Raw genomic sequence first — 144179 nt, 5'->3', positions numbered from 1 at the left:
TAATTTGTTTTTCTAGCTATTTCTGTGTGAATGACAATGACGGTGATGACTGACAATTCAGATGTCATCTGCACATTAAACACATTTTTCTTCCCAGGTGGATTTTATCAGAGCACAAAAATTTGATAATTTAAAATGAAATAGAAATCCGTTTTAGCTGACCGGAGCTAAAGAGCTGATGAATAAATGGAGCGGAGTAGAGGTGTCGGAGCTTTATTACTTCTATTTATAGAGAAAATGTTACATTGTTACCTTACCATTCCAATTACAAAACATAATGCTAAAATAAAAAAAGAAAACAGAAAATGCTCCATTGTCTCTTCTAAAACACAGATGAGTATAAGGGTATGTGTCCACGTGCAGTAAACGCTGCGTGTTTGACGCTGCATAGGGACGCAGCGTCAGACACGCAGCGTCCAGATGTTACAGCATAGTGGAGGGGATTTAATGAAATCCCGTCTCCACTATGCGTGGTAACACGCACGCGGCGGCCCTGCGACTCCGGACATGCTGCGCGTCTTTTCAGATCGCAGCATGTCCGTATATCTTGCGGCGACGCAAGATATAGCACAGGGCCCTATGGTGGGGAGCGATGATCCCGGATGTGTGCTGTGAACACATCCGGCATCATCGCGTCCCAGAAAGGGGGCGGGGCTTACCGCAGAGCGGCTAAGCCGCTCCAACGATACCGCCGGCCATCCTGAACGTGGACACGCAGCCTTAGGGCTTCTTCATATACACTATTTTTCCAGCATAAAAATGTAAATAATGTTGTGTATACAGACTTTTTAATAATTTGACTGAAGTGTTTTTGACCTGAAGATTTTTTTTAAATGCTGTAAATGCAGTGCTCTGAATCTATCTGGTTTAGGTCTCAGGCAGACGATCGTATTATCAGTCAGAGTGCGATCCGACAAATCATCTGGAGGAAAAGCATTCTGGAGGAGGAAAAAAAATCGCTGCATGTTCGAGTTTGGTGCGATATTGGGACCGCACTCGGCCATGCAAGTAAATGAGTTCATGGGAAACATCAGACTGCACATGGATGACATCTGAGTACAGTCCGATTTTACGCACTGACACAATGGAGAAGATGGAGAGTTTTTGCGCTCCATCTTCTCCTCATCTGACAGAATAGAGATTGATCAGAGTATCATTTGCATAATGCGCCCAATTCTCTTGGATGAGAGAACCTACAGCTGACTGCACTTAGACTAAATAGTGATAAAGTTATTAATGGAGAATAAACGTGGCGCTATCTAAGCATAGTAAGATTTACTCAGTAGAGAAGGTGTGGCTGTGAAAACAGAGGCACAAATCCTGCTTGAAGTATGGATGCATTTGCAATAGACTGCTGCCAACTTGGTCAGGAGGGATTGGACCCTGAAACCCCGAAAGAGTATCCCACAATGTAGATGCCAAAATGGAGGACCAGGGAATGGAGCTGTTTTTGCCACCGAGAAAAACCAAGGTTCCGGAATTTAAGGTTGCTTGTAGATGAGGCTCAGAAAGAGCAAGTGCTCCAGTGGATGGCAAGCGCTGCATCACATGGCCTCTCCTCTTCTTTCTCCAACTTAACATCACACACAGTACAATCCTCAGAGGTGGCACCCCAAACAACCTTGTTTCCCCCTGCGCCCAAAATTTCCAAACACCCAAATGACTGTGGGGAACCACAGATGGGCCATTCTGAAGAGCTGTTCACATATTCTATTTCATGGGCATCAGAGGTCTGTTCCAAAGAATCACAAAATCCAGAGGAGGAAAGCATCTGCACTGATGCCCCAAATTTTTTCATGTTGGATCTGGGGCTTGACGAAATAGGGTCTGAGCAGAATCTAGATCCTCATCTCCAGACGTTAACCACCAAGGGTGGAGGTAATCCTGATGAAACTCAGATACCAGAGGCGCACGTGGACTGTACTGTGTCAGGGCAGGGAGAGGAGGAGGGTGACTCTTAGGGTGAAGAGTGTGAGAACAGAGCGGGTGATGATGAGGTTGTGGATCCCACTTGGTGTAAATCCAGAGGTACGCAACTGAGTAGCTTAGCATAGGAGGCGGAGGAGGAAGACGAGGAGGTTACGTTATGGCTTCCCACACAGATACGAAGTCATGCAACCACAAAAAGCACTGGCTAGCACTGGTTACAAGAGTGCAGTTTGCAGGGTCCGCAAGGGTTGCCTAGCCTGGGTGATTTTTTGAGACTGCAAAGGCTGACCCAACACACATTATCTGTCAAATTTTCAAAACAAAACTCAGTAGAGGCAAAAATTGCAATAATTTGACAACTGAACCAGCGCATGCATGATCAACATGCCTTAGTCTGGGAATCTCACTGTGCTAAAATGCAGGCAAGCGGGCCTCGCCAATCACTTTCGAGGATGGCCCCATCTGCTGCTTTTTCCTCCTCTGGCACCATTCCAAGTCTACACACACAGGTCTCCAGCTTCAGAAACTATAATTGATTACCCACCACAGTCGAGGTGAGTGAGAGTGGGTCAGCTGTTAATGGGAGTAGATATGACTGCTGCTTTTGTGTTGCCTAGCACAACATATCTTTCTCAATCCACCATAACATTTCCACCTGCATCTCACTCACAGTCCAGCAGTTCTTTGTACTCCGCCCTTTCTCAGCACAGCAGCCAGCTCTCGATTCCACAGTTGTGGTCACGTGAAAGAATGTTTCCTTCTACACATGGCAAAGCTAAGGGCTTGATCTCCACCATCTCCAATATGTTGGCCACGGAAATGCTGCCTTTCCACCTGGTGGATACAGATTGCTTCTGAAAGTTGATGGCCATCGCAGTCCCCCAGTACCAGTTGCCCAGTCAGCATTACTTCTCTAAGAAAGCTGTGCCTGCGCTACACCAGCATGTTGCCAACATCACCCATTCCCTGAAAAAATCTATGTCTCTATGTCTGTCAGGATGCATTTCCCCACTGACACCTGGACAAGCAAACATGGGTAGGGTCGTTACATCTCGCTGACTGGGCACTGGGTGTCTCTGGTGGCTGTGGGGGCAGGCGGTCAAGGGACTGCTCCACAAGTCTTTGATTCCCCACGGCTTGCAGGACAAACCTCTATATCTAACAGTTCCTCCACTGCTAGTGGCTCCTCCACCTCCTCTAAAGCCTCCACCTGTGCCCCAAACCTCTCTCTTAATCAGACACGCATTCGAACAGTGCAGATAGAATCTCCCCCACCTCTGTGCTGCGCAGCTGTGGCTCACCGCAATCTGGCAGTGTTTAAGATGCCTTGGAGATTGCAGTCACGCAGCTCAAGAGTTGTGGACCAGTATTGAGGCCGGCTGTCTCCACTAAACTTGGAGCCAGGAAAGGCCATTTGCGATAACGTAAATGTAAATGTAATGTAAACCTGATGACTACCCTACACCGTGGCAACCTCACAAATGTGCCTTGCATGGCTCACTTCCTCAACCTGGTGGAACAGCAATTTTTCCAAATCTATCCCAGCCTGGATGCGCTGCTGTAGAAAGCACGGTCACTGTATGCTCACTTCTGAGGATCGCACTCCGCAGGTCATCGCCTTGCATCGCTACAGAGGTATTTCGGCCTACCGGTTAACCGTTTGATTAGCGATGTCCTAGCATGGCGGAATTACACTCTGCATATGTTGTAGCAGCCGTAACAGCAGCAACAAGCCCTGGTGCAGTATGTCCTTCTGTATAGCCTGGGCCAAAACACTCCAGACATGGTGCAAATCACACTTGCACAGTGTGCACAGGTGAAGGACCTCTGCACCCTTATACACAGTTTTGAAATGGCTGCTATGATGGTTAGCGCTGATGATGCCGTCATCAGCATCACAATTCCAGTCATCTACATGCTGGAGCACACTTTGAATAATCTGCGTGAGGAGGTGATGGTCCCAGAGGAGGAGTTGGAAGCAGAGTAGGATATGGAAGGTGTAACAATATCTCAAATTTCCGTACAGTCCTCGCACAGGTGGGTGCCATGAGAGGGTGGCTTACAGCAATCAAAAGGGGGGTCATGGTACCAGCAAACTGTTAGTGAAGATGCAGAAGCCGAGGAACAAATTGAGGAGAATGAGGTGATGGAAGCGCGAAAGTCAGGAGATGAAGAGGATAATGATCCGCTCTCTATTGTCTGTGGATGACGGGAGGGGACAGAAGGAGCAACCTTGAGTGTTACCCCACCACCAATACAGCATTTACTTGGACCTCATGGATGCGCCCGACACATGAGTGCCTTCTTGCTGCACTATCTTCAACATGATGCCCGTATTCTTAGTGTTAGAAATAGTGCTGACTACTGAGTTGCCACTCTATTAGATCCACGATACAAGAGTAAATTTAGCCAGATGCCTCCCCCCTGGAAAGAGATGTGTGCATGCTTGAGTACTGAAAGGCAATCTTAAGAGTTGTTTTCACCAAGACAGCAATGAGGCACACAGTGTGCATTCCAGTTCTAGAGGTCCAACCCTGGGAATGTCAAGGCGTCATCGCCAAAACATTAGCCACAGTAGCAGTGTAAGTGGCATAAGCAATTTCTGTGAGTCGTTTAACACATTTTTTAAACCAACCCGTGCACCAGCAGAACAGAGTTCAAGTCTGACACGTTGTGAACGACCGGAGAGGATCGTGCAGGAGTATCTGGAGCACAATATCAATGCCATCAGGCGAGTTTTTGATCCTTCCACATTTTGAACTAATTAGTAAAACACGGCACTTCTGGAATTCTGTTGGTGCACAAGTAGGATAACCAAATCTGTAAGCTGTGATGTAGAAATACTTGTCACTCGCATACTATTTCTTCACTCAATAAATAAGTTCTTGAACACACCTATATGAGTGACAAGTATTTCTACATCTCCTTTTACATTTTGGTCTTCAAAGATGGAAGAGTGGCCTGAGCTTGCCTGTGATGCCTTGGAGGTTTTGTCATGCCTGGCAGCCAGCCTTCTCTCAGAACATGTCTTCAGCGCTGCTGGTGGTGTCCTGATGGATAAGTGCATTCGGCTGTACCATCAAAGTGTAGACCGTCTAACTTTCATCAAAATGAACAAGTCATGTATCTCCGATGCCTTTGGTACCCCAGTCGCAGATTGAGCAGACTAAGCGATGGGGTTGTTTTTAGTGTCGTGTATAGTGATGAGCGAATATACTCGTTACTCGAGACTTCTCGAGCATACTCGGGGGTCCTCCGAGTATTTTTTAGTGCTCGGAGATTTAGTTTTTCTTGCCGCAGCTGAATGATTTACATCTGTTAGCCAACATAAGTACATGTGGGGATTCCCTAGCAACCAGGCAACCCCCACATGTACTTATGCTGGCTAACAGATGTAAATCATTCAGCTGCGGCGAGAAAAACTAAAACTCCGAGCACTAGGGTTGAGCGAAACGGGTCGAACATTTTCAAAAGTCGCCGACTTTTGGCGAAGTCGAGTTTCATGAAACCCGATCCGACCCCTGTGCGTTGTCGGCCATGCGGTACGCGACTTTCGCGCCAAAGTCGCGTTTCAATGATGCGAAAAGCGCCATTTCTCAGCCAATGAAGGTAAACGCAGAGTGTGGGCAGCGTGATGACATAGGTCCTGGTCACCACCATCTTAGAGAAGGGCATTGCAGTGATTGGCTTGCTGTCTGCGGCGTCACAGGGGCTATAAAGGGGCGTTCCCGCCGACCGCCATCTTACTGCTGCTGATCTGAGCTTAGGGAGAGGTTGCTGCCGCTATGTCAGAAGCAGGGATAGCGTTAGGCAGGGTCCATTAACCACCAAACCGCTTGTGCTGTAGCGATTTGCACTGTCCAACACCACCTTCGGTGTGCAGGGATAGTGGAAGCTACATTTTTTTTTTTTTTTCTCAGCGCTGTAGCTCATTGGGCTGCCCTAGAAGGCTCCCTGATAGCTGCATTGCTGTGTGTACGCCGCTGTGCAAACCAACTGCTTTTTTCAAAGCACAAATCCTCTTGTTCCTTCCTTTCTGCACAGCTATCTTGTTTGTTTGTCCACACTTTTTATTTAATTTGTGCATCAGTCCACTCCTTATTGCTGCCTGTCATAACTGGCTGAGATTACTGCAGGGAGATAGTAATTGAAGGACAGTTCCTTTTTTTTTTTTTTTTTTTTTTGTGGGAGATTAAGATTGGCATTTCTGCTAGAGTGCCATCCCTGTCTGTGCCAACTCTCACTCAGTGGGCCATAGAAAGCCTATTTATTTTTTTGCTTGATTTGGGTTCTAAAATCTACCTGAAAAAATCACTACATCAATCAGTGGGAGAAAAATATTGGCCTCAGGGCTTGTGTGCCACTCCTGACTCCTGTGTGTGCCATCTCTCAGTCAGTGGGCCATAGAAAGCCTATTTATTTTTTTGCTTGATTTGGGTTCCAAAATCTACCTGAAAAAATCACTACATCAATCAGTGGGAGAGAAATATTGGCCTCAGGGCTTGTGTGCCATTCCTGACTCCTGTGTGCATCATCACTCACTCAGTGGGCCATAGAAAGCCTATTTTTTTTTTTGCTTTATTTGGGTTCTAAATTCTACCTGAAAAAATCAATAAATTAATCAGTGGGAGATTAATATTGGCCTTTGGGCTTGTGTGCCAGTCCTAAGCGTGCCATCTCTCTCACAAATAGTGGGCCATAGAAAGCCTATTTATTTATTTTTTTTTGGTTTTATAAATTCTCCCTGAAAAAAAAAGGGAGATTAATATTGGCCTTTGGGCTTGTGTGCCAGTCCTAAGCGTGCCATCTCTCTCTCTCAGATAGTGGGCCATAGAAAGCCTATTTATTATTTTTTTTATTGGGTTTATAAATTTTCCCTGAAAAAAAAAAAAAAAAGTGGGAGATTAATATTGGCCTCTGGGCTTGTGTGCCAGTCCTGAGCGTGCCATCTCTCTCACAAATAGTGGGCCAAAGAAAGCCTATTTATTTATTTTTTTTTGTTTTATAAATTCTCCCTGAAAAAAAAAAAGGGCGATTAATATTGGCCTTTGGGCTTGTGTGCCAGTCCTAAGCGTGCCATCTCTCTCTCTCAGATAGTGAGCCATAGAAAGCCTATTTATTTTTTTGGTTGATTTGGGTTCTAAATTCTACCTGAAAAAATCAATAAATCAATCAGTGGGAGATAAATATTGGCCTCTGGGCTTGTGTGCCACTCCTGACTCCTGTGTGCGTCATCTCTCACACAGTGGGCTATAGAAAGCCTATTTTTTGTTTTATTTGTTTTCTAAATTATCCCTGAAAAAATCATTTTATTTTATTTGGTTTCTAAATTCTTCCTGAAAAAAATCATTTTTTTGTATTATTTTATTTTTCTAAAGTCTCCCTGAAAAAAAAAAAAATCAAATCAGTGGGAGATTAATATTGCCCTTTCTGCTTGTGTGCCAGTCTTGACTCCTGGGTGTGCCATCTCTCTCTCTCTCTCCAATTGTGGGCCATAGAAAGCCTATTATTTTTTTAGCTTGATTTGGGTTCCAAAATCTACCTGAAAAAATCAATAAATCAATCAGTGGGAGAAAAATATTGGCCTCTGGGCTTGTGTGCCACTCCTGACTCCTGTGTGCGTCATCTCTCACACAGTGGGCCATAGAAAGCCTATTTTTTGTTTTATTTGTTTTCTAAATTATCCCTGAAAAAATCATTTTATTTTATTTGGTTTCTAAATTCTTCCTGAAAAAATCATTTTTTTTTATTATTTTTTTTTTCTAAAGTCTCCCTGAAAAAAAAAAAAAATCAAATCAGTGGGAGATTAATATTGCCCTTTCTGCTTGTGTGCCAGTCTTGACTCCTGGGTGTGCCATCTCTCTCTCTCTCCAATTGTGGGCCATAGAAAGCCTATTATTTTTTTAGCTTGATTTGGGTTCCAAAATCTACCTGAAAAAATCACTACATCAATCATTGGGAGAAAAATATTGGCCTCTGGGCTTGTGTGCCACTCCTGACTCCTGTGTGCGTCATCTCTCACTCAGTGGGCCATAGAAAGCCAATTTTTTGTTTTATTTCTTTTCTAAATTCTCCCTGAAAAAATCATTTTATTTTATTTGGTTTCTAAATTCTTCCTGAAAAAATCATTTTATTTTATTTTGTTTCTAAAGTCTCCCTGAAAAAAAATAAAAAAAATAAAAAAAAACAGTGGGAGATTAATATTTACATTTGTGCTTCAGTGACAGTCCTGCGTGTGTGGCATCTCTCTCATTTGTTGCCACCAAAAACAGAGTGTGCAACATTGTGCCTGATTTTCGTTGTGGTCTCACCCACCTGTAAAGGGGTAGCTAAATCATACTGAAGTTATAGCTCACCGTGTAAGTTGTGTGACAGCAACAAATACCGTTAGTTTGGTTACGTTTTTAAAACAATGAGGAAGTCTGGTGGAAGAGGTCGTGGCCGGGGGCGTTCATTGTCAGCTGGTAATGAGGGTAGTGGTAGTGGTGGAGCATCAGGTGGTCGTGGGAAAAAAAATATTGCACCTAAGTCTGGAGCTGTGGAGCCAGGTTCGTCGTCTGGCTACACAAGGCCTCGAACGCTCCCTTTTCTGGGAGTAGGAAAACCGCTTTTAATGCCAGAGCAGCAAGAGCAAGTTTTGGCTTATCTTGCTGACTCAGCCTCTAGCTCTTTTGCCTCCTCTCGTGAAACTGGTAAATGTAAAAGCAGCGCGTCGTTAGTGGATGTTCACGGTCAGGGACAAGTCGCTTCCTTGTCCTCTTCAGCAAAAACAACAACAGAGAAGAATGCAGCAGGCGACACAACGGGTTACTCCATGGAGCTCTTTACACATACCGTCCCTGGCTTAGAAAGTGAAGCAGTTAACAGTCCATGCCCATTACAAGTTGAATCTGACATGGAGTGCACTGATGCACAGCCACAGCCAGACTACTATGCTGGTCCTTTGACTCAGACCACAACATTGCCCTCGCAGGGTAATGATCAAGAATCAGACCCTGATGAGACTATGTTGCCCCATCACGAACGCTATACCACCGACCGACACGGTGACACAGACGAAGTTGCACACGAGCTACAAGAAGAGGTAATAGATGACCCAGTTGTTGACCCCGATTGGCAGCCATTGGGGGAACAGGGTGCAGGCGGCAGCAGTTCTGAAGCGGAGGAGGAGGGGCCGCAGCAGGCATCAACATCGCAACAGGTTCCATCTGCCGGGCCCGTATCTTGCCCAAAACGCGTGGCAAAGCCAAAACCTGTTGGAGGACAGCGTGGCCATCCGGTTAAAGCTCAGTCTGCAATGCCTGAAAAGGTATCCGATGCTAGAAAGAGAGCAGTCTGGCATTTTTTTAAACAACATCCAATTGATCAGCGCAAAGTCATCTGTCAAAAATGTTCAACTACCTTAAGCAGAGGGCAGAATCTGAAAAGTCTCAATACAAGTTGCATGCATAGACATTTAACCACCATGCATTTGCAAGCTTGGACTAACTACCAAACGTCCCTTAAGGTTGTAGCACCCTCGGCCAATGAAGCTAGTCATCAACGCAACATCCCTTCCGGCAGTGTAGGGCCACCATTTTCCGCACCACCTGCAGTATCTGTGCAGGTTTCTTTGCCAGGCCAAAGCAGTCAGGGTCAGGGAATCACCAGTTTCGTAGTAGGAAACACTGCATCTAGGGCACCGGCGGCAACAATACCATCTCCCACCGTCTCTCAGTCTGCCATGTCCACCGGCACCCCCGCTAGTTCCACGATCTCCAGCTCTCCAGTCCAGCTCACCCTACATGAAACTATGGTTAGAAAAAGGAAGTACTTAGCCTCGCATCCGCGTACACAGGGTTTGAACGCCCACATAGCTAGACTAATCTCGTTAGAGATGATGCCCTACCGGTTAGTTGAAAGCGAAGCTTTCAAAGCCCTGATGGACTACGCTGTACCACACTACGAGCTACCCAGTCGACACTTTTTTTCCAGAAAAGCCATCCCAGCCCTCCACCAGCATGTTAAAGAGCGCATCGTCCATGCACTCAGGCAATCTGTGAGCACAAAGGTGCACCTGACAACAGATGCATGGACCAGTAGGCATGGCCAGGGACGTTACGTGTCCATCACGGCACACTGGGTGAATGTTGTGGATGCAGGGTCCACAGGGGACAGCAATTTTGGGACAGTTCTGCCTAGCCCACGGTCTAGGAAACAGTTGGCTGTAGCCGTTCGCACCCCCTCCTCCTCCTCCTCGTCCTCCTGCAGAAGCGAGAGCTCGTCCACAGACCGCAGTCGCACAACCACTCCATCCGCAGCTGCCACTGTTGCACACCAGGTCTCCCATTATGGGGCAGCTACTGGCAAACGTCAGCAGGCTGTATTGGCTATGAAGTGTTTGGGCGACAACAGACACACCGCGGAAGTTCTGTCCGAGTTCTTGCAGAAAGAAACGCAGTCGTGGCTGGGCACTGTAGATCTTGAGGCAGGCAAGGTAGTGAGTGATAACGGAAGGAATTTCATGGCTGCCATCTCCCTTTCCCAACTGAAACACATTCCTTGCCTGGCTCACACCTTAAACCTGGTGGTGCAGTGCTTCCTGAAAAGTTATCCGGGGTTATCCGACCTGCTCCTCAAAGTGCGTGGACTTTGCTCACATATCCGCCGTTCGCCCGTACACTCCAGCCGTATGCAGACCTATCAGCGTTCTTTGAACCTTCCCCAGCATCGCCTAATCATAGACGTTGCAACAAGGTGGAACTCAACACTGCACATGCTTCAGAGACTGTGCGAACAGAGGCGGGCTGTTATGTTTTTGTGGGAGGATACACATACACGGGCAGGCAGTAGGATGGCAGACATGGAGTTGTCAGGTGTGCAGTGGTCGAAGATTCAAGACATGTGTCAAGTCCTTCAGTGTTTTGAGGAATGCACACGGCTGGTTAGTGCAGACAACGCCATAATAAGCATGAGCATCCCCCTAATGCGTCTGCTGATGCAAGTTTGACGCACATAAAGGATCAGGCGTCTGCAGCTGAGGAAGAGGAAAGCCTTGATGACAGTCAGCCATTGTCTGGCCAGGGCAGTGTACAGGACGAGGTAGCGGGCGAAGAGGAGGAGGAGGACGAGGAGGATGATGGGGATGATTATATTTTTAATGAGGAAGCTTTTCCGGGGCCACTGGAAATTGTTGGCGCGGCAAGGCCGGGTTCTGGTTTTTGGAGGGACACAAGTGACGTGGATTTGCCTGAAACTGCCCCTCAACCAAGCACAACCGCAGATTTGAGAACTGGAACTTTGGCCCACATGGCAGATTATGCCTTACGTATCCTCAAAAGGGACACACACATTACTAAAATGATGAACGATGACGATTACTGGTTGGCCTGCCTCCTTGATCCTCGCTATAAAGGCAAATTGAAAAATATAATGCCACATGAGAACTTGGAAATAATATTAGCAACCAAACAATCAACTCTTGTTGACCGTTTGCTTCTGGCATTCCCTGCACACAGCGCCCGTGATCGTTCTCACACGAGCTGCAGGGGCCAGCAGACCAGAGGTGTTAGAGGGGCAGAAATCAGAAGTGGCGTTGGCCAGAGGGGTTTTCTGACCAGGTTGTGGAGTGATTTTGCTATGACCGCAGACAGGACAGGTACTGCAGCATCAATTCAAAGTGACAGGAGACAACATTTGTCCAGTATGGTTACAAACTATTTTTCATCCCTTATCGACGTTCTCCCTCAACCGTCATTCCCATTTGATTACTGGGCATCCAAATTAGACACCTGGCCAGAATTGGCAGAATATGCATTGCAGGAGCTTGCTTGCCCGGCAGCTAGTGTCCTATCAGAAAGAGTATTCAGTGCTGCAGGTTCAATACTAACAAAAAAAAGAACTCGTCTGGCTACCCAAAATGTAGATGATCTAACCTTCATTAAAATGAACCACAACTGGATTTCGAAATCTTTTGCCCCACCTTGCCCGGCTGACACCTAGCTTTCCTATGAAAAGGTCTTGCCTGTGGACTATTATGAATGACTTTTCCAATATCGTAATTTGCTGCACCTGATTGTCCAGCATACGACATGTTTACACCTCCCTAAATGGCCAAACTCCCCACACGGGGCCGTGGTATCGCCACTTGGCGCCAGCACCCGTGAGAGTGCTGTTTTTTTTTCTGAAGAGGTGGGTGTGCCCGCTTTTGGTCGACGGCCGCTTTTTTTTGCTTTATTTGGGTTCTAAATTCTACCTGAAAAAATCAATAAATTAATCAGTGGGAGATTAATATTGGCCTTTGGGCTTGTGTGCCAGTCCTAAGCGTGCCATCTCTCTCACAAATAGTGGGCCATAGAAAGCCTATTTATTTTTTTTTTTTTGGTTTTATAAATTCTCCCTGAAAAAAAAAGGGAGATTAATATTGGCCTTTGGGCTTGTGTGCCAGTCCTAAGCGTGCCATCTCTCTCTCTCAGATAGTGGGCCATAGAAAGCCTATTTATTATTTTTTTTATTGGGTTTATAAATTTTCCCTGAAAAAAAAAAAAAAAAGTGGGAGATTAATATTGGCCTCTGGGCTTGTGTGCCAGTCCTGAGCGTGCCATCTCTCTCACAAATAGTGGGCCATAGAAAGCCTATTTATTTATTTTTTTTTGGTTTTATAAATTCACCCTGAAAAAAAAAAGGGAGATTAATATTGGCCTTTGGGCTTGTGTGCCAGTCCTAAGCGTGCCATCTCTCTCTCTCAGATAGTGGGCCATAGAAAGCCTATTTATTTTTTTTTTATTGGGTTTATAAATTTTCCCTGAAAAAAAAAAAAAAGTGGGAGATTAATATTGGCCTCTGGGCTTGTGTGCCAGCCCTGAGCGTGCCATCTCTCTCACAAATAGTGGGCCAAAGAAAGCCTATTTATTTATTTTTTTTTGTTTTATAAATTCTCCCTGAAAAAAAAAAAGGGCGATTAATATTGGCCTTTGGGCTTGTGTGCCAGTCCTAAGCGTGCCATCTCTCTCTCTCAGATAGTGAGCCATAGAAAGCCTATTTATTTTTTTGGTTGATTTGGGTTCTAAATTCTACCTGAAAAAATCAATAAATCAATCAGTGGAAGATAAATATTGGCCTCTGGGCTTGTGTGCCACTCCTGACTCCTGTGTGCGTCATCTCTCACACAGTGGGCCATAGAAAGCCTATTTTTTGTTTTATTTGTTTTCTAAATTATCCCTGAAAAAATCATTTTATTTTATTTGGTTTCTAAATTCTTCCTGAAAAAATCATTTTTTTGTATTATTTTTTTTTTCTAAAGTCTCCCTGAAAAAAAAAAAAATCAAATCAGTGGGAGATTAATATTGCCCTTTCTGCTTGTGTGCCAGTCTTGACTCCTGGGTGTGCCATCTCTCTCTCTCTCTCCAATTGTGGGCCATAGAAAGCCTATTATTTTTTTAGCTTGATTTGGGTTCCAAAATCTACCTGAAAAAATCAATAAATCAATCAGTGGGAGAAAAATATTGGCCTCTGGGCTTGTGTGCCACTCCTGACTCCTGTGTGCGTTATCTCTCACACAGTGGGCCATAGAAAGCCTATTTTTTGTTTTATTTGTTTTCTAAATTATCCCTGAAAAAATCATTTTATTTTATTTGGTTTCTAAATTCTTCCTGAAAAAATCATTTTTTTTTATTATTTTTTTTTTTCTAAAGTCTCCCTGAAAAAAAAAAATCAAATCAGTGGGAGATTAATATTGCCCTTTCTGCTTGTGTGCCAGTCTTGACTCCTGGGTGTGCCATCTCTCTCTCTCTCCAATTGTGGGCCATAGAAAGCCTATTATTTTTTTAGCTTGATTTGGGTTCCAAAATCTACCTGAAAAAATCACTACATCAATCATTGGGAGAAAAATATTGGCCTCTGGGCTTGTGTGCCACTCCTGACTCCTGTGTGCGTCATCTCTCACTCAGTGGGCCATAGAAAGCCTATTTTTTGTTTTATTTCTTTTCTAAATTCTCCCTGAAAAAATCATTTTATTTTATTTGGTTTCTAAATTCTTCCTGAAAAAATCATTTTATTTTATTTTGTTTCTAAAGTCTCCCTGAAAAAAAATAAAAAAAATAAAAAAAAACAGTGGGAGATTAATATTTACATTTGTGCTTCAGTGACAGTCCTGCGTGTGTGGCATCTCTCTCATTTGTTGCCACCAAAAACAGAGTGTGTAACATTGTGCCTGATTTTCGTTGTGGTCTCACCCACCTGTAAAGGGGTAGCTAAATCATACTGAAGTTATAGCTCACCGTGTAAGTTGTGTGACAGCAACAAATACCGTTAGTTTGGTTATGTTTTTAAAACAATGAGGAAGTCTGGTGGAAGAGGTCGTGGCCGGGGGCGTTCATTGTCAGCTGGTAATGAGGGTAGTGGTAGTGGTGGAGCATCAGGTGGTCGTGGGAAAAAAAATATTGCACCTAAGTCTGGAGCTGTGGAGCCAGGTTCGTCGTCTGGCTACACAAGGCCTCGAACGCTCCCTTTTCTGGGAGTAGGAAAACCGCTTTTAATGCCGGAGCAGCAAGAGCAAGTTTTGGCTTATCTTGCTGACTCAGCCTCTAGCTCTTTTGCCTCCTCTCGTGAAACTGGTAAATGTAAAAGCAGCGCGTCGTTAGTGGATGTTCACGGTCAGGGACAAGTCGCTTCCTTGTCCTCTTCAGCAAAAACAACAACAGAGAAGAATGCAGCAGGCGACACAACGGGTTAGTCCATGGAGCTCTTTACACATACCGTCCCTGGCTTAGAAAGTGAAGCAGTTAACAGTCCATGCCCATTACAAGTTGAATCTGACATGGAGTGCACTGATGCACAGCCACAGCCAGACTACTATGCTGGTCCTTTGACTCAGACCACAACATTGCCCTCGCAGGGTAATGATCAAGAATCAGACCCTGATGAGACTATGTTGCCCCATCACGAACGCTATACCACCGACCGACACGGTGACACAGACGAAGTTGCACACGAGCTACAAGAAGAGGTAATAGATGACCCAGTTGTTGACCCCGATTGGCAGCCATTGGGGGAAAAGGGTGCAGGCGGCAGCAGTTCTGAAGCGGAGGAGGAGGGGCCGCAGCAGGCATCAACATCGCAACAGGTTCCATCTGCCGGGCCCGTATCTTGCCCAAAACGCGTGGCAAAGCCAAAACCTGTTGGAGGACAGCGTGGCCATCCGGTTAAAGCTCAGTCTGCAATGCCTGAAAAGGTATCCGATGCTAGAAAGAGAGCAGTCTGGCATTTTTTTAAACAACATCCAATTGATCAGCGCAAAGTCATCTGTCAAAAATGTTCAACTACCTTAAGCAGAGGGCAGAATCTGAAAAGTCTCAATACAAGTTGCATGCATAGACATTTAACCACCATGCATTTGCAAGCTTGGACTAACTACCAAACGTCCCTTAAGGTTGTAGCACCCTCGGCCAATGAAGCTAGTCATCAACGCAACATCCCTTCCGGCAGTGTAGGGCCACCATTTTCCGCACCACCTGCAGTATCTGTGCAGGTTTCTTTGCCAGGCCAAAGCAGTCAGGGTCAGGGAATCACCAGTTTCGTAGTAGGAAACACTGCATCTAGGGCACCGGCGGCAACAATACCATCTCCCACCGTCTCTCAGTCTGCCATGTCCACCGGCACCCCCGCTAGTTCCACGATCTCCAGCTCTCCAGTCCAGCTCACCCTACATGAAACTATGGTTAGAAAAAGGAAGTACTTAGCCTCGCATCCGCGTACACAGGGTTTGAACGCCCACATAGCTAGACTAATCTCGTTAGAGATGATGCCCTACCGGTTAGTTGAAAGCGAAGCTTTCAAAGCCCTGATGGACTACGCTGTACCACACTACGAGCTACCCAGTCGACACTTTTTTTCCAGAAAAGCCATCCCAGCCCTCCACCAGCATGTTAAAGAGCGCATCGTCCATGCACTCAGGCAATCTGTGAGCACAAAGGTGCACCTGACAACAGATGCATGGACCAGTAGGCATGGCCAGGGACGTTACGTGTCCATCACGGCACACTGGGTGAATGTTGTGGATGCAGGGTCCACAGGGGACAGCAATTTTGGGACAGTTCTGCCTAGCCCACGGTCTAGGAAACAGTTGGCTGTAGCCGTTCGCACCCCCTTCTCCTCCTCCTCGTCCTCCTGCAGAAGCGAGAGCTCGTCCACAGACCGCAGTCGCACAACCACTCCATCCGCAGCTGCCACTGTTGCACACCAGGTCTCCCATTATGGGGCAGCTACTGGCAAACGTCAGCAGGCTGTATTGGCTATGAAGTGTTTGGGCGACAACAGACACACCGCGGAAGTTCTGTCCGAGTTCTTGCAGAAAGAAACGCAGTCGTGGCTGGGCACTGTAGATCTTGAGGCAGGCAAGGTAGTGAGTGATAACGGAAGGAATTTCATGGCTGCCATCTCCCTTTCCCAACTGAAACACATTCCTTGCCTGGCTCACACCTTAAACCTGGTGGTGCAGTGCTTGCTGAAAAGTTATCCGGGGTTATCCGACCTGCTCCTCAAAGTGCGTGGACTTTGCTCACATATCCGCCGTTCGCCCGTACACTCCAGCCGTATGCAGACCTATCAGCGTTCTTTGAACCTTCCCCAGCATCGCCTAATCATAGACGTTGCAACAAGGTGGAACTCAACACTGCACATGCTTCAGAGACTGTGCGAACAGAGGCGGGCTGTTATGTTTTTGTGGGAGGATACACATACACGGGCAGGCAGTAGGATGGCAGACATGGAGTTGTCAGGTGTGCAGTGGTCGAAGATTCAAGACATGTGTCAAGTCCTTCAGTGTTTTGAGGAATGCACACGGCTGGTTAGTGCAGACAACGCCATAATAAGCATGAGCATCCCCCTAATGCGTCTGCTGATGCAAAGTTTGACGCACATAAAGGATCAGGCGTCTGCAGCTGAGGAAGAGGAAAGCCTTGATGACAGTCAGCCATTGTCTGGCCAGGGCAGTGTACAGGACGAGGTAGCGGGCGAAGAGGAGGAGGAGGACAAGGAGGATGATGGGGATGATTATATTTTTAATGAGGAAGCTTTTCCGGGGCCACTGGAAATTGTTGGCGCGGCAAGGCCGGGTTCTGGTTTTTGGAGGGACACAAGTGACGTGGATTTGCCTGAAACTGCCCCTCAACCAAGCACAACCGCAGATTTGAGAACTGGAACTTTGGCCCACATGGCGGATTATGCCTTACGTATCCTCAAAAGGGACACACACATTACTAAAATGATGAACGATGACGATTACTGGTTGGCCTGCCTCCTTGATCCTCGCTATAAAGGCAAATTGAAAAATATAATGCCACATGAGAACTTGGAAATAATATTAGCAACCAAACAATCAACTCTTGTTGACCGTTTGCTTCTGGCATTCCCTGCACACAGCGCCCGTGATCGTTCTCACACGAGCTGCAGGGGCCAGCAGACCAGAGGTGTTAGAGGGGCAGAAATCAGAAGTGGCGTTGGCCAGAGGGGTTTTCTGACCAGGTTGTGGAGTGATTTTGCTATGACCGCAGACAGGACAGGTACTGCAGCATCAATTCAAAGTGACAGGAGACAACATTTGTCCAGTATGGTTACAAACTATTTTTCATCCCTTATCGACGTTCTCCCTCAACCGTCATTCCCATTTGATTACTGGGCATCCAAATTAGACACCTGGCCAGAATTGGCAGAATATGCATTGCAGGAGCTTGCTTGCCCGGCAGCTAGTATCCTATCAGAAAGAGTATTCAGTGCTGCAGGTTCAATACTAACAAAAAAAAGAACTCGTCTGGCTACCCAAAATGTAGATGATCTAACCTTCATTAAAATGAACCACAACTGGATTTCGAAATCTTTTGCCCCACCTTGCCCGGCTGACACCTAGCTTTCCTATGAAAAGGTCTTGCCTGTGGACTATTATGAATGACTTTTCCAATATCGTAATTTGCTGCACCTGATTGTCCAGCATACGACATGTTTACACCTCCCTAAATGGCCAAACTCCCCACACGGGGCCGTGGTATCGCCACTTGGCGCCAGCACCCGTGAGAGTGCTGTTTTTTTTCTGAAGAGGTGGGTGTGCCCGCTTTTGGTCGACGGCATTGCCACTGGGTCCCTCATAGTACAATAAAGTGTCTCTGGCGGTGGTGGTGCGCACCCAACGTCAGACACACCGTTGTAATATGAGGGGCCCTGGGCCTGTACCGCCGGCCACAAGACAGTTCCCCCCCCCAGCTCAAACAGTGCTCTACCACTTGCAAAATTATCTCTCACAGCTCCACCAATGTTTAGTCTATGCGCTGACATCCTTCAATGCCTGGCACTGACAATACCATTGTATTGACATTTTTGTTATGTTAGGCCTTCGAAGCCTGTCTGTGGTCTCTCCTTCCACTAGGCCTCCACTGACCATTGTACTGCTGCCCGTGTACCCCTGGAACCAATTTTAAATTGCCAACAGCCCAATTTTGTTATGTTAGGCCTTCGAAGCCTGTCTGCAGTCCCTTCTTTCTACTACTACTACACTGACCAGACCACTGCTGCCCGTGTACCCCTGGAACCAATGTTAAATTGCCTGCACCCCTATTTTTGTTATGTTAGGCCTTCGAAGCCTGTCTGCGGTCCCTCCTTCCACTAGGCCTCCACTGACCATTGTACTGCTGCCCGTGTACCCCTGGAACCAATTTTAAATTGCCAACAGCCCAATTTTGTTATGTTAGGCCTTTGAAGCCTGTCTGCAGTCCCTTCTTTCTACTACTACTACACTGACCAGACCACTGCTGCCCGTGTACCCCTGGAACCAATGTTAAATTGCCTGCACCCCTATTTTTGTTATGTTAGGCCTTCGAAGCCTGTCTGCGGTCCCTCCTTCCACTAGGCCTCCACTGACCATTGTACTGCTGCCCGTGTACCCCTGGAACCAATTTTAAATTGCCAACAGCCCAATTTTGTTATGTTAGGCCTTCGAAGCCTGTCTGCAGTCCCTTCTTTCTACTACTACTACACTGACCAGATCACTGCTGCCCGTGTACCCCTGGAACCAATGTTAAATTGCCTGCACCCCTATTTTTGTTATGTTAGGCCTTCGAAGCCTGTCTGCGGTCCCTCCTTCCACTAGGCCTCCACTGACCATTGTACTGCTGCCCGTGTACCCCTGGAACCAATTTTAAATTGCCAACAGCCCAATTTTGTTATGTTAGGCCTTCGAAGCCTGTCTGCAGTCCCTTCTTTCTACTACTACTACACTGACCAGACCACTGCTGCCCGTGTACCCCTGGAACCAATGTTAAATTGCCTGCACCCCTATTTTTGTTATGTTAGGCCTTCGAAGCCGGTCTGCAGTCCCTTCTTTCTACTACTACTACTACACTGACCAGACCACTGCTGCCCGTGTACCCCTGGAACCAATGTTAAATTGCCTGCACCCCTATTTTTGTTATGTTAGGCCTTCGAAGCCGGTCTGCGGTCCGTCCTTCCACTAGGCCTCCACTGACCATTGTACTGCTGCCCGTGTACCCCTGGAACCAATTTTAAATTGCCAACAGCCCAATTTTGTTATGTTAGGCCTTCGAAGCCTGTCTGCAGTCCCTTCTTTCTACTACTACTACACTGACCAGACCACTGCTGCCCGTGTACCCCTGGAACCAATGTTAAATTGCCTGCACCCCTATTTTTGTTATGTTAGGCCTTCGAAGCCTGTCTGCGGTCCCTCCTTCCACTAGGCCTCCACTGACCATTGTACTGCTGCCCGTGTACCCCTGGAACCAATTTTAAATTGCCAACAGCCCAATTTTGTTATGTTAGGCCTTCGAAGCCTGTCTGCAGTCCCTTCTTTCTACTACTACTACACTGACCAGACCACTGCTGCCCGTGTACCCCTGGAACCAATGTTAAATTGCCTGCACCCCTATTTTTGTTATGTTAGGCCTTCGAAGCCTGTCTGCGGTCCCTCCTTCCACTAGGCCTCCACTGACCATTGTACTGCTGCCCGTGTACCCCTGGAACCAATTTTAAATTGCCAACAGCCCAATTTTGTTATGTTAGGCCTTCGAAGCCTGTCTGCAGTCCCTTCTTTCTACTACTACTACACTGACCAGACCACTGCTGCCCGTGTACCCCTGGAACCAATGTTAAATTGCCTGCACCCCTATTTTTGTTATGTTAGGCCTTCGAAGCCTGTCTGCGGTCCCTCCTTCCACTAGGCCTCCACTGACCATTGTACTGCTGCCCGTGTACCCCTGGAACCAATTTTAAATTGCCAACAGCCCAATTTTGTTATGTTAGGCCTTCGAAGCCTGTCTGCAGTCCCTTCATTCTACTACTACTACACTGACCAGACCACTGCTGCCCGTGTACCCCTGGAACCAATGTTAAATTGCCTGCACCCCTATTTTTGTTATGTTAGGCCTTTGAAGCCTGTCTGCGGTCCCTCCTTCCACTAGGCCTCCACTGACCATTGTACTGCTGCCCGTGTACCCCTGGAACCAATGTAAAAGTGCCTACAGCCTGTCCAATTTGTTATGTTAGGCCTTCGAAGCCTGTCTGCGGTCCCTTCTTTCTACTACAACTACACTGACCAGACCACTGCCGCCCGTGTACCCCTGTAACCTATACAAGTGCATACAGCCAATTTTTTTTCTCTATTTTACAATTATAAAGCCCAGATGGACTACCCTGTACCACGGTAAGAGCTACCCAGTCGTCACTTCTTTTGCGAGAAAAGCCATCCCAGCACTACAGCATCATGTAAAAATCTGCATTGTCCATGGTCTCTGGCTATCTAATAGTAGAAAGGTGCACCTGACAACAGATGCATGGACCAGTAGGCATGTCCACGAAAGGTTAGATGTCCATTACGACGCACTGGGTTAATGTTGTGGATGCATGGTCCACAGGGGACAGCCTACAAAGTCTGTCTGCAGTCCCAAATATAAATTGTCCTCCGCTTACCACACCAATGCTGCCTGTGTACCCCTGGAACATTTCATAAACTCCATTGACCAAAATTTGGGGTTTACAGCCTACTACCAGTGTCTGCCGCTCCAAGGTGTTCCCCGGGTTGCCTTTTCTGAGCTTTGATCTTCAGGCTCTTCTTAAGTAGTTGTTGAAAACAACACTGCATTCGGCCTACAAGTTGGGTCTGGGGTGTAGAGATGGTGTGTTCCACTCCAAGGTGTTCCCCAGGTTTCCTCGCCATTGCTGCGATCTTAATGCTCTCGTTTAGTAGTTGTTGGAAACTACAGTGCATTAGGCCTACAAATTGGGTATGGGGTGTAGAGAGATGGTGTGTTCCACTCCAAGGTGTTCCCCAGGTTTCCTCGCCATTGCTGCGATCTTAATGCTCTCGTTTAGTAGTTGTTGGAAACTTCAGTGCATTAGGCCTACAAATTGGGTATGGGGTGTAGAGAGATGGTGTGTTCCACTCCAAGGTGTTCCCCAGGTTTCCTCGCCATTGCTTCGATCTTCCTGCTCTCGTTTAGTAGTTGTTGGAAACTACACTGCATTAGGCCTACAAATTGGGTATGGGGTGTAGAGAGATGGTGTGTTACACTACAAGGTGTTGTCCAGGTTGCCTTTCCTGAGCTTCTATCTTCAGGCTCTCATTAAATTGTGGTTAAATGGAACAACTGCATTTGGCGTACTAGTTGGGTTGGGGCCTACTATCGGTGTCTGCCACTCCTTGCTGTTCTCCTGGTTTCCTGTCCTGAAATTCCATTTTCAGGCTCTCGTTAAGTAGTTGTTAATGTTAGACTGCATTTGGCCTACTAGTTGGGTTGGGGCCTACTATCGGTGTCTGCCACTCCTTGCTGTTCTCCTCCACTGAACAAAGCTGTGCCGCCTGTTTACTACGGTTGCCAATTTTGAACTGCATTTCGACTACTTACTGATTTGGGCCTACTCTCTGTGTCAGCCTCTCATTCCAGTTGTCCTCCACTGCAATGCCCCCTGGTTAGTCCTGTGTTACCAATTTTGAACTGCATTTAGCCCACTTTATTCTTTGGGCCTATATCTGTGTTTCCACCTCATCCTGCCCATTGCCCAGCCAGTGATAGATGAGTCTGCTGGTACATTGACCCATAACGCTAAATTCCCCGTGCACGCTACACAGCAAGATTGTGACCCTGCTGAAAGTCAGGTTCCTCTTCCCGCATACCATACCACCTTACACGGGGACAAAGAGGAAGGTGCAGATGAAAGTGCAGGTTCCTTCATCAGGTGGGGGGAGGAATACTAGTTGGCGACGTCACTGGCACAGGGCCTCTCATAGTACGCAAAAGTGTTGCTGCCGGTGGGAGGCGCCCCCGCCGTGCAAACACACCGCTGTACTTTGAGGGGCCCTGTGCCAGTGCCAGTGCCAACGAGTGGGCCCCCCCTGCTTGCTCAGGATCACAGCACTTGCAAAGTTGAAATACTTTCCTCTCCCTGCTCCACTGCCGTGACGCATTCCAGATTTCCTGGGCCCACTAATTACTTGAACCAGCCCTACCCCCCACAACTTTAGCCAAATGACCCCCAATTTCAAATGCCTTCCAATTATTATAAGCTAAATTACGATTGACAAGCTTCAGTAAAAAGAATGGATGTTTTTGCCATTAAAATGGGCAGTGTAGGTGTTTTCCTGGCCTCCACTCACTGCCGACTATGCTCCCCCATTGACTTGCATTGGGTTTCGTGTTTCGAGCGATACCCGACTTTTCGCGATAATCGGCCGATTCCACTCGACTCGACTTCTAAGATAGTCGGGTTTCGCGAAACACGACTCGACTCTAAAAAGGTCATGGTCGCTCAACCCTACCGAGCACTAAAAAATACTCGGAGAACACCCGAGCATGCTCGAGAAATCTCGATTAACGAGTATATTCGCTCATCACTAGTCATGTATTGATCTTGCGTTATTGCAGTCTGTGCCATCTTTGTGGTGTCTTCTGTGCCTGCTGTTGCTACTGCTGTTGATGTTACAAACAATTTTTTTAAATGTGGAGACTCCAAGTTGGGTCTACATCTGGTGGGTTGCCTGCAGTAGAAGGTATGTCAGTGGCCTCCTATACTGTTTCTACTCTGGAAATTGATGCCACTTTAGTGGTGTGTGACAATTATTTTTTTAAATGTGGGGTCTGCAAGTTGGGTCTTCATCTAGTGGGTTGCATGTAGCAGAAGGTGTGTCAGAGTCCTATTATACTGTTTCTACTCTGTGGAAATTGATGCCACTTTAGTGGTGTGTTACAATTATTTTTTGAAATGTGGAGATGCCAAGTTGGGTCTCCATCTGGTGGTTTGCCTGTGTAAGTAAAACTCCCAGATAGGCAGGCCTGCACTCACTTTAAAGGGAGGGTGCCGTGATTTTAGTTTTTGTATTAATAATTATTGATTATATAATCAATTATTTTTAATACAAAAGTAAATGTAGTACTTTAATACTTTTTTATCTATTCATTTTTACTTTTGTCACTGGAGGCCGCCATTTTCATTAGTGTGGGTGTAAGTGTCTGGGCACGACACTTGCACACCTCACTTACGGCAGCCATGGGCATAGGAGCCAACAGTCGGGCTCCGACCGCTCCTCCTGCCTCTCAGCTGTGACTTGGGCACGCCCACTGGGCTGCTACGTCACAGCTGTGAGAGGAGATCGCGGCCATTTTGTTTTTTTCCTCTGTCATCGCACACACAGCTCAGTGTGTGCGATCATAGCAGGAGCTGCCAGGGAGAAGCTGCTGCTGGGAGCGAGGTCCGGGGTGAGTATCTGCAGCCAGGAGCTGTGATTGCAGCCTGTACTTAGTATTACAGCACAGGCTGCAATCACTGCTCACTGCCGTTCAGAGCAGAGCAGGGAGATCATCACACTGCTCTGCCCTGAACATGATTCAGCATTTCCTGGAAGAGGACTGAAGGTAAGTACAGAGTTTTTATTTTCTTATGCATCTACCACTGCTACCTGTCCCTATATACCACTGCTACTAGACCTTATATACCACTGCTACTAGCCCCTATATACCACTGCTACTAGCCCCTATATACCACTGCTACTAGCCCCTATATACCACTGCTACCTGCCCCTATATACCACTGCTACCTGCTCCTATATACCACTGCTACTAGCCCCTATATACCACTGCTACTAGCCCCTATATACCACTGCTACTAGCCCCTATATACCACTGCTACCTGCCCCTATATACCACTGCTACCTGCTCCTATATACCACTGCTACTAGCCCCTATATACCACTGCTACCTGCCCCTATATACCACTGCTACCTGCCCCTATATACCACTGCTACTAGCCCCTATATACCACTGCTACCTGCCCCTATATACCACTGCTACCAGCCCCTATATACCACTGCTACTAGCCCTTATATACCACTGCTACCAGCCCCTATATACCACTGCTACCAGCCCCTATATACCACTGCTACTAGCCCCTATATACCACTGCTACTAGCCCCTATATACCACTGCTACCAGCCCCTATATACCACTGCTACCAGCCCTTATATACCACTGCTACCAGCCCCTATATACCACTGCTACTAGCCCCTATATACCACTGCTACTAGCCCCTATATACCACTGCTACTAGCCCCTATATACCACTGCTACTAGCCCCTATATACCACTGCTACCTGCCCCTATATACCACTGCTACCTGCTCCTATATACCACTGCTACTAGCCCCTATATACCACTGCTACTAGCCCCTATATACCACTGCTACTAGCCCCTATATACCACTGCTACCTGCCCCTATATACCACTGCTACCTGCTCCTATATACCACTGCTACTAGCCCCTATATACTACTGCTACCTGCCCCTATATACCACTGCTACCTGCCCCTATATACCACTGCTACTAGCCCCTATATACCACTGCTACTAGCCCCTATATACCACTGCTACCAGCCCCTATATACCACTGCTACTAGCCCTTATATACCACTGCTACCAGCCCCTATATACCACTGCTACCAGCCCCTATATACCACTGCTACTAGCCCCTATATACCACTGCTACTAGCCCCTATATACCACTGCTACCAGCCCCTATATACCACTGCTACTAGCCCTTATATACCACTGCTACCAGCCCCTATATACCACTGCTACTAGCCCCTATATACCACTGCTACTAGCCCCTATATACCACTGCTACTAGCCCCTATATACCACTGCTACTAGCCCCTATATACCACTGCTACCTGCCCCTATATACCACTGCTACCTGCTCCTATATACCACTGCTACTAGCCCCTATATACCACTGCTACTAGCCCCTATATACCACTGCTACTAGCCCCTATATACCACTGCTACCTGCCCCTATATACCACTGCTACCTGCTCCTATATACCACTGCTACTAGCCCCTATATACCACTGCTACCTGTCCCTATATACCACTGCTACTAGACCTTATATGCCACTGCTACTAGCCCCTATATACCACTGCTACTAGCCCCTATATACCACTGCTACTAGCCCCTATATACCACTGCTACCTGCCCCTATATACCACTGGTACCTGCTCCTATATACCACTGCTACTAGCCCCTATATACCACTGCTACTAGCCCCTATATACCACTGCTACTAGCCCCTATATACCACTGCTACCAGCCCCTATATACCACTGCTACCTGCTCCTATATACCACTGCTACTAGCCCCTATATACCACTGCTACCTGCCCCTATATACCACTGCTACCTGCCCCTATATACCACTGCTACTAGCCCCTATATACCACTGCTACTAACCCCTATATACCACTGCTACCAGCCCCTATATACCACTGCTACTAGCCCTTATATACCACTGCTACCAGCCCCTATATACCACTGCTACCAGCCCCTATATACCACTGCTACTAGCCCCTATATACCACTGCTACTAGCCCCTATATACCACTGCTACCAGCCCCTATATACCACTGCTACCAGCCCTTATATACCACTGCTACCAGCCCCTATATACCACTGCTACTAGCCCCTATATACCACTGCTACTAGCCCCTATATACCACTGCTACTAGCCCCTATATACCACTGCTACTAGCCCCTATATACCACTGCTACCTGCCCCTATATACCACTGCTACCTGCTCCTATATACCACTGCTACTAGCCCCTATATACCACTGCTACTAGCCCCTATATACCACTGCTACTAGCCCCTATATACCACTGCTACCTGCCCCTATATACCACTGCTACCTGCTCCTATATACCACTGCTACTAGCCCCTATATACCACTGCTACCTGCCCCTATATACCACTGCTACCTGCCCCTATATACCACTGCTACTAGCCCCTATATACCACTGCTACTAGCCCCTATATACAACTGCTACCAGCCCCTATATACCACTGCTACTAGCCCTTATATACCACTGCTACCAGCCCCTATATACCACTGCTACCAGCCCCTATATACCACTGCTACTAGCCCCTATATACCACTGCTACTAGCCCCTATATACCACTGCTACCAGCCCCTATATACCACTGCTACTAGCCCTTATATACCACTGCTACCAGCCCCTATATACCACTGCTACTAGCCCCTATATACCACTGCTACTAGCCCCTATATACCACTGCTACTAGCCCCTATATACCACTGCTACTAGCCCCTATATACCACTGCTACCTGCCCCTATATACCACTGCTACCTGCTCCTATATACCACTGCTACTAGCCCCTATATACCACTGCTACTAGCCCCTATATACCACTGCTACTAGCCCCTATATACCACTGCTACCTGCCCCTATATACCACTGCTACCTGCTCCTATATACCACTGCTACTAGCCCCTATATACCACTGCTACCTGTCCCTATATACCACTGCTACTAGACCTTATATACCACTGCTACTAGCCCCTATATACCACTGCTACTAGCCCCTATATACCACTGCTACTAGCCCCTATATACCACTGCTACCTGCCCCTATATACCACTGCTACCTGCTCCTATATACCACTGCTACTAGCCCCTATATACCACTGCTACTAGCCCCTATATACCACTGCTACTAGCCCCTATATACCACTGCTACCTGCCCCTATATACCACTGCTACCTGCTCCTATATACCACTGCTACTAGCCCCTATATACCACTGCTACCTGCCCCTATATACCACTGCTACCTGCCCCTATATACCACTGCTACTAGCCCCTATATACCACTGCTACTAGCCCCTATATACCACTGCTACCAGCCCCTATATACCACTGCTACTAGCCCTTATATACCACTGCTACCAGCCCCTATATACCACTGCTACCAGCCCCTATATACCACTGCTACTAGCCCCTATATACCACTGCTACTAGCCCCTATATACCACTGCTACCAGCCCCTATATACCACTGCTACTAGCCCTTATATACCACTGCTACCAGCCCCTATATACCACTGCTACTAGCCCCTATATACCACTGCTACTAGCCCCTATATACCACTGCTACTAGCCCCTATATACCACTGCTACTAGCCCCTATATACCACTGCTACCTGCCCCTATATACCACTGCTACCTGCTCCTATATACCACTGCTACTAGCCCCTATATACCACTGCTACTAGCCCCTATATACCACTGCTACTAGCCCCTATATACCACTGCTACCTGGCCCTATATACCACTGCTACCTGCTCCTATATACCACTGCTACTAGCCCCTATATACCACTGCTACCTGCCCCTATATACCACTGCTACCTGCCCCTATATACCACTGCTACTAGCCCCTATATACCACTGCTACTAGCCCCTATATACCACTGCTACCAGCCCCTATATACCACTGCTACTAGCCCTTATATACCACTGCTACCAGCCCCTATATACCACTGCTACCAGCCCCTATATACCACTGCTACTAGCCCCTATATACCACTGCTACTATCCCCTATATACCACTGCTACCAGCCCCTATATACCACTGCTACTAGCCCTTATATACCACTGCTACCAGCCCCTATATACCACTGCTACTAGCCCCTATATACCACTGCTACTAGCCCCTATATACCACTGCTACTAGCCCCTATATACCACTGCTACTAGCCCCTATATACCACTGCTACCTGCCCCTATATACCACTGCTACCTGCTCCTATATACAACTGCTACTAGCCCCTATATACCACTGCTACTAGCCCCTATATACCACTGCTACTAGCCCCTATATACCACTGCTACCTGCCCCTATATACCACTGCTACCTGCTCCTATATACCACTGCTACTAGCCCCTATATGCCACTGCTACCTGCCCCTATATACCACTGCTACCTGCCCCTATATACCACTGCTACTAGCCCCTATATACCACTGCTACTAGCCCCTATATACCACTGCTACCAGCACCTATATACCACTGCTACTAGCCCTTATATACCACTGCTACCAGCCCCTATATACCACTGCTACCAGCCCCTATATACCACTGCTACTAGCCCCTATATACCACTGCTACTAGCCCCTATATACCACTGCTACCAGCCCCTATATACCACTGCTACTAGCCCTTATATACCACTGCTACCAGCCCCTATATACCACTGCTACTAGCCCCTATATACCACTGCTACTAGCCCCTATATACCACTGCTACTAGCCCCTATATACCACTGCTACCTGTCCCTATATACCACTGCTACCTGCCCCTATATACCACTGCTACTAGCCCCTATATACCACTGCTGCCTGCCTCTATATACCACTGCTACCTGCCCCTATATACCACTGCTACCTGCCCCTATATACCATCTACCACTGCTGCCTGCCTCTATATACCATCTACCACTGCTGCCTGCCTCTATATACCATCTACCCCTGCTACCTGCCTCTGTATACCATCTACCACTGCTGCCTGCCTCTATATACCATCTACCACTGCTGCCTGCCTCTATATACCATCTACCACTGCTGCCTGCCTCTATATACCATCTACGACTGCTGCCTGCCTCTATATACCATCTACCACTGCTACCTCTGTCCTGTGTAGCTAATCTAGTCTTGTGTAACTAATCCTGTCCTGTGTACAGTATCACACAAGATAGGATTAGATACACGGCGCAGCACAGTATCACACAGGATAGGATTAGATACACGGCTCAGCAGTCAGTATCTAATCCTCTCCTATGCACTCCTCTCCCCCCTGCGTGTCTTTCCCCATTGTGGTTTATTATTTTTGTTGTGGGAGATGAGGGAGTCGAGGATTATGCGTTCGGTATGGTATAAAAAAGATTAATAAAGGACTTTATTCTGGCCGAGTCTTTATTTACAATACATGTGAGATCTATGTGGCGGCATTATGGGTGATCTATATGGCGGTATTATGTGAGAAGCATATGGTGGTATGTGAGAACACTGGCGGTATTATGTGTGATCTATATGGTGGTATGTGAGAACACTGGCGGTATTATGTGTGATCTATATTGTGGTATTATGTGAGAACTGTATGACAGTATTGTGTGATCTATTTGATAGTATTGTGTGTGATCTATATGGCGGTATTATGCGAGAACACTATGGCAGTATTATCTTCAGAAAGCGGACCCATTCTATGGTGGTTCTGGCTGAGCACCTGCACGCGGGTCTGGGGTAATAGAGGGTAAAGCATGACCTCCAGTTAGGTGCAGTCAGGGCTGGTGAGGCAGCTGAAGAGAGGGGTCTCATTTTTATCGTTACTATATGGCTACATTTCCTTCCCAGCGTCACCCCGGACTGCGCCTGTCGCCTCGCTTTCACACATCGCCAGGACAGGATGGGGAAGACAGGATCTGAGGAGGGGAATGGGGTCTGCATGCAAAGTCTGGATCAGACCAGGCCATCAATCCGCAGAAATGTTTCCTGGATTTCTGTGGAGCAGACGGTCCATCCATGTGTACTATGGATGTACACATGGATGCCCTATGTACAATCCCTGGCTGCTCCGCGCACCAAACAGGGGGCCCCTATAGACCAGCACACTGCTCTCCTGAAATACTCTGTGCTGCTGTCACCCTGCTCCCTCCACCACATATCTCCCAGAATCCTTTTGCTGCCTGCCATCCTTGGTGACTGTCTACTTGTCAGTATAAGGCTGCCTTCACACTATCATTATTTGGTCAGTATTTTACCTCAGTATTTGTAGCCAAAACCAGGAGTGGGTGATAAATGCAGAAGTGGTGCATATGTTTCTATTATACTTTTCCTCTAATTGTTCCACTCCTGGTTTTGGCTTACAAATACTGAGGTAAAATACTGACCAAATACTGATAGTGTGACGGCAGCCATACTCTGCAGTCACCAACAAAATGGCTTCTCACTGGGTTCCTTAATATCATCCTCTCTAATCCCTTAGCAAACACCCAGAAGGGGAGGAGAGGAGACATCACACAGGTCAGCAGACTCCGCCCATAATTACTGCAGTGCAGTAATGTGAGCTAGTTGTACACTAGGTTTTTCTGAAATTTCAGCAGCTGCTCCCCCTAGTGTTGAAAAGTGAAAATTCCAAAACTTTTCAAATTATTTTTCATATTTTACTAAATTATAAACAAATGATAATATTTTTTAAGAAAATGTAATCATTAATTCTTTACATTTTTACAATTTCTGAAAAAATTTTTTTTTTGATGGCACCTTCCCTTTAACCCCTTTACCCCCAAGGGTGGTTTGCACGTTAATGACCGGGCCAATTTTTACAATTCTGACCACTGTCCCTTTATGAGGTTATAACTCTGGAACGCTTCAATGGATCCTGGTGATTCTGACATTGTTTTCTCGTGACATATTGTACTTCATGACAATGGTAAAAATTATTTGATAGTACCTGCGTTTATTTGTGAAAAAAACAGAAATTTGGCGAATATTATGAAAATTTCGCAATTTTCCAACTTTGAATTTTTATGTAATTAAATCACAGAGATATGTCACACAAAATACTTAATAAGTAACATTTCCCACATGTCTACTTTACATCAGCACAATTTTGGAACCAAAATTTTTTTTTGTTAGGGAGTTATATGGGTTAAAAGTTGACCAGCAATTTCTCATTTCTACAACACCATTTTATTTTAGGGACCACATCTCATTTGAAGTCATTTTGAGGGGTCTATATGATAGAAAATACCCAAGTGTGACACCATTCTAAAAACTACACCCCTCAAGGTGCTCAAAACCATATTCAAGAAGTTTATTAACCCTTCTGGTGCTTCACAGGAATTTTTTGAATGTTTAAATAAAAATGAACATTTAACTTTTTTTCACAAAAAATTTAATTCAGCTCCAATTTGTTTTATTTTACCAAGGGTAACAGGAGAAAATGGACCCCAAACATTGTTGTACAATTTGTCCTGAGTATGCCAATACCCCACATGTGGGGGTAAACCACTGTTTGGGCGCATGGCAGAGCTCGGAAGCGAAGGAGTGCCATTTGACTTTTCAATGCAAAATTGACAGGAATTGAGATGGGACGTCATGTTGCGTTTGAAGAGCCACTGATGTGCCTAAACATTGAAACCCCCCACAAGTGACACCATTTTGGAAAGTAGACCCCCTAAGGAACTTATCTAGAGGTGTGGTGAGCACTTTGACCCACCAAGTGCTTCACAGAAGTTTATAATGTAGAACCGTAAAAATAAAAAATCATATTTTTTCACAAAAATTATCTTTTTGCCCCCAATTTTTTATTTTCCCAAGGGTAAGAGAAGAAATTGGACCCCAAAAGTTGTTGTACAATTTGTCCTGAGTACGCTGATACCCCATATGTGGGGGTAAACCACTGTTTGGGTGGATGGGAGAGCTCGGAAGGGAAGGAGCGCCGTTTGACTTTTCAAAGCAAAATTGACAGGAATTGAGATGGGACGCCATGTTGTGTTTGAAGAGCCACTGATGTGCCTAAACATTGAAACCCCCCACAAGTGACACCATTTTGGAAAGTAGACCCCCTAAGGAACTTATCTAGAGGTGTGGTGAGCACTTTGACCCACCAAGTGCTTCACAGAAGTTTATAATGCAGAGCCGTAAAAATAAAACAAAAATTTTTTCCCACAAAAATTATTTTTTAGCCCCCAGTTTTGTATTTTCCCGAGGGTAACAGGAGAAATTCGACCCCACAATTTGTTGTCCAATTTGTCCTGAGTGCGCTGATACCCCATATGTGGGGGGGGGACCACTGTTTGGGCGCATGGGAGGGCTCGGAAGGGAAGGAGCTCCATTTGGAATGAGGACTTAGATGGAATGGTCTGCAGGTGTCACATTGCATTTGCAGAGCCCCTAATGTACCTAAACAGTAGAAACCTCCCACAAGTGACACCATTTTGGAAACTAGACCCCCTAAGGAACTCATCTAGATGTGTTGTGATAGCTTTGAACCCCCAAGTGTTTCACTACAGTTTGTAACGCAGAGCCGTGAAAATAAAAAAAAAAATCTTTCCCCCCAAAATTATTTTTTAGCCCCCAGTTTTGTATTTTCCCGAGGGTAAGAGGAGAAATTCGACCCCAAAAGTTGTTGTCCAATTTGTCCTGAGTACGCTGATACCCCGTATGTTGGGGGAAACCACCGTTTGAGCGCATGGCAGAGCTCGGAAGGGAAGGAGCGCCATTTGGAATGCAGACTTAGATGGAATGGTCTGCAGACGTCACATTGCGTTTGCAGAACCCCTAATGTACCTAAACAGTAGAAACCCCCCACAAGTGACCCCATATTGGAAACTAGACCCCTCAGGGAACTAATCTAGATGTGTTGTGAGAACTTTGAACCCCCAAGTGTTTCACTACAGTTTATAACGCAGAGCCGTGAAAATAAAAAATCTTTTTTTTTCCCACAAAAAATATGTTTTAGCCCCGAGTTTTGTATTTTCCCAAGGGTAGCAGGAGAAATTGGACCCCAAAAGTTGTTGTCCTATTTGTCCTGAGTACGCTGATACCCCATATGTTGGGGTAAACCCCTGTTTGGGCACACGGGAGAGCTCGGAAGGGAAGAAGCACTGTTTTACTTTTTCAACGCAGAATTGGCTGGAATTGAGATCGGACGCCATGTCGCGTTTGGAGAGCCCCTGATGTGCCTGAACAGTGGAAACTCCCCAATTATAACTGAAACCCTAATCCAAACACATCCCTAACCCTAATCCCAACAGTAACCCTAACCACACCTCTAACCCTGACACACCCCTAACCCTAATCCCAACCCTATTCCCAACCGTAAATGTAATCTAAACCCTAACTTTAACTTTAGCCCCAACCCAAACTGTAGCCCTAGCCCTAACCCTAGCCCTAACCCTAATCCTAACCCTAGCCCTAACCCTAGCCCTAACCCTAGCCCTAGCCCTGGCCCTAGCCCTAACCCTAGCCCTAACCCTAGCCATAACCCTAACCCTAGCCCTAACCCTAGCCCTAACCCTAGCCCTAGCCCTAGCCCTAACCCTAGCCCTAACCCTAGCCCTAACTCTAATCCTAGCCCTAATGGGAAAATGGAAATAAATACATTTTTTTAATTTTTCCCTAACTAAGGGGGTGATGAAGGGGGGTTTGATTTACTTTTATAGCGGGTTTTTTAGCGGATTTTTATGATTGGCAGCCGTCACACACTGAAAGACGCTTTTTATTGCAAAAAATATTTTTTGCGTTACCACATTGTGAGAGCTATAATTTTTCTATATTTTGGTCCACAGAGTCATGTGAGGTCTTGTTTTTTGCGGGACGAGTTGATGTTTTTATTGGTAACATTTTCGGGCACGTGACATTTTTTGATCGGTTTTTATTCCGATTTTTGTGAGGCAGAATGACCAAAAACCAGCTATTCATGAATTTCTTTTGGGGGAGGCGTTTATACCGTTCCGCGTTTGGTAAAATTGATGAAGCAGTTTTATTCTTTGGGTCAGTACGATTACAGCGACACCTCATTTATATCATTTTTTTATGTTTTGGCGCTTTTATACGATAAAAACTATTTTATAGAAAAAATAATTATTTTTGCATCGCTTTATTCTCAGGACTATAACTTTTTTATTTTTTTGCTGATGATGCTGTATGGTGGCTCGTTTTTTGCGGGACAAGATGACGTTTTCAGCGGTACCATGGTTAGTTATATCTGTCTTTTTGATCGCGTGTTATTCCACTTTTTGTTCGGCGGTATGATAATAAAGCGTTGTTATTTGCCTCGTTTTTTTTTTTTTTTCTTACGGTGTTTACTGAAGGGGTTAACTAGTGGGCCAGTTTTATAGGTCGGGCCGTTACGGACGCGGCGATACTAAATATGTGTACTTTTATTGTTTTTTTTTTTTTATTTTGATAAAGAAATGTATTTATGGGAATAATATTTTTTTTTTTTTTCATTATTTTGGAATATTTTTTTTTATTTTTTTTTACACATTTGAAATTTTTTTTTTTAACTTTTTTACTTTGTCCCAGGGGGGGACATCACAGATCAGTGATCTGACAGTTTGCACAGCACTCTGTCAGATCACTGATCTGACATGCAGCGCTGCAGCCTTCACAGTGCCTGCTCTGAGCAGGCTCTGTGAAGCCACCTCCCTCCCTGCAGGACCCGGATCCGCGGCCATCTTGGATCCAGGGCTGGAGGGAGCAGGGAGGGAGGTGAGACCCTCGCAGCAACGCGATCACATCGCGTTGCTGCGGGGGGCTCAGGGAAGCCCGCAGGGAGCCCCCTCCCTGCGCGGTGCTTCCCTGTACCGCCGGCACATCGCGATCATCTTTGATCGCGGTGTGCCAGGGGTTAATGTGCTGGGGGCGGTCCGTGACCGCTCCTGGCACATAGTGCCGGATGTCAGCTGCGATAAACAGCTGACACCCGGCCGCGATCGGCGGCGCTCCCCCCGTGAGCGCTGCCAATCGCATATGACGTACTATTGCGTCCTTGGGAAGTAAAGCCCACCCCACATGGACGCAATAGTACGTCTAATGGCAGAAAGGGGTTAAGTCAACTACCTGTGTTACTTTTCTTACATTTTTCCACCAATAGTTCCATATGAAACTGACGTTTGTGCCATCTGAGTGTGGCAGGAATAAAAAGAAATTGGAGGTGTTGTATGAGGTATGAGGTCTCCCAGCTAAGAAGGCTTACACGGCTCTCTTAACCACCAGGTCCTCATTGAAACTTGAATTCCAAGTTGTAAATGCTGGGCCAGGCCCTCATACCTCATGCATGGACCATGGCTTACTGCTGCTGTGCCATTTACAAATTTCTACTGTGGGCCAATTGATGCCACTTTTCATTATGTCTGCTTCTAATTTTTAGCTGCTTGGGAAGCTTTTAGTCACCCTTTAAGGTGTTGTCTATGCGTTTGTTTTTGCCTCCTATTGAATCCAATGAGGTTCCGATACGTTCATTGAAACGTTTGGCGAACTGTTTGTTAAACGGTGTTAATTCGTCTGTTTGGCGAATTCCGAACCGAACCTTGAAAGGATCACTCATCTCTATCCGTAATCACCAAGAATGTACAGCACCATGGAATCAATGGTGCTATATAAATAAATGATAATAATAATAGCAATGTGCCTCTGTATTGAGCAGAAGAAAACTGACAATCAAACATAAGTTTGATTGTCGTGAAAAGGACTTTATTTTTACAAACTGATCTGGTGTCCATATCTTGGGTCTAAAGGGGTCCGATGCCTACCCACCTGTGGCAGAACTGAATTTGAAGGTGTCCACAGCAACCCGATCACACACACCCAGTCAGGAACCAATTTTTATGTAGTGTGCCGGGGAGTGGAATAGTACCATACTGCCCGATGCTGCACTAAAATGGCTTTTGTGGGGGGGAAGACCCGTGGCACAGACGAGAGGGCGCCTGAAGATAGATGGCCTAAGATGGCAGCCAGAAGCATCTGTCCCATCATGTGTCCAAAGAGGTCCAAAGATGGAGGCGGTTATTGTGAAGAGAAGAGAAAGGACCACCTAAAATGGGAGTGGATTGGGCGGAAGAGCACGGAGTGCCTAGTCCACTGAGGTGTTGGCCCGGTGGAGGATATGCTCTGCAGCAAGGACCCGGTCCAAGATGGGAGTGCATGCCAAAAGAGGGCACAATGCAAAATGAAGTGCAGCCTATCAGTTGAAGAATGGCAAGCGCAGTAGGCATGGCAGATGACTGAGTCGCTGAGAGTGACGCAGTGGATGCATCAGAAGAATGGCCACAGAAGAGGTGGATCCGAACAAACAGGAAGCGCATGGTGGTCAGAGGCAGGAACCATTTTACCATAGGAGCTTGACAAGTGAAGAACGTGGGAGCAAGTTTCAGCAAGAGATCTTTAGTGGCGTCGGCGATCTTCCTTCAGCAGGCAAGTTGGGGTACCTACAGCAAGAGACTTTTAGGAACATCTTTAGTATTAGCCAGAGCTGGAAGCTGCTGTCAGTAAAGGTACCTTCACACTGACCAACTTCACAACGATATCGCTAGCGATCCGTGATGTTGCAGCGTCCTGGATAGCGATATCGTTGTGTTTGACACGCAGCAGTGATCTGGATCCTGCTGTGACATCGTTGGTCGGAGCAGAAAGTCCAGAACTTTATTTCGTCGCTGGATCTCCCGCAGACAGCGCTGAATCGGCGTGTGTGACGCCGATTCAGCGATGTCTTCACTGGTAACCAGGGTAAACATCGGGTTACTAAGCGCAGGGCCGCGCTTAGTAACCCGATGTTTACCCTGGTTACCAGTGTAAATGTAAAAAAACCCAAACACTTCATACTTACATTCAGGTGTCTGTCACGTCCCTCGGCGTTCTGCTTCCCTGCACCGTCAGCGCCGGCCAGCCGTAAAGCAGATTACAGCGGTGACGTCACCGCTGTGCTTTACGGCCCTGCCGGCGCTCACAGTCAGTGCAGGAAAGCACAGCCCCGGGGGACAGACACCGGAATGTAAGTATGTAGTGTTTGTTTTTTTTTACATTAGCACTGGTAACAAGGGTAAACATCGGGTTACTAAGCGCGGCCCTGCGCTTAGTAACCCGATGTTTACCCTGGTTACCAGGGGACTTCGCATAGTTGGTCGCTGGAGAGCTGTCTGTGTGACAGCTCTCCAGCGACCACACAGCGACACTCGGGATCGTTGTCTAGATCGCTGCAGCGTCGCTAAATGTGATGGTACCTTAAGACAGTGTCAGCTAGGCTTGGGGCACAATTAGTAAGGTGGCAGCCAGATGAGCTCTTTCACGTTATTCTAAGGAAGTGCAGTTAGGGTGCAGTGGTCACAGCAAAACACATTGACCTGTGTTGCACTGTGTAAGGCTGTTGACTGTACTGTCACAGTCCTGATCCTGAAGACAAAAATCACTGTCACGACCGGACACTGCTTAGCTTACTTAGCTTACGCTCCCATGTCTCCAGGCCATGACAACGTGGAGCGTGTGTCCCAGGTGGTAATAGAATGTGGACCTACTGGACCACAGAGGGGGACCTGGGCCTCCCTGGACTAGGGAAAAGCAGTGACGGGGTCCATGGTAGCTGACCATGTGGGCAAGGTGGTGACATGCAGGACAAGATGACACTGCACAACTTCAGGTATGAACAAACATAAAGTTTACTTAGACAAAGTCATCATACAAAACACAAGACATAACAATGTAGGCTCCCGATTCCGCATATCCAGGAAGAGTGCACATCACAGGTCAGACATCAGACGATGGCAAGAGGTCATCACGAGTTGATGTAGTCCAGGGTCATCTGGCACGGGCATATCAGGAGAACCTTTCTCTCAGGCCTCAAGCGTAGCGCAGGCACAGCAGGAGAATATCAGACACCGCCCTCGGACAGACGTCATCACAGGATGGACCTCAGGGAACAGGCAGGACATCAGGACACAGGCAAGACACGGACAGCACTGGTCCAGAAACATCGACAAGGCAGCTCAGGACATCATCTGGTCAGATCCAGGACACACAGGCAGAGCCGTCACCAGGAAAACAAGACTGGAGACTCCCGAGGAACATGGAGGAGGAACAGTCCAGGAACACGAGTAGACTGGATTCTGAAACACCGGCTGGACCACCAGGACCACGAACTGGATATCTGGACACAGGCTGGACATCTAGGATGAAGACAGGACATTTTAACTCCAGAAAACAGACGCAGCTCCAGGCAGAGAATGGCAGGACATCAGGGACACCGATAGAACATCAGGGAATTCTCCAGGCACCAGCCGGCGGTCATCAGGCTCCATGCACCACGCAGTGATCGTCAGGCTCCAGGCACCAGGCAACGATCATCAGGCTCCAGGCACCAGGCAGCCATCGTTAGGCTCCGGGTAACAGGCAGCGATCGTCAGGCCCCAGGCACCAGGCAGCGGTCCTCAGGCTCCAGGCACCAAGCAGCGGTCGTCAGGCTCAAGGCACCAGGCAACGGTCATCTGACACCAGGCAGCGGTCGTCAGGCTCCAGGCAGTGGTTGTTAAGCTCCAGGCACCAGGCAGCGGACGTCAGGACATGACCTAGAAAGGAACTCAAACGGTATGGTGCAAGCACCACAGCATCGGACCAGAGCTGGACAGATCTAGAACCGCATAGTAGGCTGAGCACAGTGTAGTAGACGCTCAGCAGGAACACCGGACTCCATCTTCAAAAGACGAACACAGGTTTAATTTTCAAGACACCTGTTACAAGAAACTCACAGTCACTGGATATATGGTTCAAGACATAGAAGGACTTCAGGAACATCACACAGCAGGAATTCACATTCAAGGCAAGGACTTTGGTACCAGCATATAGACAGGATGGGTTAGAGACAAAGACATCGGCTTTCCTAGAACTGATAGCAGGCAGAACAGGAGCTGAAGACCAGGCAGACCAAACACGCATGGCTAGGTTAAGAAACCTAATGAAAAGCTCTGGCCATGCCCAACAGGGAAAAGGAACTTTAAATAGGAGCTGCCCCTCAACAATAGGCTGGTGATAGCAATTCAAGCACACACACTGCCCCTAATAAAAGCGGGGAAGGTGTGGCCACGCGCACCCTAAGCGCAGGCAGAAACCAGTATAGCATAGCCAGCCCAGGAACTGAGGCCTAGGGCACCTGGCAGTGGCTGTAAGTCTGGACACGTATGGAAAGTCATGCACTAGCTTCTGAGGACTTCGCAACCCACAGATAGCTTCCACAGCAGCAGCCTGGGACCGCACACGCGGATGGTCATGCAGCGGATCAAAGACTCTACACCACATATACGGCTACGCAGGGGAGCAGGGAACTGAGCAGCATCCATACAGGCAACAGACAACAGTATCCCAGCTGATTAGGGGGAAAGGAGCAAAGAGTAAGAGCACAGATATGCAGAGTAACACCGGAGAAACAAGGCACAAACTCACCGGCCTTACAATCACATCATGCGAATAGTGCCATGCATTTTTAAATATATGTTGTGTCATTTGAAGTGTAAACTATGTCCTGCGGTTTTTAGTGTGTATTGATATAGACTGTGATATAGTAATATGCATAGTGTAAAGGTAGTGCATAGTGCTGGTAGCGTACAGCATAGGACTGCATAGGGTAAGATATATATTAAGATTTAGGACATAAGATAGAGTGTAATAAGCATAAGATAGAGTGTAATAAGTATTGTACGTGTAATTGCTTAGCGCATACTGTTATAAGATAGTTTGGAGACACAGCATTGTATGTTAATTAATCAGATTACTATTTTTAGCAAGCCAGAAAGAATCGACTGTTATCTATATGTTGACTTTTGAATTGTAGGTGTTTCTTTCAGGTTGGTCAAGAAAACAGACTTTTCCTTGTGTGAACCTGTATTATTGGCTTGTAAGTTGACATTTGATATAACCTATTGCACTCTTATCCTTGATGACTAGTGATGTTTTCTGATATGCTAATTATACATTGTCCATGCCAACCAGTTTGTTGGCATTCCAAACAGAGGACGAAAATCTATGCAAATAGATTACATAACCAAACAATACGATTTTGTTCTCGCCGAAAGCGAATCAGAACCAGGACCAGGTGAGGTTGCGGGAAACACAGGACTCTTCACCCGAATCACCAGGAGCAGAGGTCACAGACCCTCGCATTGTAACCCACGGAAGAAGTATCACAAGTAATCCATCCATGTACTCACAACAATCGTGAGTATAATACGTCCCATGTGATCGATAATTTTAAATCTACTGAAGTTTCCGTTCTCAGTAGGGGTCTCACGTTTTCACGGGTCCAACAGCTGGACAAATTTACATTGCTAAAGGACCTTTTTCTCTTTTGTAGGAAAATCCTTTTACAGGTTCTACATAACCAGCCACAGACAACGTCCTTCCTTTCGCTGACAGATCAAACTGACCAAAGGGTTTTCTAAGACCTTATGGACCTTTTACGCGAGGGTGAAGCAGACACAGGTAGGCCACGGTTTCCCCATAAGAATAAATCTTTAGTTTGTCCATCGTTTTCCATCATACCGGCAATATGCATCTTCTTTGAGATGGTGAAAAGGGACATTGAGGCACTACCTACAGTGGTTGGGTCCACGACTAATCTAACACCACTTAAAAAATGTGCTCTATCCGGTTTAAGATCCAATACTGAGTTTTTAATTAGGGAGGCGGACAAGGGGCGTAATGTAGTCCTATAGCCCCATGGTCTCTACTTGGAGGAAGCCCATAGGCAATTGAACAATCAACAGTTTTATCGCAAACTTCCTTCCAACCCTACGGGTGTGTATGCTACCAAATTGAGGGCTCTTATTGATAAACCCTTTGATTTGGGTATCATTAATGTGGGGGAACTTAACTTTGTTTGGATAGAACAACCTATTGTTTCAATGTTCTACATGCTACTTAAAATTCATAAAGATCTGAATAAGCCACCTGGCCAGCCAATTGTAGCCAGCATTGGCAGTCTCTGCAAAAAAGCAAGTGTATACATTGATTTTTTCTTGCAACCTCTAGTGTTGAAATTACCCTCCTACATCAAGGATTGTTCACATTTCATCAGATCTCTTAGGGGTACCATTCTATCCCCTGATGAATTTATGGTTACTTGCGATGTTGAATCGCTTTACTCGAACATCAATCATGATGACGGTATGCAGGCGGTTCTTTTCTTCCTTGATCAACAACCGAATTCTGATGGAATGCATGATTCCTTTATCATTGACTTGCTGTCCTTTGTTCTCCGACATAATTTTTTTATATTCGACAGGACATTTTACCTTCAAACATCAGGCGTGGCCATGGTGGCGAGATGCGCACCTGCATTTGCTAATTTATTTTTGGGATGGTGGGAGTCAACAGTCGTCTGTACCTCCATTTGGTTCCAACACAAGGTACGACATTGGTCGCGATTCATAGACGACATTTTCTTCATCTGGTCCGGATCCCCAGAAGAGTGTCTGTTATTTTTGGACTCTCTCAATCACAATGCTGTCAATATTTTTGTTAACTCACACTTTCTCATCCTCTGCAGTCAACTTTTTGGACCTTCATGTCAAGTGCCAAGAAGGCATTTTGTCCAAATATCTGTATTAAAAACCAACAGCCACCAATAGTTGGAGTACCGGAGTTTTCACCCTACACACATCAAGCAAGGTGTTCCGGTCCGTCAATTTTTGAGGGTCAGGCAAAATTGCACAGATGATCAAGACTTTCAGAAAGAGGCGTTGGATCTCACTCATAGGTTCAAGAAATGAAGCTATCCTAGGAAATGCATTTCTCGGGCCTATCAGAGGGCCAAAGCAGAAACACAGGATCTCAAATAAAAAGGATTCTGATAATCATATTCGCTTCATCACGATTTTTAATACTCACTGGGCACAGGTAAGAAATTTCTTACAAGAACACCTTGGAATTTTGACTACAGATTTGCAGACTTCCCAGGTCGTGAGAAACAGCCACTTGTGACTGCGAGAAGAGCCCCCAGCTTAAGGGACATCCTCACTAGGAGTCACTACATGAGGCCCACTTATAGACTTAATCGGGGAATTATATTCAAGGGCTGGTTTCCATGCTGTGATTGCAATATTTGTCAATACATGCACCCTACACGTGATGTATTTTGCAATCCGATTGATCAAACTCAGAACAATCTGAAGACTTATATTAACTGCAAAACAACCAACGTTATCTACACCATTATCTGCCCTTGCTCCCTTGTTTATATAGGTCAGACGTCACAAGAACTACGTTGCAGGATCCAGGGACATTTTTCAACTATTAACCGCAAAGGTAAGACGCTAACTACGGTGGCATCCCACTTTCTGACTAACCATGCAGGGAGTTTTTCCAATACCAGGGTAGTTGGATTAGAACACATAAGGGGCTCTGGTAGAGGTGGCTCCCTACACAAGAAACTATTACAGGCAGAGTCCGTTGGATCTTTTTGCTTCACTCTGTGGCACCGCATGGAATTAATGAAGACCTTTTTTTCACAGGTTTCCTGGGTTGATCTGTCAATTGAATATTTCCTGCCATGCTTTGATCCAGCGAAATCTTCTTGACATGCCCGTGCCAACCTGTGAGTGGTCTCCTTTTCCTGGACAATTTTGTATTTGATGAAATACGTTAACTTGGCGATCTACGAACTTTCTTCAATTGAATCATATTTGACTTGCGCTGGCCTTCACCTGTGTCTGTGGCATCCTACATTTTGTTTAATCGTGGACATTCCCTTCCTTGGGATATTTATTAGCCAAGATGGACCATCTTCAATATGTGTACTCAAGGGAGAATATTGGTGGAATATGGGGCAGTATATTGCAACGGCTTGGAGTCTTAGGTATTATATACCAGCTAATAAATTGTCATCTGTACTGAGTCTGTATGTTGTGGTTACCCTGATAACCTATTGGGCACTTTTTTCATGCCCTTTAACTTGCATGACCAGGGCATCTTGTATTGGGCATACGCTACCTGATGGACTTTTTTTGACTTTAGTTTGAGTGTTTGCACGAACATTTTTTTCATTTTCCTTCCTATTTATATTTTGATGGCTTCTATACATTTAGCTGTCCATTTGGTCTTTATCGGGATATATCTTTGCCTTCCCACAGCTAGTAGTCCAGTACATGCTTGTACCTTTCATGAACCATCACACTTGGTACTTATCTACTTACCATATACTGGCAACAACATTTTACCCAATGCAGACTCTCATAGGTTCACGCCACCTTAATGGCATTCTATTTTGGAATTATTCTCCGTAGATTTCATGTTTCTGTACATTTGAACATGTTCAAATAAATAAATCAATTTGCATGTCATCCTCCATCTATCTTATTTACGCTTAATTGTCCTTGGGGCACAACGGGATTGATTGGATCAGATGTTACTTTTATTCATTATCATTCATCTACCTGTTTTGCAGTGCTGTCTTTCATTCTATTCACCCTATATGCACAATGCTTTGCCTTTTATCCATACTTCATCTTATCAACGTCCAATTGTGCGGTTCTTTCAACATCTTCATACGGTGTGGGTTTTTTCTGGTACCTCCTTTCCTATCTCCCTTACTCCCGGGAGCCACGCATGCGCCTTCTTTTATTCCATTTCATAGTCTTGCGACCAGCGCGTGCGCACTTGACAAATTACAGCAGAGACGTCTGCCTCCACCATGTGACCAACAGCCGTCACTTCTGCTTCTCTTCCTGCCATCCACACACACCGGGTGACATTGATCATTAAGGACACAGGCATTTATATGCGATACTGGCAGCTCTACACTCACTTCCCCTGACGAAGCTGTCCCAGTAACAGCGATACGCGTTGGGTGATTCCTCCTCCATTTCCTGCTCCTGTGTTTGGCTGCCAGTATGTATTGCTTCTCATAGGAGATCTGCTACCTTCCAGCAGCACCGTTACTTGCCTGACGGGTTGGATCCTGCACTTATACACGAGCACTTCACAATCATCTCATTAAAAGAGTTTTATTATATCCCTTTATTATATTCTCTAACCTTTATTCAATTGAGGTTTTTTTTCTATCTTCTGTGCCCTGGTGCCTTGTATTATCATCCTGATCAGGTTTTGTCTGGTACTGCATTGTTCGCATGTTATTATATGTGCGTCTCTGGTCACCATGCATTACCTCTAGTTTATACAACTATGTATTGTCATTGTTCACACAGGAACAGGATTTATGTGGTGGCGTGTTGCATTGTTTTTAACTGTTTTTAACATCATTGCCAATAAAGATTTCCTGTTTTACATTATCATGGGCTGTGTGCATATTATATAGTAGCTTCCTTTCTCTTCTTTTTTTGCCTACTCGGTTTGCACCCCCAATGTTTATTTGAGATCTTTTGATTTGTTGTGTGCCAATTACATTATTATTCATTGGTTCTCAATAGTGATGAGCGAGTGTGCTCGTTACTCGGGTTTTCTGAGCATGCTCGGGTGGTCTCTGAGTATTTATGGTGTGCTCTAAGATTATGTTTGAGTTGCAGCAGTTGCATGATTTGTGGCTGCTAGACAGCCTGAATACATGTGGGGATTGCCTGTTTTTTAGGGAATCCCCACATGTATTCAGGCTGTCTAGCAGCCATAAATCATGCAGCTGTGGTGACTCAAACATAATCCCCGAGCACGCCATAAATACTCCTAGACCACCCGAGCATCCTCGGAAAACCCGAGTAATGAGCACACTCGCTCATCACTAGTCCTCACCATTCTTCCCCTTATCTGTGATGCTAGATTAAAAGACACTTGATCATTCTAAAAATGGGTTATATGCCTCTATATAGTGAGACAGCCAAAGATGCAGCCAAGACATCCAATCATCTTGGAACTCTACAGCAGTGATTTTCAACCGGTGTTCCGCAGCACACTAGTGTGCCGTGACACATGGTCGGGTGTGCCGCGGGGAACGGGAGTCAGCTGTTCTCTGTGCCGACTGTCAAGCTGACAGCCGGCACAGAGAAGCTGCAGCGCGCCGGCTCCCGGAGATCAATTGTACTCGCAGACATCTACCAGCTGCGAGTACAATTGAGGCTCTGACCGCTGGGTCAGAGCGACGCCAGCAGCGTGATCAAGTCATGTGATCACGCTGCTGGCGTCACTATCCGGCGCGCAGGAGACAGAAGACACTTGGTGGTAAGTGCTCCTGTGGTTGTGGAGCTGAAGACACCGAAGATTCAGCGTGGGACGGGTTTATGGGGAGTATGTATTCAGTGTTTGGGGGAGTCAGGATTTAATCAGTGTGTTGGGGGGGGGATTTATTCAGTGGGGGGGTATTTATTAAGTGTGTGTGGGGGTATTTATTAAGTGTGTGTGGGGGTATTTATTAAGTGTGTGGGGGGATTTATTAAGTGTGTGGGGGGATTTATTCAGTGTGTGGGGGGATTTATTCAGTGTGTGGGGGGGATTTATTCAGTGTGTGGGGGGGATTTATTCAGTGTGTGGGGGGGATTTATTCAGTGTGTGGGGGGGATTTATTCAGTGTGTGGGGGGGATTTATTCAGTGTGTGTGTGTGGGGGGGATTTATTAAGTGTGTGTGGGGGATTTATTAAGTGTGTGGGGGGATTTATTAAGTGTGTGGGGGGATTTATTAAGTGTGTGGGGGGATTTATTCAGTGTGTGGGGGGATTTATTCAGTGTGGGGGGGGATTTATTCAGTGTGGGGGGATTTATTCAGTGTGTGGGGGGATTTATTAAGTGTGGGGGGATTTATTAAGTGTGTGGGGGGATTTATTAAGTGTGTGGGGGGATTTATTAAGTGTGTGGGGGGATTTATTAAGTGTGTGGGGGGGATTTATTAAGTGTGGGGGGGATTTATTAAGTGTGGGGGGATTTATTCAGTGTGTGGGGGGATTTATTAAGTGTGTGGGGGGATTTATTAAGTGTGTGGGGGGGATTTATTAAGTGTGGGGGGGATTTATTAAGTGTGGGGGGATTTATTCAGTGTGTGGGGGGATTTATTAAGTGTGGGGGTATTTATTAAGTGTGTGGGGGGATTTATTAAGTGTGTGGGGGGATTTATTAAGTGTGTGGGGGGATTTATTAAGTGTGTGGGGGGATTTATTAAGTGTGTGGGGGAGATTTATTAAGTGTGGGGGGGATTTATTAAGTGTGGGGGGATTTATTCAGTGTGTGGGGGGATTTATTCAGTGTGTGGGGGGTATTTATTCAGTGTGTGTGGGGGATTTATTCAGTGTGTGTGTGGGGATTTATTCTGTGTGTGTGTGGGGATTTATTCAGTGGGTACGTGGGGGGGCTGGAATTTATTTAGCATGTGTGGGGCAGGGTGCATTTATTCTGTGTGGAAGGGGATGGATTTATTCTATCGGAAGGGGAGTGGATATATTCTGTGGGGGTGAGTGGGGAGATGGGGGTGGACACAGTAGCGAGGGGAAAAATGTGTGCTGACAGTACTGGGAGCAACGGTGATGGGATGTGTGAGAACAGTATGGGGAGTCGGGGGAATGTGTGAGGGGGGAATGTGTGAGGAGGAAATATGGAGAGAGCAAAGGGGTATGTTAGCAGGGGGGGATGTACAGGAGGAGGCTATTAGAAATGTGTGCAGACAGTATGGGGGGATGAAAGTGTGAGTGGACACAGAATAGATACTGAGCAGTGTGAGGGTAACAGCCAGGAGGAGACAGTATGCCAAGTAGGAGGAGTGTAATGAAGGGGCACAGTAGAGAGACTGGGCTCTCTATGAGGGACACAGTATGAGAAGGCAGCGTGAAGTGTGGAAAAGAGAGAGAGGGTAGTGTGGATGGCATGTACCATAAGAGGGACAGTGAGGGTCATATTATGTGCTGGGAATAAAGTGAGGGGCAATTATTTACTCAGGGGCTCAGCCTAGGGCAGATATTTTTATTCCGGAGCATTATAATAACACTGCTGTCTTTAAGGGTGTTGTGTCGGGATGTGCTGCAGAAGACAGGAGAAGATGGAAGTCTGCAGAAACGAGCTCTGCCGGTGGATGAGAAGAGTCATCATGGCATCTGGACAAGGTGAAGATGAAAAGAAAGAGGCGACTCCACAAACAACGTCATCTATCAGGTACCTGGATGTAAATGTGTTTTTTTGTGATACTAATTCTCATTTTTATTTGTTAGGAACATTAAAGGGGATGTCCAAGGTTGTGATGAGTCTGCAGTCATACTATGTGACTGCAGATTTCTGAATTCTCACAGTGCACACTGCTATCATAATTCTCTGATGTTGGTGATTTACATACATGCGGTCACGTGCTGACTAGACATGTGTGGCCTCATTCAATGAAAATAAATTGACTGAGGCCGGACATGTCTAGTTAGAATGTGGCCAGAAGTATCCAAATCACATACTTGTGCTGTCATGACTGTCCACTCTGGCCACCGGCAAGGGAGAATCCTAAAAGTGTGCAGTGCTTGCGCTGTGAGAATTCAGAAGCCTGCAGTCACATAGAATGACTGCAGACTTTCATCTCAAACCTGGACGCACGATTTTGTGCCATTTTGGTTGGTGGTGTGCCTCGGGATTTTTTAAGTATAAAAAGTGTGCCGCGGCTCAAAAAAGGTTGAAAATCACTGCTCTACAGGACTGCAGCCAAGACATCATGGCTCCATCACGAGGGACACAGATTTGCTATTCTACAGGATGCCAGTTTAGGGGACTTCGGCACCGGCTGGAAGAATACAGGTCTGCTCCATTGACCATCACAAATCGATGTATAAGTTTGGAGAAAGCGAGGATTGGGACCCACCGGTCACCTGGCTCCATGGAGATGTTCGGAGAAGCCAGCTTGTGACCCTCTGGTCAACTGGCCTTGTATCTCAATAGACTGTTATCTTCCTAGGTTTGTCGTTACCTCCTCTCTGTGTGTGTGACACAGGTAGCATAATCTACCCTGGAAAATAAAGCCAGGTTGTGACCCCGCTGGCCAACTAGCCCTTGTACTTGAATGGACTGTCATCTTCCTACGCTTGTCGTTACCTCCTCTCTGTGTGCATGCCACAGGTGGGGTAGTCAACCCTGGAAGCTCTAAAGTAACAGCTTCAATTATCCCGGCAAGTCAGCGGAAGGGTGAGACTTTGCAATGTGCACCATCTTGGTCTACTTTGCTGGGACTGTTCTACGTATCTGTCTGTTTTGTGGTTCAATAAAGCATTGCGACACTGTTTTATATTGACACTGTGTTGTCTGAGTAGCGATATGCCCATGTTAATAGGAAAGCAGGCGTTCAGCTGCCGACTCCACCATGTCTCCACAGATAGTAACTGTAGTTAGGTGATAACAATAGGATAAGATACAGATAATGTTTGGAACTAACCCACATTGGGAGGGGGTAGGGCCAGTAAAAAAGTGAACTGCTTTCTGTTTTGGCAGGAGTTTGTTGAGCAGTGAGACAAGGTCAAGTTCAAGATGCAGTGGGCTGATAGCACGAGGTGTACATATTGTTCTGGGCGGTATGAGGCTTTTTCAAAACTCTCAGTGGATATTCCTGCAATGTCCGGATCTCAAGGCTCGATACAGATGCTTAGTACCTCAACCCTTTCTGTACAGAGGAAGATATATGTGGATCCGCATATGGGACAGGTAATGGATCTTGGTAATACTGCGTAATTGGACTGGGGCTGACAGGAACAGTGAACGTAGTTCAGATAGAACGGAAAGAAAAGCTGAAAATATATTGTATTATGGAAACAAAAAATGGAGGGTGCTGTGCCCGACACTGCATGTAATAATCTGAAGAACTTGAACTGTTGAGTAAACTTCTGTGTGTTAAAATGAGCTGTGTGCCCCCTGCTCTGTGTGCGGCGGCTCCTGTAACCGAAGACGTTGAGATAGCTGAGGCCTGCGGCCTGTAAGTTAGTGTGGCCCACCCCACAGATGACAGCACAATGGGTCTGGGACACGATTTTCCTCTAAAGTGCCAGGGCGAAATAGAGCTGAAGCTCCAACCACTGGTACCATCCTCTGGCACCTTAGACCTGTACCAAGAAGATGGCGTTACCAAATTTGTCTTGCTGTTCATCTGTAACATTCACCATACGTAATGTGTCCATAACCACCAAGAAAGTTCCTCTGTATTGTGCAGAAGAAAACAGCAAGCTTACTTCCTGCTACCCTCTTTACATAAGTTTGTCAGTAAAAAAGACTTTTACAAACTGATCTGGTGTCCTCATCGTGGATCTAAAGGTGTCCCATGCCTCACCACCTGTATCTGAAGGTGACCACACACACACACCTTGTTAGAACCCCGTTTATGTAGCGCACCAGGACATGGAAGACGAGTACCGCGCCTATGGCTAATGCCCTGCACCACGTTACATCTAAAAGGATTTTCCAGGATTTTGATAATGATGCCCAGTGGGGTTGCCCAATGCTGCACTTGTCTTTTTCTGGCAGCCACGCAGAGAATGAATAGAGTGGCAGATGGGTGCTCCCCGATCTGATGACTGGTGGGACTTCCAGAAGTCAGACAGCTATCAATCAGTAAGTTATCACCTATCCTATTGATAGGAGACAACCCCTTAAACCTTCTAATACCCCATATGTTTTAGACCATAGCCCCTTAAAGACACAGCTTTTTTTGCATATTAGGAATAAAGTGAATTATTTTTTCATTTTTTTATTATCGTGTTTCAACCAGTTGACAAAACCATATCAGAGATGTTTTTCCTAGGACAAATTGTAATTTTATGGGAGCATTTTAGCTTACATGTAATATGTTGAATGAAAAACTTTTAGTATTTTGTTGAAAGGGGCAAATGGAAAAAAGAGCAATTTTGCTGTTGTTTGGGTATTGTAAAGTGATGATGTCACAATGCTCACCGCAACAGGACCATTGCATCCTGTAATAGGCTGCAGTAGTCAGGTGACTGGAACAGCACGTCATAGAAAAAACATCTGATATTGCAAAGTGCAAGTAACCTGAAGCTGCAGCCTGTCAGAGGCCTCAGTGGTGCAGTGGCTGGTGGTGAGCACTTTTGGTGCCGGCGCAAGTGTAACGTCAGGTGTCACTTTCAAGTTGCGTACGTTATGTCCTGACACTGAAAGTGCCTTTCTGATAAAGTAAGTAATAAAGGTGTGGCCGACCTTCACACATCAAGTTGTGTCTGTTGCCTATTTTGGTATTATACAATAGTGGTGGGAAAGAAAACATCCTGGTGCATTACATTTGGGTCTCTGCAGTCAGGGAGAAATTACTCAGCATCTCCTGGGTGCCATCCATGTGCTTTACGTGTTTTTCACAAACCTTAAGGGTATGTTCACACGTTCCTGATTTCCATCCTTTTTTTTTCAGGACTGTTTTTTAAAAAACTGCAGCTCTTGGCAGAAAACGCAGGTCCTTTTTTTGGTCCTTTTTTGGTCCTTTTTTGATGCGTTTTTTGATGCAGTTTTCTAGCCAGAGTCTGTGTGTTTTCTAGGAATTTTTTTAGGGTTAAAATGGCTGAAAATACCCTAACCCTACCCCTAACCCTACCCCTACCCCTAACCCTACCCCTAACCCTAACCCTACCCCTAACCCTACCCCTATTCTAACCTTAGTGAAAAAAAAAAAAATTCTTTATTTTTTTTATTGTCCCTACCTATGGGGGTGACAAAGGGGGGGGGGGTCATTTACTATTTTTTTTATTTTGATCACTGAGATAGGTTATATCTCAGTGATCAAAATGCACTTTGTAACGAATCTGCCGGCCGGCAGATTCGGCGGGCGCACTGCGCATGCGCCCGCCATTTTGCAAGATGGCGGCGCCCAGGGAGAAGACGGCCGGACGGACACCGGGAGGCCGGGTAAGTATAAGGGGGGGAGATTAGGGCACGGGGGGGGCATCAGAGCACGGGGGGGGGGCATCGGAGCACGGGGGGTGACATCGGAGCACGGGGGAGGGGCATCGGAGCATGGGGGGGTGGGATCGGGGCAGCCACACTCCACCCACGCACTTCCGCCCGCTTCCCCGCACTTCCTGCTGCAGCGGTTCTGCACCACGAACCGCAATAAAACCCGCAGATCTATTTTTGATCTGCGGGTTTTACTGCGGGTTTGACCTCACAATGGAGGTCTATGGGTGCAGAACCGCTGCTGTTTTACAAAAAGAAGTGACATGGTACTTCTTTTTTACCGCAGCTAATCAGTGCGGTTTTTTTTTTTCAATTCAGGACCATGTGCATAGTGGGTCCTGTTTTCCATAGGGTACAGTGTACTGTACCTTGCATGGAAAACAGCTGCGGAACCGCAGCGGCAAAACCGCTGCGTTTCCGCGGTAAAAAACGCACTGTGTGAACATGGCCTTAGACTTGTATTGGCCCTTTCTGGAAAAAAAAGGATGTGTCTCCTTGTGGTTTGCATCGGCACACGGTCCATGTAAAAACATAGACATGTGAGCAAGCACATAGGTTATAATGGGTACGTGTGGTATATCTGAAGTGAATGGATACCACACATACTGGAAACACAGGCTCGTGAAAGAGGCCTAAGCATAAAGCTGTCAATATGGTCGCCGGAACCCAGACAGCAGAACAGATAGCGCAAAGGTGTGCAGTGCTGCTCTGTTAACCTTTGCCAACGTAATTAAGCTACAAATAACTGGATGTGATTATCTCTCTGCCTCTTCTTGTCTTGCTGCATCCTGCGCTGTGCCATCCGGTGTTATTTGTAGCTTCAATGCAGTAGCAGAAGTCAGGAACCTGCATTCTCGGGACCTGCTTAGGTGAACAATGAGCTCCCTAACTCTGCCACTGAAATGGAGCTACAAATAACCCCAGACAGCATGGCACTCAGCAGGACAAGAGGCAGCGAGATAATCATGTATCTGTACCGTCTTTCCTGCATGTTTCTGCCGTTGTGATGCGTTGCCAAGTGTTGTTTGTAGCTCCTTTGCAGCTGCGGAGTTATTGAACATCCAAAAAAGCAAACGCGAAGCAATATAGCCATAAAATAATCAAATTTTATTAGAACACATATAAATACAAAATACTAGAACTTATAAAAAAATGGGGGCGGAAAATATGCAAAAAGAGTAACCACCGAAAGGCAGAATATAGTATCAATGCCAAATATACAAAAAATAGATGGAAAAAATGTTTCAATATAATCATTCATGCGCAAAAAACAAAGTGTAATGAAATGAATAGAGCCACAAAATGACTTCTTATAATGAGATTATACCAGACATGGATATGATGTATAATGCGCATAACCAGGCGTGCTTAATAGTCATGCCAAAAAAATAGCCACATCAAACATATAGAGTTAGTCAATAAATATAGAAAACCTCCAAAAAAATTAAATAAATAATTGGAATAATTAAATGCTGCAGAAATATATACTAGGAATAAAATCCTTAGAATAGTAAAAAACCAGCCTCATTGCAAGCAGTTAAATGACCCAATAGTTTGTCTTGCAGAGAAAGTAAGTGTATACAAAAGAGTAGAAGTGTCAATTAGAGTTGAGCGACCTTGACCTTTTTAGAGTCGAGCCGGGTTTTGCGAAACCCGACTATGTCCAAAGTCGGGTCGAGTGAAATCGGCCGATTATGACGTAAAGTCGGGATCGACCGAAACACGAAACCCAATGCAAGTCAATGGGGCAGCATAGTCGGCAGTGAGTGGGGGCCAGGAAAACACCTAGAGTGGCCATTTTAATGTCAAAACCATCCATTCTTCTTAATGAAGCTTGTCAAGCGTAATTTACCTTATAATAATTGGAAGGCATTTGAAATTGGGGGTCATTTGGCTAAAGTTGTGGGGGGTAGGGCTGGTTCAAGTAATTAGTGGGCCCAGGAAATCTGGACCACGTCACGGCAGTGGAGCAGGGAGAGGTAAGTATTTCAACTTTGCAAGTGCTGTGAACCTGAGCAAGCAGGGGGGGCCCACTCGTTGGCATTGGCACTGGCACAGGGCCCCTCAAAGTACAGCGGTGTGTTTGCACGGCGGGGGCGCCTCCCACCGGCAGCAACACTTTTGCGTACTATGAGAGGCCCTGTGCCAGTGACGTCGCCAACTAGTATTCCTCCCCCCACCTGATGAAGGAACCTGCACTTTCATCTGCACCTTCCTCTTTGTCCCCGTGTAAGGTGGTATGGTATGCGGGAAGAGCAACCTGACTTTCAGCAGGGTCACAATGTTGTTGTGTAGCGTGCACGGGGAATGTTGCGTTATGGGTCAATGTACCAGCAGACTCATCTATCACTGGCTGGGCAATGGGCACGATGAAGTGGAAACACAGATATAGGCCCAAAGAAGAAAGTGGGCTAAATGCAGTTCAAAATTGGTAACACAGGAATAACCAGGGGGCATTGCAGTGGAGGACAACTGGAATGAGAGGCTGACACAGAGAGTAGGGCCAAATCAGTAAGTAGTCGAAATGCAGTTCAAAATTGGCAACCGTAGTAAACAGGCGGCACAGCTTTGTTCAGTGGAGGAGAACAGCAAGGAGTGGCAGACACCGATAGTAGGCCCCAACCCAACTAGTAGGCCAAATGCAGTCTAACATTAACAACTACTTAACGAGAGGCTGAAAATGGTATTTCAGGACAGGAAACCAGGAGAACAGCAAGGAGTGGCAGACACCGATAGTAGGCCCCAAACCAACTAGTACGCCAAATGCAGTTGTTCCATTTAACCACAATTTAATGAGAGCCTGAAGATAGAAGCTCAGGAAAGGCAACCTGGGGAACACCTTGGAGTGTAACACACCATCTCTCTCCACCCCATACCCATTTTGTAGGCCTAATGCTGTGTACTTTTCTACAACTACTAAACGAGAGTCGGAAGACCGAAGCAATGGCAAGGAAACCTGGGGAACACCTTGGAGTGTAACACACCATCTCTCTCCACCCCATACCCAATTTGTAGGCCTAATGCAGCCTACTTTCCGACACCTACTAAACGAGAGCATGAAGATCGAAGCTCAGGAAAGGCAACCTGGGGAACACCTTGGAGTGTAACACACCATCTCTCTCCACCCCATACCCATTTTTTAGGCCTAATGCAGTGTACTTTTCTACAACTACTAAACGAGAGTCGGAAGACCGAAGCAATGGCAAGGAAACCTGGGGAACACCTTGGAGTGTAACACACCATCTCTCTCCACCCCATTCCCCATTTTTTAGGCCTAATGCAGCCTACTTTCCGACACCTACTAAACGAGAGCATGAAGATCGAAGCTCAGGAAAGGCAACCTGGGGAACACCTTGGAGTGTAACACACCATCTCTCTCCACCCCATACCCATTTTGTAGGCCTAATGCTGTGTACTTTTCTACAACTACTAAACGAGAGTCGGAAGACCGAAGCAATGGCAAGGAAACCTGGGGAACACCTTGGAGTGTAACACACCATCTCTCTCCACCCCATACCCAATTTGTAGGCCTAATGCAGCCTACTTTCCGACACCTACTAAACGAGAGCATGAAGATCGAAGCTCAGGAAAGGCAACCTGGGGAACACCTTGGAGTGTAACACACCATCTCTCTCCACCCCATACCCATTTTGTAGGCCTAATGCTGTGTACTTTTCTACAACTACTAAACGAGAGTCGGAAGACCGAAGCAATGGCAAGGAAACCTGGGGAACACCTTGGAGTGTAACACACCATCTCTCTCCACCCCATACCGAATTTGTAGGCCTAATGCAGCCTACTTTCCGACACCTACTAAACGAGAGCATGAAGATCGAAGCTCAGGAAAGGCAACCTGGTGAAAACCTTGGAGTGTAACACAACCTGTCTCTACACCCCATACCAAATTTGTAGGCCTAATGCAGCGTAGTTTCCACCAACTACTAAACGAGAGCCGGAAGATCGAAGCTCATGAAAGGCAACCCGGGGAACACCTTGGAGTGTAACACAACCTCTCTCTACACCACGAAAGGGCTGATTCTTAGGAAGGAAGGCTGTTGTAAATAAGCATTGCGCGTCCGAGGGTGATTATATTCTTATTCGGTATCTACTCACCCTCGGACGCGCCATGCTTCTTGATTTGTAATTAATGTTTATTTGCAATGTGCTTTTGACTTACTCAATTATTTTTTTAATTATTGATTTTATTAAATTAATAGTTTAACATCTTATTGGAAATAATTTAAAGGAGACGCGACAGGACAACACTCGGTGGATGCCATATCTGTGTTAACAACTCCAAAAAACTTTCAGTTAACTTCTTGCAGGAGAAAGAAATTGTAGCTGTTGGACCTTTGTAGTACAGTTCCAGATATTTGTTGTGTGTTTGTTTTGATTGTTAAAATGTCTGCATTTGAGATCTCAACACGATCTTATTTTTTATAATCAAATTAATTTTTTTTATATTTAATGATGTTGGTTCAAGGGGTACACGGGCAGCAATAGACAGGTCAGTGGAGGCCTAGTGGAAGGAGTGACGGCAGACAGGCATCAAAGGCCTAACATTGGGCTGGCTGTAGGCAAGTTAAAATTGGTTCCAGGGGAACACGGCCATCAGTGGCCTGGTCAGTGTAGTTGTAGTTGAAAGAACGGGACGCAGACAGGCTTCGAAGGCCTAACATAATAACATAGGGCTGGCTGTAGGCAAGTTAAAATTGGTTCCAAGGGAACACGGCCATCAGTGGCCTGGTCAGTGTAGTTGTAGTTGAAAGAACGGGACGCAGACAGGCTTCGAAGGCCTAACATAACAAACTTGGGCTGGCTGTAGGCACTTTTAAATTTGTTCCAGGGGTACATGGGCAGCAGTGTATGGTCAGTGGAAGTCTAGTGGAAGGAGTGACCGTAGACAGGCTTCCAAGGCCTAACATAACAAACTTGGGCTGGCTGTAGGCACTTTTAAATTGGTTCCAGGGGTACACGGGCAGCAGTGGTCTGGTCAGTGGAAGTCTAGTGGAAGGAGTGACCGCAGACAGGCTTCCAAGGCCTAACATAACAAACTTGGGCTGGCTGTAGGCACTTTTAAATTGGTTCCAGGGGTACACGGGCAGCAGTGGTCTGGTCTGTGGAAGTCTAGTGGAAGGAGTGACCGCAGACAGGCTTCGAAGGCCTAACATAACAAACTTGGGCTGGCTGTAGGCACTTTTAAATTGGTTCCAGGGGTACACGGGCAGCAGTGGTCTGGTCAGTGGAAGTCTAGTGGAAGGAGTGACCGCAGACAGGCTTCCAAGGCCTAACATAACAAACTTGGGCTGGCTGTAGGCACTTTTAAATTGGTTCCAGGGGTACACGGGCAGCAGTGGTCTGGTCAGTGGAAGTCTAGTGGAAGGAGTGACCGCAGACAGGCTTCCAAGGCCTAACATAACAAACTTGGGCTGGCTGTAGGCACTTTTAAATTGGTTCCAGGGGTACACGGGCAGCAGTGGTCTGGTCAGTGGAAGTCTAGTGGAAGGAGTGACCGCAGACAGGCTTCCAAGGCCTAACATAACAAACTTGGGCTGGCTGTAGGCACTTTTAAATTGGTTCCAGGGGTACACGGGCAGCAGTGGTCTGGTCAGTGGAAGTCTAGTGGAAGGAGTGACCGCAGACAGGCTTCCAAGGCCTAACATAACAAACTTGGGCTGGCTGTAGGCACTTTTAAATTGGTTCCAGGGGTACACGGGCAGCAGTGGTCTGGTCAGTGGAAGTCTAGTGGAAGGAGTGACCGCAGACAGGCTTCCAAGGCCTAACATAACAAACTTGGGCTGGCTGTAGGCACTTTTAAATTGGTTCCAGGGGTACACGGGCAGCAGTGGTCTGGTCAGTGGAAGTCTAGTGGAAGGAGTGACCGCAGACAGGCTTCGAAGGCCTAACATAACAAACTTGGGCTGGCTGTAGGCACTTTTAAATTGGTTGCAGGGGTACACGGGCAGCAGTGGTCTGGTCAGTGGAAGTCTAGTGGAAGGAGTGACCGCAGACAGGCTTCGAAGGCCTAACATAACAAAATTGGGCTGGCTGTAGGCACTTTAAATTGGTTCCAGGGGTACATGGGCAGCAGTGTATGGTCAGTGGAAGTCTAGTGGAAGGAGTGACGGCAGACAGTCTTCGAAGGCCTAACATAACAAAATTGGGCTGACTGTAGGCACTTTTAAATTGGTTCCAGGGTAACACGGCCAGCAGTGGCCTGGTCAGTGTAGTAGTTGTAGAAAGAAGGGACCGCAGACAGGCTTCGAAGGCCTAACATAACAAAAATGTCAAAACAATGGTATTGTCAGTGCCAGGCATTGAAGGATGTCAGCGCCTAGACTACACATTGGTGAAGCTGTGAGAGATAATTTTGCTAGTGGTAGAGCACTGTTTGAGCTGGGGGGGGGAACTGTCTTGTGGCCGGCGGTACAGGCACAGGGCCCCTCATATTACAACGGTGTGTCTGACGTTGGGTGCGCACCACCACCGCCAGAGACACTTTATTGTACTATGAGGGACCCAGTGGCAGTGCCGTCGACCAAAAGCGGCCACACCCACCTCTTCAGACAAACAGCACTCTCAAGGGTCCAAGCGCAAAGTGGCGATAGCACGGCCCCGTGTGGGGAGTTTGGCCATTTCGTGAGGTGGAAACATGTCGTATGCTGGACAATCAGGTGAAGAAAATTACGAGATTGGAAAAGTCATTCAGAATAGTCCACAGGCAAGACCTTTTCATAGGAAAGCTAGGTGTCAGCCGGGCAGGGTGGGGCAAAAGATTTTGAAATCCAGTTGTGGTTCATTTTAATGAAGGTTAGATCATCTACATTTTGGGTAGCCAGACGAGTCCTTTTTTCTGTTAGTATTGAACCTGCAGCACTGAATACTCTTTCTGATAGGACACTAGCTGCCGGGCAAGCAAGCTCCTGCAATGCATATTCTGCCAATTCTGGCCAGGTGTCTAATTTGGATGCCCAGTAATCAAATGGGAATGACGGTTGAGGGAGAACGTCGATAAGGGATGAAAAATAGTTTGTAACCATACTGGACAAATGTTGTCTCCTGTCACTTTGAATTGATGCTGCAGTACCTGTCCTGTCTGCGGTCATAGAAAAAATAACTCCACAACCTGGTCAGAAAACCCCTCTGGCCAACGCCACTTCTGATTTCTGCCCCTCTAACACCTCTGGTCTGCTGGCCCCTGGAGCTCGTGTGAGAACGATCACGGGCGCTGTGTGCAGGGAATGCCAGAAGCAAACGGTCAACAAGAGTTGATTGTTTTGTTGCTAATATTAGTTCCAAGTTCTCATGTGGCATAATATTTTGCAATTTGCCTTTATAGCGAGGATCAAGGAGGCAGGCCAACCAGTAATCGTCATCGTTCATCATTTTTGTAATGCGTGTGTCCCTTTTGAGGATACGCAAGGCATAATCCGCCATGTGGGCCAAAGTTCCCGTTGTCAAATCTGCGGTTGTGCTTGGTTGAGGGGCAGTTGCAGGCAAATCTACGTCACTTGTGTCCCTCAAAAAACCAGAACCCGGCCTTGCCACGCCACCAATTTCCCGTGCCCCCGGGAAAGCTTCCTCATTAAAAATATACTCATCCCCATCATCCTCCTCATCCTCCACCTCCTCTTCGCCCGGTACCTCGTCATGTACACTGCCCTGACCAGACAATCGCTGACTGTCATCAAGGCTTTCCTCTTCCTCTGGTGCAGACGCCTGATCCTTTATGTGCGTCAAACTTTGCATCAGCAGACGCATTAGGGGGATGCTCATGCTTATTATGGCGTTGTCTGCACTAACCAGCCGTGTGCATTCCTCAAAACACTGAAGGACTTGACACATGTCTTGAATCTTCGACCACTGCACACCTGACAACTCCATGTCTGCCATCCTACTGCCTGCCCGTGTATGTGTATCCTCCCACAAAAACATAACAGCCCGCCTCTGTTCGCACAGTCTCTGAAGCATGTGCAGTGTTGAGTTCCACCTTGTTGCAACGTCTATGATTAGGCGATGCTGGGGAAGGTTCAAAGAACGCTGATAGGTCTGCATACGGCTGGAGTGTACAGGCGAACGGCGGATATGTGCGCAAAGTCCACGCACTTTGAGGAGCAGGTCGGATAACCCCGGATAACTTTTCAGGAAGCACTGCACCACCAGGTTTAAGGTGTGAGCCAGGCAAGGAATGTGTTTCAGTTGGGAAAGGGAGATGGCAGCCATGAAATTCCTTCCGTTATCACTCACTACCTTGCCTGCCTCAAGATCTACAGTGCCCAGCCACGACTGCGTTTCTTGCTGCAAGAACTCGGACAGAACTTCCGCGGTGTGTCTATTGTCGCCCAAACACTTCATAGCCAATACAGCCTGCTGACGTATGCCAGTAGCTGCCCCATAATGGGAGACCTGGTGTGCAACAGTGGCAGGTGCGGATGGAGTGTTTGTGCGACTGCGGTCTGTGGACGAGCTCTTGCTTCTGCAGGAGGACGAGGAGGAGGAGGGGGTGCGAACGGCTACAGACAACTGTTTACTAGACCGTGGGCTAGGCAGAACTGTCCCAAACTTGCTGTCCCCTGTGGACCCTGAATCCACCACATTTACCCAGTGTGCCGTGATGGACACGTAACGTCCCTGGCCATGCCTACTGGTCCATGCATCTGTTGTCAGGTGCACCTTTGTGCTCACAGATTGCCTGAGTGCATGGACGATGCGCTCTTTAACATGCTGGTGGAGGGCTGGGATGGCTTTTCTGGAAAAAAAGTGTCGACTGGGTAGCTCGTAGCGTGGTACAGCGTAGTCCATCAGGTCTTTGAAAGCTTCGCTTTCAACTAACCGGTAGGGCATCATCTCTAACGAGATTAGTCTAGCTATGTGGGCGTTCAAACCCTGTGTACGCGGATGCGAGGCTAAGTATTTCCTTTTTCTAACCATAGTCTCATGTAGGGTGAGCTGGACTGGAGAGCTGGAGATCGTGGAACTAGCGGGGGTGCCGGTGGACATGGCAGACTGAGAGACGGTGGGAGATGGTATTGTTGCCGCCGGTGCCCTAGATGCAGTGTTTCCTACTACGAAACTGGTGATTCCCTGACCCTGACTGCTTTGGCCTGGCAAAGATACCTGCACAGATACAGCAGGTGGTGCGCTAAATGGTGGTCCTACACTGCCGGAAGGGATGTTGCGTTGATGACTAGCTTCATTGGCCGAGGGTGCAACAACCTTAAGGGACGTTTGGTAGTTAGTCCAAGCTTTCAAATGCATGGTGGTTAAATGTCTATGCATGCAACTAGTATTGAGACTTTTCAGATTCTGACCTCTGCTTAAGGAAGTAGAACATTTTTGACAGATGACTTTGCGCTGATCAATTGGATGTTGTTTAAAAAAATGCCAGACTGCACTCTTTCTAGCATCGGATACCTTTTCAGGCATTGCAGACTGAGCTTTAACCGGATGGCCACGCTGTCCTCCACCAGGTTTTGGCTTTGCCACGCGTTTTGGGCAAGATACGGGCCCGGCAGATGGAACCTGTGGCGATGTTGATGCCTGCTGCGGCCCCTCCTCCTCCTCTGCTTCAGAACTGCTGCCGCCTGCACCCTGTTCCCCCAATGGCTGCCAATCGGGGTCAAGAACTGGGTCATCTAATAACTCTTCTTGTACCTCCTGCGCAACTTCGTCTGTGTCACCGTGTCGTTCGGTGGTATAGCGTTCGTGATGGGGCAACATAGTCTCATCAGGGTCTGATTCTTGATCAGCACCCTGCGAGGGCAATGTTGTGGTCTGAGTCAAAGGACCAGCATAGTAGTCTGGCTGTGGCTGTGCGTCAGTGCACTCCATGTCAGATTCAATTTGTAATGGGCATGGACTGTTAACTGCTTCACTTTCTAAGCCAGGGACGGTATGTGTAAAGAGCTCCATGGAGTAACCCGTTGTGTCGCCTGCTGCATTCTTCTCTGTTGTTGTTTTTGCTGAAGAGGACAAGGAAGTGACTTGTCCCTGACCGTGAACATCCACTAACGACGCGCTGCTTTTACTTTTACCAGTTTCACGAGAGGAGGCAAAAGAGCTAGAGGCTGAGTCAGCAAGATAAGCCAAAACTTGCTCTTGCTGCTCCGGCTTTAAAAGCGGTTTTCCTAATCCCAGAAAAGGGAGCGTTCGAGGCCTTGTGTAGCCGGACGACGAACCTGGCTCCACAGCTCCAGACTTAGGTGCAATATTTTTTTCCCCACGACCACCTGATGCTCCACCACTACCACTACCCTCATTACCAGCTGACAATGAACGCCCCCGGCCACGACTTCTTCCACTAGACTTCCTCATTGTTTTAAAAACGTAACCAAACTAACGTTATTTGTTGCAGTCACACAACTTACACGGTGAGCTATAACTTCAGTATGATTTAGCTACCCCTTTACAGGTTGGTGAGACCACAGCGAAAATCAGGCCCAATGTTACACACTCTTTTTTTGGTGGCTGCAAATTAGAGAGATGCCCCACACGCAGGACTGTCACTGAAGCACAAATGTTAATATTAATGTCACACTATTATTTTTTTTTTATTTTTATTTTTTTCAGGAACACTTTAGAAACCCCCCAAAAAAAAAAAAATAGATTTTTGCAGGGAGAATTTAGAAAACAAATGTAACAAACTATATGCTTTCTATGGGCCACTGAGTGAGAGATGACGCACACAGGAATCAGGAGTGGCACACAAGCCCAGAGGCCAATATTTTTCTACCAATGATTGATGGAGTTATTTTCTCTGGTAGATTTTGGAACCCAAATCAAGGAAAAAAAATATAGGCTTTCTATGGACCACAATTGGAGAGAGAGAGAGAGAGAGAGAGAGAGAGAGATGGCACACCCAGGAGTCAAGACTGGCACACAAGCAGAAAGGCCAATATTAATCTCCCACTGTTTTTTTTTTTTTTTTTTTTTTCAGGGAGACTTTAGAAAAAAAAATAATAAAAAAAATATGATTTTATCAGGAAGAATTTAGAAACCAAATAAAATAAAATGATTTTTTCAGGGAGAATTTATAAAACAAATAAAAACAAAAATAGGCGTTCTATGGCCCACTGACTGAGAGATGACGCACACAGGAGTCAGGAGTGGCACACAAGCCCAGAGGCCAATATTTTTCTACCAATGATTGATGTAGTTATTTTCTCTGGTAGATTTTGGAACCCAAATCAAGGAAAAAAAATATAGGCTTTCTATGGACCACAATTGGAGAGAGAGAGAGAGAGAGAGATGGCACACCCAGGAGTCAAGACTGGCACACAAGCAGAAAGGCCAATATTAATCTACCACTGTTTTTTTTGTTTGTTTTTTTTTTTTTTTTTCAGGGAGACTTTAGAAAAAAAAATAATAAAAAAAATATGATTTTATCAGGAAGAATTAAGAAACCAAATAAAATAAAATGATTTTTTCAGGGAGAATTTATAAAACAAATAAAAACAAAAATAGGCGTTCTATGGCCCACTGACTGAGAGATGACGCACACAGGAGTCAGGAGTGGCACACAAGCCCAGAGGCCAATATTTTTCTACCAATGATTGATGTAGTTATTTTCTCTGGTAGATTTTAGAACCCAAATCAAGGAAAAAAAATATAGGCTTTCTATGGACCACAATTGGAGAGAGAGAGAGAGAGAGAGAGAGAGAGATGGCACACCCAGGAGTCAAGACTGGCACACAAGCAGAAAGGCCAATATTAATCTCCCACTGTTTTTTTTGGTTGTTTTTTTTTTTTTTTTTTCAGGGAGACTTTAGAAAAAAAAATAATAAAAAAAATATGATTTTATCAGGAAGAATTTAGAAACCAAATAAAATAAAATGATTTTTTCAGGGAGAATTTATAAAACAAATAAAAACAAAAATAGGCGTTCTATGGCCCACTGACTGAGAGATGACGCACACAGGAGTCAGGAGTGGCACACAAGCCCAGAGGCCAATATTTTTCTACCAATGATTGATGTAGTTATTTTCTCTGGTAGATTTTGGAACCCAAATCAAGGAAAAAAAATATAGGCTTTCTATGGACCACAATTGGAGAGAGAGAGAGAGAGAGAGAGAGAGAGAGATGGCACACCCAGGAGTCAAGACTGGCACACAAGCAGAAAGGCCAATATTAATCTCCCACTGTTTTTTTTGGTTGTTTTTTTTTTTTTCAGGGAGACTTTAGAAAAAAAAATAATAAAAAAAATATGATTTTATCAGGAAGAATTTAGAAACCAAATAAAATAAAATGATTTTTTCAGGGAGAATTTATAAAACAAATAAAACCAAAATAGGCGTTCTATGGCCCACTGACTGAGAGATGACGCACCCAGGAGTCAAGACTGGCACACAAGCAGAAAGGCCAATATTAATCTCCCACTGTTTTTTTTTTTTTTTTTTTTTTTTCAGGGAGACTTTAGAAAAAAAAATAATAAAAAAAATATGATTTTATCAGGAAGAATTTAGAAACCAAATAAAATAAAATGATTTTTTCAGGGAGAATTTAGAAAACAAATAAAACCAAAAATAGGCGTTCTATGGCCCACTGACTGAGAGAGAGAGAGAGATGGAACGCTTAGTACTGGCACACAAGCCCAAAGGGCAATATTAATCTCCCTTTTTTTTTCCAGGGAGAATTTCTAAAACCCAAAAAAAAAAAAAAATAGGCTTTCTATGGCCCACTATTTGTGAGAGAGATGGGACGCTCAGGACTGGCACAGATGGCACGCTCAGGACTGGCACAGAAGCCCAGAGGCCAATATTAATCTCCCTTTTCTTCTGGGAGAATTTATAAAACCAAAAAAATATTTAAATAGGCTTTCTATGGCCCACTATTTGTGAGAGAGATGGCACGCTCAGGACTGGCACAGATGGCACGCTCACAACTGGCACACAAGCCCAGAGGCCAATATTAATCTCCCTTTTTTCAGGGAAAATTTATAAAACCAAAAAAAAAATTAAATAGGCTTTCTATGGCCCACTATTTGTGAGAGAGATGGCACGCTCAGGACTGGCACAGATGGCACGCTCACAACTGGCACACAAGCCCAGAGGCCAATATTAATCTCCCTTTTTTCAGGGAAAATTTATAAAACAAAAAAAAAAATTGAATAGGCTTTCTATGGCCCACTATTTGTGAGAGAGATGGCACGCTCAGGACTGGCACAGATGGCACGCTCACAACTGGCACACAAGCCCAGAGGCCAATATTAATCTCCCTTTTTTTCAGGGAGAATTTATAAAACCAAAAAAAAAATTAAATAGGCTTTCTATGGCCCACTATTTGTGAGAGAGATGGCACGCTCAGGGCTGGCACAGATGGCACGCTCAGGACTGGCACACAAGCCCAGAGGCCAATATTAATCTCCCTTTTTTTCAGGGAGAATTTATAAAACCCAAAAAAAAATAAAATAGGCTTTCTATGGCCCACTATTTGTGAGAGAGATGGCACACTCAGGACTGGCACACAAGCCCAAAGGCCAATATTAATCTCCCACTGTATTTTTATCAGGGAGAATTTATACACCCCACAAAAAAAAATACAGAAAAATGAAAAGGCTTTCTATGGCCCACTATGTGAGAGAGATGGCACACACAGGGATGGCACTCTAGCAGAAATGCCAAATTGCCAATCTTAATCTCCCACCAAAAAAAAAAAAAAAAAAAAAACAGGGAATGTCCTACAATTACTATCTCCCTGCCTGCAGTAATCTCAGCCAGGTATGGCAGACAGCTACTATCTCCCTGCCTGCAGTAATCTCAGCCAGGTATGGCAGGCAGCAATAAGGAGTGGACTGATGCACAAATGAAATAAAAAGTGTGGACAAACAAAAAAGATAGCTGTGCAGAAAGGAAGGAACAAGAGGATTTGTGCTTTGAAAAAAGCAGTTGGTTTGCACAGCGGCGTACACACAGCAATGCAGCTATCAGGGAGCCTTCTAGGGCAGCCCAATGAGCTACAGCGCTGAGGGGAAAAAAAAAAAAAAAAAACTTCCACTGTCCCTGCACACCGAGGGTGGTGTTGGACAGTGCAAATCGCTGCAGCACAAGCGGTTTTGTGGTTAATGGACCCTGCCTAACGCTATCCCTGCTTCTGACAAAGCGGCAGCAACCTCTCCCTAAGCTCAGATCAGCAGCAGTAAGATGGCGGTCGGCGGGAACGCCTCTTTATAGCCCCTGTGACGTCGCAGACAGCAAGCCAATCACTGCAATGCCCTTCTCTAAGATGGTGGGGACCAGGACCTATGTCATCACGCTGCCCACACTCTGCGTTTACCTTCATTGGCTGAGAAATGGCGCTTTTCGCGTCATTGAAACGCGACTTTGGCGCGAAAGTCGCGTACCGCATGGCCGACCCCGCACAGGGGTCGGATCGGGTTTCATGAAACCCCGACTTAGCCAAAAGTCGGTGACTTTTGAAAATGTTCGACCCGTTTCGCTCAACCCTAGTGTCAATGCGCTACTGTGTGTGTAAACTAGTGAATGCATAAAATCAATAAAGAGCACAGAAGAAATGCTCCACATTATATGGGTGCAAAGAGGAAAAGAGTTATAATAATTATAACATAGTTGTGAAAAAATTATTGGAGTATACAAGAAAAAACACATGAATATATAAAAAAAGCTATACCATATCAATAGTATCAAAAAAGCGCATATATAATAAATATTTGTGCATAAAGTGACCGTGCAATATATATATAACCACAAAAATATGATAAAAATATACAGGAAATATGCAATGAGTGTCCATAAAAATATCTAGTGAAGAATTCATCCTTCTTGATGCATCAATCCTAGCTTTGTTATTTTCCGTAGAGATAGCCATACTAAAGTGAGGCGGAAATATTCATAACGGCATCAGACCTCGTAGAGATGGATAAGATAATCGCCATTAAACCAGTACTTCATAATGTCAACGAACTAACTAGAGAAATAAAAACAAAAGTTAAAAATAGATACTAAATAAGCAATAAAAGCATACCTAAAACAGATGAAAAAGAAAACATTAAAAATTACAAGAGTTTTTACAAGAAAGGGGCAAAACTGAGAACCTCGTTTAAACCTGACGGTTGAATGGAACCCACCTTAAAGATCCACTGGGCCTCTAACTGCGCTAGTCTTTTCCTCCAGTTACCTCCCCGAGTGTCTACGTGAACGTTATCGATACCAGTAACAGATAGAAGCGTAGCATCACAGTCATGGAATTTCCTAAAATGCCTAGGAATAGGCTTTAGGAGTGAGAGATCATCTACCTTTGAGGCATTCAAGATGTCTCGATAATGCTCCCTTGCCCTGATTTTGAGTGACCTAGAGGTGAGTCCCACATATGATTTGGGGCAAGTACAGGTTGCTAAATATACTACCCCAGTAGTTACAAGTAATGTGTTGCGTGATCGTGAACGTATTCTTACCGTCACATGATTTGAACTCGGTTGCACGTAGCATGTTGGGGCAGGCAATGCATTCCCCACACGGGTAGAATCCCCATTTCGGGCCTCTGGAGGTAAAGCTTTTCTCTATTTGTGGTCCACGGTAATAACTATGAACAATCCAGCCAAAAAAAAGAAAAAGAAAAAATGCCACCGCACTGCTGCTTTATACCTGACCCTAAAGTCTTCAACCCGAATAGTGTGAACTGTGTTAGATGCCTTCAGACTAAGTACCCTTAAATACCATTGGGGGTGCAGCTTCAAGAAAATCCATACAGTCCATATCATGCAAGAGCAAGAGAATAAGAAGCGCACTTACCCCAGGTACGGTGGTCACAACTTTATTTGGACATGTATTGAAACATCAGCAGGGAGGAAAGTGAACAATAAACGGACTACAGCCGTTTCGTGCTATGCAGCACTTCAACAGGTCCTTGACCACCGTACCTGGGGTAAGTGCGCTTCTTATTCTCTTGCTCTTGCATAACTATGAACAAGTTGGTCTTTTATATTTGGGGATCGACGGTATGTGATGGCTGGATTCTGCGGTAGATGCTTAGCAAGGGTACGATCAGTCATTAGAATAGGCCAATATTTTCTTAAGGCTTCTCACATTTCGAACCATTTGCCATTGTACGTGGAGATGAAACGCACCGTTGATTCGGCAGTGTTTTTTTTACAAGGTTGCAGCAAATCAGAACGTCTTGCATCTCTGGCTTTTTTATAACCTTTTTTGATGCTTCTTTTTGAGTAGCCTCGCTCTTCAAATCTAGTCACAAGTGCACTAGCTTGTTCTTGGAACATCAGATCATTCGAGCAAATTCGTCTGGCCCTCAAAAATTGCCCCGTAGGGATACTACTTATGAGGGGTTTGGGATGGGAAGATGAGGCATGGAGCAAGTTGTTTACAGCTGTTTTCTTCCTAAAAACATCCGTTTCCAGGGTTTTTCCCACTGTTCCTGAAATTTGAATATCCAAGAAGTCGATGGTAGTTTGACTGTACTTTACGGTTAATCTAATATTCAAATTGTTGTCATTCAAGATTTTGACGAATTCAAGGAGGTCCCGCTCTGAACCCTGCCAGATGAACAAAATGTCATCTATATAGCGGGTCCAGAACAGGACCCCCTCGATGTATGCCACCGGTTTAGTGAAAAACAGCCCCCTCTCCCATATACCCAAAAACAAGTTTGCGTATGAAGACGCAAAGGCTGCACCCATAGCGGTGCCCTGCTTTTGGAGATAGATAGTCTCCTTAAAAATGAAAAAGTTATGCTCCAGGGCAAATGTTATCAAACTGAGAAGAAAGTCAACAAAGTCAGGGTCGTGCTCGGTCATTGTCAAGAATGTCCTAACCGCCTGAATTCCATTCCTTGATGGTAAATAGATGTATACAATGACTCAACATCCATTGAGACGAGCCACATATCCTCATCCCAGTTTAGTATGCACTCATCCCCGGACGAAGCTACACGCAAAACATGCGTCGGGTTGCTGCTACCACCGTAAGGTAATACTCCTGGCTGCTTACTTTACATTTGTAATGTTATGATCCCTCAACATATGTGAGTTTGTATATAGATAGGTCTTTTATCCCCATCTTTTCCATTTAGCTGCATACACTCTTAAAGCCATCAGGTCTCAGTGTAGATACGGGTCTAGCACCATATGTACTATTTTGTATACACTTACTTTCTCTGCAAGACAAACTATTGGGTCATTTAACTGCTTGCAATGAGGCTGGTTTTACTATTCTAAGGATTTTATTCCTAGTATATATTTCTGCAGCATTTAATTATTCCAATTATTTATTTATTTTTTTTGGAGGTTTTCTATATTTATTGACTAACTCTATATGTTTGATGTGGCTATTTTTTTGGCATGACTATTAAGCACGCCTGGTTATGCGCATTATACATTATATCCATGTCTGGTATAATCTCATTATAAGAAGTCATTTTGTGGCTCTATTCATTTCATTACACTATGTTTTTTGCGCATGAATGATTATATTGAAACATTTTTTCCATCTATTTTTTGTATATTTGGCATTGATACTATATTCTGCCTTTCGGTGGTTACTCTTTTGCATATTTTCCGCCCCCATTTTTTATAAGTTCTAGTATTTTGTATTTATATGTGTTCTAATAAAATTTGATTATTTTATGGCTATATTGCTTCTCGTTTGCTTTTTTGGATGTTTATATTAATTTGGAGCATTGCCATTAAACTAGGCAGGTACTTCTCCTATTTTGATGCGGAGTTATTGAGCACAGTGAGGGCTTGCGCTTGCCCTCATGAGTCTAGTTGCCCGCTGCCCGCTTTGAAAGTGCATGCACCACAACACTGAGTTTCAGCAACACTAAATTTGAAGACTCACTACAGAAGGCAATAGACAAGTGAAGTCACGGCAAGAAGCCCATTTGTGGATAGGGAGGCCTTGGCAAGTGCTCAGTTATTTCCCCAACACCGGCCCTGACAAAAGCATAGTTTAATAACACAGCTCCCTTACAAGGGAAACTGAGAGCAGCATGATGTAGGAGCAGATCACTTGCTGGCCAGTGTCACACTACTGTAGAATATGGGCGAGTGCTATGTGAGAAAACATTTCATAGCACTCGAACCAGTGTTAATCTATGGGGCAGCTCACATCACCATTTTTTCTCTCAGACGTATTAGATATGCGTGTAAAATTGCAGCATGCTGCGATTGTATGCATATATTGCCCGATACTCGCCAATGCAAGCCTATGGGTGTGAGAAAAAAAAATTGCACACCACTCGGACCATGCGAGTGCTGTCCGATTTTTACGCACTGATGTCCTTTTAAAAGCTGACTATTCATGTGCCGCGTACAGTACCATCACACTGACAGGTTAGAATTGAATAGATAGATTAGATATATACACATAGAATACATAGATACAGTTATGCTCAAAAGTTTATATAGCCTGGCAGAATTTTTGCTTTCTTGGTTTTTTTTTTCAGAGAATATGACACCAAAACTTTTTCTTCACTCATGGTTAGTGGTTGGGTGAAGCCATTTATTGTCAAACTACTGCAGTTTCTCTTTTTAAATCATAATGACAACCCAAAACATCCAAATGACCCTGATCAAAAGTTCACATACCCTGGTGATTTTGGCCCGATAACATGCACAGAAGTTGACACAAATGTGTTTGAATGGCTACTAGTTATGAGCGAGTATGCTCGTTGCTCGAGTTTAACCGACCATGCTCGGGTGGTCTCCGAGTATTTCAGCGTGCTCGGAGATTTAGTTTATGTCGACGCAGCTGCATGATTTGCTGCTGCTAGACTGCTTAAATACATGTGGGGGTTCCCTAACAAACAGGCAATCCCCACATCTATTCAAGCTGTCTAGCAGCTGCAAATTATGCAGCTGCATTGACATAAACTAAATCTCTGAGCATGCTGAAATACTCAGAGACCACCTAAGCATGCTCAGAGAAACTTGAGTAACGAGCATACTCGCTCATCACTAATGGTTACTAAAGGTAACATCCTCCCCAATGACCTGTTTGCTTGTAATCAGTCTGTGGTATAAAAGCTGAGTGAGTTTCTGGGATCAAGACAGACTCTTGCATCTTTCATCCAGCCACTGACATTTCTGGATTGTGAGTCATGGGGAAAGCAAAAGAATTGTCAAAAGATCTACGGGGAAAGGTAGTTGAACTGTATAAAACAGGAAAGGGATATAAAAAGATACAGAAGGAATTGATAATGTCAGTCAGCAGAGTTCAAATTGTGATTAACAAATGGAAAATCAGGGGCTCTTTAAAAACAAAACCACTGTCAGGTAGACCAACAAAAATGTCGTCCACAACTGCCAGGAAAATTGTTCAGGATGCAAAGAAAAACTCACAAATAACATCAGCTGAAATACAGAACTCTCTGAAAACTAGCGGTGTGGCTGTTTCAAGATGCACAATAAGGAGGTGCTTGAAGAAAAATGGGCTGCATGGTCGAGTCGCCAGATGAAAGCCCTTACTGTGCAAATGCCACAAAATATCTAGCCTGCAATACGCCAACCAGCACAGAGACAAGCCTCAAAACTTCTGGAATAAGGTAATTTGGAGTGATGAGACCAAAATTTAACTTTTCAGCCACAACCATAAAAGTTACATTTGGAGAGAGATCAACAAGGCCTATGGTGAAAAGAAGCACGGAGGTGGATCGCTGATGTTTTGGGGATGTATAAGCTACAAAAGCACAGGAAACTTGGTCAAAGTTGAAGGAAAGATGAATGCAGTGCGTTATCATCAAAAACTGGTGGCAAATTTGCACTCATCAGCCCGGAAGCTGGACATGGGACGTACTTGGATGTTTCAACATGACAGCGATCTAAAATACAAGGCCAAGTCCACCTGTCATTGGCTACAGCAGAACAAAGTGAAGGCTCTGGAGTGGCCATCTCAGTCTCCTGATCTCAATATTATTGAGCCACTCTGGGGAGATCTTAAGAATGCAGTTCATGCCAGACAGCCCAGGAATTTATTGGAACTGGAGGCTTTTTGCCAAGAAGAGTGGGCAGCATTACCATCTGAGAAAATAAAGAACCTCATCCACAACTACCACAAGACTTCGAGCTGTTATTGATGTTAGAGGGGGCAATACAGGTATTAAGAAATGGGGTATGTGAACTTTTGATCAGGATCATTTGAATGTTTTGGTTTGTCCTTATGATTTAAAAAGAGAAAACACAGTAGTTTGACAATAAATGGCTTCACCCAACCACTATCCATAAGTGGAGAAAAAGTTTTGGTGTTTATCATTCGTATTCTCTGAAAAAAGGCCAAGAAAGCAAATATTCTGCCAGGGTATGTAAACTTTAGAGCACATCTGTATATATATATTAGATAGATAGATAGATAGATAGATAGATAGATAGATAGATAGATAGATAGATAGATAGAAGAAAAGCCGGCAATTCATCTGCCGTGAAGTGAAAAATCATCTGCCGACAGGATAGAAGAGATGGATTACATACAGTAAATATAAATAGAATAGGTAGATATACAGATGTCTGTGCCAAATACTTTTAATACAGTGTGTGTGCAGCTTACTGGGCTCCCACGCAATTTTTGTAACAAGCAGAGGGGAAGCCGATGGCTGGGGGATGATGTTTATAGGGAGTAATACCCATGGAGCTTCCCAGGCTATTAATATCAGCTCACAACTGTATACTTAGCCTTTTCTGGCTACTAAAATGGGAGACCCTAAAAATATGATGTAGGATCTTCCCATAATTAATAACCAGCAAAGGCTATGCAGACAGCTGTGGGCTCATATTAATAGCCTAGGAAGGGGCTATGGATACTGACCCTCCAGGCTAAAAACATCAGCTCTCAGCCGCCCCATAGAAGGTGCATCTCTAAGATGCGCCAAGAGCCTCGCTCTTCCCACTTGCCCTGTAGCGGTGGCAAGTGGCGTGATGTTGGGGGTTGATGTCACCTTTTGTCAGGTGACATCAAGCCCCGAGGTTAGTAATGGAAAGGCATCAATAAGACACCCCCATTACTAACCCCATGGTCACATTGTATGAAAACACAGACATGCAGAAAAAAGTTCTGTCATTGAAAGAATGACACAAACTTCTTTAATAATCTTAAATAAACCATAATTACGATCTCACCCATTCCCCCAATGCCCTTGTCATCTGCAAAAGAGTTAAAAAAAAACAACAATATTCCTCACCTTTCCGCAGAAATGCTGCTAATCCATTTGTCCCATAACAGGTCCAGCTCTGCTACATCTAGATGGTAGGCTTCATGGTTGCATGATGCAACAATACAGCCTGTCATCCAGCACTGTGTGCTCAGTGTCTCCCTGTGAACTCATATTCCCTGTCTGAGGGCACCACGACCATGATAAAGTTCTCCTGTTCGCGGTGCCATCAGACAGGTCCTGTGAGTTCACAGCCAATGAACTCACTTCACCTTTCTGAAAATTTCCCACGGCACTCGAGCTGACGTCACATAGGTGAAGTGAGTTCATTGGCTGTGAACTCGCAGGACCTGTCTGATGGCACCGCGAGCAGGAGAACTTTCTCACGCTCATGGTGCCCTCAGATAGGGAATATGTGTTCACAGGGAAACACTGAACACATGGTGCTCAGTGTCTTTGCTGGATGTGCTAAGTCTCTCTCAATACAAGTGAAGTGATTGCGATCGAGCACGTCTAGTCAGAACGTGGCCGGAAGTATGCAAATCACAAAGACCTCTCGGTCTTGGCAGCAACACCGGAGATTCCTGACAGTGTACTTTGCAAGTAGATTCAGATTTCTGAAGTCACATAGAATGATTGCAGACTTTCCCCACAAGACCAAAAGATCTTTTTACGTGTAACCAAAATTAAACATATGGATAGAGTCATTTTTTGAGAATCAGTCTTTAACCTATGTTTATGGTAGTGACATAGTGACATCTTTGGAGAACAATGCTTTTGGAAAGATCTGATGTAACTCGTCTAAATTTTAGCAGGACACAGATGATAAGAGAAAATGTTCTACAATGAGAACAGCAGTCAAGTGATTTTGATCTGGGTTTTAATATGATTTTTCATGTCATTTTTTGAAGTTGAAGCCAGGTGTGAGTCATAAAGGGACAGAAAGTATGAAGGACAAATACTAATTGTTATTTTTGAATCAATGCCTGACTTTAGCTTCAAAGACTGAATAAAAAACTTAAAAAGAAGACATACTTCTTTCCCAATAATGGGAAAAAAGGTGATACAGGTGTTTTACAAGAACCTTAAGACAAATGATCAGGGCCGCCATCAGGGCATTACTGCCTTTACTGGCGTATACTGCCTTTACCGGCGTATAGGGCTCGATGAGCAGAGGAGGCCCGGAGCGGGCCCCCTCTGTTCTGCTCACCAGACCAATGCGGCAGCATGCTGCCACTTCAGTAACTGACCGTGCGTCCTCCGACGCACGATCAGTTAAAATCTATTGCCGTGCGGGAGATTCCTCCTGCACGGTAACAGCTAACAGCCGCCAGCCAATCACAGGCCGGCAGCTGACATCAGCACGCGTGTCGCCGACGTATGACGTCACTGTCATACGCCGGAACGACGCTACGCACTTCAGCCGAATCGGAGAGGAGGACAGCCCTGGAGCTCGGCCAGGTTAGGGAAATTCTTTTTTCTTGTAAAGCCGCGGTATGGGGCACACTATACTACTATTTGGGGGATCCCTTTGAGGCTGCTGCATTATACTATGGGGCATTTGGGTACATTACATCCCTATGAGGCTGCTGCATTATATTTTGGGCATTGAGGTGCATTACATCTCTATGAGGCTGCTGCATTATACTATGGGGCATTGGGGTGCATTGCATCCCTATGAGGCTGCTGCATTATACTATGGGGCATTGGGGTGCATTATATCCCTATGAGGCTGCTGCATCACACTATGGGGCATTGGGGTGCATTACATCCCTATCAGGCTGCTGCATTATACTATGGGGCATTGGGGTGCATTATATCCCTATGAGGCTTCTGCATTATACTATGGGGCATTGGGGTGCATTATATCGCTATGAGGCTGCTGCATTATACTATGGGATAGTGGGGTGCATTACATCCCTATGAGGCTGCTGCATTCTACTATGGGGCATTGGTGTGCATTACAGCCCTAAGAGGCTGTTGCATTATACTATGGGGCATTGGGGTGCATTATATCCCTATGAGGCTGCTGCATGATACTATGGGGTGCATTATATCCCATGAGGCTGCTGCATTATACTGTGGGGTGCATTATATCCCTATGGGGATGCTGTATTATACTAGGGGGTGCATTATATTCCTATGGGGATGCTGCATTATACTATGGGGTGCATTATATCCCTATGAGGCTGCTGTATTATACTATGGGGCTGCTGCATTATACTATGGTTGCATTATACTATGAGGCTGCTGCATTATACTATGGGGTGCATTATATCCCAATGGGGCTGCTGCATTATACTATGGGGTGCATTATATCCCTATGGGGCTGCTGCATTATACTATGGGGCTGCTGCATTATACTATGTGGCTGCTGCATTATACTATGGGGTGCATTATATCCCTATGGGGCTGCTGCATTATACTATGGGCTGCTGCATCATACTATGTGGCTGCTCCATTATACTATGGGGCATCTGCATTATACTATGGGGATGTTGCATTATACCATGGGTGCATTATACTAAGGGGCTGCTGCCTTATATTATGGGTGCATTATACTATGGGGCTGCTGTATTATACTATGGGTGCATTATACTATGGGGCTGCTGCATTATACTATGGGTGCATACTGCTATGGGGTGCATTATAGTACTATAGGGTGCATAATACTCCTTTGGGGTGCATTATACTGATAATGGGGTGCATTATACTACTATGGGGGGCGTTATACTATATATGACTATGGGGTACATTATACTATTATGGATGACTGGGGGCATTATGGAGAGACAAATGTGGGAAGTATAGAGAGACATGAGGCAGAATGGGAGGACACATGGGGTCCAGAATGTGGGATATTATTACTGTAGGGGTTAATTAAAGGATATTCTTTTTGAGGATACTGTTTTCTGTGTTGGGGAGGAGATGTCCTGTTGCTGTACAACATGGTCGCTTATTTTTTACATCTGTTGTAGTGCGGAGGGTGGTGAAAAATTGGGGAATGTGCTCTAGATTACTGTTCTTGAAAGATAGGAGACAAAAAAAGCGCAAATAGGGTCTTATCCCCAGGATTGTTCTTAATCAATTGTGAGAGAACTGCTCACCTGGTGGTACACAGTACAAGCGTGTAGTTGTCAGCTGCTGCAGATCCACAGGTCGGCGTTGCGACCTCTCAGAACCGTTATAATAAATGAAATGTGGATTACATCCGCGCTGCTGCGACAAATAATAGATCCAGATATACTGTTAGGGTGTTCGGGTGGTTTATTCAACGCGTTTCGAAGCTCAAAGGCTTCTTCTTCAGGAAGTTTCCACACAAAGATATATGGTACCCTAACAGTATATCTGGATCTATTATTTGTCGCAGCAGCGCGGATGTAATCCACATTTCATTTATTATAACGGCTCTAGATTACTGTGTTATTTTCTACAGAGACGAGTCCTGGCTGGAAGTAGTGATGGTGGTGTGTGCTGGATGAAGATGAAAAATGAAGATAAATGACTTCAACTAGAGATGTCACCGGTGAGTCAGTGTGTTACCTGTACACTGACACTATACACTGTATACTATATACAGAGCTCCTGTGTATACTGTCACTGGTGATCACTGTATTACCTGTACGCTGACACTATATACACATCTCCTGCGTGTAATGTCACCAGTGATCACTGTATTACATGTACACTGACACTATATACAGATCTCCTGTGAATAATGTCACTGGTAATCACTGTATTACCTGTACATGGACACTGTATACGAAGTACAGATTTCCTGTGTATAATGGCAATAATGGTGATATTAGTATTATGGTTTTTTTAATTAATGATCAGTATTGTAGTATTCGTTCACTATGTTGTGGCAATATGTGATCTGGTCCTGGTGTGGCGGTATTTGTTCCTTGTGTTTGCTATTATTCGGTCACTGTGGTGGTAATATGTGGTCTGGTCATGGTGAGTTGGTTTTTGTTACTTGTAAGTGGTATTATTAGATTACTATATGGTGGTAATATGGTGTCCGCTAACCATTCCTGGGCCACAGCCTCTGCAGCCTTCTTTTCATTAATCAATAATTCCACCACATACAGTTGTTCCAAAACTTGGTGAAATCTTCCCTAGCCCTTTCCAGCTGTCAGGGGAAACCAGGAAGCGGTACTACTTCCAGTCTTCGGCCCAACTATGGGATTCATCAGCTTGTACGCTGCTGCTCCAACATCCATAGGTGAAGCTACCTCTGCTTGGACTCTAGTGAGTGGGCCTCCCACTGTTCCACTTCTGGTTTGTCAACAAACCACCATTTTGGGGTGTATAGAAGAAGCCTGTCTTACTCAGGATAATTTGCACCCACGGGGACTCCAAACGTTTTGGTCAAATCATCGACTGATTCATCTCCCCAATCAGCAACTGCTTTCCACTCAATGCTAACTAGTGGGGACACTTGACTTACAGTCAATATGGCAGGACTGTAGGCCATGGTGATCGGGGATGACATTAGTGGGCTGGTAAATTCCTCTGTTTCTTTCTTGTCTGCTTCATCGAGCAGCATTCTGATAGCAGGTTGTGGTATTCCCAACAGCTGTTGTATCAGCTTATCAGCTTGTTCAGCCAGCTGTGGCCCTTCCCGCTTGACTCTTGATACAGCCACTTCCTTCTGAACTCCTTCTACAGCTCAATGATGTCTGCCAGGTGAGGCATCATTTTGATATAAAGGTGTTTTCCTGCCTCATAAAAAGTAGCACTGCTTCCACTTTAACTTACAGAAAGCTAATGGCTTGGGTCTTTTCTTCACCGCGCTCTTTTCTTTTGGCTCCTCCCTTCCTGAGACCATACTTGGAATGTGTCAGGCACATCACTCATCACTCTCTGTGTCTCCACTTTAGCCATTCCTCCTGTGTTCTTCATTCACCTCCCGGCAAGCAGAACTTTTGTTCCAAAAAACACCTTCTCTTGGTTTTCACCACAGGGCATTTACTTCTCTAACCAGACTTTTAGTGGGCTGGGCATTTCTTTGCGCTCTTCTACGCCCTCCACTCCCACTATGGTTGTTTTTTTCTTTCCACAGTAAGACACCATTCCTTATTTTGACACTAGATTCAGGTGCCATCTTCACTGAGCCATGCATCTTCCCCAAAAACTATGGCAAACCGATCCTGTCGACTATGCCAATTTAGGTGTGATTGACCACCGTGGGCAAGGTGAGGTGCTCGTTCTCAAAACACTGTAATAAAGGGTTCTTGACTAGGTGTGTGTGATTACCTTATGTATAAGCATCACTTCGATTTAGGTGGAACATAAAATGTAATAAACTTTGCTTTAAAGGATGAACTTGGAAAACCTACAGGTGCATCTCACAACATTAGAATATCATCAAAAAGATCATTTATTTCAGTTCTTCAATACAAAAAGTGAAACTCATATATTATATAGACTCACTACAGAGTGATGTAGTTCAAGTGTTTATTTCTGTTAATGTTGATGATTATGGCTTATAACCAATGAAAACCCAAAAGTCATTAACTCAGTAAATGAGAATACTTTATAACACCAGCTTGAAAAATTATTTAAAATTTTAATTTTTGGAGCATATAGAGGTATAATCTTGATGGTTATAAATGGTGACACATAACTTGTGATGCATGTTACAGATATCCTGAGCGCCACCATTGTGTCAGTATAAGAGTGACACAGGTATGTGTGTTGCTGTGACTTCCCACACACAGTTTTAAGTTATGAGTATATAAATGGTGTATTTAAGGGGCGATCTTCCAACTGCTATTCTTTACAAGACCGTGTACGAGCCAGGCTGATCCCATATCCCATCACTAAGACCTCCAGGTCAGGCAAACACTAAGACTTTGCTTTGTTAATCTCTTCACTATAGGCAGGGCCGCCATCAGGGCATGACAGCCATGACTGGCGTATGGGGCCCGGTGGGCAGAGGGGGCCCGCATCGGGCCCCGTCTCATCTGCTCACCGGGCCCCCCCTGCAGGCGCTGCGGCTCACTATTGACGTGCGGGCCCGTGCCCGCACGTCAATAGTTAACAGTCGCCGCCAGCCAGTCGGAGGCTGGCAGCTGACTTGAACGGCGGCAGTGCGCAGTCGCACCTCGCCGGCGTCTGACGTCATCGTCAGCCGCCGGCGAGTGCGTCCTTCACCTGCGTGGAGGAGCTTCGCCCGCCGCGGGAGCATGGCAAGGTAAGAAGTTTTTTTTTTTTTTTGGTAGCGGCGATCCAGGGGAGGGGGCCCGGGGCAGAGGAGATGCTGGACACAGACAGGGGCAGAGGAGATGCTGGACACAGACAGGGGCAGTCGGCAGAGGAGATGCTGGACACAGACAGGGGCAGAGGAGATGCTGGACACACAGGGGCAGAGGAGATGCTGAACACAGGGGCAGAGGAGATGCTGAACACAGACAGGGGCAGAGGAGATGCTGGACACAGACAGGGGCAGAGGAGATGCTGGACACAGGGGCAGAGGAGATGCTGGACACAGACAGGGGCAGAGGAGATGCTGGACACAGACAGGGGCAGAGGAGATGCTGGACACAGACAGGGGCAGAGGAGATGCTGGACACAGACAGGGGCAGAGGAGATGCTGGACACAGACAGGGGCAGAGGAGATGCTGGACACACAGGGGCAGAGGAGATGCTGGACACAGACAGGGGCAGAGGAGATGCTGGACACAGACAGGGGCAGAGGAGATGCTGGACACAGACAGGGGCAGAGGAGATGCTGGACACACAGGGGCAGAGGAGATGCTGGACACAGGGGCAGAGGAGATGCTGGACACACAGGGGCAGAGGAGATGCTGGACACACAGGGGCAGAGGAGATGCTGGACACAGGGGCAGAGGAGATGCTGGACACAGGGGCAGAGGAGATGCTGGACACAGGGGCAGAGGAGATGCTGGACACAGGGGCAGAGGAGATGCTGGACACAGACAGGGGCAGAGGAGATGCTGGACACAGACAGGGGCAGAGGAGATGCTGGACACAGACAGGGGCAGAGGAGATGCTGGACACAGACAGGGGCAGAGGAGATGCTGGACACAGACAGGGGCAGAGGAGATGCTGGACACAGGGGCAGAGGAGATGCTGGACACAGACAGGGGCAGAGGAGATGCTGGACACAGGGGCAGAGGAGATGCTGGACACAGACAGGGGCAGAGGAGATGCTGGACACACAGGGGCAGAGGAGATGCTGGACACACAGGGGCAGAGGAGATGCTGGACACAGACAGGAGCAGAGGAGATGCTGGACACAGGGGCAGAGGAGATGCTGGACACACAGGGGCAGAGGAGATGCTGGACACAGACAGGGGCAGAGGAGATGCTGGACACAGACAGGGGCAGAGGAGATGCTGGACACACAAGGGCAGAGGAGATGCTGGACACAGACAGGGGCAGAGGAGATGCTGGACACAGACAGGGGCAGAGGAGATGCTGGACACAGACAGGGGCAGAGGAGATGCTGGACACAGACAGGGGCAGAGGAGATGCTGGACACAGACAGGGGCAGAGGAGATGCTGGACACAGACAGGGGCAGAGGAGATGCTGGACACAGACAGGGGCAGAGGAGATGCTGGACACACAGGGGCAGAGGAGATGCTGGACACAGACAGGGGCAGAGGAGATGCTGGACACAGACAGGGGCAGAGGAGATGCTGGACACAGACAGGGGCAGAGGAGATGCTGGACACACAGGGGCAGAGGAGATGCTGGACACAGGGGCAGAGGAGATGCTGGACACACAGGGGCAGAGGAGATGCTGGACACACAGGGGCAGAGGAGATGCTGGACACAGGGGCAGAGGAGATGCTGGACACAGGGGCAGAGGAGATGCTGGACACAGGGGCAGAGGAGATGCTGGACACAGGGGCAGAGGAGATGCTGGACACAGACAGGGGCAGAGGAGATGCTGGACACACAGGGGCAGAGGAGATGCTGAACACAGACAGGGGCAGAGGAGATGCTGGACACAGGGGCAGAGGAGATGCTGGACACAGACAGGGGCAGAGGAGATGCTGGACACAGGGGCAGAGGAGATGCTGGACACAGACAGGGGCAGAGGAGATGCTGGACACAGACAGGGGCAGAGGAGATGCTGGACACAGGGGCAGAGGAGATGCTGGACACAGACAGGGGCAGAGGAGATGCTGGACACAGACAGGGGCAGAGGAGATGCTGGACACAGGGGCAGAGGAGATGCTGGACACAGACAGGGGCAGAGGAGATGCTGGACACAGGGGCAGAGGAGATGCTGGACACAGACAGGGGCAGTGGAGATGCTGGACACAGGGGCAGAGGAGATGCTGGACACAGGGGCAGAGGAGATGCTGGACACAGGGGCAGAGGAGATGCTGGACACAGGGGCAGAATGGAGATACGGGGTATGATGAAAGACATGGGGGCATGACTGGAGACAGATCTTGCAGGATCATGGGGCAGGATTGATATGATGGAGACAAATGGGTCAGGATGGGGAGATCATATGGGGCAGAATGGATACTCATGAGGGCAGGATGGGAGAACATATGGCTGACGCCAGGAATGAGACACACGGTGGCCAGGATGGGGAATATTATTACCATAGGGACTAATTTAGGGATATTATTACTGCAGTGATGTATTTATTTTATTTTTTGAGGATACTGTTTTAAATGAGGGGGCGATCCTGTTACTGTGTAGAGTGATACTATGTCGCCTCTTTTTCTTCATGTGGTGTAATGTAGAAGTTGGGAAAATTAATTAATGTATTCTACAAGCAGAGCTCGAGATAACTGTGTTATTTGCTGCAGAAACGAGTCCTGGCTGGATGAAATGATGGCGGTCTGTGCTGGATGAAAGATGAAGGACTTCAACCTAGAGACGTCACTGGTAAGTCAGTGTGTTACCTATACACTGACACTATACACTGTATACAGAGCTCCTGTGTATAATTTCACTAGTGATCACTGTATTATCTGTACACAAACACTGCATACTAAGTACAGATCTCCTGTGTATAATGGCACTTATGGTGATAGTATGGTGCTTTTTTTTTTATTACTGATCAGAATTGTAGTATTCAGTCACTATGTGGTGGTAATATGTGGTCTGGTCATGGTGTTGTGGTATTTGTTCTTTGTATGTGATATTATTGGTCATTTAAAAAATTGAAAAATAAATATAAATATACCTAAATTGTATTGCATATTTTAACAAATATTTAATAGGTTACAGTAGAGTAGGGCCCGGCCAAAAGTGTCTACTGTGTTATGGTGGCAGCATAAAAAATCTTTTGGCCAAAACAAAAGCTGCCGGCTATATGTGTGATCTGGTGATGGGAACTGTTAATGTGTGATAGGTGAGAAGTGGAGTTTTTCCAAGAGAGAGCGGTGGGACTGTGGACAGCTCGAGGGGTGGAGCCTGGAGGCGGGGCTGGGTGGAGCCTGGGCGGAGTCTCATGGGGGCCCCGAAAATTTTGCCAGTATGGGGCCCCGAAATTTCTATTGGCAGCCCTGACTATAGGTGCCCCACTTGCCTGCTGTAGGTAGGAATTTCTGCTACTTTTTAGTTGGTTGCCTTCAGGACTTGCTACCTGAGATTTCCAGAATACTCTCTCTCTCTCTCTCTCTTCTCTTCTACACAACCCAGAACTGTGCTGGTATGCAGCATGGAAGTTACTTCTCCATCAGAATTTGTTTTTCTAACTGCTTAGAATCAGAAGCTCAGTTCCTTATGCCCACTTAACACCTCCCAAACCTTGGGTTGGCATTACAATTAACCCTGTGACCCCTGAAATACAGGAAACTGCAGCCTACATGAGGATAAAAGACACCCAAACAACAGGTTACATTAGATAATCAGTAGTCTTCAGTGAGAGTGTTTAGACATATTCTTTACAGTTTGATCTCAAAGAAAAGCCCTTTTCATACACTATTGGCAAACCAAAAAGGGTTATGCATATTAAATTAAATTGTATATACAAAGTTATCACTGTAATATTGTATGCAGGACTGCCACTAGGAATTTAAGGGCCCCATAGTGCCAAAGTTTTAGGGGGCCCCCTTGAGACTCCGCCCAGGCTCCACCCCAGTTTCGCCTCCACCCCTTGAACCATCCACAGTCGCACCGCCGTCTCTTGGAAAAACTCCACTTCTGCATCACATCCTCACCAATCACACATTTTCAGTTCCCATCACCACATACATAACCAGCAGAGTTTGTTTTGTTTTTTAATTCACCATCTCAATATGGTAGACTCTTGTAGCGAGACTCTACTCTTCTGTAACTTACTAAACATTTGTTAAAATATCCAATACAACTTAGGTATATTTTTATTTATTTTTCAATTTTTAAAATGATCAATAATACCACAAACAAGGAACAAATACTGCCATAGTAAGAGCGGGTCCCATGGCTCAACATTTTGAGGATCAGTGCTCCCAGGGATAAGTGTTGAACTTCAATATGAAAAATTGAATCGTAGCATCATCAAAAAAGACTATCTACCACAATTCCTGAACAGCTTATACCACGGTGAGCTAGTGATGTTTATGAAACTGGACAGCCCACATGGATGGTTTGCTGTTGGAGTATCCCAGCAGTGCACAGCAGCGGATAATGAGAAATCGGAGGAAGAGAGGGTAAAGGAGAAGGCCCTTGGAAAAGAAGAGAGATAGATGGCACCTGCCTGTGCGGGTAGTACATAGCTGAGAGATCGCTATAAGGCAACCTCTTGCATGCCAGAATTTAGGAGAGAAAGTTACACTCCCGAAGCAGTGGGATGTGAAGAGCCTAGACCACCACCAGGTTCAACCAACGCCCAGCTGTCTCAGCATGCCATGATGTTTGTGTATGTGACCCAACCTACCCCAGAGCCAGAGAGCAGAAGCTACACAGACCAGCCATGGAGAATATGAAAATCTCAAGAAAGACAAACTTGCATCTGTGATCCACAGTGTGACTAGGGGTGAAGAAAAAAAATGCGAGTTAATGTAGTGAGCTTCCTTGTTGGACCGGTAGGCCAGTTTTGTTAAGGGGTCAGGTTCTCGGAACCCCTTTCTTGAAGAAGAGAAGGCTAGAGACCAGTTGGGTCTCCAGTGTAAAACGGAAGTGTCTTTGAGGATGGACTGTTGATATGTACCCTTGTGAACTGTGTTTTTCTATTAATATAGAGGGACTGTTCTAATTTTTAATCTTCCAGGTCGAATATGCCTGTAATCTCTATTAGACGGATAGGCTGAGTTTTATTTTTATTTTTTTTTTTGTCACACCCTTTTATGTTGCATTGGGGTTGCTGCCGTGACTGGAAGGTTCTAGACTCTCAGCAAGGGACTATTATTTTAAAGACTGTGTTTAATCTTGCTCTGGAGACCTTACCAAGAAGAGCCGGATCGAGTTTCATTTTATGGACTATCGCATGATAGACTGGGCTGTGTTGCCTGTCTTTTAGGGGTCCTTAACCAAGAAGGACTGGGCATACCAAGGACTGCTAGCCCTTGCAGAAGACTTTTAGGCATACCTAGTGCCAGCAGTGAATGTGTTTATATTGCTATGCTAATTGGATTTCTTGCAGGTCCTGGATTGTTTAGGATGGCAATCATTAAAGATGGGGGTTATAAAGATGGAGAAGATGTCTAAACACTAGTGATGAGCAAGTGTACTTGTTGCTCGGGTTTTCCCAAGCACGCTCGGGTGGTCTCCGAGTATTTGTAACTTCTCGAAGATTTAGTTTTTGTTGACGCAACTGCATGATTTCCAGCTGCTTGCCAGCCTGAGTACAAATGGAGGTTGCTTGGATGCTAGGGAATCCTCACATGTGTTCAGGCTGTCTATCAGCTGTAAATCATGCAGCTGAGGCATCGAAAACTAAATCTCCGAGCACTTACAAATACTCGGAGATCACCTGAGCGTGCTCTGGAAAACCCGAGCAACGAGTACACTCTCTCATCACTACTAAACACCCATTCTGAAGACTACTGATATACAGTAGTATCTAATGTAGCCTGTTGTTTGTGTGTCTTTTATCCCCATGTAGGCTGCAGTTTCCTGTGCCTGAAGCACAGTGCTGGGTTGTGTAGAACAGAAGAGAAACCAACTATAAGTGGCAGAAGTTCCTACTTACAGCAGACAAGTGGGGCAGCTAGCTATAGAGAAAAGATTAATAAAGTTAAGTCTTTGTTGCACTGTTTTGTTGCAGTGTTTTGGGACCAAGCACATCACCTACTCCACGCTGGACCCTTACAATACAAATTCTTTCAATGAAAGGATATTTTTGTGCACTTAAGGGGCACTGCAATGGAGGCCAACTGAAGGCTTATTTATTCCTTGGATGTTGGGAACAGAATTTCAGTGTGGGTTGCTGTTAACTCTGATGTCATGATTGTGGTTCTAAAAAGGCACAGATGATTGGCCTCGGGGAGACCAAAACATCCAACACCGCGGAGACACCATCACGTGTTTCTCGACGCAAGCAGTGAATAGCCAGGCCTTTCCCCGGGAAGGAACAACCACGGGAAGGGCAGCATCCTATGAAGGAAAGCCACCTATGCCAAGCATGGTATCCATCCACAGACAGCTGTTTCGGGGTTTTTGCCCCTCATCAGTGTGGAGTAGGAATCTGGCTATTAGGAGCAGTGCCTAGTAAAAAGGCTATAAAGGCACAGATGATTGGCCTCGGGGAGACCAAAACATCCAACACCGCGGAGACACCATCACGTGTTTCTCAACGCAGTGATTCCAGAACACTGCCCCCATCCCTTATGGGAAATATGCAGATGCATGTAAAGAAGCTGCAGAGACACCATCACGTGTTTCTCGACGCAAGCAGTGAATAGCCAGGCCTTTCCCCGGGAAGGAACAACCACGGGAAGGGCAGCATCCTATGAACGAAAGCCACCTATGCCAAGCATGGTATCCATCCACAGACAGCTGTTTCGGGGTTTTTGCCCCTCATCAGTGTGGAGTAGGAATCTGGCTATTAGGAGCAGTGCCTAGTAAAAAGGCTATAAGGGCACAGATGATTGGCCTCGGGGAGACCAAAACATCCAACACCGCGGAGACACCATCACGTGTTTCTCAACCATGATTGTGGTTCTGTGATATTCTGAAAATTACTCAGATATCAATTGAAAAGAAAAGTTTTTGACCCTTCTACTTCCTCTATTTAATACTCTGGTTACACTCCAAACCCACCAATGGTCACATCTATTGCATTTCTCTGTGAATTTAAGCTGATTGAAGGCACTTTATGATTTGTACACATTCAGTATTTGGTCAGTATTTGACATCAGTATTTGTAAGCCAAAACCAGGAATGGGGGATAAATACAGAAGTGGTGACATGTCTCTAATATACTTTTCCTCTGATTGTTCCTCACCTGATTTTGGCTTACAAATACTGAGAAGAAATACTGACCAAATACTGATAGCGTGACTGTAGCCTAAAACTGCAATCTGGAAACCATCCACAAGTTGCTGTTGACAGAACTATTATTTTTAAATGTATGATTGCCTAATACATGCTACATAACACGGTATGCACTGACTGTCCCCAGCTCTCCCTGGTTCCTGAATGTCTCTGTAAATTGCATTGATTTTCTATGGTATGCACTGACTGTCCCCAGCTCTCCCTGGTTCCTGAATGTCTCTGTAAATTGCACTGATTCTCTATGGTATGCACTGGCTGTCCCCAGCTCTCCCTGTTCCTGAATGTCTCCGTAAATTGCACTGATTTTCTATGGTATGCACTGACTGTCCCCAGCTCTCCCTGGTTCCTGAATGTCTCTGTAAATTTCATTGATTTTCTATGGTATGCTGTTCTTGCCCCATCACTCTGTATCCACAATATATTTCACTGCTCCTGTGTTTGCAGGCATATCTCAGTGGCCAGTGTAGCCCCTCCCCCCTTTCAAGACCTTGGTTTAACTGTTACCATGTGTTCTGGGCACACTCTCTCTCACAGCTGAGCAGTGTTAATCCCAGATATATTCAGAGCCATGGGTCTGATCCAGACATAGTCTGATTAAGGCATCTTTCAAATTACAGATTTCTGATTACATTACTCTGAATTAGACTTGAATTGGACTGGAATTTGACTGTAAGGTAACAGAATATAAAACCACTGCAATGTTTCGATTTCTTTTCACTTTCACCCCCATACTACCCTATTTTCCCTACCTCCTGTAGTCCCCCCACCTAGTAAGGACATAGTAATTTCCCCCCTCCTTCCTCCCCAGCCACCTCACCTCCGCCTCACAGCTATTCCTCCACACCATACCGTTCAATCCTCACAAGACCTCCTTCTCTACTCCCCTCTTATCTCTTCTTCCCACAACCGCATCCAAGACTTCTCCCGTGCTTCCCCCATATTCTGGAACTCTCTACTCCAACACATCAGATTCTCGCCTACCACAGAAACCTTCAAAAAGAACCTGAAGACCTACCTCTTCCGACAAGCCTACAGCCTGCAGTGATCCTCAGACTACTGAACTGCCGCACGACCAGCTCTACCCTCTCCTAGTGTATCCTCACCCATCCCCTGTAGACTGTGAGCCCTCGCGGGCAGGGTCCTCTCTCCTTCTGTACTTGTGTGTGCCTTGTTTTGCTCATGTCTATTGTACTTGTCTATATTTGCCCCTTTCACATGTAAAGCGCCATGGAATACACGGCGCTATAAAAATGTATAATAATAATAATAATAGTGCCCTGATGTAAATGTCTTGTGGCTCTTATAGGAGTATAGACATCTTCAATGTGTTAACAGTCATAGCATAGACTTGGGTTGATAATTAGAATAATACGATCATAGTCACCTTTATTAACTCATGATAAGATCTTACAACAGCAATTAGCCTTCTTGTTGATGGTTTCCCAGTAGCAAAAGGTTTTTTTTTCTATTGTGAAATCTGAAAGAGATGGTGCAATCAAATTGCTACATGAAATGGGTAACAAATCAGAGCAATTCACAATGTGGAGAATTAACAGAGAATAGACTTTGTAAGATTTGGTTATCTGCAGAGATTGTAGAAATGACTTGCCTGGTTTAAGAATCACAGGGAATCTTTTTTTGTTGTTATTGATGTTACATATCAGAGCCGCAGCACGTATGTGAGCAGCAAGCACTGTGAGTGGTAAGAAGGCAAAATGACTTATGATGCTAATTACATAGTAATATAATCATGTCATTAAGAGTTATCTATTTCTATTTATAAACACCTAACTTTTATATTGAACATCCTGTAAGTCTGTAAGCGCTAGACTCACCGAAATGCTATGGATCCTGGCAGCAAATGAGGGACTCACCTTTGCTATAAATATAAGCCTCCTGAGCAAAACAGTAATAACTGCGATGCTACTGGTGGGAAAAAGGGGAATGACGATGTTGGAGAGGCAATGATTTTCTCTGGTGACCCATATTTATTTGCTTCTGATATAGATTATATATAGTATTTAAACAATGAAGTAATACATGATGGTCTGTGGGCAGGTCTTTCATTCGTTTCCTGTGGGCAGGTCTTTCATTCGTTTCTCTGGCTTAGAGCAGGAAGATAAGACTCTGCCTACAGTCCTGCGTGAAGCACGGGTATATCATGAACTGAAAACTTCTAACACTGATTACACAAGAACCACAAGACAGATTTCTTTACCCCAACTATAATTGTAATCAATATAACACTGCCAACGTGAGAATGCCTGTAGTTTACTTAGCAAAATCCTGCTGACAGGTATGCTTAAAGGAGATCTCCTAACTAATGGTCAATTTACACAGATCGACTGGTGGCACTTAGCAACAGCTGATCGGTAAATATATTTAAATTTATTATCGGTGAACAAAAGCCGATCAGTAAATATTTATTGATTGGCGATTGTTAGACCTCTTGTGACGATGCTCACTGAGTGATCGATAATAGATTACACAGTGAGCATAGGCTGCCGTAGTTCTCAGCAGTGCGAGTTTTGATTACACAGGAAATGAGCTGTCGAGAACGGTTATCTTTTGTGCAGCACAAAAGACAATTTCTCCTGATGAACAAGAATTTTGCACATTTATCTGGTGATCAGTAGCCTGCTTACACCAAAAAAATGATCTTTCAATATCAATGCAAATAATCATTTAGTGTAAATGCAAATAATCTTTTAGTGTAAATGCTCCCCTAAGATTCTATAGAATCTGTAGAACATAATCCAATGCATGCTATATGTATGGTGTATAAATATTTTAGATATAATAACTGGCAGCATTGAAAATCTATACACAGGATAATTATTATGCAAGCATATATCTCTACCATGGCAATGCTAGTTTGGGCTGCGGATCTAGGGCTCTGACTGCACAGCATCATCAGGTAGCTAAGGCATTCAGCAGATGAAGATGAAAGATGAAATCAAACCTTGCATTTTAATTAACGAAGAGTAATTGTCTGTTAATTGAGCTTCATGCGCTGTCATGGGCTCCTGTTCCTGGTTTGACTCCTAATTGACCTTGATCCTGACTTTGTCTTTGTTTGTGGATTTTTAATTTGCCCTACCCATCTAACCCTATAGGTCTATTGCTTGGTCAGACCCTTTACATTGTTCCCGACTATAAGCCCATCTCATCTTCTGGCCTGTATCTTAGCTATTACTGCCAATCAATGACTATTCTAGGGATCCAATACAGTGATACTCCTGATGCAAAGCCCATACCACTTTGGATGAAGACCAGGAAATCCCTTAGATACTGCACCCTCTTCAAGCCAGCAGAAAGTTAATAATGACTTAAAAATCCACATCACCAGATTGTGATAAGATCCGTTTGATCAATAGAAATTGATAATAACAGATCAGTTACACATAAACATTTTCTACATTAAATCAGCAGACAATGGCTCCAATCCATCATTGCTCTGTCTCCAGTTTTCTAAAGTACTCTTTGCTCCTTTTTAGTGCCTTGAGAATTTGTGACTTCTTATTTATAACCTTTGTGCAACTTTTTAAGTTGTCTTCCTTTTTAGGTCTTTCTTTGCTTTTCCTTAACAACTTTGCTTATCTAGATGGTTTAGACAGATACATAAAATTCCACTTTTACCAAATGTTGGATATTTTTTCTGCATCTTCCTCCAGTCGTTGCCTGGAGTAAAGTTTTTGGTGGTGTTTTCATTGCGGAACATTTTTAGACAAACATTTGACTTTTTATAGAATTTGAGACTTTTGGTACTCTAATTTGGAAAAATCCAGAATATGACAAAATTAAAGAGCATTTTTTTAAATCTTTCGTCAATTTCCTGAACCACATCCGCCATTCTGAAAAATTTTAGTGTAAAAAAACATGAGCAAATACAACAGGACCAAAAAAGAAAAGTGACTTCAAGAAATCAAAAATGATGAATCAGGCCCAATACCTATTCTCTTAAAAAATGTTCTTAGCAGTATCAACATGATAAAAGCAATTCACGATTTTACTCTTCCATCCTGAGCACATAGCTTATGGTTGTGTTTCACAAACTTTGTCACACGTTGACCCTACTGTTCCTCTATATCCTCTTTTAGAAAACATACGTTTTTCAGCCCAAATACATCCACATTGTTATTGTGATGCTGGGCAGCCTAGCTGCGCCCTTCGTGCATAGACGAGAATGAAACTTGACAGCTCCTCTCTGCACGGTTAGAGATGTCACAAATTAGATATTTCTGTTGCTCTTTCACCAACAAATATCTCATGTATTTGAGGCCACATGCTCAGGCGTTGGCACCAGAAACCTTCCACTGTTTTAGATTTATAACATCCTGACATCCCCTGGCGGTATTCAGCTGCCTCCCTATAAAAGTAGCTGGATATGTGACCTTAAAGAATCCTTAACTGCCAAACACTGATTGAAAAAATGTTTATTGCTTCATAAAGCTTCAATTACAGAAGATGCTGCATTCAAGATGTTCCTCTAGGTTCATCTGTTGCCCTTCATCTTTTGTCTTCAGCCATGCATTAGTGCTCTATAACATTATTCAAGATTTCTAATGAAACATATGTTAGAAATGTTGGAAAGTAGATAAGTGGACACATGCATTTCTAAAGATACCACTACAAGATACCAAGAACTGTCTTAGAAATCACATACTGTACTGAAAAGAATTGTTCCATCAAGACAGCCATTGTCCATATGCCTATGGACATCATTAATAGACTTCCCTAACTGATGACCCATAGGGCTTGTGTTCATAGCCATATTTTCAGTCTAAGTGCGATCTGGCAAAAGATCGGCTTGCTCTCTGATCAATGTTATGCTATTGGGCAATGCACATGTCTGATTTATCATTGAACAGTGTCTGGGGGAAAAAAAATCGCATTATGCCCGAGTTTCATATTCGAGAGAATCGGAGCACATTGTGATCAGTCTGTAATCAAACTCTGATCAGAGTTTGACCATAGCGTAATTTTCATAATTGGCTTGATCCTCTTTGTTGAGAGACTCTATGGTCGTCTGCACCTAGCCTTACCATGAGCCAGAGTAGACAGCTACTGACAGTTGCTCTTGCTCTGACAGACAAGAGATGTCCATGTATCACATTCATTCATCCGAATGGACACCATGTAATTCTCTGATCGGTAGTACATAGTGGGCTAATTCTCTCCTAGCAAAATTAGCAGTTTCTTGGGGTTTCACAAACTCTAAAGAATTTCTAAGTGGGTTGTTTGTGATGAGATAACACCTTTAAACGGACTGTCATAGAAACATTTTATTTTCTAAAAACATAGGTAATAAATATTAGATTACTGGGATTGCCATGCTGGGAAGCCAACAGATGACAAAAAGATTGGTTCTGAGTTCCTGATTACTCCAAAAAGTACATCTTCAGTGTGCAAGGATTTTTTTTATGCAGCACCCATATCAGAGGTGAGTAGGTTTTTGTCCTCATTATAGACAGTCTGGTGGGGTAAAATGGGAAACTTAGATGTCAATCTTATTAAGGGGCGTGCAGTAATAAAGTGAGCCAAATGAATTTAGAAGCACGCACCACTTGATGAATTTGGTGCATTTTATCAGTGACATGCGCCTAGAAATTTTTTTAAATCCAGTTCAGTACTGTACACTACCACTTTTGATAAACTTGTCAGGTCGGTGTTAACTATTCCATCCGATGGCAGAAAGGGGTTAAATCAAGTTTTTGGGTTGCACGTGTTTGTTTTTTTTAACTGTTTTTTTTTCCATATCATGATCCTTATTAAAAAAAAACAACATGAGTAATCTTGCAATTTTCTCACTGTGTGGCTGAGGCTATTTTAGGTTCATAATTTCTGTCCCTTCAGAAAGACTTTACAGTAGCTTAGGCTGCTTTCACACATCAGTTTTTTGCCATCAGTCATAATCCGGTTGCTCGACGGATCGATGGATCTGTCGTAAATTGTGAAAAACTGATGTGACGGATCCGTTTTTCTGACGGATTCGACTAGCGGATTGTTAAGCACACCTGCCGTGCATTGTGGGACTGTTTACATGAAGAATTTATCTCACATCCCACAACAGAGAGATGGCTGGTCATTGCCAACAACTTCCCAAAAAATTGTCAGTTTCCCAATTGCTTGGGTGCACTGGATGGGAAACATATTCGTATCATGAAACCTGCTGCATCTGTCTAAGAATATTTAACTGCAAGAAATATTTCTCCATTGTGCTCATGGCCATTGCAGACGCTCAATACAAGTTTATAGCGGTCGATATTGGGGCCTATGGCCGTTCCAAAGATTCCCAAGTTTTTAAAGTGTCTGCAATGGGGCGTCATTTATATGGAAACACCTTCGAATTTCCACCACCAAGACCGCTTCCTGAAACCTCTGGGCCACCAATGCCATTTGTCTGTGTTGAAGATGAAGTGTTCCAACTCTCAGAACACCTGCTGAAGCCATACTCAAATAGTGGTTGACGCCAACTAAAAGAGTTTTTAATTACCTCTTAACACGAGCACGAAGAATGGTGAAGTGCGCTTTTGGGATCCTAACATCCAAATGGCGAGTTCTGTTGACTGCTATAAACCTGAAAACTGACACTGTGGACGAGGTGGTGAAAGCTTATGTGGTCCTGTACAATTTCGTAATATGCAAGGAACAGATTGCCATTGATGACCACTTTGAAGAAACCACCTTGAATGATTATCATAATATTACTTTTAGAAGTTCTGTGTCAGCTTCCAGAATGAGGGACAAATTTGCAGAATACTTTATTTCACCTCAAAGAAGAGTACACTGGCAAGATGAGATAGTTTGAAAAATTTGTCTTGGACCTTGTTACCCAAAGTATTGTACCTTGTTTTACCCAAAGTATTTAACCTTATAATTAAATAAATGAAAAAAAATTTTTAAACAAAAAATTGATTTTTTTATTTACAAATTTTATAAAACATTTATAAGTTTAGGTAATGTGGGGTGGAGATACTACTGGAGGAGCTGTCAGGTTAGACGACTTCGAGAGTGGGAGTGTGGAGAGAGGATTGTGGTGGTGATGGATCAGAAGGTACAACATAAGGTGAAGGGGGGATAAAGAAAGAGAATGGGTGGACATAAAACCGGGAGCAGGGATGGAAATTTGGAAGGTTTGAGGGGTGGAGTGGAGGGATTGAGAGGCAGAAGAGGTGGTGGGTGGAGAAGAGGGTTGTGTTTGGGGCATGATGGGTATGGAAGGAAACTGGTGGTAGTGGGCAGGAAGTAGAGGTTGGGCAGGGAGTTGAGGCACAGATGATGTGGTTGGGAACTGGTATGAGGCAGGAAGTTGGTACGAGGCAGGAAGCTGGTACGGGACAGGAAGCTGGTATTGTTTAGGAGGGGGAGGAGGGACAGTAGCTGGAGGGGGAAGGTGTTAGAATCTGTTTTGTTTTTTGACCATCCGCCATCTTGCTGTGGTTTTCTGGCTGCTGGTCTTTTTCCCCTGGTGCTGGGTTGTCTTAGGTCAGGTGATTATATCACCCTTTATTACCCAGCACCTGCCTCCCATTCCTTGCTGGACAACAGTGTTAATCCGCTAGAGTTCCGGCTAGGTGCTTTGATAGCTTTCTGTGTTTGATGTTGTGCAGTTCTGGGATCTCTGGTTCTGCTAGCCTTAGTTTTTTTTTTCGGTTGGTTTCTGCAACCATCTCTGTGTTTTCTATGTGGTTTTCTAGGTGGTGACCTGTTTTTATACCCAGTCCTTAGATCTTTCAGGGACCTCCTTCCCCCTGTCTATAGGTCTTCACTTGAGTTTAACCTAGGATCGTCGGTGGGTCTATTTGCAAGGAATGGGTCGCCCACTCCATCGTAGGGTATCAGCCTAGTCTCAGTGCAGGGTCAGTTTTCCCCCCTTCTATTCTAGTTCTGTGTTGCAGTTCTGTAACAGCAGGTGCAGGAGGAACTACCGTGGTGGGTGGAGGGGTTTGGGAGCTAACATGCGCTAGGGCAAACTGGCAGGCTTGCATTACATGCATCTGCTGGTGAGGAGATAGCTTGTCTTTGCACTTGACTACTGCCTGGAAAAATGAAATGAGTGATTTGGCGATTTACTTGCATCTGAATGCATCCTATCAAGACGCGTGTGCAACTCAAGAATACTGTTGTTGAGAAGGTTAAATCCTGCAGTAATTTGCTCAGACAACAGTTTCAGTGAGTTCTGGAAGGATGCATTTAGATGCAAGAACTCGGGCGCATAGCACAGTGTCTCCATCTGCTTTATTATGGGAAATCTTCCGCCAGGGGTTCCGTCTTAATCACCTATTTCAGAGATTTACATGGAAACCCCGATGTAAGCGCTCAGAGCAGTGAGCGGGAAAATGTGTGCTGAGCCTTATTGAGATCTTTGGGAGGCAGAATGAAAAAATCAATAGCATGTGAAGAATTGGTTTTATTTATTTTTTACAACATTCCTCGTGCAATATAAGTGATTAGGTGACTTTATTCTTCGGGTTGGTGTGATTACAGCGATACCAGATTTATATCAGGTTTTTATGTTTGGCAGCTGTCACACACTAAAAGACACATTTTATTGCAAAAACAAAAAAAAAAAAAAAAAGTTATTGCATTACTATATTTTGAGAGCTATATTTTTCCATATTTCGGCCAACAGATTCATGCGATGCTTGTTTTTTGCGGGTCGAGCTGACGTTTTTATTGGTACCATTTTTGGGCATGTGACCTTTTATGATCTCTTTCTATTCTGATTTTTGAGAGACAGAATGATCAAACACCAGGAATTCAGGAATTTTTCTTTTTTTTTTTTTAATGACGTTCTGTGTGTAGTAAAATTAATAAGGCAGGATTATTTTTCAGGTCAGTACGATTACAGTGATACCACATTTATATTTTTTTAACGTTTTGCCGCTTTTTCACAATAAGGCTGGAGTCACACATAATGTATAAAAAATCTGTCCAATTTTGTCTGCCGAGAATCGCACAAATGTTCTCCATATGGTGATCCATATGTCATCCGTGTGCAATGCCAGGATGTGTTTTGCTCTCAAAAAAGTATCCGTATGTCATCCGTATGGTGAGATTTTCTCACAGACTTGCAAAATGAGCAAATAATGGCTGAGCCAATTACCTGTCACCTGGCCAATGCCTGAGAATTTTTCGCAAGTCACACGGTCCCTGTGCTGTACGATTTTTTTCTCGCACCCATAGACTTGTGGATCGCCCCCACGTAAGGGCAATGGGGTACTCGGTACCGGGTCCTTCAGTTCCCTCAGCGAGGATGTCACGGTGGCCCGACCCGGACCGTGGCCCTATGAGGGGCGCCCAATAAAAAGCAGAGTTCGTAGATAACGGTAGTGTTCGTGACGCCACCTGTGGTATTCGGTCAGGGTGACCGACGCTGCTTAGGGGTCCGCTGGGGTGATGGAATGGTAGCTAGATGGTATACCTTCCCACAGGTGAAGTATATCCCCAGGGCTTCCCAGAGTGTAGATGTTGATGGTGGATGGTGCAAGGTGCGGTAAATAACGAGGACACAATGGGTGCAGTCTCTTTACCTTTACTGATGGCTTCAGCATCCACAGTCCAGAGTTCCGGATGACAGGGTAGGCAGAGTCCAGCCGGTCTGATGGCAATTCCAGAGTCCCCTTATCCAGGTGGAAATCTTGCACACAGTAACATAGTAGGTCACTACTTGCATTAGCTACCATAAGGTCCTCACTCTTGTTACTTCTCTCTCTGTCCCCCAGATGGATAGGACATAACCCATATGATGGTGGTGGCCTGAGGCTATTTTATAGGGACCCTAGAGACGCCCCTCCTCCGTGTTGCCACCTTGTCTGCTTAGGTGTTTAGGTCGGACAGCCAACCTGGAATCGACTGCCCTGCCGGTCTCTGAAGTAACGGCATAGAGCTCTTTACTCCCTCGGTGTTCCGGCCACCGGATCTGCGCTCAGATGAAGGCAGCCTGCTTCTAGCTGGTCTCCCACTGTTGTTTCACGCCTGTTGCTATGACTTCTGTGCTCACTCACTATGGCACACTTCCTTTCTTGTCCTTTCTTAGGAGGCTGCCGCATGGGTTGCAGGCGCAGCTCCGTGTCCTTCTTTCCCACTGAGCCGCTGATATTCTTTCTTGTTCCTCTGTCTGCCTGACAGGAATTCCCTGGGCCGAGCCCAGGCTGCTTCTCTCCCTCTCCTCCTCCTGGCTCCAACTGTCTGACTTCCTAACCAACCCACCAGTTTTACCCTTTGTGAGGAGTGGCTTAGTACATAGAACACTTAGCTCCCCCTGGTGGACCGGCATGTGAAGTGTGTGTGTGGCTGTGATACCTGGCAGGGTGAGCTCCTTTGGTGCCATCAGACGTAACATCGCTCCCCCTGGTGGAAGAACAACATTACTGCAGCGACCAGGACTCTGGGGCGCGGCACTTGCATTGGCGTTTCTCGGCTGAGATACGTGGACAATCGCAGCATGCTGCGATTTCACTCGCAAGTATAATACGGACGAGAAAAAAACGGATGATGGGAGCTGCCCCATAGATTAACATTGGTCCGAGTGCTATGCGATTTTTTATCGCTTAGCACTCGTCTGTATTACGCTGTAGTGTGACCCCGTCTTAAAAACTATTTTATAGAAAAAATAATTGTTTTTGCATCACTTTATTCTGAAATCTATAACTTTAATAAATAAATTTTTCCGCTGTTGGAGCTGTATGGTGGCTTGTTTTTTGCAGGACAAGATGATGTTTTCATCGCTACCATTTTCATATATACGATATATATTGGTTTAATATTTTTTCTTTTTTTTAATTTATTTTGTGATTTTTTTAATAGTTTAAAAAAAATTTTTTAACTTTTTTACTTAGTCCCTCTATGGGACTTCAATTTTTATTTGTCTGATCACTGTTCTTTTACAATGCAAGGCCGCCGTCACACATGCGAGTTTTACGGACGTAAGAGCGCAGAATCTACGTCCGTAAAACTCGCAAAAAATACGGCACAATTATTCTCTATGCCCCTGCTCCTATTTGCCGTATTTTACTGATCAGTATTATACGGCTTTCTACGGCCGTACAAAATCGCAGCATGCTGCGTTTGTCACCCTACTGCGCAAGAAATACGCCAATGAAAGTCTATGGAGGCGTGAAAAATACGGATTACACACGGACAAGCAGTGTGACTTGCGAGAAATACGCAGCGCTGTTAGAGAGAAAAGCCGGTAATTCAGTGCGGTGTACAGTAAAATCACACTGACAGCTTACAGTAGAATAGGTAGAATAAATGTGTACACATAGAATAGGTATATATATATATATATATATATGTCAGTGAGACACATATATGTATATATATTAATATTTATTCCAGCGCTAGACAGCTTGAAAGCCGGTAATTCAATTACCGGCTTTTTCCTTCTCCTTCCTAAAACCCGACATGATTTGAGACATGGTTTACATACAGTAAACCATGTCTTCTCTCCATTTTTTTTGCAGATTCCACACTACTAATGTCAGTAGTGTGTATCTGCAAAATTTGGCCGTTCTAGCTCTTAAAATAAAGGGTTAAATGGCGGAAAAAATTGGCGTGGGCTCCCGCGCAATTTTCTCCGCCAGAGTAGTAAAGCCAGTGACTGAGGGCAGATATTAATAGCCTGGAGAGGGTCCACGGTTATTGGCCCCCCCCCTGGCTAAAAATATCTGCCCCCAGCCACCCCAGAAAAGGCACATTTGGAAGATGCGCCTATTCTGGCACTTGGCCACTCTCTTCCCATTCCCGTGTAGCGGTGGGATATGGGGTAATGAAGGGTTAATGCCACCTTGCTATTGTAAGGTGACATTAAGCCTAATTAATAATGGAGAGGCGTCAATTATGACACCTATCCATTATTAATCCAATACTAGTAAAGGGTTAAATAAAACACAAACACATTTTTTAAAATTATTTTAATGAAATAAAAACAATGGTTGTTGCAGTATTTTATTCAACGCCCAATCCAGTCACTGAAGACCCTCGTTCTGTGAGTAAAAAAACATAATAAACCAACAATATACTTACCCTCCGCAGATCTGTAACGTCCAACGATGTAAATCCTTCTGAAGGGGTTAAAACATTTTGCAGCAAGGAGCTGTGCTAATGCAGGCTGCTCCTCGCTGCAAAACCCCAGGGAATGAGGCTAAAAATAGATCAATGATCTATTTTTAGCCTCATTCCCTGGGGTTTTGCAGCGAGGAGCAGCCTGCATTAGCACAGCTCCTTGCTGCAAAATGTTTTAACCCCTTCAGAAGGATTTACATCGTTGGACGTTACAGATCTGCGGAGGGTAAGTATATTGTTGGTTTATTATGTTTTTTCTTTCACAGAACGAGGGTCTTCAGTGACTGGATTGGGCGTAGAATAAAATACTTCAACAACCATTGTTTTTATTTCATTAAAATAATTTTAAATAATGTGCTTGTGTTTTATTTAACCCTTTCATTCAATTGGATTACTAATGGATAGGTGTCATAATTGACGCCTCTCCATTATTAATTAGGCTTAATGTCACCTTACAATAGCAAGGTGGCATTAACCCTTCATTACCCCATATCCCACCGCTACACGGGAATGGGAAGAGAGTGGCCAAGTGCCAGAATAGGCGCATCTTCCAGATGTGCCTTTTCTGGGGTGGCTGGGGGCAGATATTTTTAGCCAGGGGGGGGCCAATAACCGTGGACCCTCTCCAGGCTATTAATATCTGCCCTCAGTCACTGGCTTTACTACTCTGGCGGAGAAAATTGCGCGGGAGCCCACGCCAATTTTTTCCGCCATTTAACCCTTTATTTTAAGAGCTAGAACGGCCAAATTTTGCAGATACACACTACTGACATTAGTAGTGTGGAATCTGCAAAAAAAATGGAGAGAAGACATGGTTTACTGTATGTAAACCATGTCTCAAATCATGTCGGGTTTTAGGAAGGAGAAGGAAAAAGCCGGTAATTGAATTACCGGCTTTCAAGCTGTCTAGCGCTGGAATAAATATTAATATATATACATATATGTGTCTCACTGACATATATATATATATATATATACCTATTCTATGTGTACACATTTATTCTGCCTATTCTACTGTAAGCTGTCAGTGTGATTTTACTGTACACCGCACTGAATAACCGGCTTTTCTCTCTAATATATGTGTCTACTGACATATATATATATATATATATATATATATATATATATATATGTATATATATATATAGACAGTATATATATATTTTCTTTTCTTTTTGGGACACATGGATCACTTCTATAGCGGTATGTTGGTTTTGCTAGCCTGCGAGAAAACCACGCAGTACGGATGCCATACGGATTACATACGGAGGATGCCATGCGCAAAAAACGCTGACACACCCTGCCTACGGAGGAGCTACGGACCACTTTTTTCGGGACTTTTCAGCGTATTACGGCCGTAATATACGGACCGTATTGTTTTACGCTGTGTGTGACGCCGGCCCAATACACATGTATTGCATTGTATGAGACCTGTCAGTGTGGCAGATCGCTTGTTAGACTCAGCTGCTGGCTGAGTCTAAGGCCGATTTCACACATCAGTGGCTTCGGGACGTGAGGTGACAGTTTCCTCACGTACCGGAGACACTGACTCACGTAGACACATTAAAATCAATGTGTCTCTGCACATGTCAGCGTGTTTTCACGGACCGTGTGTCCATTTGGAAAACACGGAGACATGTCAGTGTTCGTGGGAGCGCACGTATTACACGGACCCATTAAAGTCAATGGGTCCGTGTAAAACACGTACCGCACATGGATGTTGTCCATGTGCAGTCCGTGTGCCGTGCAGGAGACAGCGCTACAGTAAGCACTGTCCCCCCAGCGTGGTGCTGAAGCCGCTATTCATTTCTTCTCTCCAGCATCGTTTGCTGGAGAGAAGATATGAAAAATCTTTTTTTTTGTGTGTTTAAAAAAAAGATCCCTGTCCCCAACCCCCTCCCACCCCCTGTGCGCCCCCCCCCCCCCCCCCCCCCGCTGTTAATAAAATACTTACCCGGCTCCCTCGCTGCTTCCTGTCCTTGCCGCAGCTTCTCCTGTATGAGCGGTCACGTGGTGCCGCCCATTACAGTGATGAATATGCGGCTCCACCCCTATGGGAGGTGGAGCCGCATATTCATCACTGTAATAGGCGGCACCACGTGACCCCTCATACAGGAGAAGCTGCGGCGAGGACAGGAAGCAGCGAGGGAGCGGGTAAGTATTTTATTAACAGCGGGGGGGGGTGCACAGGGGGTGGGAGGGGGTTGGGGACAGGGATCTTTTTTTAAACATAAAAAAAAAAGATTTTTCATATCTTTTCTCCGGCGAACGATGCTGGAGAGAAGAAATGAATGGCGGCTTCAGCACCAGATGCAGGGGCAGCGCTTAACTCTAGCGATGTCTCCTGCACGGTCCGTGTGGTCCTCAGTCGGCACACGGGCGGCACACGGCTGCCGCACATGTGCCACACTGATGTTCAATGTGAGCACACGGACACGGATAATTCCGGTACCGATTTCTCCAGTACCGGAATTATCTGGACGTGTGAGACTGGCCTAAGGGTAAGCTCACACAGGGCGTTTTTGCTGTGTTTTTTAATGCTAATTTTAAGCTGCTTTTTCCAGTACCAATCCAGCTAATTGGATTTAAAAAAAAATTGGAGCATGTTCAGTTAAAAAAACAGAATCTGTCGCCGGATTCCATCATTTGACGGATCCGGCGCCATAGGCTTCCATTGTAGCAAACGATGGACGACGATGGATCCGTCACTGTCTGTTTTTTCGACGGACACAAAAAACTTTACTATGTCCGTTTTTTCCGGCCGCCGGAAAACCAATTTTCGACGGATCCCACAAAAAACGGATGAAATGTGAGACCGTCTGTCGCAATTTGTCGCTAATACAAGTTTATGAGAAAAAAACGGATCCGGCGACAACTTTTGCCTGATCCGTTTTTTCAGAATTCGCCGGATTGAGCCTAAGGGTATGTGCACACGTTGCAGATTTGCCTGTGAAATTTTCTGCGCAGATTCTGCATCTCTTGGCAGAAAACGCAGGTAAAAATCCGCGGATTTCATGCGTTTTTGATGTGGATTTTCATGTGGATTTGTATGCGTTTTTGAAAGCTAAATAAAGATCTATTATTCAACAAAAAAGAATTGTGATGTCATTTCTTGTCCAACCTCTTCATTTACATACATTGAAGAATAATGTTTATACACACAGAAAGATAGATGATGGATAGATAGAGCTATCTATAGATAGATCTATAGATCTATCTATCTATCTATCTATCTATCTATCTATCTATCTATCTATCTATCTATCTATCTATCTATCTATCTATCTATCTAGAAGAAAATGGAACAGCACATACAATTAAATGGGTGCACAGGCCTCCAAGCAACTAATCCATATACTTGCCAAATATACAGGGACTAAAAAAATAGAAGGCAGCACTCCAGGTTTTAATAAAAATATAAGTGGACTTTATTGGGCCCACATGGCGTGGTGCAACGTTTCGGCTTCCAAAAGCAGTGCTTGAGAAAGGCTTTTGGAAGCCGAAACATTGCACCACGCAATGTGGGCCCAATAAAGTCCACTTTTATTTTTGCTAAAACCTGGAGTTCTGCCTTCCATTTTTACGGTATCTATCTATCTACCTATCTATCTATCTATCTATCTATCTATCTATCTATCTATCTATCTATCGATATATCTATATATGGATAGATAGATAGATCTATAGATAGATAGTTATATCTATAGATAGATAGATGGATAGCTAGATAATACCAAGTCCGATGTTTAGTAATAAACATAATAAAATGGTACATAAAGAGTTAAATAAAAACACACAAACAAAATGTGCGTTAGGCTGGGGTCACACTTGCGAGAAACTAGCACGAGTCTCGCACCTCAATACCCGGCACTGCCGCCGGCACTCAGGACCGGAGTGTTCAGCTGCACAGAAATACATGCAGCCGCACGCTCTGGTCCCGAGTGCTGGCGGCAGTACCGGGTATTGATGCAAGAGACTTGTGTGAGTTTCTCACAAGTATGACTCCGGCGTTAAACGCAATATCTGTTTAATATATATAAAAAAATTGTAAAAAAAAAAAAATTGGCGTGGGCTCCCGCACAATTTTCTGCGCCAGAGAGGGAAAGCCAGCGACTATGGGCCAATGTTTATAGCCTGCAGATTGGTTTATACCCATGGCTCTTCCCAGGCTATGAATATCAGCCCGCAGCGGTATATTTAGCCTATTTAATGGCTAATAAAATAGGGGGACCTCCCCAAAAAAATGACATGGGGTTCACCCATAATTAATAGCCAGAAAAGGCTATGCAGGCAGCTGCGGGCTGATATTCATAGCCTAGGAAGGGGCCATGGATATTGCCCCCAGCTACAAACACCAGCTCACAGCCGCCTCAGAAATAGCACATCTGTAAGATGCACCAATTCCGGCACTTAGACTCTCTCTTCCTTCTGCCCTGTAGCGGTGGTATATGGGGTGATAGGGGGTTAATGTCACCTTTGAATTGTAAGGTGACGTCAAGCTGGTTTAGTAATGGAGAGGCGTCAATAAGGTACCTATCCATTACTAATCCTATAGATGTTAATGGGTTAAATAAACAAACACATGCAGAATAAAAGTATTTTAATGAAATCTCCGGTGAGGAGATTGTATGAGTGTGTTCAGGGACCCGGCTGAAATAAGCCCCTAGAATACCGGCTTCTCCGGTGAGGAGATTGCGTGTTGCATAACCACTGACTGCTATCAGCTCGGCAGTAAGCTTGTGCTCCTGTGAGGCTAACAGGGCGCAGTGCTTCCCTCTCACGGCTATTCTGTGAAGTAACAGAGTTAGTCTATACCGCCAAACAGTGCCGCCATTCGCTAGCAACTAGCTTCCTGCACGGTGGACCCCGGGCTGCGAACGCACCAATTATAATAAACATCTCTATTTACTCGGTGTGTTCAGCTAGTCCTAACATCTACTATATAATTGTCTAAGGGTCACTTCCATCTTTCTGTCTGTCTGTCTTTCTGTCACAGAAATCCCAAGTCGCTGATTGGTCGTGGCAAAACAGCCACGACCAATCAGCGACGGGCACAGTCCGGCGGCAAAATGGCTGCTCCTTACTCCCCGCAGTCAGTGCCTGCTCCATAATCCCCTCCAGTCAGCGCTCACACAGGGTTAATGGCAGCGTTATCGGACCGCATTATGCCGCGGTGTAACACACTTCGTTAACCCTAATAACCCTGTGTGACCAACTTTTTACTATTGATGCTGCCTATGTGGTATCAATAGTAAAAAGATATAATGTTAAAAATAATAATTAAAAAAAAATCATTATATACTCACCTTCCTGATCCAGACCAGGCCTTTCCCGCTCCTCGCGACGCTCCGGTGACCGGTCCATGCATTGCGGTCTCGCGAGGTGAAGACAGAGCGGCCTCGCGAGACCGCAAGTCAACATCTCGCGAGACTGCAATGCACTCTTGGGAGCGACGGGCACAGTCCGGCCGCTCGCTACTCCCCTGCAGTCAGTGCCCCCTCTATACTACCACCCCAGCCGGCGCAACCAATCAGCGACATTGGCGTGGGATTTAAATCACGCTTCGCTGATTGGTCGCGCCCAGCCGGTGCCATTGGCGTGGGATTTAAATCCCGCTTCGCTGATTGCTCACACCCAGCCAGCGCGACCAATCAGCGACATTGGTGCGGGATTTAAATCCTGCGCAACCAATCAGCGACATTGGCGCGGGATGTAAATCCCGCTTTGCTGATTGCTCACACCCAGCCGGCGCGACCAATCAGCGCCATTGGCGCGGGATTTACATCCCACTTCGCTGATTGCTCACGCCTAGCTGGTGCGACCAATCAGCGCCATTGGCGCGGGATTTAAATCCCACTTCGCTGATTGCTCGCGCCCAGCCGGCGTGACCAATCAGCGACATTGGCGCGGGATTTAAATACCGCTTCGCTGATTGCTCGCAACCAATCAGCGACATTTGCGCGGGATTTAACTCACACTTCGCTGATTGCTCGTGCCCAGCCGGTGCAACCAATCAGCGACATTGGCATGGGATTTAAATCCCGCTTTGCTGATTGGTCGCGCCCAGCTGGCGCCATTGGTGTGGGATTTAAATCACACTTCGCTGATTGGTCGCGACCAATCAGTGCCATTGGCGCGGGAATTAAATCCCGCTTCGCTGATTGCTCGCGCCCAGCTGGCGTGACCAATCAGCGACATTGGCGCGGGATTTAAATCCCGCTTCGCTGATTGCTCGCAACCAATCAGCACCATTGGCACGGGATTTAAATCCCACTTCACTGATGGCTCGCGCCTAGCCGGCGCGACCAATCAGTGACATTGGCACAGGATTCAATGTTAAAAATAATAAAAAATCATTATATACTCACCTTCCGGATCCAGCCCAGGCCTTTCCCGCTTCTCGCACATTCCGGTGGCCGGTCCATGCATTGCAGTCTCGCGAGATGATGACGTAGCCAGATGGGACTAGTAGTCCCATCAGATGATGCCTGCCTACACACAGCCACGCACACACAGCCACGCAGACCCCCACTCACTCATGCACACACACAGACACACACAAACATCCGCATACAGACACGCACATCTTCTCCGCACACACACAGTCTCTGCCCACACACATAGTCTCCGCCCGCACTCCGCCCACACACTCTTCCCCCACCCTATCTGCACCGTTTCTTGCAGGCACATCCGCCGCAAATCCGCAGATCTTTTTTAAACCTGGGGTGCAGAAACGCTGCAGAATTGACATTGCACAATAATTCTCAATTTCACATTGACTAACATTGCTTGTGTGCACTACACTGCCGATTTGATGCAATTCCGCAAGTCCAAAATCTCTGTGGATCCGCATCAAAATCCGCAAAATGTGCACATAGCCTTAATAAATTAGGCGCATCACATGCTGTGCCTACACCAGAAATACAGATGTTTCAAAACCATAGGTTGATGTAGATATGCACTATAGTTTACGCCACTTTCTGTTTATAATAAATATATCGGGCCATGTGTGACCCTGCCTTCATTTAAAAAAAAAAAAAAGATTGTTGTTAAGTGTAATATGCAGATTCTTTTATGATGAATTTTTAACAGCTAAAATTCTCCTGGGGATTTTGAAATTTTGCCCAAATCCAGATCTGCAGTATCGACATAAAATTTGGATTGGTGTTTTTCCTTCTTTTTATATAAGTCCTTGAAAGTGGTACCTGTCTTGTAGGTGACTGTAAACCGGGGGAGCGCATCAAGGGCAATGCTAAGAAATTCTTAGACTCCTTTATTAATTATTCCAACAGGTCATAAAGCACTAGATGGTGGCCCAATTCTAATGCATCAGGTATTCTAGAATATGTACAGTAGTTTATTTATGAAGATTTTAGAATAATACATTGAATACACAGGACTGCGCCTGTCGCTGATTGTTTGCGGCCGGCCACCTAGTATATAGCACAGTCACGTAGTATATAACAGCCCACGTAGTAAATAGCACAGCCACGTAGTATATTGCACAGCCACGTAGTATATAGCACAGCCACGTAGTATATTGCACAGCCCATGCAATATATAGCACAGCCCACGCAGTATATAGCACAGGCCACGTAGTATATAGCACAGCCCATGTAGTACATTGCACAGCCTACGCAGTATATTGCACAGCCCACGCAGTATATAGCACAGCCCACATAGTATATTGCATAGCCCACGCAGTATATAACACAGGCCACGTAGTGTATAACAGCCCACGTAGCATATTACAGGTCACGTAGTATATAACAGCCCGTGCACGCAGTATATAACACAGGCCACGTAGTGTATAACACAGGCCACGTAGTGTATAACACAGGCCACGTAGTGTATAGCACAGCCCATGAAGTATATAGCACAGCCCACGAAGTATATTGCACAGCCCACGCAGTATATTGCACAGCCCACGTAGTACATTGCACAGCCCACGTAGTACATTGCACAGCTCACATAGTATATTGCACAGCCCACATAGTATATTGCACAGCCCACATAGTATATTGCACAGCCCACGTAGTATATAGCACAGCCCACGTAGTACATACCACAGCCCACGTAGTACATACCACAGCCCACGCAGTACATTGCACAGCCCACGTAGTACATTGCACAGCTCACATAGTATATTGCACAGCCCACATAGTATATTGCACAGCCCACATAGTATATTGCACAGCCCACGTAGTATATAGCACAGCCCACGTAGTACATACCACAGCCCACGTAGTACATACCACAGCCCACGCAGTACATTGCACAGCCCATGCAGTATATAGCACAGCCCACATAGTATATTGCACAGCCCACATAGTATATTGCACAGCCCACGTAGTATATAGCACAGCCCACGTAGTACATACCACAGCCCACGCAGTACATTGCACAGCCCACGTAGTACATTGCACAGCCCACATAGTACATTGCACAGCCCACGTAGTATATAGCACAGCTCACGTAGTATATTGCACAGCCCACGTAGTATATAGCACAGCCCACATAGTATATAGCACAGCCCACGTAGTATATTGCACAACCCACGTAGTATATTGCACAGCCCACGCAGGATATTGCACAGTCCACGTAGTATATTGCACAGCCCACGTAGTATATAGCACAGCCCACATAGTATATTGCACAGCCCACGCAGTATATAGCACAGCCCACGTAGTATATTGCACAGCCCACGTAGTATATTGCACAGCCCACGTAGTATATTGCACAGCCCATCCAGTATATAGCACAGCCCACGCAGTATATAGCACAGGCCACGTAGTATATAGCACAGCTCATGTAGTATATTGCACAGCCTACGCAGTATATTGCACAGCCCACGCAGTATATAGCACAGCCCACATAGTATATTGCATAGCCCACGCAGTATGTAGCAATGTGGGCATCATATCCCTTTTAAAAAAGGAATTAGAATAAAAAATAGTTATATGTATACTCATCTTCCGTCGGCCCCTGGATCCAAGCAAAGCGTTTACCGATGCTCCTCGCGCCGGTCTCAAGAGTGGATTGCGGTCTCGCGAGATGATGACGTGGCGGTCTCGTGAGATGATGACGTTGCAGTCTTGCAAGACCGCTACGTCATCATCTCGCGAGACCGCAATGCATGGACCGGCCACCGGAATGTGCGAGGAGCGGGAAAGGCCTGGGCTGGATCCGGAAGGTGAGTATATAATGATTTTTTATTATTTTTAACATTAAATCCTGTGCCAATGTCGCTGATTGGTCGCGCCGGCTAGGCGCGAGCCATCAGTGAAGCGGGATTTAAATCCCGTGCCAATGGCGCTGATTGGTTGCGAGCAATCAGCGAAGCGGGATTTAAATCCCGCGCCAATGTCGCTGATTGGTCACGTCGGCTGGGAGCGAGCAATCAGCGAAGCGGGATTTAAATCCCGCTCCAATGGCACTGATTGGTCGCGACCAATCAGCGAAGTGGGATTTAAATCCCACACCAATGGCGCCGGCTGGGCGCGACCAATCAGCAAAGCGGGATTTAAATCCCACGCCAATGTCGCTGATTGGTTGCACCGGCTGGGCACGAGCAATCAGCGAAGTGTGAGTTAAATCCCGCGCCAATGTCGCTGATTGGTTGCGAGCAATCAGCGAAGCGGGATTTAAATGCCGCGCCAATGTCGCTGATTGGTCACGCCGGCTGGGCGCGAGCAATCAGAGAAGCGGGATTTAAATCCCGCGACAATGGCGCTGGTTGGTCGCACCAGCTAGGCGTGAGCAATCAGCGAAGTGGGATTTAAATCCTGCGCCAATGTCGCTGATTGGTTGCGCCGGCTGGGGGGGTAGTATAGAGTGGGCACTGACTGCAGGGGAGTAGCGAGCGGCCGGACTGTGCCCGTCGCTCCCAAGAGTGCATTGCAGTCTCGCGAGATGTTGACTTGCGGTCTCGCGAGGCCGCTCTGTCATCATCTCGCGAGACCGCAATGCATGGACCGGTCACCGGAGCGTCGCGAGGAGCGGGAAAGGCCTGGTCTGGATCAGGAAGGTGAGTATATAATGATTTTTTTTTAATTATTATTTTTAACATTATATCTTTACTATTGATACCACATAGGCAGCATCAATAGTAAAAAGTTGGTCACGCAGGGTTATTAGGGTTAACGAAGTGTGTTACACCGCAGCATAATGCTGTCCGATAACGCTGCCATTAACCCTGTGTGAGCGCTGACTGGAGGGGATTATGGAGCAGGCACTGACTGCGGGGAGTAAGGAGCAGCCATTTTGCCGCCGGACTGTGCCCGTCGCTGATTGGTCGTGGCTGTTTTGCCGCGACCAATCAGCGACTTGGGATTTCTGTGACAGAAAGACAGACAGACAGAAAGACGGAAGTGACCCTTAGACAATTATATAGTAGATGTTAGGGCTAGCTGAACACACCGAGTAAATAGAGATGTTTATTATAATTGGTGCGTTCGCAGCCCGGGGTCCACCGTGCAGGAAGCTAGCTGCTAGCGAATGGCGGCACTGTTTGGCGGTATAGACTAACTCTGTTACTTCACAGAGTAGCCGTGAGAGGGAAGCACTGCGCCCTGTTAGCCTCACAGGAGCACAAGCTTACTGCTGAGCTGATAGCAGTCAGTGGTTATGCAACACGTAATCTCCTCACCGGAGAAGCCGGTATTCTAGGGGCTTATTTCAGCCGGGTCCCTGAACACACTCATACAATCTCCTCACCGGAGGTGCCGGTATTCTAGGGGCTTTTTTCAGCCGGGTCCCTGAATACATTCTCACAAAACCACACTGGCGCAAAGCACATAACTTAGATTTGATACTAGCGCATGGCCGTGCAGCCATGCGAACCTTATATAGCTGCAGCAAGTAAAGGACCTTCCTAAAAGGACCAATGAGAGGCTGCCACAGAACCTGAGGAACTTCAGGACCTTCCTGGAGAACCAATGGGTCTTGCTGCAGTATCTAAGCATGTGACCCTCGATCTCCAATGGGAGATCTCACCCTGGGCATGCTCAGAAGAGAAAAAGCAGGACTTAGTCCCAAAAGTGTCTGCTCGCCGCTGCCCAACACTGGTGGCTTCAATGGCAGAAGCTGGAAAGGCAGCAGTAACCCTTTACACAGAGTCAGACTGAGCGAGATGCTGGGACCGACATCTCTGCTGAGCAGGCTCGACTGCGGCAGGAGAAGAATGGGAGACCACAGCGGAGATGGCCCGAGATTCACCCTGTGCAGAGGTGGGAACTTGACCCCTAACAGTAGTTTAGGCTATATGAAAATTATGTGGTTTATCTGCACCAAAATATGCCCCAGAAATTTGCTCTGGTTTTACGGCATTTTTATGTATCTTCCACCTTTTTCATGCAGTATTGTTGCAGATTTAACACAACATTTTAATGTTTTTTTTTTAAATACAGAAATACTGAGATTCTAGACTAAAAACTCAATTGGGTTTGTCAGATTCATTTTTTCAGGCTCCCTAAAGAAGCCTATAAATAAAAATGCACCGAAAAACGAACAGTTCTTTAAACACCCATTGTGCAGGAGATTCTACTAAATCACATCCAGGTTGCTTGAACTGTTAAATGCAGTGAATTTTCTGGTCAAGAAATGTTATAACTTAAATCAGGTACGGACTGGGGCTGAAATTCAGCCCTGGTATTTGAAATCACACAGGCCCATGTGGTCACCGTCCCCAAATACTAGATGGGATATATTACTAATATTCCCCTTGATGGAGGAAAGGAAGATTTACTACAAGACCAATATTTCTAATGATATCCGAGGCATGATGGGGTGAGTCAGCAACTTTGTGCTCCATTACAACTCTTAACAGTATGGGTGTCTTGAGAACATCGATTCTTTTAATAACTTAGCAGACAAGGCAGCCCACAACCAGACAGGCCCTTCTGGCATTTGCCAGAATTGCCAGATGGCCAGTCCAGCCCTGACTTAAATAATATATAGTCTTATAGAATTCACCACCATTAGGCCATGTTCAATCACACATAGCGTAAATGCTGCATTTTTTTCTTGCTGAATTTTATTGTGCAGACAATCTTTTAACAGTTCAAGCAAAGGGATGTGATTTAAGGAAAGCTCCTGCCCAATGTATGTTTAGGTACGCTGTGTAATTGCACATTTTTTAATGCATTTTTACCTATAGGCTTCTATGGGTTGCCTGAAAAAATGCATGTAAAATTATAATTGCTTTTTGAAGTGCAGACGCCTTTCATATATGCACTAAAAGTGTATTAAAAAATTACTGTGTCAAATCTGAACCAAAAATGCATAGAAAAGAGGAAACGCAGCTAAAAAATTCAGCAAAAATCTAATCAGAGCAGATTGATATTGCATATTTTGGTACAGATAGCTGCAGAAAAAAATGTACAGGGAATGTGCCTTATGTGTGCCATCTGAGGGGCAGAGATGAGCAGTCTGTATTTGATTCTGCCTGCTTAGACCCAGCCCAGTACACAGTAATCCTGTCAGATTTATGGATTATCAGGAGCTGGGTGCATTTCTGTGCTCAGAATTATCACAATCTGAAGTGTTTTGTGATCTGCAGCACTGGCTTTCAGAGATGTGTACAGCTGTTTCTCCACTTTTCTGGAGTCATTTGCTCCTTTTTAGTGGCTTTAGTATTTGTGCTTTATTCTCTATATGTTTTGTGTCACATGTTAAGTTGTTGTACCGTTTGCCATTTTCACGCCATTTTTGTTCAGTTCAGATAAATGGAATGGAGCTGGGGTGGGATGGGGCTGCAACGGGGGTGGATGGCAACCCTCTCTTGTCAAAAGCATGAGGAGCGATGACATACCTTACACCACAAATTTTAGTCCCTATTAGGGCAGAGACAGACTGCCCTATAACTCGTGGGAGAATTGCATCGCAAACCTCGTTCTGGCTGTCAGCTCTCCTAACGTGAGCTTGATAGCTGCATAGTAATCCATCATGCTGTCTTGCTCAGGTCAGGAGAGGTGCCAGGCCAGTACGATGCGATTCTCACACAAGAAATACGGCAGTCTCACTCTGCCCTTAGAGTAAGATTTGTGCCGGGGCGCACACAAAGGCACATGCATGGAGTGCCTGTTTGTTGGGCTGTCCATGCATATATTGTTACTGTGAAACAGCCGCGACACATCCAGCTGCGGTGCCGAACAGCTGATTATCAGGAGCACTCCAGGTTACCGATGCAGCTATTCAGGAAGCACTATAGCTATTCAGATAAGCATGTATCCAAAGCTATTCGATCATCCCTAGTAATAACTCTGGAATTAGTGATGAGCGAGTATACTTGTTGCTAGGGTTTTCCCGAGCACGCTCGGATGGTCTCCGAGTATTTGTTAGTGCTCGGAGATTTAATTTTCGTCCCAGCAGCTGCATGATTTACGGCTGCTAGACAGGCTGAATACATGTGAGGAATGCCTGCTTGTTAGGGAATTCCCACATGTATTCAGGCTGTCCAGCAGCCGTAAATCATACAGCTGAGGCGACGAAAACTAAATCTCACTAACAGATACTCGGAGACCACCCGAGCATGCTCGGGGAGACCCAAGCAACAATGCTATTCACTCAACACTCTCTGGAATGTTTGAACAGCTCCCACTGATTCTGAGAAAGTGTTTTCAAGATATATTGTACTTCATGATAGTGGTAAAATTTGTTTGATATGACTTGCATTTATTTGTGAAAAAAATCATAAATTTGGTATGTGGAACATTTTGCAATTTTCAAACTTTTAATTTTTATACTCTTTTTATCAGAGAGTTGTCACACAAAATAGTTAATAAATAACATTTCTCATGTGTCTAATTTACATCAGCACAATTTTTGAAACATTTTAAAAGTTGACCAGCAATTTCTCTTTTTTTTTTCCACCAAAATTTACAAAACCTTTTTTTAGGGATCAAATCACATTTCAAATGACTTTGAGATGTCTATGTGACAGAAAATAACCAAAAGTGACACCATTCTAAAAACTTCAGGTCTCTAGGTGCTCAAAACCACATTCAAGAAGATTATTAACCCTTCAGGTACTTCACAGGAATTAGTGGAATGTGGAAAAAAATGAATATTTAACTTTTTTCACAAAAAATTTAATTTAGCCCGAATTTTTTTTATTTTTACAAGGGTGTAACAGGAGAAAATGTACCCCAAAATGTGTGCAATTTTTCCTGAGCACACCGATATCCCATACGTGGGGAAAAAATACAGTCTGGGAGCACACCAGAGCTCGGAAGGGAAGCAGCATCACTTGACTTTTTGAACACAGAATTGGCTGGAATCGAGAGCTGACGTCATCTCAATTTTGGAGAGCCCTGGATGTGCCTAAACAATATACACCTTCAAAAAGTGACCACATTTTAGAAAATAGACCCCTTACGGAATGTATCTAGATGTGTGGTGAGCACCTTGAACCCCTGGGTGCTTCACAAAATTTTATAATATTGAGCCATGAAAAATAAAAAAAAAATCACATTTTTTCCATAAAAATGTATTTTAGCCCCTTTTTTTATTTTCATAAGGATAGCAGGAAAAAATTGAACTCAAAAATTGAAATTTCTCCAGAGTACACCAATACCCCATTGTGTTAGGGGAAACCACTGTTTAGGTGCACGGCAGGGCTTGACTTTGTGAATGCAAAATTGGCTGGAATCATTAAAGGATGCCATGTCGCGTTTGGAGAGCTCCTGAATTGTGTAATTACATTTTTACCACAAAAATTTTTTAGCCCCAGATTTTGCATTTTAACAAGGGGAAATGGGTAAAAAAATGGCATAAAAATGTGTCAGACAATTTAAGCTGAACGTGGAAATGCCCCATACGCTGCTGTACAGTACTGCTTAGTCGTACGGCAAGACTCAGGAGGAACAAAGCACTATTTGCCACCTGGAACGCTATTTGCCTCCTGGAGTGAAGATTTTCCTAGAATAGTTTGCAGACTTCAGAAGAGCAGAACACCCCCCTCAAGTGACCCCAGTTTGGAAATTATACCCTTTTGGGAATTTATCTACAAATGTAGTGATGATTTTGACTCCATGGGTGTTTTCTAGAAACAAACAGCAGTGGATGCTGCTGAGTGAAAATTGCAAACTGCCTTTGCAATGTCCAGAAAGTTGTAGTGACAAGTACATTGTAGTGACCGGTATGCTATGCCCAGCTCATGCTTCTGGAGACATGCAGCTGTAAATTAAGCGAGCTGTGATCGCTACAAAGATGCCAAACATGTGGATGCTAAATGTGGTTTAAGCACACTGTGGGGCTCAGATGGGAGAGGAGCATTTGGATTTGAGAGTGCAGAATTCACTGGATTTTCTTAGGATGGGCCAAAGTGCTTTCCCAGAGCCTTTGTCCTACCAGTAGTGTGTAAGCCCCTTATATTTTCGTGAACAGATGACGAACATGAGTAGGGACTTGCTTTTTTGTGGATTGAAGCTTTTATTGAGAACATTTTACATAATGTTTGAGATCACATTTATCTAAGTTGAGCCCTTATATCGGAGTTTCCATCTACATCTCCGAATGATGTGATTCAGATGAAACACCCGAGGGATCAATTCACTATAATGAGGCAGAAGATTTACTCTGGACTCCTTTTGGCCTTTGTTCAGGAGTGTCCTTCTTTTCAGTGGTACACAAAACTTTGGTGGACCTCGCTTTTATGCACGTCTTAAAAGACTGAAACCTTCAGATCATAGGCCGGATGGCATTCACAGTGCCTCCATCTGCCTCATTATCTCATTAAAGGGAATCTTCCGCTGGGGGTTCTGTCAGAATCACATTTTTCAGAAATTTACCTGGAAACCTTGGTGCAAGCGCTGGGCCATACTGTATAGCAATCTTTGGGAGGCAGAATGTACAAATCAACAGCAGGTGAAGAATTGGTTTCATTTTTTACACCATTCCTTGTGCGGTACAAATGATTAGACAACTTTATTCATCGGTTCAGTGCAATTACAGCGATATCAGATTAATGTAGTTTTTTATGTTTGGCTGCTGTCACACACTAAAAGATACTTTTTTTGCGCAAAAACAAATTTTTTCATCTCCATATTTGAGAGCTATAAATTTTCAGTATTTCTGCTGACAGAGTCATGTGAGGCCTTGTTTAATTGCAAGATGAGTTGATGTTTTTATTTGTACCATTTTCGGGCTCATGACATATTTTTATCGCTTTCTATTTCGATTTTTGGGAGGCAGAATTAACTAAAACCAACAATTCAAGAATTATTTTCTTTAGGGATTTTTTCTGTGGTAAAATTGATAAGGCAGCTTTATTCTTTTGGTCAGTTCAATTTCACCGATACCACATTTATATATTTTTTATGTGTTTTATGTTTTGGTGCCTTTACACAGTAAAAACTATTTTATAGAAAAATTATTTATTTTTACATTTCTTTATTCTGAGAGCTATAACATTTTTTTTTTTTCACCGACAGATTTTTATGGTGGCTTGTTTTTTGCGGAACAAGATGATGTATTCAACTATACAATTTTTATCTACATTTGTATTTTTGATTGCATTTTGTCTGGCAGTATGTTGAAAAAGCATAGTTGCTTGCCTCCCGTTTTCTTTATTTTTTATGATGCTCACTGAAGGGATTAACTAGTGGGACAGATTGAGGGTATGTGCACATGTGCATGTACATGCGTATTCGTGTGCGGATTGTTCCCCGCAGATTCCGAACAATCCACAGGTAAAACGCCCTGCATTTTACCTGCGGATTACCTGCGGATTTACCGCGGTTTTACACCTGTGTATTCCAATTATGGAACAGGTGTAAAACACTGCGTACTAGTAAAACGCTAGTACTTCCTAAACTGGATGCATGGATAAGTTTAAGGTCTTGAAAGGGGTGAAAGAGTATCCCTACCTCCTCAATATCAGAAGTCCACCATTGTTCTTGTCTTGATGTCACTATCAGTGAAAAGGTGGAGCTCTCACTATTGAGATCTATAGGAGCTTGCTCAACTCCCACAGAGCACGCAGAGCCACATGTAGCAACAAGATAGGGGGTACTGGACACCCATTATGACATAAATGTCTAACATGAGAATACCACTTTAATCAAAATGTACATGCTTGTTCCATATAAATATGGTTGTACTTGTACATAAAGATTAATGTACTTCTTGAATTATAAATGACTGTGTGAAAAAAGCTAAAAACACTGAGAACTGGAGATTGGTTTTGGTTCTACATAGAATTCTGACAGAAAATCTTCAGAGAATTTTTACTTTTTTCTTGTACAATTATTAAGACAGAAATGAGCCTTCTATTTCTACTATCTCCTCCTCATTAGGCCCCTTTCACACATCAGTTTTTTACCATCAGTCTCAATCCATTGGCTAGATGGATCGATGGATCCATCGCAGATTGTGAAAAACTAATGCGATGGATTCGGTTTTTTGACGGATCTGACTAGCGGATCTGGCTAATTGGATCCTAAATATATCGGAGCATGCTCAGTTAAAAAAAAATGGAATCCATTGCCAGATTCCATCATTTGACGGATCCGGCGCCCATAGGCTTCCATTTGAGCAAACTAAGGACAGCAATGGATATGTCGCTGTTTGTTTTTTCGACGTACACAAAAAATGTTACTTCGTCTCGGACCGCCAGACAAACAATTTTCGACGGATCCGACGAACGACGGATGAAATGTGAAATAGGGTAAAATCACGGTTAAAATGACTGTCTTAAATGTGATTAGCATCTTTTTTTTTAAAAAAAAGGTAAATAAAAAACAAATAAATATATATATAATATGTGTATACACTGCTCAACAAAATAAAAGGAACGCTTAAACAACAGAATATAACTCCAAGTAAATAAAACTTCTGTGAAATCAAACTGTCCACCTAGGAAGCAACACTGTTTTACAATCAATTTCACATGCTGTTGTGCAAATGGAATAGACAACAGATGGAAATTATTGGCAATGATCAAGACACACTCAATAAAGGAGTGGTTCTGCAGGTGGGGACCACAGACCACATCTCAGTACCAATGCTTTCTGGCTGATGTTTTAGTCACTTTTGAATGTTGGTTGTGCTTTCACACTTGTGGTAGAATGAGACAGACTCTACAACCCACACAAGTGGCTCAGGTAGTGCAGCTCATCCAGGATGGCACATCAATGCGAGCTGTGGCAAGAAGGTTTGCTGTGTCTGTCAGCGTAGTGTCCAGAGGCTGGAGGCCCTACCAGGAGACAGGCCAGTACACCAGGAGATGTGGAAGGGTCCATAGGAGGGCAAAAACCCAGCAGCAGGACTGCTACTTCAGCCTTTGTGCAAGGAGGAACAGGAGGAGCACTGAACCCCAGTAGGCCACAAATGTGCATGTGTCTGCACAAACAGTTAAAAACCGACTCCATGAGGATGGTCTGAGTGCCCGACATCCAGAGATGGGGGTTGTGCTCACAGCCCAACACCATGCAGGACACTTGGCATTTGTCACAGAACACCAGGTTTGGCAAATTCGCCACTGGTGCCCTGTGCTCCTCACAGATGAAAGCAGGTTCACACTGAGCACACGTGACAAACATGACAGAGTCTGGAGATGCCGTGGAGAGTGATCTGCTGCCTGCAACATCCTTCAGCATTACTGGTTGGCAGTGGGTCAGTAATGGTGTGGGGTGGCATTTTTTTGGAGGGCCGCACAGCCCTCCATGTGCTCGCCAGAGGTAGCCTGACTGCCATTAGGTATCGAGAAGAGCTCCTCAGACCCCTTGTGAGACTATATGCTGGTGCGGTTGGCCCTGGGTTCCACCTAATGCAGGACAATGCCAGACCTCATGTGGCTGGAGTGTGTCAGCAGTTCCTGCAAGATGAAGGCATTGAAGCTATGGACTGGCCCGCCCATTCCCCAGACCTGAATCCGATTGAACACATCTGGGACATCATGTCTCTCACCAACCACCAACGTCACGTTGCCCCACAGACTGTCCAGGAGTTGGCGGATGCTTTAGTCCAGGTCTGGGAGGAGATCCCTCAGGAGACCATCCGCCCCCTCATCGGAGCATGCCCAGGTGTTGTAGGGAGGTCATACAGGTACGTGGAGGCCACACACACACTACTGAGCATCATTTCCTTGTCTTGACGCATTGCCACTGAAGTTGGATCAGCCTGTAACTTCATTTTCCACTTTGCTTTTGAGTATCATTCCAACTCCAGACCTCTGTGGGGTATTAGTTGTGATTTACGTTGATCATTTTTAGGTTTTATTGTTCTCAACACATTCCACTATGTAATGAATAAAGATTTACAACTGGAATATTTCATTCAGTGATATCTAGGATGTGGGATTTTAGTGTTCCCTTTATTTTTTGAGCAGTTTAAACATATACAGTGTATATATATATATATATATATATATATATATATATATATATACAGTATATAAAGTCAAGTTATAAAGTAGTGCAGATATGAAGTCCCTTGTACAGCTCTAAATTTGCTTATAGAAACAGACATGTTTAATCACTGGCATTTATCACCTGTCAATGGAATAGCACCTGTAGTATACTATAACATATTTTGAAGAACATGGCAATACTCCTCCAAACTTCCGGTTAAGAAATGAAGTAATGTCTTCAAAATGATGTTTACCTTCTATACTTACAGTAGAATGAATTGTAATAATGTTAAGTGAAGCGCAATGTGGAATCCTTTATTCTGTACTCGTCAATCTTGAAGAGAATGTATTAAATGCAATGTCTTAAAAAATAATGAAATCCAGCACTTTACTCCATAAAAATATATCTTCTTTTAAAAAATGATTCTGACAGATGAAAAAACAATGGTGGCATATCAGAACCTACGCATTTCGACAACACTAGTTCTTAGTCAGGGTATGGACTTGTTTCACTAGTAGCGAAAGAGTTCATACCATGACTGAGAATAATTGTGTTCGAAACATGCATGTTCTTCTAAGGCCGGCGTCACACTCGCGTATAAAAATATGGTCTGTAATTTACGGCCGTAATACGCAGAAAAGTCCCCAAAATAGTGGTCCGTATCTCCTCCGTAGGCAGGGTGTGTCAGCGTATTTTGCGCATGGCATCCTCCGTATGTAATCCGTATGGCATCCGTACTGCGAGATTTTCTCGCAGGCTTGCAAAACCGACATACGGACATACAATGGTTCTATGTGCTCCCAAAACCATATATGTACTGTCTATATATATGTATATATACAGTGCCTACAAGTAGTATTCAACCCGCTGCAGATTTAGCAGGTTTACACATTTGGAATTAACTTGGCATTGTGACATTTGGACTGTAGATCAGCCTGGAAGGGTGAAATGCACTGCAGCAAAAAAGAATGTTATTTCTTTGTTTATTTTTTTTTTAAATTGTGAAAAGTCTCAACCCAACAGAATTCTGTTTGGTTCCCCTAAAGTATTAAGAAGTAGTTCAGGCACAAAGAACAATGAGCTTCACATGTTTGGATTAATTATCTCTTTTTCCAGCCTTTTCTGACTATTTAAGACCCTCCCCAAACTTGTGAACAGCACTCATACATGGTTAACATGGGAAAGACAAAGGAGCATTCCAAGGCCATCAGAGACAAGATCGTGGAGGGTCACAAGGCTGGCAAGGGGTACAAAACCCTTTCCAAGGAGTTGGGCTTACCTGTCTCCACTGTTGGGAGCATCATCCGGAAGTGGAAGGCTTATGGAACTACTGTTAGCCTTCCATGGCCTGGACAGCCTTTGAAAGTTTCCTCCCGTGCCGAGGCCAGGCTTGTCCGAAGAGTCAAGGCTAACCCAAGGACAACAAGGAAGGAGCTCCAGGAAGATCTCATGGCAGTGGGGACATTGGTTTCAGTCAATACCATAAGTAACGTACTCCACCGCAATGGTCTCCGTTCCAGACGAGCCCGTAAGGTACCTTTGCTTTCAAAGCGTCATGTCAAGGCTCGTCTACAGTTTGCTCATGATCACTTGGAGGACTCTGAGACTGACTGGTTCAAGGTTCTCTGGTCTGATGAGACCAAGATCGAGATCTTTGGTGCCAACCACACACGTGATGTTTGGAGACTGGATGGCACTGCATACGACCCCAAGAATACCATCCCTACAGTCAAGCATGGTGGTGGCAGCATCATGCTGTGGGGCTGTTTCTCAGCCAAGGGGCCTGGCCATCTGGTCCGCATCCATGGGAAGATGGATAGCACGGCCTATCTGGAGATTTTGGCCAAGAACCTCCGCTCCTCCATCAAGGATCTTAAGATGGGTCGTCATTTCATCTTCCAACAAGACAACGACCCAAAGCACACAGCCAAGAAAACCAAGGCCTGGTTCAAAAGGCACAAAATCAAGGTGTTGCAGTGGCCTAGTCAGTCTCCTGACCTTAACCCAATTGAAAACTTGTGGAAGGAGCTCAAGATTAAAGTCCACATGAGACACCCAAAGAACCTAGATAACTTGGAGAAGATCTGCATGGAGGAGTGGGCCAAGATAACTCCAGAGACCTATGCCGGCCTGATCAGGTCTTATAAAAGACGATTATTAGCTGTAATTGCAAACAAAGGTTATTCCACAAAATATTAAACCTAGGGGTTGAATAATAATTGACCCACACTTTTATGTTTAAAATTTATAAAAATTTAACTGAGCAACAAAACTTTTTGGTTTGTAAGATTTATGCATCTGTTAATAAATCCTGCTCTTGTTTGAAGTTTGAAGGCTCTAACTTATTTGCATCTTATTAAACCTGCTAAATCTGCAGGGGGTTGAATACTACTTATAGGCACTGTATATATATATATATATATATATATATATATATATATATGTCAGTGAGACACACACACATATATATATATATATATATATATATATATATATATATATATTAATATTTCATACAGCGCGAGATAGCTTAAAAGCCGGTAATTCAATTGCTGGCTTTTGCTATCTCCTTCCTAAACCCGACATGATATGAGACATGGCTTACATACAGTAAACCATCTCATATCCCCATTTTTTTTTGCATAATCCACACTACTGTTAGTAGTGTGTATGTGCAAAATTTGGGCTAGCTATTAAATTAAAGGGTTAAATGGTGGAAAAATTTGGCGTGGTCTCCCGCGCAATTTTCTCCGCCAGAGTAGTAAAGCCAGTGACTGAGGGCAGGTATTAATAGACTGGAGAGGGTCCATGGTTATTGGCCCCCCCTGGCTAAAAACATCTGCCCCCAGCCACCCCAGAAAAGGCACATCTGGAAGATGCGCCTATTCTGGCACTTGGCCATTCTCTTCCCATTCCCGTGTAGCGGTGGGATATGGGGTAACGAAGGGTTAATGTCACCTTGCTATTGTAAGGTGACATTAAGCCAGATTAATAATGGAGAGGCGTCAATTATGACACCTATCCATTATTAATCCAATAGCATGAAATGGTTAAAAACACACACACACACACACACACACACAATATTGCAAAGTATTTTAATGAAATAAACACACAGGTTGTTGTAATCTTTTATTCCACTCTCAATCCACCTGGAGACCCTCGACCTGTAACAAATTAAAAATAATAAACCTGAGGAAGGAGACAGCAGTCTCCGAAACGCGTAGGTTAGGTGACTCTCACAGCGCTCCGTACCTCACTCCCGGGCTTCGTTCACGGTCACGTGACTAGTTACGTCACGCAGGTCCTGCACTGTATCCGGACTTACCGCTTTCACTCCACGCGGCGTCCGGCACCGCAGGACTCCGTCCCAGCCCGGAGGTTAGTTTTGGGTGGCTGCTACCGGCCGGGGCAGCCACCAGTTTGGATTTGTACCACGCATTGTTCTTACCTGGAACTCACTGGAACTACAGCAGCAGCATCGCGGCTTTTTACCTCATCGGGATATATATATATATACCTATTTTATGTGTACACATTTATTCTACCTATTCTACTGTAAGCTGTCAGTGTGATTTTACTGTAAACCGCAATGAATTACCGGCTTTTCTATAGAACACCGCTGCGTATTTCTCGCAAGTCACACTGCTGGTCCGTGTGTAATCCGTATTTTTCTCGCCCCCATAAACTTTCATTGGCGTATTTTTTGCGCAATACGGTGACAAACGCAGCATGCTGTGATTTTCTACGGCCGTAGAAGACCGTATAATACGGATCAGTAAAATACGGCTGATAGGAGCTGGGCCATAGAGAATCATTGTACCGTATGCAATCCATATTTTCAGCACCTCTCATACGTCCGTAAAACACGGTAATGTGACGCCGGCCTAAGACACTATTATTTTTCGTCGGTCAGCACTGACAATTTTTTTTAATGGTTTGAAATAAAATAAGATTTGTGTTTCTTGATGAAAAGTGCTGGAATGCGGTATTTTGTGAAGATGTAATGGATTTGCCACCCGTAGGCTGGCACTTTATGGATAATGGATATGAAGTCTTTTACATATTAACCTGAAGTGGTGAGTGGATCTTTCTTCTTCTTTAATGTATTAAATGCTAAATCTAATCTGCAGAAATACAAGTTCTCAATGCTGCAAAAGGTTCCAGTATAACTGCAATTAGTAAAATCTGTGGTCAGATGCAGCATTTAGGTCAGGTTTGTATACTGTAGTTTTGTAAAGTTGTTGTTTTTTCTAAAGTGTATAATTTATCTAAAATGTAAATCTTAACTCTTCATTTTTGTATTCACTTGTTTTTGTCTTAAAAATATTTTTTCTTGAAAAGAGCCTAAGGCTACTTTCACACTGGCGTTTTTTGCCAGACGTCGCAATGCGTCGTTTATGGCAAAAAACGCATCCTGCAAAGTTGTTTGCAGGATGCGTTTTTGCCCCATAGATTAACATTAGCGACGCATTGCGACGCTTTGCCACACGTCGCAACCGTCATGCGACGGTTGCGCCGTGTTGTGGCGGACTGCCGGGAGCAAAAAACGTTACATGTAACGTTTTTTGCTCCTGACGGACCGCTTTTTCCGACCGCGCATGCGCGGCCGGAACTCCGCCCCCACCTCCTCGCACCTCACAATGGGGCAGCGGATGCGCCGGAGAAATGCATCCGCTGCACCCGTTGTGTAGTGCGTCAAATGCTAGCGTCGGAATCTCTGCCCGACGCATTGTGACGGGGAGATTCCGACACTAGTGTGAAAGAAGCCTAACTGTGATACTAGCTGAGTAGCTGGATATTACTAGTGTGTGACTAACTAAAGGTAAGTTAGTTTATCTGGTATCAGGTTTACCTGATATCTAGGGGTAAGGGTATGTTACCACGTTCAGTATTTGCTGCAGATTGGACGCTCCGTATAGCCGCAGCGTCCAATCCACAGCTGCCAGATGTTACAGCATAGTGGATGGGATTTTTTGAAATCCCATTTCCACTATGCGTTCAAAGACGCAGGGGGCATACCTGCGTATACGCACATGCGGTGCGTCTTTATTGACTGCAGCATGTCTATTTATGGCTGTATAATCTTTACATTAAATTGAGCATTTTATGTGTCTAGCTACAGTGGCTTGCAGAAGTATTCACCCGCCTTGGCTTTTTACTTGCCTGAGGAGCTGGTGATGGCGAACTCAGTCGAGGGGTTCAGTAGAGGCCTGGATGTCTTCCGGGAGCGAAACAATATTGTATCTTACAGTTATTAGGTTCTGTTGAAGGACGTAGATCTGGGGATTTATTCTGACGGAATATAGGCTGAACTGGATGGACAAATGTCTTTTTTCAGCCTTGCTAACTATGTTACTATGTTACTATGTTTGTTGCGCATCGGGTATTCTAGAATATGCATGTCCACGTAGTATATTGCACAGCCCACGTAGTATATTGCCCAGCCACGTAGTATATTGCCCAGCCACATAGTATATTGCCCAGCCACATAGTATATTGCCCAGCCACATAGTATATTGCCCAGCCACATAGTATATTGCCCAGCCACATAGTATATTGCCCAGCCACATAGTATATTGCCCAGCCACATAGTATATTGCCCAGCCACATAGTATATTGCCCAGCCACATAGTATATTGCCCAGCCACATAGTATATTGCCCAGCCACATAGTATATTGCCCAGCCACATAGTATATTGCCCAGCCACATAGTATATTGCCCAGCCACATAGTATATTGCCCAGCCACATAGTATATTGCCCAGCCACATAGTATATTGCCCAGCCACATAGTATATTGCCCAGCCACATAGTATATTGCCCAGCCACATAGTATATTGCCCAGCCACATAGTATATTGCCCAGCCACATAGTATATTGCCCAGCCACATAGTATATTGCCCAGCCACATAGTATATTGCCCAGCCACATAGTATATTGCCCAGCCACATAGTATATTGCCCAGCCACATAGTATATTGCCCAGCCACATAGTATATTGCCCAGCCACATAGTATATTGCCCAGCCACATAGTATATTGCCCAGCCACATAGTATATTGCCCAGCCACATAGTATATTGCCCAGCCACATAGTATATTGCCCAGCCACATAGTATATTGCCCAGCCACATAGTATATTGCCCAGCCACATAGTATATTGCCCAGCCACATAGTATATTGCCCAGCCACATAGTATATTGCCCAGCCACATAGTATATTGCCCAGCCACATAGTATATTGCCCAGCCACATAGTATATTGCCCAGCCACATAGTATATTGCCCAGCCACATAGTATATTGCCCAGCCACATAGTATATTGCCCAGCCACATAGTATATTGCCCAGCCACATAGTATATTGCCCAGCCACATAGTATATTGCCCAGCCACATAGTATATTGCCCAGCCACATAGTATATTGCCCAGCCACATAGTATATTGCCCAGCCACATAGTATATTGCCCAGCCACATAGTATATTGCCCAGCCACATAGTATATTGCCCAGCCACATAGTATATTGCCCAGCCACATAGTATATTGCCCAGCCACATAGTATATTGCCCAGCCACATAGTATATTGCCCAGCCACATAGTATATTGCCCAGCCACATAGTATATTGCCCAGCCACATAGTATATTGCCCAGCCACATAGTATATTGCCCAGCCACATAGTATATTGCCCAGCCACATAGTATATTGCCCAGCCACATAGTATATTGCCCAGCCACATAGTATATTGCCCAGCCACATAGTATATTGCCCAGCCACATAGTATATTGCCCAGCCACATAGTATATTGCCCAGCCACATAGTATATTGCCCAGCCACATAGTATATTGCCCAGCCACATAGTATATTGCCCAGCCACATAGTATATTGCCCAGCCACATAGTATATTGCCCAGCCACATAGTATATTGCCCAGCCACATAGTATATTGCCCAGCCACATAGTATATTGCCCAGCCACATAGTATATTGCCCAGCCACATAGTATATTGCCCAGCCACATAGTATATTGCCCAGCCACATAGTATATTGCCCAGCCACATAGTATATTGCCCAGCCACATAGTATATTGCCCAGCCACATAGTATATTGCCCAGCCACATAGTATATTGCCCAGCCACATAGTATATTGCCCAGCCACATAGTATATTGCCCAGCCACATAGTATATTGCCCAGCCACATAGTATATTGCCCAGCCACATAGTATATTGCCCAGCCACATAGTATATTGCCCAGCCACATAGTATATTGCCCAGCCACATAGTATATTGCCCAGCCACATAGTATATTGCCCAGCCACATAGTATATTGCCCAGCCACATAGTATATTGCCCAGCCACATAGTATATTGCCCAGCCACATAGTATATTGCCCAGCCACATAGTATATTGCCCAGCCACATAGTATATTGCCCAGCCACATAGTATATTGCCCAGCCACATAGTATATTGCCCAGCCACATAGTATATTGCCCAGCCACATAGTATATTGCCCAGCCACATAGTATATTGCCCAGCCACATAGTATATTGCCCAGCCACATAGTATATTGCCCAGCCACATAGTATATTGCCCAGCCACATAGTATATTGCCCAGCCACATAGTATATTGCCCAGCCACATAGTATATTGCCCAGCCACATAGTATATTGCCCAGCCACATAGTATATTGCCCAGCCACATAGTATATTGCCCAGCCACATAGTATATTGCCCAGCCACATAGTATATTGCCCAGCCACATAGTATATTGCCCAGCCACATAGTATATTGCCCAGCCACATAGTATATTGCCCAGCCACATAGTATATTGCCCAGCCACATAGTATATTGCCCAGCCACATAGTATATTGCCCAGCCACATAGTATATTGCCCAGCCACATAGTATATTGCCCAGCCACATAGTATATTGCCCAGCCACATAGTATATTGCCCAGCCACATAGTATATTGCCCAGCCACATAGTATATTGCCCAGCCACATAGTATATTGCCCAGCCACATAGTATATTGCCCAGCCACATAGTATATTGCCCAGCCACATAGTATATTGCCCAGCCACATAGTATATTGCCCAGCCACATAGTATATTGCCCAGCCACATAGTATATTGCCCAGCCACATAGTATATTGCCCAGCCACATAGTATATTGCCCAGCCACATAGTATATTGCCCAGCCACATAGTATATTGCCCAGCCACATAGTATATTGCCCAGCCACATAGTATATTGCCCAGCCACATAGTATATTGCCCAGCCACATAGTATATTGCCCAGCCACATAGTATATTGCCCAGCCACATAGTATATTGCCCAGCCACATAGTATATTGCCCAGCCACATAGTATATTGCCCAGCCACATAGTATATTGCCCAGCCACATAGTATATTGCCCAGCCACATAGTATATTGCCCAGCCACATAGTATATTGCCCAGCCACATAGTATATTGCCCAGCCACATAGTATATTGCCCAGCCACATAGTATATTGCCCAGCCACATAGTATATTGCCCAGCCACATAGTATATTGCCCAGCCACATAGTATATTGCCCAGCCACATAGTATATTGCCCAGCCACATAGTATATTGCCCAGCCACATAGTATATTGCCCAGCCACATAGTATATTGCCCAGCCACATAGTATATTGCCCAGCCACATAGTATATTGCCCAGCCACATAGTATATTGCCCAGCCACATAGTATATTGCCCAGCCACATAGTATATTGCCCAGCCACATAGTATATTGCCCAGCCACATAGTATATTGCCCAGCCACATAGTATATTGCCCAGCCACATAGTATATTGCCCAGCCACATAGTATATTGCCCAGCCACATAGTATATTGCCCAGCCACATAGTATATTGCCCAGCCACATAGTATATTGCCCAGCCACATAGTATATTGCCCAGCCACATAGTATATTGCCCAGCCACATAGTATATTGCCCAGCCACATAGTATATTGCCCAGCCACATAGTATATTGCCCAGCCACATAGTATATTGCCCAGCCACATAGTATATTGCCCAGCCACATAGTATATTGCCCAGCCACATAGTATATTGCCCAGCCACATAGTATATTGCCCAGCCACATAGTATATTGCCCAGCCACATAGTATATTGCCCAGCCACATAGTATATTGCCCAGCCACATAGTATATTGCCCAGCCACATAGTATATTGCCCAGCCACATAGTATATTGCCCAGCCACATAGTATATTGCCCAGCCACATAGTATATTGCCCAGCCACATAGTATATTGCCCAGCCACATAGTATATTGCCCAGCCACATAGTATATTGCCCAGCCACATAGTATATTGCCCAGCCACATAGTATATTGCCCAGCCACATAGTATATTGCCCAGCCACATAGTATATTGCCCAGCCACATAGTATATTGCCCAGCCACATAGTATATTGCCCAGCCACATAGTATATTGCCCAGCCACATAGTATATTGCCCAGCCACATAGTATATTGCCCAGCCACATAGTATATTGCCCAGCCACATAGTATATTGCCCAGCCACATAGTATATTGCCCAGCCACATAGTATATTGCCCAGCCACATAGTATATTGCCCAGCCACATAGTATATTGCCCAGCCACATAGTATATTGCCCAGCCACATAGTATATTGCCCAGCCACATAGTATATTGCCCAGCCACATAGTATATTGCCCAGCCACATAGTATATTGCCCAGCCACATAGTATATTGCCCAGCCACATAGTATATTGCCCAGCCACATAGTATATTGCCCAGCCACATAGTATATTGCCCAGCCACATAGTATATTGCCCAGCCACATAGTATATTGCCCAGCCACATAGTATATTGCCCAGCCACATAGTATATTGCCCAGCCACATAGTATATTGCCCAGCCACATAGTATATTGCCCAGCCACATAGTATATTGCCCAGCCACATAGTATATTGCCCAGCCACATAGTATATTGCCCAGCCACATAGTATATTGCCCAGCCACATAGTATATTGCCCAGCCACATAGTATATTGCCCAGCCACATAGTATATTGCCCAGCCACATAGTATATTGCCCAGCCACATAGTATATTGCCCAGCCACATAGTATATTGCCCAGCCACATAGTATATTGCCCAGCCACATAGTATATTGCCCAGCCACATAGTATATTGCCCAGCCACATAGTATATTGCCCAGCCACATAGTATATTGCCCAGCCACATAGTATATTGCCCAGCCACATAGTATATTGCCCAGCCACATAGTATATTGCCCAGCCACATAGTATATTGCCCAGCCACATAGTATATTGCCCAGCCACATAGTATATTGCCCAGCCACATAGTATATTGCCCAGCCACATAGTATATTGCCCAGCCACATAGTATATTGCCCAGCCACATAGTATATTGCCCAGCCACATAGTATATTGCCCAGCCACATAGTATATTGCCCAGCCACATAGTATATTGCCCAGCCACATAGTATATTGCCCAGCCACATAGTATATTGCCCAGCCACATAGTATATTGCCCAGCCACATAGTATATTGCCCAGCCACATAGTATATTGCCCAGCCACATAGTATATTGCCCAGCCACATAGTATATTGCCCAGCCACATAGTATATTGCCCAGCCACATAGTATATTGCCCAGCCACATAGTATATTGCCCAGCCACATAGTATATTGCCCAGCCACATAGTATATTGCCCAGCCACATAGTATATTGCCCAGCCACATAGTATATTGCCCAGCCACATAGTATATTGCCCAGCCACATAGTATATTGCCCAGCCACATAGTATATTGCCCAGCCACATAGTATATTGCCCAGCCACATAGTATATTGCCCAGCCACATAGTATATTGCCCAGCCACATAGTATATTGCCCAGCCACATAGTATATTGCCCAGCCACATAGTATATTGCCCAGCCACATAGTATATTGCCCAGCCACATAGTATATTGCCCAGCCACATAGTATATTGCCCAGCCACATAGTATATTGCCCAGCCACATAGTATATTGCCCAGCCACATAGTATATTGCCCAGCCACATAGTATATTGCCCAGCCACATAGTATATTGCCCAGCCACATAGTATATTGCCCAGCCACATAGTATATTGCCCAGCCACATAGTATATTGCCCAGCCACATAGTATATTGCCCAGCCACATAGTATATTGCCCAGCCACATAGTATATTGCCCAGCCACATAGTATATTGCCCAGCCACATAGTATATTGCCCAGCCACATAGTATATTGCCCAGCCACATAGTATATTGCCCAGCCACATAGTATATTGCCCAGCCACATAGTATATTGCCCAGCCACATAGTATATTGCCCAGCCACATAGTATATTGCCCAGCCACATAGTATATTGCCCAGCCACATAGTATATTGCCCAGCCACATAGTATATTGCCCAGCCACATAGTATATTGCCCAGCCACATAGTATATTGCCCAGCCACATAGTATATTGCCCAGCCACATAGTATATTGCCCAGCCACATAGTATATTGCCCAGCCACATAGTATATTGCCCAGCCACATAGTATATTGCCCAGCCACATAGTATATTGCCCAGCCACATAGTATATTGCCCAGCCACATAGTATATTGCCCAGCCACATAGTATATTGCCCAGCCACATAGTATATTGCCCAGCCACATAGTATATTGCCCAGCCACATAGTATATTGCCCAGCCACATAGTATATTGCCCAGCCACATAGTATATTGCCCAGCCACATAGTATATTGCCCAGCCACATAGTATATTGCCCAGCCACATAGTATATTGCCCAGCCACATAGTATATTGCCCAGCCACATAGTATATTGCCCAGCCACATAGTATATTGCCCAGCCACATAGTATATTGCCCAGCCACATAGTATATTGCCCAGCCACATAGTATATTGCCCAGCCACATAGTATATTGCCCAGCCACATAGTATATTGCCCAGCCACATAGTATATTGCCCAGCCACATAGTATATTGCCCAGCCACATAGTATATTGCCCAGCCACATAGTATATTGCCCAGCCACATAGTATATTGCCCAGCCACATAGTATATTGCCCAGCCACATAGTATATTGCCCAGCCACATAGTATATTGCCCAGCCACATAGTATATTGCCCAGCCACATAGTATATTGCCCAGCCACATAGTATATTGCCCAGCCACATAGTATATTGCCCAGCCACATAGTATATTGCCCAGCCACATAGTATATTGCCCAGCCACATAGTATATTGCCCAGCCACATAGTATATTGCCCAGCCACATAGTATATTGCCCAGCCACATAGTATATTGCCCAGCCACATAGTATATTGCCCAGCCACATAGTATATTGCCCAGCCACATAGTATATTGCCCAGCCACATAGTATATTGCCCAGCCACATAGTATATTGCCCAGCCACATAGTATATTGCCCAGCCACATAGTATATTGCCCAGCCACATAGTATATTGCCCAGCCACATAGTATATTGCCCAGCCACATAGTATATTGCCCAGCCACATAGTATATTGCCCAGCCACATAGTATATTGCCCAGCCACATAGTATATTGCCCAGCCACATAGTATATTGCCCAGCCACATAGTATATTGCCCAGCCACATAGTATATTGCCCAGCCACATAGTATATTGCCCAGCCACATAGTATATTGCCCAGCCACATAGTATATTGCCCAGCCACATAGTATATTGCCCAGCCACATAGTATATTGCCCAGCCACATAGTATATTGCCCAGCCACATAGTATATTGCCCAGCCACATAGTATATTGCCCAGCCACATAGTATATTGCCCAGCCACATAGTATATTGCCCAGCCACATAGTATATTGCCCAGCCACATAGTATATTGCCCAGCCACATAGTATATTGCCCAGCCACATAGTATATTGCCCAGCCACATAGTATATTGCCCAGCCACATAGTATATTGCCCAGCCACATAGTATATTGCCCAGCCACATAGTATATTGCCCAGCCACATAGTATATTGCCCAGCCACATAGTATATTGCCCAGCCACATAGTATATTGCCCAGCCACATAGTATATTGCCCAGCCACATAGTATATTGCCCAGCCACATAGTATATTGCCCAGCCACATAGTATATTGCCCAGCCACATAGTATATTGCCCAGCCACATAGTATATTGCCCAGCCACATAGTATATTGCCCAGCCACATAGTATATTGCCCAGCCACATAGTATATTGCCCAGCCACATAGTATATTGCCCAGCCACATAGTATATTGCCCAGCCACATAGTATATTGCCCAGCCACATAGTATATTGCCCAGCCACATAGTATATTGCCCAGCCACATAGTATATTGCCCAGCCACATAGTATATTGCCCAGCCACATAGTATATTGCCCAGCCACATAGTATATTGCCCAGCCACATAGTATATTGCCCAGCCACATAGTATATTGCCCAGCCACATAGTATATTGCCCAGCCACATAGTATATTGCCCAGCCACATAGTATATTGCCCAGCCACATAGTATATTGCCCAGCCACATAGTATATTGCCCAGCCACATAGTATATTGCCCAGCCACATAGTATATTGCCCAGCCACATAGTATATTGCCCAGCCACATAGTATATTGCCCAGCCACATAGTATATTGCCCAGCCACATAGTATATTGCCCAGCCACATAGTATATTGCCCAGCCACATAGTATATTGCCCAGCCACATAGTATATTGCCCAGCCACATAGTATATTGCCCAGCCACATAGTATATTGCCCAGCCACATAGTATATTGCCCAGCCACATAGTATATTGCCCAGCCACATAGTATATTGCCCAGCCACATAGTATATTGCCCAGCCACATAGTATATTGCCCAGCCACATAGTATATTGCCCAGCCACATAGTATATTGCCCAGCCACATAGTATATTGCCCAGCCACATAGTATATTGCCCAGCCACATAGTATATTGCCCAGCCACATAGTATATTGCCCAGCCACATAGTATATTGCCCAGCCACATAGTATATTGCCCAGCCACATAGTATATTGCCCAGCCACATAGTATATTGCCCAGCCACATAGTATATTGCCCAGCCACATAGTATATTGCCCAGCCACATAGTATATTGCCCAGCCACATAGTATATTGCCCAGCCACATAGTATATTGCCCAGCCACATAGTATATTGCCCAGCCACATAGTATATTGCCCAGCCACATAGTATATTGCCCAGCCACATAGTATATTGCCCAGCCACATAGTATATTGCCCAGCCACATAGTATATTGCCCAGCCACATAGTATATTGCCCAGCCACATAGTATATTGCCCAGCCACATAGTATATTGCCCAGCCACATAGTATATTGCCCAGCCACATAGTATATTGCCCAGCCACATAGTATATTGCCCAGCCACATAGTATATTGCCCAGCCACATAGTATATTGCCCAGCCACATAGTATATTGCCCAGCCACATAGTATATTGCCCAGCCACATAGTATATTGCCCAGCCACATAGTATATTGCCCAGCCACATAGTATATTGCCCAGCCACATAGTATATTGCCCAGCCACATAGTATATTGCCCAGCCACATAGTATATTGCCCAGCCACATAGTATATTGCCCAGCCACATAGTATATTGCCCAGCCACATAGTATATTGCCCAGCCACATAGTATATTGCCCAGCCACATAGTATATTGCCCAGCCACATAGTATATTGCCCAGCCACATAGTATATTGCCCAGCCACATAGTATATTGCCCAGCCACATAGTATATTGCCCAGCCACATAGTATATTGCCCAGCCACATAGTATATTGCCCAGCCACATAGTATATTGCCCAGCCACATAGTATATTGCCCAGCCACATAGTATATTGCCCAGCCACATAGTATATTGCCCAGCCACATAGTATATTGCCCAGCCACATAGTATATTGCCCAGCCACATAGTATATTGCCCAGCCACATAGTATATTGCCCAGCCACATAGTATATTGCCCAGCCACATAGTATATTGCCCAGCCACATAGTATATTGCCCAGCCACATAGTATATTGCCCAGCCACATAGTATATTGCCCAGCCACATAGTATATTGCCCAGCCACATAGTATATTGCCCAGCCACATAGTATATTGCCCAGCCACATAGTATATTGCCCAGCCACATAGTATATTGCCCAGCCACATAGTATATTGCCCAGCCACATAGTATATTGCCCAGCCACATAGTATATTGCCCAGCCACATAGTATATTGCCCAGCCACATAGTATATTGCCCAGCCACATAGTATATTGCCCAGCCACATAGTATATTGCCCAGCCACATAGTATATTGCCCAGCCACATAGTATATTGCCCAGCCACATAGTATATTGCCCAGCCACATAGTATATTGCCCAGCCACATAGTATATTGCCCAGCCACATAGTATATTGCCCAGCCACATAGTATATTGCCCAGCCACATAGTATATTGCCCAGCCACATAGTATATTGCCCAGCCACATAGTATATTGCCCAGCCACATAGTATATTGCCCAGCCACATAGTATATTGCCCAGCCACATAGTATATTGCCCAGCCACATAGTATATTGCCCAGCCACATAGTATATTGCCCAGCCACATAGTATATTGCCCAGCCACATAGTATATTGCCCAGCCACATAGTATATTGCCCAGCCACATAGTATATTGCCCAGCCACATAGTATATTGCCCAGCCACATAGTATATTGCCCAGCCACATAGTATATTGCCCAGCCACATAGTATATTGCCCAGCCACATAGTATATTGCCCAGCCACATAGTATATTGCCCAGCCACATAGTATATTGCCCAGCCACATAGTATATTGCCCAGCCACATAGTATATTGCCCAGCCACATAGTATATTGCCCAGCCACATAGTATATTGCCCAGCCACATAGTATATTGCCCAGCCACATAGTATATTGCCCAGCCACATAGTATATTGCCCAGCCACATAGTATATTGCCCAGCCACATAGTATATTGCCCAGCCACATAGTATATTGCCCAGCCACATAGTATATTGCCCAGCCACATAGTATATTGCCCAGCCACATAGTATATTGCCCAGCCACATAGTATATTGCCCAGCCACATAGTATATTGCCCAGCCACATAGTATATTGCCCAGCCACATAGTATATTGCCCAGCCACATAGTATATTGCCCAGCCACATAGTATATTGCCCAGCCACATAGTATATTGCCCAGCCACATAGTATATTGCCCAGCCACATAGTATATTGCCCAGCCACATAGTATATTGCCCAGCCACATAGTATATTGCCCAGCCACATAGTATATTGCCCAGCCACATAGTATATTGCCCAGCCACATAGTATATTGCCCAGCCACATAGTATATTGCCCAGCCACATAGTATATTGCCCAGCCACATAGTATATTGCCCAGCCACATAGTATATTGCCCAGCCACATAGTATATTGCCCAGCCACATAGTATATTGCCCAGCCACATAGTATATTGCCCAGCCACATAGTATATTGCCCAGCCACATAGTATATTGCCCAGCCACATAGTATATTGCCCAGCCACATAGTATATTGCCCAGCCACATAGTATATTGCCCAGCCACATAGTATATTGCCCAGCCACATAGTATATTGCCCAGCCACATAGTATATTGCCCAGCCACATAGTATATTGCCCAGCCACATAGTATATTGCCCAGCCACATAGTATATTGCCCAGCCACATAGTATATTGCCCAGCCACATAGTATATTGCCCAGCCACATAGTATATTGCCCAGCCACATAGTATATTGCCCAGCCACATAGTATATTGCCCAGCCACATAGTATATTGCCCAGCCACATAGTATATTGCCCAGCCACATAGTATATTGCCCAGCCACATAGTATATTGCCCAGCCACATAGTATATTGCCCAGCCACATAGTATATTGCCCAGCCACATAGTATATTGCCCAGCCACATAGTATATTGCCCAGCCACATAGTATATTGCCCAGCCACATAGTATATTGCCCAGCCACATAGTATATTGCCCAGCCACATAGTATATTGCCCAGCCACATAGTATATTGCCCAGCCACATAGTATATTGCCCAGCCACATAGTATATTGCCCAGCCACATAGTATATTGCCCAGCCACATAGTATATTGCCCAGCCACATAGTATATTGCCCAGCCACATAGTATATTGCCCAGCCACATAGTATATTGCCCAGCCACATAGTATATTGCCCAGCCACATAGTATATTGCCCAGCCACATAGTATATTGCCCAGCCACATAGTATATTGCCCAGCCACATAGTATATTGCCCAGCCACATAGTATATTGCCCAGCCACATAGTATATTGCCCAGCCACATAGTATATTGCCCAGCCACATAGTATATTGCCCAGCCACATAGTATATTGCCCAGCCACATAGTATATTGCCCAGCCACATAGTATATTGCCCAGCCACATAGTATATTGCCCAGCCACATAGTATATTGCCCAGCCACATAGTATATTGCCCAGCCACATAGTATATTGCCCAGCCACATAGTATATTGCCCAGCCACATAGTATATTGCCCAGCCACATAGTATATTGCCCAGCCACATAGTATATTGCCCAGCCACATAGTATATTGCCCAGCCACATAGTATATTGCCCAGCCACATAGTATATTGCCCAGCCACATAGTATATTGCCCAGCCACATAGTATATTGCCCAGCCACATAGTATATTGCCCAGCCACATAGTATATTGCCCAGCCACATAGTATATTGCCCAGCCACATAGTATATTGCCCAGCCACATAGTATATTGCCCAGCCACATAGTATATTGCCCAGCCACATAGTATATTGCCCAGCCACATAGTATATTGCCCAGCCACATAGTATATTGCCCAGCCACATAGTATATTGCCCAGCCACATAGTATATTGCCCAGCCACATAGTATATTGCCCAGCCACATAGTATATTGCCCAGCCACATAGTATATTGCCCAGCCACATAGTATATTGCCCAGCCACATAGTATATTGCCCAGCCACATAGTATATTGCCCAGCCACATAGTATATTGCCCAGCCACATAGTATATTGCCCAGCCACATAGTATATTGCCCAGCCACATAGTATATTGCCCAGCCACATAGTATATTGCCCAGCCACATAGTATATTGCCCAGCCACATAGTATATTGCCCAGCCACATAGTATATTGCCCAGCCACATAGTATATTGCCCAGCCACATAGTATATTGCCCAGCCACATAGTATATTGCCCAGCCACATAGTATATTGCCCAGCCACATAGTATATTGCCCAGCCACATAGTATATTGCCCAGCCACATAGTATATTGCCCAGCCACATAGTATATTGCCCAGCCACATAGTATATTGCCCAGCCACATAGTATATTGCCCAGCCACATAGTATATTGCCCAGCCACATAGTATATTGCCCAGCCACATAGTATATTGCCCAGCCACATAGTATATTGCCCAGCCACATAGTATATTGCCCAGCCACATAGTATATTGCCCAGCCACATAGTATATTGCCCAGCCACATAGTATATTGCCCAGCCACATAGTATATTGCCCAGCCACATAGTATATTGCCCAGCCACATAGTATATTGCCCAGCCACATAGTATATTGCCCAGCCACATAGTATATTGCCCAGCCACATAGTATATTGCCCAGCCACATAGTATATTGCCCAGCCACATAGTATATTGCCCAGCCACATAGTATATTGCCCAGCCACATAGTATATTGCCCAGCCACATAGTATATTGCCCAGCCACATAGTATATTGCCCAGCCACATAGTATATTGCCCAGCCACATAGTATATTGCCCAGCCACATAGTATATTGCCCAGCCACATAGTATATTGCCCAGCCACATAGTATATTGCCCAGCCACATAGTATATTGCCCAGCCACATAGTATATTGCCCAGCCACATAGTATATTGCCCAGCCACATAGTATATTGCCCAGCCACATAGTATATTGCCCAGCCACATAGTATATTGCCCAGCCACATAGTATATTGCCCAGCCACATAGTATATTGCCCAGCCACATAGTATATTGCCCAGCCACATAGTATATTGCCCAGCCACATAGTATATTGCCCAGCCACATAGTATATTGCCCAGCCACATAGTATATTGCCCAGCCACATAGTATATTGCCCAGCCACATAGTATATTGCCCAGCCACATAGTATATTGCCCAGCCACATAGTATATTGCCCAGCCACATAGTATATTGCCCAGCCACATAGTATATTGCCCAGCCACATAGTATATTGCCCAGCCACATAGTATATTGCCCAGCCACATAGTATATTGCCCAGCCACATAGTATATTGCCCAGCCACATAGTATATTGCCCAGCCACATAGTATATTGCCCAGCCACATAGTATATTGCCCAGCCACATAGTATATTGCCCAGCCACATAGTATATTGCCCAGCCACATAGTATATTGCCCAGCCACATAGTATATTGCCCAGCCACATAGTATATTGCCCAGCCACATAGTATATTGCCCAGCCACATAGTATATTGCCCAGCCACATAGTATATTGCCCAGCCACATAGTATATTGCCCAGCCACATAGTATATTGCCCAGCCACATAGTATATTGCCCAGCCACATAGTATATTGCCCAGCCACATAGTATATTGCCCAGCCACATAGTATATTGCCCAGCCACATAGTATATTGCCCAGCCACATAGTATATTGCCCAGCCACATAGTATATTGCCCAGCCACATAGTATATTGCCCAGCCACATAGTATATTGCCCAGCCACTAGTATATTGCCCAGCCACATAGTATATTGCCCAGCCACATAGTATATTGCCCAGCCACATAGTATATTGCCCAGCCACATAGTATATTGCCCAGCCACATAGTATATTGCCCAGCCACATAGTATATTGCCCAGCCACATAGTATATTGCCCAGCCACATAGTATATTGCCCAGCCACATAGTATATTGCCCAGCCACATAGTATATTGCCCAGCCACATAGTATATTGCCCAGCCACATAGTATATTGCCCAGCCACATAGTATATTGCCCAGCCACATAGTATATTGCCCAGCCACATAGTATATTGCCCAGCCACATAGTATATTGCCCAGCCACATAGTATATTGCCCAGCCACATAGTATATTGCCCAGCCACATAGTATATTGCCCAGCCACATAGTATATTGCCCAGCCACATAGTATATTGCCCAGCCACATAGTATATTGCCCAGCCACATAGTATATTGCCCAGCCACATAGTATATTGCCCAGCCACATAGTATATTGCCCAGCCACATAGTATATTGCCCAGCCACATAGTATATTGCCCAGCCACATAGTATATTGCCCAGCCACATAGTATATTGCCCAGCCACATAGTATATTGCCCAGCCACATAGTATATTGCCCAGCCACATAGTATATTGCCCAGCCACATAGTATATTGCCCAGCCACATAGTATATTGCCCAGCCACATAGTATATTGCCCAGCCACATAGTATATTGCCCAGCCACATAGTATATTGCCCAGCCACATAGTATATTGCCCAGCCACATAGTATATTGCCCAGCCACATAGTATATTGCCCAGCCACATAGTATATTGCCCAGCCACATAGTATATTGCCCAGCCACATAGTATATTGCCCAGCCACATAGTATATTGCCCAGCCACATAGTATATTGCCCAGCCACATAGTATATTGCCCAGCCACATAGTATATTGCCCAGCCACATAGTATATTGCCCAGCCACATAGTATATTGCCCAGCCACATAGTATATTGCCCAGCCACATAGTATATTGCCCAGCCACATAGTATATTGCCCAGCCACATAGTATATTGCCCAGCCACATAGTATATTGCCCAGCCACATAGTATATTGCCCAGCCACATAGTATATTGCCCAGCCACATAGTATATTGCCCAGCCACATAGTATATTGCCCAGCCACATAGTATATTGCCCAGCCACATAGTATATTGCCCAGCCACATAGTATATTGCCCAGCCACATAGTATATTGCCCAGCCACATAGTATATTGCCCAGCCACATAGTATATTGCCCAGCCACATAGTATATTGCCCAGCCACATAGTATATTGCCCAGCCACATAGTATATTGCCCAGCCACATAGTATATTGCCCAGCCACATAGTATATTGCCCAGCCACATAGTATATTGCCCAGCCACATAGTATATTGCCCAGCCACATAGTATATTGCCCAGCCACATAGTATATTGCCCAGCCACATAGTATATTGCCCAGCCACATAGTATATTGCCCAGCCACATAGTATATTGCCCAGCCACATAGTATATTGCCCAGCCACATAGTATATTGCCCAGCCACATAGTATATTGCCCAGCCACATAGTATATTGCCCAGCCACATAGTATATTGCCCAGCCACATAGTATATTGCCCAGCCACATAGTATATTGCCCAGCCACATAGTATATTGCCCAGCCACATAGTATATTGCCCAGCCACATAGTATATTGCCCAGCCACATAGTATATTGCCCAGCCACATAGTATATTGCCCAGCCACATAGTATATTGCCCAGCCACATAGTATATTGCCCAGCCACATAGTATATTGCCCAGCCACATAGTATATTGCCCAGCCACATAGTATATTGCCCAGCCACATAGTATATTGCCCAGCCACATAGTATATTGCCCAGCCACATAGTATATTGCCCAGCCACATAGTATATTGCCCAGCCACATAGTATATTGCCCAGCCACATAGTATATTGCCCAGCCACATAGTATATTGCCCAGCCACATAGTATATTGCCCAGCCACATAGTATATTGCCCAGCCACATAGTATATTGCCCAGCCACATAGTATATTGCCCAGCCACATAGTATATTGCCCAGCCACATAGTATATTGCCCAGCCACATAGTATATTGCCCAGCCACATAGTATATTGCCCAGCCACATAGTATATTGCCCAGCCACATAGTATATTGCCCAGCCACATAGTATATTGCCCAGCCACATAGTATATTGCCCAGCCACATAGTATATTGCCCAGCCACATAGTATATTGCCCAGCCACATAGTATATTGCCCAGCCACATAGTATATTGCCCAGCCACATAGTATATTGCCCAGCCACATAGTATATTGCCCAGCCACATAGTATATTGCCCAGCCACATAGTATATTGCCCAGCCACATAGTATATTGCCCAGCCACATAGTATATTGCCCAGCCACATAGTATATTGCCCAGCCACATAGTATATTGCCCAGCCACATAGTATATTGCCCAGCCACATAGTATATTGCCCAGCCACATAGTATATTGCCCAGCCACATAGTATATTGCCCAGCCACATAGTATATTGCCCAGCCACATAGTATATTGCCCAGCCACATAGTATATTGCCCAGCCACATAGTATATTGCCCAGCCACATAGTATATTGCCCAGCCACATAGTATATTGCCCAGCCACATAGTATATTGCCCAGCCACATAGTATATTGCCCAGCCACATAGTATATTGCCCAGCCACATAGTATATTGCCCAGCCACATAGTATATTGCCCAGCCACATAGTATATTGCCCAGCCACATAGTATATTGCCCAGCCACATAGTATATTGCCCAGCCACATAGTATATTGCCCAGCCACATAGTATATTGCCCAGCCACATAGTATATTGCCCAGCCACATAGTATATTGCCCAGCCACATAGTATATTGCCCAGCCACATAGTATATTGCCCAGCCACATAGTATATTGCCCAGCCACATAGTATATTGCCCAGCCACATAGTATATTGCCCAGCCACATAGTATATTGCCCAGCCACATAGTATATTGCCCAGCCACATAGTATATTGCCCAGCCACATAGTATATTGCCCAGCCACATAGTATATTGCCCAGCCACATAGTATATTGCCCAGCCACATAGTATATTGCCCAGCCACATAGTATATTGCCCAGCCACATAGTATATTGCCCAGCCACATAGTATATTGCCCAGCCACATAGTATATTGCCCAGCCACATAGTATATTGCCCAGCCACATAGTATATTGCCCAGCCACATAGTATATTGCCCAGCCACATAGTATATTGCCCAGCCACATAGTATATTGCCCAGCCACATAGTATATTGCCCAGCCACATAGTATATTGCCCAGCCACATAGTATATTGCCCAGCCACATAGTATATTGCCCAGCCACATAGTATATTGCCCAGCCACATAGTATATTGCCCAGCCACATAGTATATTGCCCAGCCACATAGTATATTGCCCAGCCACATAGTATATTGCCCAGCCACATAGTATATTGCCCAGCCACATAGTATATTGCCCAGCCACATAGTATATTGCCCAGCCACATAGTATATTGCCCAGCCACATAGTATATTGCCCAGCCACATAGTATATTGCCCAGCCACATAGTATATTGCCCAGCCACATAGTATATTGCCCAGCCACATAGTATATTGCCCAGCCACATAGTATATTGCCCAGCCACATAGTATATTGCCCAGCCACATAGTATATTGCCCAGCCACATAGTATATTGCCCAGCCACATAGTATATTGCCCAGCCACATAGTATATTGCCCAGCCACATAGTATATTGCCCAGCCACATAGTATATTGCCCAGCCACATAGTATATTGCCCAGCCACATAGTATATTGCCCAGCCACATAGTATATTGCCCAGCCACATAGTATATTGCCCAGCCACATAGTATATTGCCCAGCCACATAGTATATTGCCCAGCCACATAGTATATTGCCCAGCCACATAGTATATTGCCCAGCCACATAGTATATTGCCCAGCCACATAGTATATTGCCCAGCCACATAGTATATTGCCCAGCCACATAGTATATTGCCCAGCCACATAGTATATTGCCCAGCCACATAGTATATTGCCCAGCCACATAGTATATTGCCCAGCCACATAGTATATTGCCCAGCCACATAGTATATTGCCCAGCCACATAGTATATTGCCCAGCCACATAGTATATTGCCCAGCCACATAGTATATTGCCCAGCCACATAGTATATTGCCCAGCCACATAGTATATTGCCCAGCCACATAGTATATTGCCCAGCCACATAGTATATTGCCCAGCCACATAGTATATTGCCCAGCCACATAGTATATTGCCCAGCCACATAGTATATTGCCCAGCCACATAGTATATTGCCCAGCCACATAGTATATTGCCCAGCCACATAGTATATTGCCCAGCCACATAGTATATTGCCCAGCCACATAGTATATTGCCCAGCCACATAGTATATTGCCCAGCCACATAGTATATTGCCCAGCCACATAGTATATTGCCCAGCCACATAGTATATTGCCCAGCCACATAGTATATTGCCCAGCCACATAGTATATTGCCCAGCCACATAGTATATTGCCCAGCCACATAGTATATTGCCCAGCCACATAGTATATTGCCCAGCCACATAGTATATTGCCCAGCCACATAGTATATTGCCCAGCCACATAGTATATTGCCCAGCCACATAGTATATTGCCCAGCCACATAGTATATTGCCCAGCCACATAGTATATTGCCCAGCCACATAGTATATTGCCCAGCCACATAGTATATTGCCCAGCCACATAGTATATTGCCCAGCCACATAGTATATTGCCCAGCCACATAGTATATTGCCCAGCCACATAGTATATTGCCCAGCCACATAGTATATTGCCCAGCCACATAGTATATTGCCCAGCCACATAGTATATTGCCCAGCCACATAGTATATTGCCCAGCCACATAGTATATTGCCCAGCCACATAGTATATTGCCCAGCCACATAGTATATTGCCCAGCCACATAGTATATTGCCCAGCCACATAGTATATTGCCCAGCCACATAGTATATTGCCCAGCCACATAGTATATTGCCCAGCCACATAGTATATTGCCCAGCCACATAGTATATTGCCCAGCCACATAGTATATTGCCCAGCCACATAGTATATTGCCCAGCCACATAGTATATTGCCCAGCCACATAGTATATTGCCCAGCCACATAGTATATTGCCCAGCCACATAGTATATTGCCCAGCCACATAGTATATTGCCCAGCCACATAGTATATTGCCCAGCCACATAGTATATTGCCCAGCCACATAGTATATTGCCCAGCCACATAGTATATTGCCCAGCCACATAGTATATTGCCCAGCCACATAGTATATTGCCCAGCCACATAGTATATTGCCCAGCCACATAGTATATTGCCCAGCCACATAGTATATTGCCCAGCCACATAGTATATTGCCCAGCCACATAGTATATTGCCCAGCCACATAGTATATTGCCCAGCCACATAGTATATTGCCCAGCCACATAGTATATTGCCCAGCCACATAGTATATTGCCCAGCCACATAGTATATTGCCCAGCCACATAGTATATTGCCCAGCCACATAGTATATTGCCCAGCCACATAGTATATTGCCCAGCCACATAGTATATTGCCCAGCCACATAGTATATTGCCCAGCCACATAGTATATTGCCCAGCCACATAGTATATTGCCCAGCCACATAGTATATTGCCCAGCCACATAGTATATTGCCCAGCCACATAGTATATTGCCCAGCCACATAGTATATTGCCCAGCCACATAGTATATTGCCCAGCCACATAGTATATTGCCCAGCCACATAGTATATTGCCCAGCCACATAGTATATTGCCCAGCCACATAGTATATTGCCCAGCCACATAGTATATTGCCCAGCCACATAGTATATTGCCCAGCCACATAGTATATTGCCCAGCCACATAGTATATTGCCCAGCCACATAGTATATTGCCCAGCCACATAGTATATTGCCCAGCCACATAGTATATTGCCCAGCCACATAGTATATTGCCCAGCCACATAGTATATTGCCCAGCCACATAGTATATTGCCCAGCCACATAGTATATTGCCCAGCCACATAGTATATTGCCCAGCCACATAGTATATTGCCCAGCCACATAGTATATTGCCCAGCCACATAGTATATTGCCCAGCCACATAGTATATTGCCCAGCCACATAGTATATTGCCCAGCCACATAGTATATTGCCCAGCCACATAGTATATTGCCCAGCCACATAGTATATTGCCCAGCCACATAGTATATTGCCCAGCCACATAGTATATTGCCCAGCCACATAGTATATTGCCCAGCCACATAGTATATTGCCCAGCCACATAGTATATTGCCCAGCCACATAGTATATTGCCCAGCCACATAGTATATTGCCCAGCCACATAGTATATTGCCCAGCCACATAGTATATTGCCCAGCCACATAGTATATTGCCCAGCCACATAGTATATTGCCCAGCCACATAGTATATTGCCCAGCCACATAGTATATTGCCCAGCCACATAGTATATTGCCCAGCCACATAGTATATTGCCCAGCCACATAGTATATTGCCCAGCCACATAGTATATTGCCCAGCCACATAGTATATTGCCCAGCCACATAGTATATTGCCCAGCCACATAGTATATTGCCCAGCCACATAGTATATTGCCCAGCCACATAGTATATTGCCCAGCCACATAGTATATTGCCCAGCCACATAGTATATTGCCCAGCCACATAGTATATTGCCCAGCCACATAGTATATTGCCCAGCCACATAGTATATTGCCCAGCCACATAGTATATTGCCCAGCCACATAGTATATTGCCCAGCCACATAGTATATTGCCCAGCCACATAGTATATTGCCCAGCCACATAGTATATTGCCCAGCCACATAGTATATTGCCCAGCCACATAGTATATTGCCCAGCCACATAGTATATTGCCCAGCCACATAGTATATTGCCCAGCCACATAGTATATTGCCCAGCCACATAGTATATTGCCCAGCCACATAGTATATTGCCCAGCCACATAGTATATTGCCCAGCCACATAGTATATTGCCCAGCCACATAGTATATTGCCCAGCCACATAGTATATTGCCCAGCCACATAGTATATTGCCCAGCCACATAGTATATTGCCCAGCCACATAGTATATTGCCCAGCCACATAGTATATTGCCCAGCCACATAGTATATTGCCCAGCCACATAGTATATTGCCCAGCCACATAGTATATTGCCCAGCCACATAGTATATTGCCCAGCCACATAGTATATTGCCCAGCCACATAGTATATTGCCCAGCCACATAGTATATTGCCCAGCCACATAGTATATTGCCCAGCCACATAGTATATTGCCCAGCCACATAGTATATTGCCCAGCCACATAGTATATTGCCCAGCCACATAGTATATTGCCCAGCCACATAGTATATTGCCCAGCCACATAGTATATTGCCCAGCCACATAGTATATTGCCCAGCCACATAGTATATTGCCCAGCCACATAGTATATTGCCCAGCCACATAGTATATTGCCCAGCCACATAGTATATTGCC

This window comes from Ranitomeya imitator, chromosome 2 (genome assembly GCF_032444005.1).
Source record: "Ranitomeya imitator isolate aRanImi1 chromosome 2, aRanImi1.pri, whole genome shotgun sequence".
In the NCBI taxonomy this organism is placed as follows: domain Eukaryota; kingdom Metazoa; phylum Chordata; class Amphibia; order Anura; family Dendrobatidae; genus Ranitomeya; species Ranitomeya imitator.
This window is presented reverse-complemented; position numbering follows the sequence as displayed.